We start from the raw sequence: 144,179 nt of genomic DNA on the forward strand, positions 1-144,179 counted from the left end.
ACCCCACCCCACCCTCCCACTCATTCCCCGCACTCTCATTAACAGAAACGGTCATGGATACACACATCACCCCCCCCCCCCACCCCCCCCCACCCCCCCCACCCCCACACACACACATATATACACACACACACACACTTAAAGAGTAAAATTGGGCTGGGTACGCATTAGCCAAGTGAGGAAACACTATCACAGGGAGCTGTCTGCACCGGGAGCCGGTCACAGACCGCAGCCTCCAGGCTGGGCACACAGCAGGAGGGCGGCAAAGAAGCCCCCGAGCCAGGCTGAGAGGATCCACAGAGCCCCAGCAGCCACGGTCGATCACAGCCCCGGTGCAGAGAGCCCCCTCCGAGGAAACACTGGAGATATAACCTAATAAGAATATAAACAGGATAAAAAGATAAAATAAATAAGAGTGGGATACAATATAAATATAAGTATAAACAGAGTAAGAAGATAAAAAATGAATAAGAATACAATCAATAGATATTAGGTAAAACTAAATTAATAATATAAATAGAATAACAGGATAGAATAAATAAGCATAAAATAAATAAGCGTTAGTCAAAAGCTAAATTAAAAAGGTGGGTCTTGAGCCTGTTTTTAAAAACATGAACATTCTCTGCGGCCCTGAGCTCCTCCGGCAGGCTGTTCCACAGTCGAGGACCATACCACTGAAAAGCTGCCTCTCCGTGAGTATGTGTCCTGACTTTAGGGACAATCAAAAGGCCAGTACCAGAGGACCTCAGGGTCCGTGAGGGTTCATATGGTAAAAGCAGATCTGAAAGATAAGAAGGCCCAAGACCATTAAGACATTTAAAAACCAATAAAAGAACTTTAAAATCGATCCTGAAATACACAGGGAGCCAATGCAGCAATTGTAAAACCGGTGTAATGTGGGCCCGCCCTCTGGTCTTCGTCAGCACACGAGCTGCAGAGTTTTGCAAAAGTTGCAAAGGTGAAATATTCTTTTTGGGGAGACCAGAGAGCAGGGCATTACAATAATCAATGCGACTGGTAATAAAAGCATGCATCAGCATCTCCGTGTTGGCCCGAGAGAGAATAGGGCGGACTCTGGCTATATTTTTTAGATGATAAAATCCAATTTTGGTTACATGTTTAATATGTGGGATAAAACCAAGCTCAGAGTCAAGAATAACACCCAGGTTTTTCACTTGTAGTGAAGGGCATAGTGAAAATGCCTGTAATTTAGACAGGAGTTTCTCTCTCTGAGCCTCAGGACCGAAGATTAAAACTTCATTTTTGTCCTGGTTAAGCTGTAAAAAGTTTTCTGCCATCCAAGATTTTATATCTAGAATACAGTTAAAAAGGGCATCCATTGGTCTGGTGTCATCAGGAGACACGGAGATGTACAGCTGAGTGTCATCAGCGTAACTGTGGAAGTTCACTCCATGCCTCCTGATGACACCGCCAAGAGGGAGCATATACAAATTAAAAAGTACAGGGCCTAAAACCGACCCTTGAGGCACACCACATGTCATTTTATGGATCTTAGAGGAGCATGTATCCATACACACCATAAAAGTTCTGTCTGAGAGATAGGAAGTGAACCAGTTGTGTACAGCACCAGAGAGGCCCACCATGTGTTTCAATCTGTTTAAAAGTATAGCGTGGTCTACTGTACCAAAGGCTGCGCTTAGATCCAGTAGCACCAGGACTGTGAGCTTTTGGGAGTCCCAGTTACATCTAAGATCATTTAAAACCTTTAGGAGAGCGGTCTCTGTGCTGTGGTTCACCCGAAATCCAGACTGAAATATTTCTAGGATCTGTTTATCATTCAGAAAATCATTAATCTGAGTAAAAACAAGTTTTTCTAAAATTTTACTTAAAAATGGTAAGTTGGATACAGGTCTGTAGTTATTAAAATCATTGCAATCCAAATTGCTCTTCTTCAGAAGGGGCCTCACCACCGCCGTTTTAAAGTCAGCAGGGAAGACACCCAACTGAAGAGAGCAATTCATCATGTATAAAAGCTCAGCTTCAAAAAATCCATAAAGTGTTTTAAAAAGTGGAGAGGGGATTGGATCTAAAAGACATGTGGTGGGTCTCACTGTGGAGAAAACTTTCTTAAGGTTCTCAGCATTAACCAGGACAAAGCTGTCCAGTGTCTCCTCAGGTACAATCGAGCCTTCAGATGTGTTTAAAATCATAACACGAGAAGATAAAATATCACATCTGATGGAGCTGATTTTTCCCCTGAAGTGGTCTGCAAACTGCTCGCAGAGTGAGTCTGTGGGGGGTCTTTGGGAGCTGTTAAAATCAGGGTTAAATAAGTGATCTATGGTGGAGAAGAGGACCTTGGGATTATTTTTGTTATTACTGATTATTTTGGCGAAGTATGAATTTCTTGAATTCCTTAGTGTATTATTGTAAATTTTAAGTTGCTTGCAAAGTATTTGATGGTTGATTTCATTTTTATTTTTCCTCCATCTCCTTTCTGCTGCCCTGCAATTTCTTTTGAGTTTTTTGACTTCTTCGTTTCTCCAGGGTGATACACGTTTTACGTTAATCCTTTTGGTGGTGAGTGGAGCAACGGAGTCAAGGCTTTTCTTCAGTTTGAGGTTAAAATGATTAAAAATAAAATCACAGGGTGCAGGTAGAATCACAGGGGGGCATTCGTCTAAAACCCTGGTAAAATTTGCAGCCACTTCAGAGGTTAGATAGCGCCTCCTCACAGTTCGCACCGAGGTCTCCCGCTGAATAAAACCGGTGATGTTAAAAAACACACAGTAGTGGTCAGAGACAGCCAAGTCAACAACAAAGGACACACTGGTGGACAGCCCATGGGTGATGACCAGGTCCAGAGTGTGTCCTCTGTTGTGAGTCGGCTGCATGACGTGCTGGGTAAAATCCATACAATGAAGAATGTTTAAGAATTCTTTTGATGTAGGGTCAGAAGGATTATCTATGTGCAGATTAAAATCACCGGTTAGAATTATCATGTTATATTTTGAATGTATGTTTGTTAAAAATTCTGAGAATTCCTTGATAAAAGCAGCACTGTCTTTAGGTGGTCTATAAATTGTGACAGATAAAACTGGAGGGCTGTCCCACCACCTCTCTTACCACTTCTAATAGAAAAGGAGAAATTAAAATTTGGTGGGGAGGCCTCAGTGAGAACAACTGGTGCATCCGAACCCAGCCATGTTTCAGTTAAAAATAAACAATCAAGTTTATTATCTAAAATTAAATCATTAATAATAAAAGACTTATTCAACAGAGAGCGGACATTTAAAAGTGCCATACTAATTGAGACTGGTGGATTTTTGACAGTAGAGTTCAATGAAGTCTGAGATTTTTGAAGAGGCCGGAGGTTATTAATGTTTTTGGAGTTACTGGATTTATGATAATTGTGTTGCTCTCTGTTTGTGATTATGACGGGTATTGTGTTGACTGTGGGAGAGAGAGGTCCGAGTCCAGAGTTTTGTGTATTACTGTTAAAAGTGGAACAAATATAGGAGCTGGGACCACGGGGACATCAGTCAGTGGCGGACAGATCAGCGGGTAGTGTCGGTTTGGGGTAATGACAGAGCAAAGACCCTCTCAGAGCTGGGGTGAGCAACCTGGCAGTCACAATCCTGGATGATGAGCTGCATGATAGGATGCTGAGGGTCGAGAACAACAAGATACAAGAAGTCTCAGCTGAGGGTTTCACATCTACGAAGCTGCCCCCCTACACAGATCAGTCGAGCCTCTGGGTTCTACTCAGGAGCCAAGGTATATAGTCGACTGCTGGCAGCCACCGCTTTGTGAGATGACAACCAAACAAAATCTTCGGGTAAAACGTCATCCTGTACCTTCCGGAGGAGTGCTAGCTCTGCTTGCCTGTAATCCTTTGCCATGGGTGTCGAGTCAGCAGCTGCCTCATGGATAGCTCAAACATAAGCTTCCAGTAAGTGCTGGAAGCCACTGAAAGCACCAACATCAGGTAGATGTGGATCAGATGTTCTGGTGATGTTTCCACAGAAGCTCTTCTTGCGCAGCTCTGATAATTCATCAAGGGAAAGGTGTTTCAGCAGCTCTGGCCAGTATGATGTAGTTTGCCAGAGAAAAGGCGGGTTGTGGCACAACCAATGATGAGTGGTGAGCTGCGAGAGGATTAGTTCACAAGTGAGGTCGTCGGTGGGATTGTCACCTGATCTGCCATATCTCCATAGGCCTCCTTCAGTTCTCCCCTGAATTTCTGTGACTCTAGAGCCCACAAAGACTTTATAGCGGCTGGATTAGGACTGCAGCCAATTCAGCACTGTAGTGGAGTTGATCTAATAGACAATGCTGGAGATACGAAGAGTTTCCTCTTGAGAACGGCAGCAAGCTGGGCTCCCACATGGGCAGCACAGAGCTCCGACCTTAGAATGGACTGCTGACGAACAGGAGCAACTTGAGATCAGGCCACTAGGAAGGCTACCTGGATTCCACCAGTATGATCTTCTGTCTGAAAGTAGGCCACAGCTCCATACACCTTTTCAGATGCATCAAAGAAGATGTGTATCCTCTGCATGCAAATGGGTAGGCCTCCTTTTGCTCCAGAGAGGCTGCACCAGTATTTTGGCCCGAGTGGTGTAAGGAATTAGGAGGCCAAGTGGATCATACTGCATGGCCAGACAGATGTTGTGCATCGTGGGCTGCATCAAATGCTTGGTGTGCCGAATCTGTTATCTGTGCATGTCAGACTGGCAGTGCCATTACAGGCCCAGAGTCCACTTTGGTAGATCAGTCCCATCGGTGGAGAACCACAGTTCGCTGCTCTCTGAGACTGATCCAGGTGGCGTATGACTGGGTAGTTGGAAGTCCACAATAATAATTGAAAGCCACCAGTGATCAGCAACTGCTGGATTGTGTTGACCAGTTGCTGGGCTTCGGGAAATTATGCAAAGCTCTGGAGTAGATTGTCAGCGTAAAAACAATTCTCCACCGTTTAACAGGTATCTTCGCAGAAACTGCTGTGATCCAGAACAGGCCACTGGAGAGCGTAGGTGGCACAGCTGAGACTGCATGTTGTCCCAAAGGGCAACACCTGCCATTCATAGACATCTGGTGGCCTACTGCAATCCATATCTCTACAGAGGAATCAGAGGAAAGGCTTATCCTGAGTCAAGAGGTGGACCTTATTAAACATTCCCTTGATGTCACTGCTCAATGCAATGGGATACTCCTGGAAGCGAAGTAACACACCAAGGAGTGTCGAGTCCAAGGCAGGACCAGTGAGGAAATGCTCATTCAGGCTGGTACCATTGTGCACAAATGAACAGTTGAAGACAATACGATCCCTGCCATTATGATGAACTATGTGGTGCGGTATGTACCAAGTGCTGCCATTTATCTCCATGTCTGCTATGGTCAGTTTGCTTACATAGCCTGCATCCACCAGCTTCTGAATCATTTCATGGTTATATGTGTCTCCTTGTACAGGTTCTTTCAGGAGGCACTTCTCTGTGGCTCGCAGGTGACCCAGCGGAGTCCTTAGTGGAATGAAGCGGGACTGGTTCCTCTTTCCAAAGCAAAGAGGTGACATATCGGTTGATGCCATCCACTTCCACTCTGATGGTCTTCTCCTCTAGCATCTTGATAGCTGTGGTATCCTGTTTTGAACGTGTAGCTACCCTCTCATTCTGGTATGGGAGAACATCCATTTGCCAGAGCTTGGTCACATTACTGAGAAGTTCAGCACAGGGAGTCAGGGTGCTTGTGAGTAGACACTGAGGAGTGGAGCCCTGATGTAGGAGAACTTTGGCTGGACCCTGCAGAGTCCAACCAAGTTGCACTGTGAAGAAGGATCGTGCTCTCTTTCCCAAATATACAGCTTATGGTTTAAAGTTAAGAGCATGAATAGCTTGTATTTTTTTCTTTATATAAAAAAATTACATCTAACATTTGTTTTTTTGTAATTTTATTAGCAAAAGAAGACTCTTTCAGCATGGAGTAGGATGAAGTGTAAAAAAACATATTTAAAAAAGTACTGGCACTACTTTTATGTAGTAAATGTTGTAACAGCAGTCTGGCAAGGAAGGAGCAGCTAGCAGATCCAGCGGGCATGTGGTGTCAAGGTTAGCCGGATAACTCGAAGCCAGTTAGTTAAATCGAACAACAGACCTTTATTTGATGTTAGCAACATAAGATCAGACAAGTCAGGTCTCCATGGCTTTACTCGGTCCGTACATACATGTGCGGGGATTGGTAGTCACCAGCGCCTGCCTGTTACTACAGAAAGGTTTCTTTGAACAGACACACAAGCAGCATGTAATGGCTGCCACTATACTCACACACCCACTAGGAGACTCCCCCAACTACTACAATAGTAGGGCAACCCCCCCCCAGTGATGCTATTACACAATAAGGGTTGTTACAATGTACAATAAGGTATCAAAACAATATGGTTTGATATTGGTTTGATAAAAATGGTTTGATAAAAAGGTGAGTGCTCATCATTATTTTGGAATTGTGAAGCTGTGTATACTACGATCGCATAGTGTTTAGCTTCCTTATACTGTAAGACAACTGTAAGACTTTTAAACTTATGTCGGCAACATCACTTCTGACATGCATAAAAGAACTGTTAAGCATGTTGACCAGCATTTTGCCAAGTAACAGATTTTGTGTACTAAAGGTACTGTGAAATTAATAGTTATGATTATAATGCAATTTAAACATGCGAACAGTGAATCACAATTGGCAGTATGATGAGTGCAGTTATCAAATGCAACATTTATTACCTAACAGTAACTGTTTTGTCTTCTTAAAGCTCAATAAGACTAGATTGAGCGCACAACGTTATCAGCTTATTATAAACCTTTTTTGTTCCTCCACACCAGCAAGTCTGTCTGTGATATCTCACTGAGTCTTACAGGAAGACCACAGAACAGGTGTGCTGCTTGAATTAGAATAGTTAATTCTGTCATAAAAAAAAAACAGTAAACAGAAATGAGGGGAGGCGCAAGCTCACGAGTGTCTAAATAGAGATGACCGTGACCATTAATTAACTGCAAACTTTCCAACCACAGATGATCTGAGGTTTGAGTTTTGAGGTTTGAGGTTTGAGTGCACATCTGTAAATTAGAGTAAATTCATAAAACACAAACACACATGTCTGGTTTACTATTCTTCTAAGGACATCCCATTCCTAACCATGACCCAATAATAACCCTGACACTAAAACCACATTTTCAGTGTGAAAAATGCCTTCAACCCCTTGGGGACCTGGATTTTGGTCCCCACGAGGGCTGTTGGTCCCCACCAGTATAGTAAATTTTGTATTTTGGTCCACACACACACACACACACACACACACACACACACACACACACACACACACACACACACACACACACACACACACACACACATGTGTGTATTTATATCCTTGTGGGGACATCTCATTGACACAATGCTTTCCCTAGCCGCTTACCCTAACCCTAACCATCAAAAATGAATGCCTAACCCTGACCCTGACCCTAAACCTAACCATAACCTAATTGTAACCCTGACACTAAAACCACATTTTGAGTCTCAAAAATGCCTTCAAACTCGTGGGGACCGGGATTTTGGTCCCCACGAGGGCTGATTGTCCCCACAAGTATAGTAAACTACCAATTTTTGGTCCCCATGAAGATGTTAATACCCGTCCACACACACACACACACACACACACACACACACACACACACACATACATACATAAAACAACACAGGATCCTTTACAAGAATGCAATACTTTACAAGAATGCAAAGTAAATAAAATTGTTCCTTTTCTTGATATCCAGAGGAAAAAGTTTGGCCCAAGTCAGTATAATCTGTTAAAGTCAGCTGGATCAGAATCAGTCAAAGTGCACTTCTAAATCTGTGTTCAGCTTTGTGTTATGGCCAAAGCCTCACTTTTGTGAGTGTTTATATGTGTGTGTTTGAAAATGTGTGAAAATCTCTTACATATTTTTCACTTTTTATTTGTCACATACACAGTACAACATATAGTGAAAATGTAGTGAAATGCTTGTGTCCAAGCTGCGGATGTAGCCGCGCCATTCCAGGGCTTGGGTTTTAGCATAGGGGATCTAGCCAGGCCCCTTACTGGATACCGGGTGGGAAAAACTTGCAATTCCCATCCAAAGGTGTGTAGTCTTACCACTACACTATCCAGCTTCTACACAGTGTGCGAGTGAAAGAAGATAAGCATCCTGTATTGGGTATAATTGTCAGTATGTCAGAATGACTTCTTATAGTAAAGAAACGTCAGTGGAAATTAACTTGTGATATGAGGTATTTGAAAGTAAAATGGTTTAAAAACACATTCTTATGAGTTTTATTTTCTTATAGATATTATTTTTTATCCAGTCGAAAATGTTGAAATATCATGTGTCACCGTACAAAGAACAGGAAGTAGTTCAGTATAGTTTCTCCATGTTTACTCTTTAACCTCTCTGTGGTTTTGATCAAGAGTTTTGAGAAGCTTTCAGAAGATATGGTGCAGAGAGTCAGTGAGGGCGGCTCATTGTCTATAATGATGAACATAATAATTACTCTTCTGTGTGAGTACACTAACAGATAACATCTATGTCTTTCAGACAGATTGCTTTCTCTCCATTTAAGCTGACAGGATTCATTAGATTTCAAGGTATTCTGACAAATCAGGTCATAAGCCAAACCGAAGGTAAGTTCAGTTTCACTCATTTCAAGATATGTCTCTTTTGTATTCCTAAATGTTATTAAGCTGCTTTCTTCATTGCATATATTACTCACTATGATGTCACACAGATATTTTTCCTGCAAAGATCCTGGCCCAGCAGACGATTATAATTGAAAACAGTGACCTTTATGTAACATGCAGCACATGTGGAAAAACGAAAACCTCCATGGTTTTTGTTTATTTGTTAATAAATGGACGCGGAATCCAGAATCTCCCCCAGAAGAAAGATCGAAGTGACATCCTGTTCACCATATCCATGCTTCTATGAGCATGAGCACACAGTTCATGGAACAAACAAAGTATTTCTTCAGGTCAAAGGTAAGAATGTCTGTATGCTTCAAAAATCTTTCAAAAAGACCTTTAAAAAAAAAAAAAAGTTTATGCCGTCTTTTTGTGCTTTCCAGTGGATTTCATGTCTCTGGAGTTACTGCGTTATGGAGTGATAACCTTGATGGTATTACTGGTGGTGTGCCTTTGGTGGATCATAAAACAAACAGGCAAATGCAGACATGCTGGAGGAATGGCAGTATGAGGGAGGGGGAAGATCTAGATCAGGATCCAGATTTTATGTCGCAGGCCATACACAGCCCACTGCTAAAGTGGTGAAACTCATTGACAAGAAAATAAATCCCTCAGCACAAATTTTTAAATTGTAAAATCGAATATGTAAAATTACAGAAAAAGTTCTGGTTGCTCATTGGCCAGATTGTCAATTTTGGGTTGTTTTTTTTTTTTGTTGTTGTTGTTGTGTTTTTTTTTTAACCTACAGGTAACTAATTAGTTTTCTTATCAAGAGCTATAGAATGAAAAGGATAGATTGATCACCACATTCATAAGAATAATAAAAATACATTGATCGTTTATTATCAACATCTACAACCTGCAGGACACCGGCCCTTGAAGTCTGGAGTTCCCCCACCCCTGCTTTACAGCATTAATGCCTTTTGACAGTCATTGAGTTGACTTTGATTTCTAACACGCAGATAAGAGATCATGAGTTCGTATACCAAATAACATATTTTTAACACTAAAGGCACTGTAAATATAGTTATCATTAAAATACAATATACAAATACATGAGAATATGAGAAGTTCCCTTGCTTATCAAATGCAAAATGTCGCTCATCATAATGCTGTTTTTGCTGTTTCGCACCAGCAGGGTTGTGTCTGTTAGTTCATTGAGTGTTACAGAAAGACCACAGGATAGATGTGGCGTGTCTTTCATGCTGCCTGAATTAGAAAAGTTAATTCTAAGTGTATAAACAGAGATAGCCTATGACTGCTACCTTTCTTCAATTGAAGACAGAAAGACAGAAACTAAGTAGTGTCAATGTTTGTAGGGTTAATGAAGTTGTGCTCTCTGGCATATAATGGTGTACTACCTGATGGCTAGTTACAATGCTATGGTTAAATAATTAAATAATAATACATAAATACATTAGCACACTGAAGATAGCAGGTGAATTTAAAAATGTTTCCCCGATGGGGAGAAAAAAATGCCTTCATATGGCAGGGCAAAGACACTGAAAACAGACCAAACTTCAGTCAAGATATCACCTAAGATGATCCATTAAAAAAATGTGTTTAGTCATTAAACAGTATGCACACTGTGCTGCTGTGTGGTTTGGATTAATCACTATGACAGATTTCTGCCCTCTGTAGGTTTATCATTTTCATTTCCATCAAATTAAAAAAATATTATACAAAATGTAGATTTTTTGCACGATTTTGTGATGTTTTTCCTGATGTATTTTCATGGATCTACGACAAAGCTCAAATTGATTTGGTGCCGACAGGGGCTCCCATCAACCTCAAAGACTTCTGGGAGAAAGGTGAATGGATTATTATTGATGCACATGCTTGGTAAAATGGTAAATGGCCTGTATTTGTATAGTGCTTTACTAGTCCCTAAGGACCCCAAAGCGCTTTACACATCCAGTCATCCACCCATTCACACACACATTCACACACTGGTGATGGCAAGCTACATTGTAGCCACAGCCACCATAATAATAATAATAATAATAATAATAATAATAATAATAATAACCCTGCGCCCCAGTGTTATTATTATCATAAACATGATAATAAGTACAAGTGCTGTGAGTAAATCTAAACAGATCTATCACATACTTTTTATACATTTGCAGTTTACGTCTTTTCTATGCAGTCAGCATGATTAGTCCTTGCCTCCTCATCTCCCTTCTCACTGTGCTTGTCTTCTACTTGCCCTCTGACTGTGTTGAAAAAGTAACACCATGTATATACGAGAGACCATGACACCAAAGATGTATAACCATGCAAAGGTGGGTTTCTTGAGTTGCTGCCCAGAGTGATTTTCATGACCAGGCCAGAGAGAGAAGGTGACTCTTAACAGTGTTCAGACTATACGTTCAAAATTCTGTGCCATTCATTCATTAGGTCCTATGCAAAACCAGGACAAACATCAGGCCCTGGACAACAGCATGATGTCAAGTCTCTGTTGGTTGGTTTCTTTTGTGTTTCCAGATACCACATTACACTGTTCATTTAGAAAAAATGATTTAGATGTTCATGTTTGAAAATCAAGTGGGGCAATCTGTGTTCAAAGACTGACATCCTGTGGTAAATCTTTGTTACTATAAATCACTCCCTGGTTGTTCTTATAAAGGGATATGTAACCCAGTTTGTTCTGATGGCTGCAATAAAGTGTCTTAATTTGATCACACATTTCAAGTTCCAAATGCTTTACATGAACTGCTGCTTAATTTTGAAATACTTATTTTCTGGAAAGTGTAATAATTTAAAAAATATCATTTGCAAAATTATGAGGATATTTAAATATTGGGTACAAAGAGGAAAAGGACATTTGTAAATTGTACTGTACTGTAAGCATGTGACCTACTCCTGGATAGACATTTCTCTGAGTTTATAAAGTTCACACACACACACACGCACACACACACACACACACGCACACACACACACACACACACACACACACACACACACACACACACACACACAGACAAACTAAAAAAATTTTTAAAAAAAAGATATAAAATTGTATAAAATTGTTCTTTGACTTTATCCATTATTTAAGTGACTCAAAATTACTGTCTGTAAATCCAGATGAACAGGTTTGGTCCAAGTTAGTATAATCAGAATCAGTGTGCTAAACAGTGCACTTGTCAATATTCAACTCTGTCAAGTCCCCAGCTGTCTTTAGAAAACATGTAAAATGAAATTTCTATACACATTATATTACATTTGAATAGCTGTAGCTATTGTCATTTTTGATTTCCTATATATTTCCTATATAGTGCAGTGAGAGGGAATGACGATAAGGATCCTGTATTGGGTACTACTGTCAGTATGTCAAACAAAGTTACTGTACAACTATAGAATCAGAGCATTTGAAGAGGCTGAGTCAACTCTGGGTCCAATAAGAAATCCCTGGCTGTCTCTTCTATATTGCTAAATTTCATGAGGTCAAAGGTAAGGATGTCAGCAGCTAATAAATGCAGAAATGCTTCAAAATGCTTCAGATGCTCCTTAAAATTTTCATTTTCTTTTTTCTTGTATATTCATAAAATGTTTTTGCAAAGTAGTTCAGTCTGTCTTTATGTGAATTTGGTCCTACCAGTATTACTACTGGAGAATGATAAGTTTGATGCTATTACTGGTGGTGTCTCTTTGGTGGATCTCAAACAAACAAGGTCAAGTGTAATGAAATACTTAATAATCAAATAATTTTGGGTTTAGTAATTTTTTTACTAAGTCATTCTGTATGACGTTCCAGGTTAATAAGACAGATCAAATAATGTACTTGAATATACCTGCATGCTATATTTTCCTTTAAAATGTTATATGTTTTGTGTTTTAACAGTTCACTCAGTTTTGCGCACACCACGGTGAACTTTAATTTAGTTTGGCTGATGTTTTTAGATACTTGTGTATTGTGTGTACATGTGACATTTTAGTAGAAAAATTATTTGTTATGACTGTTGAAGTTTGTGTTAATGTGTAATAGCCTATAAACACCCAATGCAAAAGTGAATGTACCACTGAAATGTGTTTTCTTACAGTGCAATGAGTCAGCAGGCAAAGCAGACATGAGGAACAGCAGGAGCAGCTAGAGGGAAGCACAGGAAGGTATGGTGAAAATGGAATTACAGTAAAGACATAGTCTGGGGAATTCTTAATAGAATTACACATGATGACTCAGAAAGAAAAGCTATTGAAGAGCTAACAGAAAAGTACTGTTCTTTTTCTAATCCAAAGAAAGGACAACAGTCTTATTCCACTAACATTCAGACGCTCAGTGCTTACGAAAACATTTAAAACTACTACTCCTGTGTATACTATGATTGCATAGCATTTAGCTTCCTTGTACTGTAAGGCTTATACTTGTAATGTCTTTTATGTCTTTATTTGTCCCTCCACACCAGCAAGTTTGTCTGTGTTACTTCACTGAGTCTTACAGGAAGACCACAGAACAGGTGTGCTGCTTGAATTAGAATAGTTAATTCTGTCATGAAAAACAGTAAACAGAAATGAGGGTAGAGGCAAGCTCACAAGTGTGTAAATAGAGATAACCGTGACCATTAATTAACTGCAAACTTTCCAACCACAGACAATCTGCCTGTAAGCTGCCAGCATGCCTGTGTGCCACCTCCTTCCAACATTAAAACAAAGGCAACAGCTTTGTCAGTCCCATTTCTGCTTTTATCCATGTTCCAGCTAATGTTAGTCGATTCTCCAATTTGATCAACTAAACTGCACAATGAAGACAAGTTTGATTCTTGGACAAACAACAAAGCCAAGGCCAACTTGGGGCTGATTAGTTCAACTACAAGCCTCAAGGACTTCTGTGAGACAGACAAATGGGTTATTGTCGATGAACCTGGTTATAAACACGACATTAAGTAGAACTACTGAAAGGAGATCTACACAGATATCACAAACTTTTTGTACATCCGTCATCTCCCTCCTTTCTTTACAATTAACATGATCATCCCATGTCTCCTCATCTCCTTTCTGTCAGTGTTTGTCTTCTGTTTCCCCTCTGTGGTGAGAAAGTAACACTCTGTATCTATCCATCATGCTCTCTTTGACTGTCCTCCGCTTCGTCATAACAGTTATTCTTCATTGACGAGTACTTCAACTTCACCATGATTTTTGTCACTCTATTGTCATCTACTGCTTTTGTGTTGAACATGCTGAACAAATTAATATGCTATGCATTGCTGTTTAACGTGTGTGTCTTAACCTCCAACTGTTGCCAGGGTGATATTAATTACCAGGGCAGAGAGGGATCCTGAGAAGGTGATCCTGTGTCTTACATTCGTTAGATACTCTGCAAAAACAGCAACACCCCCCATTTAAAAAAGAAAATGCAATTTCATATTGAAGTTAGGATTCTGAAATCAAGCCTTTGTCATAAGCTCTCTTTTTTGATATTCTTGTCACTAAATTGCCCCCTGTGGCTTTTTGTGTGAAATCACTGTCCTCAAGAGTGGCTAAAACATTTGCCCAGTACCACGTGCCAAGTGGTTAGCAGTATTCTTTGCATTGAGACAGTCCTGGGCTTAAACCCAGGCAGGCTGAGCTTACATGAGTTTTATCTGAGATCTTGATCCTCTCCTGCAAATGAGAAGACAAGATAAGTTAATGTTGCCTATCTTGACCTAAGAAACACTTGCAAAAGAGATTCAAAGTCAGATCTACTGCACTAATAAAGAAAGACTGTGACTCTCTCTTCTTGCTTAAATTAAGTATATAAAATCAACCCAGAGAGAAGTTGTAAGTTAATTTATTTTGTGTTTCCAGAAACCACATCAAACTGTTCCACGTTTTTTTAAATGTAGAGTTTCATGTGAGACTCTTTGACACTTTGCTCAAAGGGTGACATCCCATGGTAAATCTTTGTTACTACAAGTTACTTCCCAGTTGTTTTAAAGACATATATAACTGAATTTGCTCTGATTGCTGTGATAAATGTACCCTTGTTTGATTGGACATTAAAAGTTACAAATGCATTATAAGAGGTCCTGCCTAACTCTGAAGCAGTTACTTTCTGGAACATGTAATAATTTAAGAAAATGTAATTTGTGAATTTTGAGGATATTTAAACACTGTGTACAAAGACAAAAAGGACCTTTGGAAAAAGTAGTGTAACCATGTGACCCACTCCTGGATTGAGTGCACATCGTTAAATTAGAATAAAATTATGAAACACACACACACACACACACACACACACACACACACACACACACACACACACACACACACACACACACACACGAATTCAGTTTTCATAAACTTTTATGAACACCCCACCATGCCTGGGGTAAAAGCTGTAATTGTCAAGCATTTGAAAGAAAAACACTGGATCCTTTACAAAGATGCAAAGCACATAAAATTGCTCTTTTTCTGGATATCCAGAAAAAGAACCAGTCAGTATAATCTATTTAAGTCAGCTGGATCAGAATCAGTCAAAGTGCACTTTTAAATCAGTGTTCAGCTTTGTGTTATGGTCAAAGCCTAATTTTTGTGAGTGTTTATATGTGTGTGTTTGAAAATGTGTGAAAACCTTTTACATATATTTCCTCAGTGTGTGAGAGTGGAAGAAGATAAGCATCCTTCATTGGGTATAATTGTCAGTATGTCAGAATTACTTATTATACAGCTAAAGAAACGTTAGTGGAAATTAATTTGGGATATGAGGTATTTGAAAGTAAAATGGTTTAAGAACACACTCTTATGAATTTTATTTTATTGTAGATATTATTTTTTTCCAGTCAAAAATTTTGAAATATCACGTGTCACTGTACAAGGAACAGGAAGTAGTTCAATATAGTTTCTCCATTTTTACTCTTTAACCTCTCTGTGGTTTTGAGCAAGACTTTTGAGAAGCTTTCAGAAAATATGCTGCAGAGAGTCGGTGAGGGCGGCTCATTGTCTATAATGATGAACATAATAATCGCTCTTCTGTGTGAGTTCACTAACAGATAACATCTATGTCTTTCAGTCAAACTGTTTTCTGTCCATTTAAGCTGACAGGATTCATTTTTTTCACTTCTTTTCTTCAAGGTATTCTGACAAATCAGGTCATAAGCCAAACCCAAGGTAAGTTCAGTTTTACTCATTATAAGATATGTCTCTTTTGTATTCCTAAATGTTATTAAGCTGCTTTCTTCATTGCATATATTACTCACTATGATGTCACACAGATATTTTTCCTGCAAAGATCCTGGCCCAGCAGACGATTATAAGTGAAAACAGTGACCTTTATGTAACATGCACCACACTTGGGAGAAAGAAAGACTCCATGGTTCATGTTTATTTGTTAAAAAATGGACGTGGAATCCAGAATCTCACCCAGAAGCAAGATCGGAGTGACACCACGTTCATCATATCCAGAGCTGGTCTTCATCACAGTGGAAATTACAGCTGTGTTTATTCCCCAAATCATTATAGACTTTCTGAAGTAGCCAGGGAAGGAGACAACATCATTCAGATTCTGGTCATAGGTAAGTGTTTTGACCCCTGAACACATGATGTCATTGTTATTTCCTTCCACTCATTTTCTCCTGTTTCCATGCAGCCAATTTTCTCCCAGCAGATATTTCAATAGTTGGGCCATCCACTGTTCATGAGGGACACCATGTTGAATTCCAGTGCACAGTGTCTCAACACCTACATACACTTGGTGGATGTAAATTTATCTACGCTTACCTGAGGAAGAATGACACGATTCTCCTAGTGCAAGTCTTTAATGTCTCTCAGATGCTGACAACATTCATCATCGATGGTGCAGTTTTGAGGGATTCAGGTCATTACAGCTGCATAGTGCTGCCATCGAAATGCTTCTGTGAGGATGAGTACACAGTTCATGGAACAAACAATGTGTTTCTTCAGGTCAAAGGTAAGGGTTTCTAAATTTTTCAAAAATGCTTTCAATAGACCTTAATTTTTAAATTGATTTTAGTCTTTTTGTGCTTTCCAGTGGATTTCATCTCTCTGGAGTTACTGCGTTATGGAGTGATAACCTTGATGATATTACTGATGGTGTTCCTTTGTGGATCAACAACAAGCAGGAAAATGCAGAAATGCTAGAGAAATGGCGGGATGAGAGGGGGAAGATCTAGATCAGGAGTGTCAAACTGATTTTATGTTGCAGGCCACACACAGCCCTCTACTTAAGTGGTGAAACTCTCCTTCCTGCCATTGTAAAGATGTTACATATTTAACTGTTTTTCTATGTGATAAAGAAAAAGCAGCTGTGACAAAGAAATAAATATATCAGCTTTTTAAATTGTAAAATATAAATTTGTAAAAATACAGAAAAATTTCTGGTAGCTCATTGCCTAAATCGTCAAGTTTTGGATTTTTGTTGTTGGTTTTTGTTTTTTGTTAAACTGTAATCCTCAAAAACAGAAATTTCTATAGTAGAAGATTTATAAAAGAAATCTGTCTTTTTATTGATTATTGCTTGGTTACTTTTTATATATTTAATATTCAATTTCTTTATTTTAATTTCAGAAGAATTTTCTGGCAATTATTTCATGGTTGAAGGCTTTACAGGAGGTGTGGGGAACTCCAGGCCTCAAGGCCTGGTGTCCTGCAGGTTTTAGATATCACCCTGGGTCAACACACCTGAATCAAATGTTTAGTTCATTACCAGGCCTCTGGAGAACTTCAAGACGTGTTAAGGAGGTAATTTAGCCATTTAAAGCAGCTGTGTTGGATCAAGGACACATCTACAACCTGCAGGACACCGGCCCTTGAAGTCTGGAGTTCCCCCACCCATTAATGCCTTTTGACAGTCATTGAGTTGACTTTGATTTCTAACACGCAGATAAGAGACCATGAGTTCGTATACCAAATAACATATTTTTAACACTAAAGGCACTGTAAATGTAGTTATCATTAAAATACAATATACAAATACATGAGAATATGAGAAGTTCCCTTGCTTATCAAATGCAAAATGTCGCTCATCATAATGCTGTTTTTGCTGTTTCGCACCTGCAGGGTTGTGTCTGTTAGTTCATTGAGTGTTACAGAAAGACCACAGGATAGATGTGGCGTGTCTTTCATGCTGCCTGAATTAGAAAAGTTAATTCTGTCATGAAAAACAGAAAAGAGCCAAACTCATACTTGTATAAACAGAGATAGCCATGACTGCTACCTTTCTTCAATGAAGACAGAAAGACAGAAACGAAGTTGTGTCAATGTTTATAGGGTTAATGAAGTTTTGCTCTCTGGCATATAATCTTGTGTTACCTGTTGGCTAGCTACAATGCTATGGTTACATAATAATACATAAATACATCAGCACACTGAAGATAGCAGGTGAATTTAAAAAAATTTCCCCGATGGGCAGAAAAAGTGCCTTCATATGGCAGGGCAAAGACATTGAAAACAGACCAAACTTCAGTCAAGATATCACCTAAGATGATCCATCCAAAACATGTGTTTAGTCATTAAACAGTATGCACACTGTGCTGCTGTGTGGTTTGGATTACTCACTATGACAGATTTCTGCTCTCTGTAGGTTTATCATTTTCATTTCCATCATATTAAAAAAAAGGTATAGATAATGTAGATTTTTGGCACGATTTTGTGATTTTTTTCCCCTGATGTACTACCATGGATCTACGACAAAGCCCAAATTGATTTTGGTGCTGATAGGGGCTCCCATCAACCTCAAAGACTTCTGGGAGAAAGGCGAATGGATTATTATTGATGCACTTCCTTATAAACGTGATAATAAGTACAAGTGCTGTGAGGAGATCTAAACAGATATTACATACTTCTTATACATTTGCAGTTTACGTCTTTTCTATGCAGTCAGCATGATTAGTCCTTGCCTCCTCATCTCCCTTCTCACTGTGCTTGTCTTCTACTTGCCCTCTGACTGTGGTGAAAAAGTAACACCATGTATATATGAGAGACCATGACACCAAAGATGTATAACCATGCAAAGGTGGGTTTCTTGAATCGCTGCCCAGGGTGATTTTCATGACCAGGCCAAAGAGGGATCCCGAGAAGGTGACTGTTAACAGTGTTCAGACTATACATTCAAAATTCTGTGCCATTCATTTGTTAGGTCCTATGCAAAACCAGGACAAACATCAGGCCCTGGACAACAGCATGATGTCAAGTCTCTGTTGGTTGGTTTCTTTTGTGTTTCCAGATACCACATTACACTGTTCATTTAGAAAAAACTTGATTTAGATGTTCGTGTTTGAAAATCAAGCGGCGCAAACTGTGTTCAAAGTATGAAAGTACCATCCGGCGGTAAATCTCTGTTACTTCAAGCCACTCCCTGGTTGTTTTTATAAAGGGATATGTAACGCAGTTTCTTCTGATTCATGAAATAAAATGTCTTGTAAAGACATTTGAGAAAACATGTAAAATTTCTATAGAGATTGTATTACATTTGAATAGCCGTAGCAGTTGTCAGTTTTGATTTCCTATATAATTTCCCAGAGCAGTGAGAGTGAATGAAGATAAGGATCCTATGTTGGGTTCTACTGTCAGTATGTCAGACTGAGTTACTGTACAACTATAGAATCAGAGCACTTGAAGAGGCTGTGTCAACTCTGGGTCCAGGGTTAGGATTACAAGGTCAAGTGTAATCAAATACTTAATAATCAAATAATTTTGGGTTCCATATTTTTTTACTAAGTCATTCTGTATGACGTTCCAGGTTAATAAGACAGATCAAATAATGTACTTGAATATACCTGCATGCTATATTTTCCTTTAAAATGTTATATGTTTTGTATTTTAACAGTTCACTCAGTTTTGTGCACACCACGGTGAGCTTTAATTTAGTTTGGCTGATGTTTTTAGATACTTATGTATCGTGTGTACATAGATGTTTTAGTAGAAAAATTATTTGTTGTGACTGTTGAAGTGTGTGTTAATGTGTAATAGCCTATAAACACTCAATGCAAAAGTGAATGTACCACTGAAATGTGTTTTCTTACAGTGCAATGAGTCAGCAGGCAAAGCAGACATGTTGGAGGAACAGCAGAAGCAGATAGAGGGAAGCACAGGAAGGTGTAGTGAAAATAGAATTACAGTAAAGACATAGTCTGGGGAGTCTCTAATAGAATTATACACGATGACTGAAAAAGAAAACCTATCTATCCGAGATCTGTTGTTTTTCTAATCCAAAGAAAGGACAACAGTCTTATTCCACTAACATTCATACACTCAGTGCTTAAGAAAACATTTAAAACTATTACTCCTGATAATATCTGTTTCCCAAAGCTTTAATGAAATTTCATTTAAGGTAGCTATATACAGCTGTTAGGCTGGTTTAAGGTTTGTGAGTACAAGAAAATAATGATTAGAATAAAATGTGCTCAAGTTTGTTTAGATGGTAGGGTGCAGCTGTCATCAGATCAGAGGAATGGGAAAGGATTTGGGTGTGTGTAATTGTAGAGAGAGGAATTTATTGACAGTAGGGGTCTGCCTGTCACAAAAGGAAATATGAAGAATAGTATGCACAGAATAGGGTAAAAGCAGACAGATGTCATGAGTACACAATCTTTCAGTAAGATGTTGGTTACACGAATGTTTTTTCTCATGACTAATCGTGCGCCCAACATCCACTCTGCACATGCTTACGTAGCACATATACATACACACATACTCAAGTATCAGCACAGACTGGTACCACACACACACACACACACACACACACACACACACACACACACACACACACACACACACACACACACACACACACACACACATGTCTGGTTTGCTATCCTCGTGGGGACATCCCATTGACATAATGCTTTCCCTAGCCCCTTACCCTAACCCTAACCATTAAAAATGAATGCCTAACCCTAACCCTTACCCTAAACCTAACCATAACCTAATTGTAACCCTGACAGTAAAACCGCATTTTGAGTGTGAAAATTGCTTTCAACCCCAAGGGGACCTGGATTTTGGTCCCCACGGTGCAGAAAGTCCCCACCAGGATAGTAAAAGTCAGATTTTGGTCCCCACCAGGATAGTACGAACCCGTACACACCTACACACACACACACACACACACACACCACTCTGGCCATGAGTTGCTGTTGTTGCCATATAAGGGAATCCCCAGGGTTTTATAGCATATTTTAAAGCTCATGGGACCCTCCCCCAAAGTGTGAGGCTGAATGTATATACAGGTCCTTCTCAAAAAATTAGCATATTGTGATAAAGTTCATTATTTCCTTATTCCTTATTATGTACTGATAAACATCAGACTTTCATATATTTTAGATTCATTACACACAACTGAAGTAGTTCAAGCCTTTCATTGTTTTAATATTGATGATTTTGGCATACATAACTCATGAAAACCCAAAATTCCTATCTCAAAAAATTAGCATATTTCATCCGACCAATAAAAGAAAAGTGTTTTTAATACAAAAAAAGTCAACCTTCAAATAATTATGTTCAGTTATGCACTCAATACTTGGTCGGGAATCCTTTTGCAGAAATGACTGCTTCAATGCCGCGTGGCATGGAGGCAATCAGCCTGTGGCACTGCTGAGGTGTTATGGAGGCCCAGGATGCTTCGATAGCGACCTTAAGCTCATCCAGAGTATTGGGTCTTGCGTCTCTCAACTTTCTCTTCACAATATCCCACAGATTCTCTATGGGGTTCAGGTCAGGAGAGTTGGCAGGCCAATTGAGCACAGTAATACCATGGTCAGTAAACCATTTACCAGTGGTTTTGGCACTGTGAGCAGGTGCCAGGTCGTGCTGAAAAATGAAATCTTCATCTCCATAAAGCTTTTAAGCAGATGGAAGCATGAAGTGCTCCAAAATCTCCTGATAGCTAGCTGCATTGACCCCGCCCTTGATAAAACACAGTGGACCAACACCAGCAGCTGACATGGCACCCCAGACCATCACTGACTGTGGGTACTTGACACTGGACTTCAGGCATTTTGGCATTTCCCTCTCCCCAGTCTTCCTCCAGACTCTGGCACCTTGATTTCTGAATGACATGCAAAAGTTGCTTTCATCCGAAAAAAGTACTTTGGACCACTGAGCAACAGTCCAGTGCTGCTTCTCTGTAGCCCAGGTCAGGCGCTTCTGCCGCTGTTTCTGGTTCAAAAGTGGCTTGACCTGGGGAATGCGGCACCTGTAGCCCATTTCCTGCATACGCCTGTACACGGTGGCTCTGGATGTTTCTACTCCAGACTCAGTGAACTTCTTCTGCAGGTCCCCCAAGGTCTGGAATCGGTTCCTCTCCACAATCTTCCTCAGGGTCCGGTCACCTCTTCTCTTTGTGCAACGTTTTCTGCCACACTTTTTCCTTCCCACAGACTTCCCACTGAGGTGCCTTGATACAGCACTCTGGGAACAACCTATTCGTTCAGAAATTTCTTTCTGTGTCTTACCCTCTTGCTTGAGGGTGTCAATGATGGCCTTCTGGACAGCAGTCAGGTCGGCAGTCTTCCCCATGATTGCGGTTTTGAGTAATGAACCAGGCTGGGAGTTTTTAAAAGCCTCAGGAATCTTTTGCAGGTGTTTAGAGTTAATTCGTTGATTCAGATGGTTAGGTTAATAGCTCGTTTAGAGAACCTTTTCATGATATGCTAATTTTTTGAGACAGGAATTTTGGGTTTTCATGAGTTATGTATGCCAAAATCATCAATATTAAAACAATGAAAGGCTTGAACTACTTCAGTTGTGTGTAATGAATCTAAAATATATGAAATTCTAATGTTTATCAGTACATTACAGGAAATAATGAACTTTATCACAATATGCTAATTTTTTGAGAAGGACCTGTATGTGTAGGACTGAGGGATTGACCCTCAGATCTGCTGGTTACAATTGCATGAGTTCCCTCTGTGCAGAGGTTCGGTTTAAATAAATGCAAATAAATACAAGTGTTTGGATTTCCGAGTGTTTCTTTTCAGCTGGGTGACGAATGGACCAGAAGTATAGAGAGATTTATATAATTTATATCACTCTATACTTCTATACCAGAAGTATAGAGTGATTTATAACAGGTATTACCAGTAACAGGTATTAAAAGTATTACCAGTATTTTTACACTTTACAAAACTAAAATAAAAAAGTATCAAAACAATATGGAAAGGTGAGTGCTCAACATATTTTGGCAGTCGTGAAACTGTGTATACTATGATTGCATGGCGTTTGACTTTCTTACACTGTAAAACTCAAAGTTATGATATCTTTTAAAAATTACGTAGGTGACTTTACTGCTAACATGCATAAATTGGCAGTATGAGGAATGCAGTTGTCAAATCCAACATTTATTACCTGTCAGTAGCTGTTTTGTCATTTTGAGTTTTACAGCTCAATAAGGCTAGATTGAGGACAAGTTTCATAAGAATAACAAAAACAAACACGAGCAGCTTATTATAAACCTTTTTTTGTCCCTTCAAACCAGCAAGTCTGTCTGTGTTACTTCACTGAGTCTTACAGGAAGACCACAGAACAGGTGTGCTGCTTGAATTAGAATAGTTAATTCTGTCATGAAAAACAGTAAACAGAAATGAGGGTAGAGGCAAGCTCACAAGTGTCTAAATAGAGATGACCGTTTCCAACCACAGACGATCTGCCTGTAAGCTGCCAGCATGCCTGTGTGCCACCTCCTTCCAACATTAAAACAAAGGCAACAGCTTTGTCAGCCCCATTTCCGCTTTAATCCATGTTCCAGTTAATGTTAGTCCATTCTCCAATTTGATCAACTAAACTGCACAATGAAGAAAAGTTTGATTCTTGGACAAACAACAAAGTCAAGGCCAACATGGGGCTGATTAGTTCAGCTACAAGCCTCAAGGACTTCTGTGAGACAGACAAATGGGTTATTGTCGATGAACCTGGTTATAAACATGACATTAAGTAGAACTACTGAAAGGAGATCTACACAGATATCACACACTTTTTGTACATCCGTCATCTCCCTCCTTTCTTTACAGTTAACATGATCATCCCATGTCTCCTCATCTCCTTTCTCACAGTGCTTGTCTTCTGCCTGCCCTCTGACTGTGGTGAGAAAGTTACACTGTGTATCCATCTATCACGATGTGTTTGACTCTCCTATCCTTTGCCATCAGATATACCCTAGATTGATCAATACCTCTTCTTTAGTATGATTTTTGTCACTCAATTGTCATCTACTGCTTTTCTGTTGAACATCCGCTACCATGCATTGCTGATTAAAGCATGCGTCTTAACCTCCAACTGTTGCCAGGCTGATATTAATTACCAGAGCAGAGAGGGCTCCTGAGAAGGGTGACTGTTGGTAGTGTTCAGACGATGCATTTGTTAACCTGTGGCTTTCATTCGTTAGATACTCTGCAAAAACAGCACCACCCCCCCATTTAAAAAAGAAAATGCAATTTCATATTGAAGTTAGTATTCTGAAATCAGGCCTTTGACATAAGCTCTCTTTTTTGATATTCTTGTCACTAAATTGCCCCCTGTGGCTTTTTGTGTGAAATCACTGTCCTCAATAGTGGCTAAAACATTTGCCCAGTACCACATGCAAAGTAGTTAGCAGTTAGCACTACTCTTCACATTGAGACAGTCCTGGGCTTAAACCCAGGCAGGCTGAGCTTACATGAGTTTTATCTGGGATCTTTAAATTCTCCTGTAAATGAGATGATGAGATGAGTTAAAGTTGCCTATCTTGACCTAAGACACACTTGGAAAAGAGACGCTTAATCAGATCTACTGCACTAACAAAGAAATATTGTGACTCTTTCTCCTTGCTAAAATTAAGTATATGAGTTAATTTATTTTGTGTTTCCAGAAACCACATCAAACTATTCCACTTTTTTTTTTAAATTTAGAGTTTCATGTGAGATTCTTTGGCATTTTGCTCAGAGGCTGACATCCCATGGTAAATCTTTGTTACTACAAGTTACTTCCTAGTTGTTTTAAAGAGATATATAACTTAATTCTTTGTTCTGATTGCTGTGATAAAGGTGCCCTTATTTGATTGGACATTAAAAGTTACAAATGCATTATAAGAGGTCCTGCCTAACTGTGAAGCAGTTACTTTCTGGAACATGTAATAATTTAAAAAAATGTAATTTGTGAATTTTAAGGATATTTAAACACTGTGTACAAAGACAAAAAGGACCTTTGGAAAAAGTAGTGTAACCATTTTGATGTTTACAAATGTTTTATTTTGAAAAGGTCGAATGTAAGCCCGAAAGGGGGTTAGGAAAAAGGAAGGAAAACATTAGAGCAACAAGTTAGTGCTGCAGATTGTGTTGCCGCTGCAAGCCTGGGAATTAAAGAATGGAACTGATAAATACTGAAGTTGTCATCATTAATGTTTGAGGCATGCAAACATAAGCATGTGACCCACTCCTGTATACACATTGATCTAGAATTGTAAGAAGATAGGTTTGAGTGAATCTGTAAATAATACTATATTTATGAAACACACACACACACACACACACACACACACACGTCTGGTTTGCTATCCTCGTGGGGACATCCCATTGACATAATGCTTTCCCTAGCCCCTTACCCTAACCCTAACCATTAAAAATGAATGCCTAACCCTAACCCTTACCCTAAACCTAACCATAACCTAATTGTAACCCTGACAGTAAAACCGCATTTTGAGTGTGAAAATTGCTTTCAACCCCGAGGGGACCTGGATTTTGGTCCCCACGGTGCAGAAAGTCCCCACCAGGATAGTAAAAGTCAGATTTTGGTCCCCACCAGGATAGTACGAACCCGTACACACACACACACACACACACACACACACACACACACACACACACACACACACACACACACACACACACACATATTTCCTCAGTGTGTTAGAGTGGAAGAAGATAAGCATCCTATTGGGTATAATTGTCTGTATGTCAGAATGACTTTTTATACCACTAAAGAAATGCTAGTGGATATTAATTTGGGATATGAGGTATTTGACAGTAAAATGGTTTAAGAACACACTCTTATGGGTTTTATTTTCTTGTAGATATTATTTTTTATCCAGTCAAAAATGTTGAAATATCACGTGTCATCTTACAAATAACAGGAAGTGTAGTTTCTCCATATTCACTCTCTGTGGTTTTGAGCAAGACTTTTGAGAAGCTTTCAGAAAATATGCTGCAGAGAGTCGGTGAGGGCGGCTCATTGTCTATAACGATGAACATAATAATCGCTCTTCTGTGTGAGTACACTAACAGATAACATCTATGTCTTTCAGTCAAACTGTTTTCTATCTATTTAAGCTGACAGGATTCGTTTGATTTTTCACTTCTTTTCTTCAAGGTATTCTGACAAATCAGGTCATAAGCCAAACCCAAGGTAAGTTCAGTTTTACTCATTATAAGATATGTCTCTTTTGTATTCCTAAATGTTATTAAGCTGCTTTCTTCATTGCATATATTACTCACTATGATGTCACACAGATATTTGTCCTGCAAAGATCCTGGCCCAGCAGACGATTATAAGTGAAAACAGTGACCTTTATGTAACATGCAGCACATTTGGAAAAAAGAAAGACTCCATGGTTCATGTTTATTTGTTAATAAATGGACGCGGAATCCAGAATCTCACCCAGAAGCAAGATCAAAATGACACCAAGTTCACCATACCCAGAGCTGGTCTTCATCACAGTGGAAATTACAGCTGTGTTTATTCCCCCAAACATTATAGACTTTCTGAAGTAGCCAGGGAAGGATACAACATCATTCAGATTCTGGTCATAGGTAAGTGTTTTGACTCCTGAACACATGATGTCATTGTTATTTCTTTCCACTCATTTTCTCCTGTTTCCATGCAGCCAATTTTCTCCCAGCAGATATTTCAATAGTTGGGCCATCCACTGTTCATGAGGGACACCATGTTGAATTCCAGTGCACAGTGTCTCAACATATTCAAACTCTTGGTGGATGTAAATTTATCTACGCTTACCTGAGGAAGAATGACACGATTCTCCAAGTGCAAGTCTTTAATGTCTCTCAGATGCTGACAACTTTCATCATCGATGGCGCAGTTTTGAGGGATTCAGGTCATTACAGCTGCATAGTGCTGCCATCAAAATGCTTTTATGAGCATGAGTACACAGTTCATGGAACAAACAATGTATTTCTTGAGGTCAAAGGTAAGGGTTTCTGAATGTTTCAAAAATGCTTTAAATAGACATATTTTTATAATAATGTATTATTTTTATACTGAAATATATCTTATTTTACTTTCCAGTTGATTTGGTGTCTACAGTGTTACTCCATGTTGGAATAATAATCTTGATGCTATCACTCGGGGCATGTCTTTGGTGGATTTCAAACAAAATAGGTCAAATAAGTATAATTAAAAATAATTTTAGGCTTCACATTTTTTTCACAAGTCATTGTATATTGATTAATCAAACCAACCACATAATATAGCTGAATATACCTGCATGCAATATGTTGCTTTAAAATTATATTTGTTTTGTGTTTCAACAGTTCGCGCAACTTCTTGCAGACCACGGTGAGCTTTAATTCAATATGCATAATTTGTTTGATACTTCTTTGATTTTTATTATTAGAAAAATCTTTTTTTTATGTTTTGTCTTTTTGTGTAAAATTCTATATACTGAAGGCAAAAATGAATGTACCAGTGAAATATGTTTAGTTTGTTTTGTTTTTACAGTGTAACGACTCAGCAGGCAAATTCAGACATGTTGGAGGAACAGCATGAGCAGGAAGAGTGGGAAGATGGTATGGTCAAAATGGAATTACAGTCAAGACATACTCTAGGGAATTTTTAATAAAATTACGTATGATGACTTATCTGTGTTCTGCTCGTTTCTAATCCAACAAAGGATTTCTGTGTAATTCGACAAACATTCACACATTCATATTCTTTCAAAGAAAAAAACCCTTTTCAAACTATTCAAATCACATCTGTTTCATTAACGACTAAATTTTTCAAAGCTTTCAAAAATGAGCTATATACACCTGTTATAAATAGAAATTTATTTTGATCAACTTTATTTTTTTCTGTATTTCACTTTTTTTTTTTTTGTTTGTGTTTTATTAGAAAAAGAAGACTCTTTCAGCACAGAGTATGATGACACGTAAGATTATATTTTTATTTTCAACATCTGTACACTTAAAAAATGTGTAATAACAACAAAAGCATGAGCAGTAATGAAATCTGATCATTAACAACATTTTATCATCAGGTGTCCAAACAATCTGGCAGCTGAGGTTTCATTGCCTTCTGAAAACTTTGAAGACGCGTACACTGTTGTAGGTAAGCGATCGCATTGTGTTTCATTGTGCTATAATAGACATAGTTTTGATGCCTTTTAACAATCATTTAGGTGACTTTATTGCCTAACATGAGCATAAAAGAGATGAAAAGTCCGATAACATTAATCAGCAGCATGCCAAGTAATACATTTTACTAAAGTACAGTACTAAAAGTACTTTAAAATAAATATATGCAGTGAAACAAAATTGGTAATGTAAGATGGATGCAACACGATGACATGTATTATCTAATACAACATGTATTACCTAAGAGTAGTTATTTTGTCTTCTAATCTTGAGCTGGATTGAGCATGAAGCATGAAGAAAACATAATGTTGGGAACTTATTACAAATGTTTTTTTAATACTTGAAACCAGAAGGTTCGTCTTTGTTGCTTTACTCAGTCTTACAGGAAGACCACAGGAAATGTGTGAAAGAGTGTTTCGTGCTGTCTGAATTAGAATAGTTAATTCTGTCAGTAAAGATGGTTACCGGAAAAGAGACAAAAGGAAAGCCCACGAGTGTTGAAACTCATTAAACACATGTCCAAATGACACTTGTGACCTCTATTTAACTGAAACTTTCCAACCACAGATGATGTGCCTGCAGATTCAAAGACAGCATGCCTATATGGTTCATCAATCAAACATAAAAAGAAAGACAACAGCGTTCCCACCCCCAGTTCCTCTTCATTCTGTGTTTCAGCTAATTAATGACTGCAGGCAATGATCATGTTCAGAATGAGTGGCAATGTTTTCTGAAAGTGTAGTGGCTGCGAAGCATCGGCATTCACAGATGTTTATCAGCAACACATCTGAAAAAAGACTTGCTCCAACTTGCTGTTTCTTGTTTCTTCATAAAACATTTTGATCAAAGGCATGGATGTACTTACCATTTTATACAGTGGTGCTTTATAAAATAGTCTGCATTTTGCTTTCACTCTAGAGCATGCAGACATTAATGTTTTATATTTTTCTTAGAGATGTATTCACATTTTTGTGACCCCTTATTTCCATCAATCCATCATAAAAATGTATTTAATATGTATATAATACAATAAAAAATACTCACTGTGTATAGCTTTCAAATTTACAATTATTATGTTTTTATTGTGGTAATTAAATGTATTTGTATTCAATAAATTGTTTCTAATCCACACAGAACATTTTTAATAAATTTGAGGTTGGGGTTTGGGAAGGCTATCTCAGAGCAAACATTATCCTGCATAATTAAAATAGAAAAAGCACATTCTACTGTTCACCATGGGGACCTACAGACTGTGGACACAGGGATCAGGGTTTTATGGTTGTAATTTTTATTCAATTGAATGAACTTTCACATTTGACAGTAGCTTTGATTTGTAACATAACTTATCAAAACACAATGGAGAAAACTACTTCACTTAAATCTGCAAAATAACACAAACCATGTCTTATCATTTCTTATTCAACCTATTAGTTTTAATTTTCAGGCATTTTTCAAGACATACCAGCCTAAAAAACACAAGAGATAAAAAAGTAATTATTGCAGCAGCAGCTAGAAAAGATAGTACTACATCTACAGAGTGGTAGAAATACCAGGGCATTCTGTAGGACTCTGCTTTCAGGTGAGCTGCTCCTTTGTGCCTCATGACAAACTCTATCCAGAAGAGGGCGTTATCCAGTGGCATTACTGGTTTATCTCTGTGTAGCCTGGAAAGTCTCTGCATGTTAGTCCTGTAGGAGGGATCATTCAGGACTTCCTCTATGGCCTTCAGAAAATTATCATCTTTATCCACAATGGCTAATGTAAGAATTTTAGCTGCTCCTTTTTCTTTCAAGCGAAGCAGGTTATCATACTGGTCAAAAAACACAGGTAGGCCCACAATGGGAACTCCATAATAAATAGCTTCCTGGACTCCGTTTGTTCCTCCATGTGACACAAATAATTTTATTTTAGGGTGTCCTAAAAGGTCATTCTGTGGCATCCAATCAACTAATAAAGTGTTATTACCCAGACCAACTGGCCTGTCACCTTTATACTTCCAGATGACTTTCTGTGGCAGTTTAGCAAAAGCTGCAGCGATCTCATTTGTTATATCAGCAGGAAGTTCATTCACAAAAGTCCCCAGAGACATGAGGATGAAGCCATGTTCTCCAGAACTCTGCACAAAGTCCTCCAAGTGTTCAGGAAGTGGTTCTGAAGGTTTACACTGAAATCCTCCTATATAGATAACATTAGGCATTGTCGGTCGAGGGAACTCAAACACAAAGTCCACTCTCATGAGCCACAGGTCTGCGCCATGTAATAAGCCACTATATGTAACATCTGAGCCAAAGAATTTATTGCAAACAGCTTGATACTGAGGATGGATTAAAAATATGTCCTGTGCTTGCCAGATGACATAGCAAATTAGATTTTTGACTCTCTGTATGAAAGTCATGCTGTCTGTCAGTCCAGAACCAGTTATTGGGATATAAGATAATGGTGAAGGTGCAATGGCCAAGTGTCCCTCCCCACTAGTTGCGAATCGTACATTATAGATCAGAGGTAATTTCAGAGCATGAGCGATTAATATGCCTGCACCCCATGCTGGGTCAGTGAGGACTAGGTCATATTTGCGCACCTTTAAATTACTCATCAAGTTCGCATCTTCAAGCATGATAGCAGCCATTTTGCATATGATTCCATGCATATCATACATGGCATTAAACATTTCAACCTGCAAACTCAAAAAGCTAAAAACCGAGCTTTCCCCCCTTTCAATGCTAAATACCCTTTTCAGAATGAGGTTAAGAAAATCCTGATTAAAAACTTCAACAACAGGAACTGTGATTGGTTTGTAGTGCGGGAAGTCATCTTTGATGTACCAGCTTTTATTGGTTCGTAACACATCGACAGAGTGTCCCCGAGCATGAAGAGCTTTGATCATGATGTCCATGTTGACCCAGTGGCTTCCTTCTAAAGGAAAAATCAAAATCTTTCCACCGCAGCCAACTCTCCACAACAAGATCACAAAGAGAAGAAATGGTGTTGCATTTCTAGTGGGGGTCATCTTTAACCTAGAAGAAAAAAGTCCCTCTGATTCACTTTGGAAAAGTAGAAATAGATAAATCACCAACTTTTTGCAGCATGCTGGTTTTGTTTAACAAAACCAAATTCAGTGACCATACACACACACACAAACAAGATTGATCTGTAACATACCTGTTTTACATAACGTAGCTCCAGTATGTATTGACGTGTTGCTTAGCTCTCAATGAGATATATCCAAGGTACCATGGAATGCGTGATTGCAAAATCCAGAAAAACTTACATAAGTGGATTATGGATAAGCTTTTCTTTGAGCATTTCTATAGGAATGGAGAACCACGTGGAGAACAATGAGGCCTCTTTGTTAAAGTGGTGTATAACATCTAATGAATACTGTTGAAGATTTCCTTGTAATTTAACTCTCTGTAGCATGCAGCATTTACTGGTTCACATTTGCACTCTAGTCTAGTCTCAACATCCTGCATGTCCCATTTCTCTGCCCTCCTGTCAGGAATTGTCATTCACAACTTTAAAACAAAAACAGAGAGAAGAAGGAATGTGTAATGCCTCGCTAGTAATACTTTAATTTATGGCTCTATGAGTGAAATATTGAATACAATATACAATCAGTTGTGAATACTGATCAATTCAATGCCCAGGAAATGCTAAAAAATCATGTAAAAGAGAAAAATAAATGAGACAGTGACAATGACCCTTAGTGAAGTCACTGCTGAGTGTATTAACAGTTTCTTTAAACATTTTGCACCCTTAATTTTTGCTTATTCTCACATTTTCACAGAGAAAATAAAGTTTTACAGTATGATAAGAGGGGCACCACAATTTCAAGTTATATATTTACTTTGTGTTTTAAACTGGGATATTTATAAGCGAGCTACCTAGTGTCTCTTTGTACCCTGTGCTCTTTATATTTTCATATCTAACGCAGTGAAACTCGTACTGAGATTTTGTAGCAAATGGTATCTTATATTTATGGTCTAAATTTGGTAACGTAATAAACAGTAGCATAATTAGATATGTTGTTTTCATTTTAACCTACATTGTGATAATAGCATTGATAAGTTTTAAGCTTCTTTGGCTCTCGGAGGAGGCGGATGCATCTTTCCCCTCTCCCTCCCTTATCTTCCCTGCTGCTGCTTCTATGTGTTTGTCTAGTCTCGTCTAACTCTAACCCTCAAAGAGTTTCTCAGTCTTGTTCTCTAAAACCTAAAGAAATATGGATTTGATCAACTGGTCCTGTAATGGAATTGACACCCTGCTGGGCTTGGGACAGCCTAATTGTCCTGCGGAGACGTTTGCTGCCGGATACTCGATGGTCGGTTGCGTCGTGTGTCTGGCGACACTCTTGATGGAGGACATTGAACGACATCTACCTATCTATTTGGAATCACGATAACAGAGTTCGGGCTGATTAGAGCTGGCTTGGACCTGGCTTGTCGAAGAACAAGAAGCAGCTACAGCTGTTCAAAATCCCATAAGGCTGGCCGACTTGATAGACGATTGGCAGGGCTGTGAGTACTCAGACTGTGTTTTGAACGCAATATGGATAAGATCTTGGAGAAGCTCATGGCTCTGCAATATGGATAACATCTTGGAGAAGAACAACGGGAACTGAAATAATTGGTGACCAGTGACGGACATTAGACCAACTGCAAAAATTGGATGCAGTTGTTCGCACTAAACCCAAACATTCACCATCTTCACTCATGCGGCTATTCCACTGGCGCCAGCTGAAGGCCTGCCAAGGTCGAAGCTGACTGGAACAACAAATTCTTCCCATGATAACAGGATTGTTGTCAGAACTCTGTGTACCTCCTTCAAGGCCACCTGGGTCCACTGGAGACTGTCGACCTTCGCTTAACCGGGCGTGGTGACACTTTCTCTCAGCCTAACACGGGATACATGCACACGCACGAAACATGTACACTGATACTGATACGCCCTCACTATCACCCTCCCTCCCCCGAATCCAACGCCTCCTCCCATGTTTACCTCCCATCCGATGTGGACACCGGATCAGCTGGAGGCGCAATCGAAGATTGCAGCGGTCCCAGATCAGCAGTACACACTGGAATTCTCTCCCATGTTGCTTGTCTGTGTTTTATTGTGTTATGCTGTGTTGATATCTCTGCATTCTTGTATTATCCTTTTGTGTTACACATTCTGATGGGGGTTTTTTCCCCTTGATACCTAGCCTGACCTGTCTCCCCAATGTGATGTTTGTGTATTGTATGTACGGTCAGCAAGGTTTGTCATCTCGGTTGTGGGCAACTGCAACTGACAAATACAGGCTATCTCATCTCATCATCATTTTTGCCTTTACCCTATTAAAGCACCAACCCAAAAAAGTCTCATTATCTCTACAATACAACTGACCACATACAGTATATGTGGTCATAGCATAGTTTATCCTTTAAACAGGAGTAACATAAAGCTAGACTAGAAACTGCAGCTCTTCAGAAATACACTGCTAACAGTGCATCTACTTTCACCGTCTTTCACCTTTTTTTTCTCCTCCGATTCTTTGTTTAAGCCCATTTTGGGGTTTTTTACTTTCCTTTTACTCAGGTATTTGTGCTAATTAATCCTTTTTCACCTGCATTTTTAGCTGTCCTTATTCCTTACATCCTTTACCCCTCTCCAACTATGTTTATTATTTCAACTCATAGTCTCTGTATTTTAGTGGTGTAGTGGAAAATCAAATGTCACTCATCAATACGCTCACATAGCTGTAATGTGAAAATAAGGCCATGTGGGGGCAGTGCAAGCTCAACTAAAGGCCGGAGACAAAAGCAGTCTTCCTGGTTTTTCAAACGTTTCCAGAAGTGAAGTAAACATCCCACCATTTTATTCCACTTAGTCAGAAAAAATTATCTGAGGTATGAAAAATCAGTCATACAACAAAACAATCTGGCAAGACGTCCTCAAATAGCTTTTAATTCTGTAATAAACTTCAGTGAAATAAAAACATCCCGTCCCTGAAGCGTCTTTTGTGCTGCGTCCATGGATTGTCTTACAGTCTCCACAAAGTATGCAGTAAATGTCCTCAAGGTGAAAGGAAGTGCTGCGAAATTCAAGTCCTGGCAAGAAAGTCTGCTCTTTTTCAAAGAGGGCGAGGTAGAATGAATAAAGAAACTATTTAAATGACAATGTTTCCATATAAGGACATAACTGATCCACATGCAGTCAGCATAATAATAATTGTATCTATTGTGGTCATATAACTGTAGCCTTCTAAAAGGCAAAGGAATTCAAGGAAATTGTGGAGAAATGCTGATCTTTTATTTACCAAGACGAGCTGTTCTCTTTCAAAGTTGTGCACCTTGTCAGATTTCGTGTTTACCTGCAAGAATAGTCTATTTTTAAACTACTAATGAATCTGACATTGCTGATAGGAGCATACTGTGTAAAAGTGAGAATCATGATTATGTTCTACAGTTCAAAAGATCATCAAAAACTAGTACATAAAGCTTAAAATGTGTCCCAGTGCCTTCATGGGGTATGCTTTTTCTCATGTCCTCATGAAGGGATTTATGGGAATCTCTGGGATTTGTTCTTGCCATATTGTATTGAGCTTTTTCCAGAACCAACAATAAATCCACTCAATGATGCCAGTAAACAGACAAGGCCAAATGCATGTATCATATTGTACTGTTATTTATTTATATGTGAAATGTGGACAGAAATGCAGATGATCTTCTCTAAGTAATATTTAATCTCAAATGCAAAATTTAGATTAAAACCAAATTCATCCTACACAGTGATTATGTACTCTGCTACACACTAAGTCTCATATTATACCCTTTCCCTAAAGATTTTTTAAGGGTTTTTATGTTTCAGTTGTGCTTTGTTGAAAAATATTGTTCATCATAGACACATTTACAAATTGATAGTATTCAGTATATATGTCTACTCTGAGTACATGTTTGTTCATTATTCCAGTATCAATTAACTGTATACTGAAAGCCTACATAGGAACAGTACATGTTATGGATTTGAGACAAAGCCTGTTTCTCTCCACTCTGCAAACAAGGCACCCAAAGCTGTAGCTGTGCAGCTCTGGCACACCTATAGCAAACAGAATAACCCCGAGCAGGACTATAATCATATCTCAAATATGACTAGAAGTAGCTGTTTATGTGCTTTGCTTCAATTTGTGGTTAGTCTAACTGTGGTTATTAGAGGATACTTCCAGCATGGCTAGGGACAATGATACTGGCCCATTTGTAAATAACTGGGATGAAGAGGAGAGCAGAACCAAGGACTGACACCAAGAGGAAGGCCCACAAAAACATTCGATCCAGAACCTGGGCTACAAACTTCCAGTCTTGAACAACCTGTAACAGAAGAAGCACATGGCAGTCTCTATATTCTTAATGGTTATGGGCAGACACATATATAAGCTAACTCAGGGTAATGAATCCGTAATTTTTTCCAAGTTTACAGTCTTTGTTGTAATTTACGATTTTGTTTTACAAATGAAAAACCCCTCAAAACTCACCTCTCTGACCTGATTTTCTTTAACCACATGCATGGTAATGTAGCGAATAGACTCCAAAGCAGCTTCTAGGTTGTGTCGAGTGTAGAGGAGCTGAGTGAGCTCAGGTGTCGAGCTCTTTATCCCTTCCAGTCCCACCGCTTCTCTAGCCCTGGCTACTCCAGCTGTGGCATAACGATCCACATGGCTGCGCATGCATAACAATTTAGGAAGTCGATGCAGGAAGATTTTCCTCACCCAGGGTGCCATACTGTGATGTGTAGAAGAAGAGCGGTGGTGGATGTTGATGGCAAAGACAGTAATAATGATGGAAAGTGTGACAAAGATCATGGTAAAGACCAGGTACTCCCCAATGAGTGGGATTGCTTTTGAAGAGGAGGGGATGATCTCCTCAATGACCAGGAGGAAGACAGTAAGCGACACCAGCACTGAGGTGCAGAGAGAGATCTTCTCACCACCATTTGAAGGCAGATAGAAAACAAGAATGGTAAGAAAGGACAAGCCAATGCAGGGAATGATGAGAAAGAGGGTGTAGAAAAGAGGCAACCTGCGGATAATGAAGAAGTAGGTAATGGTGGGATAGGAAGAACTGCCATCAGTCCTCAGACCACGGCTGCCTGTGGCTTTCACTATCTCCCATTCACCATTGTCAAAATAGTCCTGCTTGTCTACGTGGAAGTCCTCCAGAATTATGTCCACCTGTTAAATCAAAAAGGGAATCTAATTAATCAGTGTTTATTACAATATTAATGTACTGCAGATGCTGTTATATAATAGAAATTCACCTGGGAGCCATCATAGGTCCAGGAGCCAAACTTCATTGAGCAGTTCTGGAGGTCAAAAGGAAAGAAGGTGACATCAATGGTGCAGGCTGACTTGTAGTTGGCTGGTGGTGTCCACAATATTGTGCCATTGTACTTCACAACGGCCTTGGTGATAGTTCCCTCAAAGCGTCCATCAGAACTATTAAGAAAAATATGTCCACATTTTAGCTAATAGCTTCTTTAAGAGTACTCCTACAACATCCAGAACAACAACTTCCTTTACTTCATTTTAAACTCCCCACTTTTTTTCTTTGCTTTATATACCATGAAAATCATTTGGAAAATTAGGAAAATGTAAGAAAAAAAGAAAAAGCTTTTCATTATATCTTTTAATAACCTACTTATATACAGTACAGTGACATACTTATCATACAGTACAACGTCCGGCAGCCATAGCCTGTCTGAGGGGACACGGATCGATGTGATGCCCAGGTATTCATCAGGATTCCATCTGAGTTTCATGTCAGTCCATTCCTACGTGAGGGAAAATAGTCCATTTAACAATTAAAACCACAACTAATCTATCAATGGGTTGCTAAAATACATATTTAACTTATTTGAAAATTCATATCCTTTCTTGAAAGTCAGTTTTTGTAATTATTTCATGGCACCTGAGCTAGTAGCTGGTTGACTTAGCGCAGAGACTGGGAACAAGAAGGAACCGCTAGTTAGAAGTGACAACAACTTATTCTTCAGACTAGAGAAATTTGGTAGTGGTGGCAAAGAAAATGGAAAGTGATAAGGACTGTAACAAGATGACTGGATAGAAGAAAAAAGGACGGTTACAAACATCTGGTTTCCCTCAAGCTATCATGATGGAGGGAGATGACAGCACAACAAATCCTGTCTTTAGGTAATTGGTATTTGGCTGGTAAGAGGTTCTGAGAAGCTAGTTTGGTGGTAGAAATACAATCCAAGCCATAAGTCATTGCGAATTATTATTTAACCAGTTAAGAGATAAAACAAGGAACCATGAATACACTGGGAACATGGCTCCATACAATGAACTGCTATGTCAGTTTTATCTGGCAATGTACCAGACTATTATAAGAATAGAATAGAATAGAATAGAATAGAATTCAACTTTATTGTCATTGCACATGTCACAGGTACAAGGCAACGAAATGCAGTTTGCATCCATCCAGAAGTGCTTTAGCCATGATATAGATATATTACAAATATATATTAGCAATAATATAGATATGTAAGTATATTACAGAAATGGGTCTATTATGGTATGTTATAATGTACACGGTATGAAGGTATGTTATGAATATGCTATAACTATAAGTATGTACAGGCTGTAGTGAGTACGAGCTATGTACAGGCTATGAACAGGATATAAATATGAAAAACTATACAGAAATATGAAATAAAAAAAACTATACAGAAATATGAGACATACAGCTATACAGAAATGTGAACTATGCAAGTTATAAACAGTGTTGAATTAAAAATTATCATATTGTACAGAATGATTATTTACACAGAAGCAGGCGTGTATTCAGCCTCCCCTTACGAAATCAGGTTTATAGGGTGTTAGTATAGCTTGCTGGATTGAGAGTGTGACTCATACGCCTTAAGGCTATTGCAGTAGTCTAGATTCAAATCTCCTTTGGGGCATTTCCCACATAACTTTCCTGGCTCTCTATCCCAGCTTTCCTGTCCAGTCTATGCTGTTCTGTTATAATACATCCTAAAAAGCCAAAGCAGCCATTCCCAGAGTGAAGAGTGCTGTAGATCACAGACTGTTGGTTATAAACTGCTATTTCTATCCAGTTAATACAAAGTGTTAAGGCCCATGTGTGACCCACCTGTCACTGGCAAACAAACTTCAATACAAGACCACTAAAATTTAGGCCAGAGTAATATCACAACCTAACCACTTCCTGTTATCAGTTTTAATTCACTTTTATATAAATAAATACATTTATATAAAAGTGAATTAAAACTGATGTGACTGTATATATTCGAGTGAGTCCAAACTGAATTTCTGTATTATTGAGGACCACCTGTAGTACCTTTGCAGTCCACCAGTGGGTCCAGACCCACACTGGAAAGCTAAAGATTTCTTGTATTCTTCACTAGCATTAATGACCAGATACCTTCTAATTTCTTACAGCTGAACTCACATAAAACTTCTTATTCCTCCTGACTATATTCCTAATAGTGTAATTTCCTGCTGTTGGACAACAAAAACCAAGGTCAGACAGAATATAATAATATAATTGAATGCTGCAACTCATTTAACAATGCAGCAGTTTTCCATCTACATTTAGTACAAAACATGGAAGCAAAGCTACTCACAAACACTCAATGCAAGAAACATTTTACTTCAGCTCTTGCAGAGCTACACTGGCTTTATAATTCCTGCAGAATCCAATTTGAGACTGTATTGATTACTTTTAAATCACTACATGATAGAGCTCCACTTTATATCTCAAAATACTTAACTCTTCATTAAGCAACCAGATCTCTCAGATAGAAGAATCAATTGCTGTCACAGCTTCCACAGTCAAGACTTAACACAAAGCCGGTGAGTACCTTTACTGTTTTGGCCCAAAGACTGTGGAATGAGCATTCTCCTATTATCATATGCCCTCTTTTTATTCAAGTGCTTTATGTATTTTTTAATATTTCTTGTAAGTTTAGATTTGAAAGGTGCTATAGAAATATTAATGGCACAACATGATGTTACATCATTTTGTAAGTACAGATATAGAGGTACTTGCCTGTTTCATCCAAACATTAGTTGTCATTAACTGGTTTTTCTCATCCTAGAATTGTAAAACAACAAATTTTGTACAAAGAACATTCACATTTTATGTTAAGTGATACATACATTATATTTTTAGAGAGCAGTGAACAGAGAACAGAGCAGTGATTTAAATGGCATTTAATCTTTGAACAAACTATTTTATGTCCTTTATATGATTTCTTGGTAACAAATAGATAAACATTATCACAGTAATAATCAGTGCTGCTTTATACTCACCACATCAACTAGCTGGGAAATAGCTAGTCCAAACCTCACACGGATTGTCTGGTTTAGGTATTCCACTGGACGAACCCATTTCTGGTAGTTTTTAAAGAGATATTTGAATAGTTTGTCTTCTGCTTTTGCGTAGGAGGAGAGTTTTGGAATACCTAAGAGATGGAAAAGACATGATTTTTAAAATATCTATCTATCTATCTATCTATCTATCTATCTAATATACAGTGCTGGGAAGGTTACTTTTAAAATGTATTCCATTACAGAATACTGAATACATGCCCCAAAATGTATTCTGTAACGTATTCCGTTACGTTACTCAATGAGAGTAACGTATTCTGAATACTTTGGATTACTTAACATATTATCATGCTTTTTACAACTACGTGAATGTACTATTGCTGTGTGATTTATTATTGTTAGGTCCGCGGCTCCGAACCGTAGTAAAGGGACCTCTTACTAATACGGGTTCCGTGTCGGGCTCGTAGCCGAAAAATAGCTTTACTTTGTTGTGTGGGTCAACTTTGCTTGCGAGAGACAAAGAGAGGCGTTGAAAGGCTGAAAGAGTGTACAGTCGAGTCTTAATAGCTTACTTACAACTGGGCTCGTCAGGCACTCGTCTTGCCTGCAGTGGTTATTATTATATTTACATGCTTCCAGCTCCCGTTTTTGCTCGATGACAGCTCGTACTTTTCCACTCGCCTTTTTCTCCCTCCTCGCGCTCACAGACACATAACGGGTATGGCAGTCCATTCTCCCTGCAGCTCGGACTACACTGCCCATGATGCTACATTCTTTCCTGTAGCATTCTGCCTATTAGCTTAGCACAACAACAACAACAAAAAGGCGCTCTCTCACCCAGGAAACACACAGAGAAAGAGCGTCACCCTGTAACCATGGCAACCATAATGCTGCCGCCTGGAACAACAGATCGTAGCTGTCAAACAAAACCCAAACAGTCCTGACCCGCCACAATATGAAACAGGAAAGTACCGCCGTGTAATCCATTTATTTCAACAAAGTAACTGTATTCTAAATACCACCTTTTTAAACGGTAACTGTAACGGAATACAGTTACTCATATTTTGTATTTTAAATACGTAACGGCGGTACATGTATTCCGTTACTCCCCAACACTGCTAATATAGCATTATTAATTAACAGGGTAGTCATGTTAAAAAAAATTAAACCATTCCCTGCACTGTTTCTGGTGTATGTTTTCAAACAGCACTGCATTTACCTTTCTGAACTTATATTAGTTTTATGTGTAGCGCTTCTGGTTATGACCTCTGCAAACCAAAGTTAGGAACCAAACTCATACTGAATATATAATTAAGATTACTACAACAAAAGAGAATGTATGAAGCCTTTACCATGAGTGCCAAGCATGGTAGACAAACATTTTCTATTTAGCCTTTGCTATTGGAGTGACCAAAAAGAAATGTATTTTGAATATAGCATTCAAAATACATTTTTCGTGTTTAGCTGGGATGTTCTGGGTGATGATGGTTAGCTAGAGAAAAATTTAAGCAATGGGATTTTTATTTTAGGTTCCCAGTGTGTAAGATGCCATCAGTTAATGTTTGCAGAGTATAGCCTCAGAACAATATCCAAATAAAACACTGCAGTTAGACTGTGCTTCATGCACGTGTACTTATGAAATGTATGTTTGCAATTTAAAATGTAATCAGAGGAAGCACTGCAGCGATTTGGCTCAGTTCCTATTTACTTTGTACCATTCCTTCACTAGTGTGAGAACCTGATACGTCTATACACCTTTCTCATCACATCACTGCACTGTGAGTCATATGGAGCAACGATTGTAAATAATGCAGAGATTCTCATTTGAAGGATAATCCTATTCAATAAAAGTCACTGCTTACTAATGTATCCTGCCATCTTTACTGCATATGTAACAAAAGTAAACATAAGATGCGAAATTTTAAACATGACTTGAACTTGGACTGTTCACGGTGAATTGTGGAATTGCTGTTGATGCGAAATTTTAGGAAAATAGTTTTAGGCAAGAATATCTTTAGGCATGAAGTTTTTCTTCAGCTGACTTGTTAAAACACAAACAACTACAGGGTGCTAACATACACTCAGTGTTTAACAACCATTTTAACTCATCTAATCCTAGTTTGTTCACTATATAAACTAAATTTCTTTATAATTAAAGCACTTACAGACTAGGTGGCATAGAATGCGGTCATGACATTAAACCAATTCCACCACATTAAGGGTTCAACTGTTTTACAACTGCTGCATCGCTTTGCTGTATCAGAATACCAGTACAAACAAGAAGCAACTGATTCTTCACCTCCACGGTAATAAACTCAATTTATGGATAGTGAATGTGGCTCCAAATCTACCACAAGACTGACCACAAATATGTGGTGTCACTCTCAGGCTGCGTGGATCAATAAAGACAAGGCTTCAAACAGCCTCAGTCAATGACTGTGTGATCAGCAAATTCATCATCTCTCGGAGCTTCTTCTGCACTGTCACCAGCATCCTGCTCGGGTGAAAAACAAGCAGGAGAATCTTCTGGATTCTACATTCATCATTGATGATTTATTGGTAACCTGGGAATGTGCTCAGTCATAAAAGAAGTAGTATAAAAAATTTAGTATGTCCTATGAGAAAAACCTGGAGCTCATTCATTATCAGTGTCAGTAGAAAAGATATTTACACCTAAATACTGTGTAAAACAAAAAATCACGTTAAATCATTTACTCAAATCAATGTTAGCTTCTGCTTGTTTAGTGCAGTGGGAAGCATCTCAAAACACTAAGCATGTAATGCAATAAACATGGAATATATAATGTGAGATGCTGAGGATTCCAGTGATAAATTCTCTAAAGATCACATGCTGCCACAGTCTGGCAAATATGTAAAACATTGATAACAAGAGATTACAAAATACTGGACAAATAAAGTATATTTGTATATACTTTACTGCTGGCAGCAGATCCTTTCTTCCCTCCCGTTGGTATAGTTTATATTCTTATTCCTGTCCTTTCTCACTTTCTACTATTCCTCACCTGCCCACCAAGAAACGCTACTAAGTTAATTCTCCAAGAGTGACTTCAGTTGTTCTTTTGTCATAACCAAAGGTAATCTTTTCCATCCACTTATCCACTTAGCATGGCACAGACCCTCTGTTTTCAGTTAATGATAACGACTGAAAACAGAGTGTTAATGATTGAAGTATTAGGCAAAAATCATGTGTCATAGTAAAAAGTAAGCACTCTGTGTTTTTCAGAGGAAGTCTATTTAAAATTGAACACAGTCTTTTATTTACTAGCTTTAGAAATTTTTACATATTTGATCAGTAAGAGGATAGCTAACTTGTTTTTCCAAACTCAGAGCAAATGCACAAACTATAAAATTTTATGTTAACATGCTGATACGAGTCAGTCCTTGTAGCTGAACTCTAATGACTTGCAAAATTTTTTTCAATATTCTGTTGAAAAATCTGCTACTCTGTCATCAGGCATTCCCAGGTCATAAAACACTCACGTAGTGAGTGGCACAGGTAGCACCAGCACACCAATGGCAGCAGCAGTGTGAGAGAGGTGGCTGCCCCTCCTGCTCTCCACATCATATCAGAGGTGGCACTCGATCCACGCAGCTGGTACCTTGGGCATCCCAGAGCTGGAAAATAAAATATTCAAAACAATAGTTATTAAAAACTGTGGCTTCTTTATACATCTGAGTAAATAAACCTTGCCTTGGGTAAACGCTCAAATCCCAAGTTATTCGTCTTTATTAAAGCCAAATAAAATCTTATTTAGGGATTTCAGAGGAAAGGCTGTGAAAAACAAATAAGCATCATCTACACTAAATAATAAACTGCAACCACACTTATAACATCCAGAACAACATCTGCATAAGTCAAGAATATGTTCTACCCTCACCTTGCTAAGATGACCCTCTCCAAGATAAAAATTACATTTTAATATGTGAGCATGCAGCTGCTGTATCCATACCTGCTCTGAGTCTGTCCCATTAAGAGTGATTAACAGTGGATGTGAAGGTAGTTAGTGTCCAAACAACAGCGGCAGTGCTGCTGTACTGCTCCTCCATTACATGCAGGTTCTTTCTCTCGCCTTACACAGATGCTGCTTCACTCCCTGCTGCCTCCAATTGTGAACAGGCAACGCATGCTCATCCCCTCCTCCTCCTGTTCCTTAGGAGAGTCCGCCCCCAGCCCCCAGCACCATCACCGTTTTCCATCCTTCCCGTTTCTCTAACATTCTCGTGGTCACTAATAACAGGCAAGAATAATTGCACCCTCCATGCAGCCACCTCATTGCCTCTCCACAGCAGCTAATGGTAAGCTCTGCCACTGCCACTCTGCTTTGCATCTAACCAACAGTTTCCAGATCATTACCTGGTGCCCACTGCCACACATGATGCTGTATTTTGTGATATTAGTTCCCCCCACAATTCTGTGTCAATATGTTTGCTTCCATGGTGACAGCATATTGTGTGATGCAGAAATGTTAACATGCAAGGGGGGAGATAAATATTAACCAAATTCTGTTTGAAAACCAATTTCCAAAGTCAATACAGCATATTTACATTTTACTGTCATATGTTTTGTTTTGTAAAATACTAAATACATAACAAAACACAATTTTGTGTGAGTATGCAGGGCTTATGTGTGTAAAAGCAGTCTTGTTATTTAGTATTATAACCTGTTAAATATAACCTATTATACTTTTCATAGCATCTGTGAAACGGTAATGGGAGAGCTTTCTGAAAAATATTAGAATTTTCTGTTATATGCAAATCTTTACAAAAAAAAATCAAATCCTGGAAAAAATATTTCAGGATTTGCAGATGAGCAGAAGACATTCATCTCTTGCAGTTATTTCACAGTCAAAATTTTAGTATGTGCAATAAACCACCATAGATGCACCGATAGGCTATATATCGACATATGAAAGTCTTATAAATTATAAACCAATAAATTTAGAATGGTTTCAAATTTAGAAACGATCAAACCTCATTAAGGTCGCATAACATTTACATGACATTACACAGAAACAAATTAACAACAAACTAAGAATTAAGAATCATTCAAACAAAATTACAAAATGAATACAGAATGACTTATCCATTAAGAAATGTAGCTTCAATATAAACCTTTCAATGCATAACAAAAAGAATCTTCATAACTAATGCTTAATAGCATGTAAAGTATAAAAACATCTTTCCAGATTATGCAGATTATTTTTCATAAAACACACCAACACTGCATCTGAAGACAACAAGGATTAACGCCTACAGACTGTGCTGACAAAACACTGGAATTTAATTCCTTATTCAGTGAAAATGAAAAAGTGTACAATTTCAGTTAATTCATAAATGACGCACTAACTTTGATCCAGAGTACATAAACACACACCTTTGCTTTCCAAGTATCCCCGTCACCTTTGAACACAGATAGATAGGGTTATTACTTCCTGCCTTCCAGGCTTCAATGTGCATCCTGGATTGTGATTCAGTTCTTCTCTATCCTGCATAGCAACATTAACTGAACAGATTTCGTTCATTGGCGCTTACATTTCTTGTGTGGAGAAACCAAACGTCCAGCAGTAAGTAGAAACGCTCTGTGTTAATGTGACTGTATATACGGAAAATTAACTTAACCTTGCTACTCCACGTAAAAGCTCTGCTCAAATTGCGACTGGAGTTAGTGGCCTACACTTAAGCTTTGTGGGTTTTTGTGGAGAACCAAAAAAAAAAACAAAAAAAAAAAAACGGTGTTGAAAAAAAGCACCGAGGGTCTCTGCTCTAGTCCCCGGGTAGCTGAGGCTTCCCGTTTAGCTGCAGAGAGGGTTTATTGTCCTTGGAAGCAGTGTCAAAAATATGTGGTACAACTGGTGTGTGGGCGACGTATGCTTATGCTATTGTTGATCCATCGGTCAGCCACGGAGAAGAGCAGAGTTATAGCATACAAAGAGCCGAAGCAGAACGTTGAAAACAATGAAAAGTGTCGATTGCAGCCACCGTCTGTACTTTTAATACTGCAGTTTTTAATCTTTATTGTTTGTTTCGTGCTTCTTCCGTTCCCGGTGAACTCCGTCGTAGCTCCGTTCTCTACATTCAGTGGCTCTGCTTCTCTATTTTGTCAACCAATCAACATTCGGTAGACTCTTACGTCATCCGCTTTCAGCAGCGCGCTGTCAGTATCTTTTTATTAATTAAATAAAAAAATAAAATAAAATAAAAAAACCTCTCAATTATGCAGTTACACGCCTTCTTTTTTAAAACGTGCAACCTACCTCAAGTTAATAAATTATCTGCACCAATGACAAAATGTGTACCAACTTCAAATATGTTATTATAAATATTATTACAAATTCAAAAATGTCAGTGATGAAACAGAAAGTTACTTAATAAATCATGAAAGTGCAAGAGCATATATGGATGGCTTGTGATTGCATCACTCTCAAACTTTTCATTGACAAAGTAAAAAAAAGTAGTTTGAAATTTTCATAGTCCATTTCCACTGTGAACATCTTTTTCATGTCAGTAAATTCATTTTTTTTCTTCATTTCAGATGAGGGTGCTCTATTGCTGCACTGCTTTGCTGCTGCTCATTTTTATTCCCAGAGCCTGTAAAGGAGGTAACATCTTAGTGTTTCCTTCAGAAGGCAGCCACTGGGTAAATATGGATATTCTACTAAAGGCTTTGCACTCTAGAGGACACAGCATAACAATTCTGTGTTCCAGTAAAAGCTGGTACATCAAGGATATGTCCTCTAGTTATAATATCTTAACAGTTCCGGTGGAAAACCCTGTGACTCAGGAGATTATGTCAAAAATGGTTGTTAAGCTCATAGAATCTGAACGAGGTGCTCTTTCCTTGTCAGGTTTTATCCACATGGGTGTAGGGCTGTTCAGCAAATTTGTTGACATTCACAGAACTATAGGTGAACTTGTAACAGCAATAGTAGATGACAACCAGTTGATGAGAAACTTAAATGAAAGCAAGTTTGACGTGATACTCGCTGACCCCTGCTGGGGTGGTGGAGTCATTCTGGCCAAATATCTCAACCTTCCTTTGGTTTATAATGTTCGCTGGGTAATAACTGCAGATGCTCATTTTTCCATAGCTCCGTCACCATTATCTTACATTCCTGTGACTGGAACCGGCAATACTGATAAGATGACCTTTTCTCAGAGAGTTAAAAACATGGTTTTACACATTCTAACACAAACACAAATCAACCTGGTGGCTAAACTAGTATACCAGAAAATAACTGACAAATATCTTGGGCCTGGTTATGATTTTAATGAGTTAATGATCGATGCAGACATTTGGCTGATGAGAGTGGACTTTGTGTTTGAGTACCCACGGCCCACAATGCCTAATGTTGTTTATATTGGAGGGTTCCAGTGCAAACCTGCTAAACCTCTGCCTCAGCACTTGGAGGACTTTGTGCAGAGTTCTGGAGAGCATGGCTTCATCCTCATGTCTTTGGGGACTTTTGTGACTGAACTTCCTGCTGACATGGCAAATGAGATCGCTGAAGCTTTTGCTAAACTACCACAGAAAGTCATCTGGAAGTATAAAGGTAGTAAACCAGCCACTTTGGGCAATAACACTTTACTGGTGGACTGGATGCCACAGAATGACCTTTTAGGACATCCAAAAATAAAACTATTTGTGGCACATGGAGGAACAAATGGAGTCCAAGAAGCCCTGTATCACGGAGTCCCAGTTGTGGGTATACCTGTGTTTTTTGATCAGTATGATAACCTGCTACGTCTGAAAGAGAGAGGAGGAGCTAAGATACTTACATTAACTACAGTGGACAAAGATAACAACTTCCTGAAGGCCATAGAGGAAGTCCTGAATGATCCCTCCTACAGGGCGAACATGCAGAGACTTTCCAGGCTGCACAGAGATAAGCCAGTAAAGCCACTGGATAACGCCCTCTTCTGGATAGAGTTTGTCATGAGGCACAAAGGAGCAGCTCACCTGAAAGCAGAGTCCTACAGAATGCCCTGGTATTCCTACCACTCTGTAGATGTAGTTTTGTTCCTGGCTGGAGCTATGCTGATTGTACTTTTAACCACTTCCTACCTTATTAGGTGTATATACACTGGGATGTGTAAACGTAAAGTGAAACGTGAGTGATGGATGATTTTAGTAATGCAGCACTTTGAAAAAAAAAACCCCATTGTATTTCTATTGTATTTAATTGAGATTTTATTGAGAATTATATTTTCTTAAAATATTTCTGAATGCATATTGTGATTTCATAATAATGAGCACTCCACAAATAAAACACTTGAAATGACTGTCCAACCACAAGATTTACTTTTTTTTAATGAGTACTTACTAAAAGAAAAGCCAGTGCTCTCAGCTTTGCATGTGCCTGCATGTGAGTGGGATCACCGATTGCTGCTGTGGATAGTGCATAAAAGTCAACAACACTCTGCTGACTAAGTAACTGCAGAATTCCAATTCTCCTCTGACATTAGTATGAGCACAAAACTGTAAGCTGTAATGGGTTTCATGGCTGAGAAGCTCCTGTAAATATAATATGTAAGCAGCCTGGTATTTTTTTCCATATAATATATAACACAAAAGGTAGAGCTGGGAAGGAGGTGGAGTGTAAAGTGAATTCCAGATATGCCAGCAACTCTAGGCTGAGTAAAGCAGTTTAAATAGTGTAAAGTGTATACTCTGCATGAGCTTTCGCAATGAGATAAACAGAAGGATATTTCCTGGGTCATCAGCTGCTATGTAATGGAATTGATATCAGCTATTTTCATCTTACCTAGTGGCAGGGGTGATTCTAGGTTCAAACATTTAGGGGGGCTCAGCTCACAATCATAATGTCATACATACAGTGCGTTGTAACTGATATTAAGGGAATATGCTGATTGAAAATTGAAAATTCACATTTAAAATTGGATACACATTACAATGTTACCTTCCAAAGGAACCTAATTAGTTGGATGGCTTATTGTAGTTTCTAAGAATAATTCTGAGTGAATATTCAGAGATTCCAATCTATTCCATCAGTTTTGGTGTGGAGCCTTTAGTTATCAAACCCAAGGCAAAGGCTCAGTTCTGAAAGAAGTGAAATAATTATTTGTGCCAAAGCAGATAAAAATAAAAATAAGCACAACACTATTTCAGTCTCTTAATCACACAGTTCACCAACTCATCAAGCACTTCAAGTAGCATTATTCAGCACAAACACTGGAAAATCACCCTGCCATTCCATAGACCTGTACACAAAGAAAACTGGTAATAGAGTTGTTTTCATATTAAAATTTTTGAATTAATAAAAAACCCTCCCTTTGTTATGCAGACATCATGTACCCCAATGTCACGAGTGGAGATCAGATTCTGTCACATCAATATAGTGGCAGCCATTCTGTTCAAGCCATGTTTAGAGTGGTATGAATCCTGTAAAATGCTACAATTCATATCAATATTTTCTGTTTAGAATGCTCAGTGATATTTTTTTAAGTTTGTTACTGGAAAGCATGCAAAGCACTGATGAAATACATGAAAAATTACTTTGTTAAAAATGCAGGGGTTTTTTCCAGCTAGCTTCAGTATTTGTTCACTTGTTCTTTTGGTTCTTGTACAACCTCTCAGTCCTCTCTCTCTGTCTCCATCCTCCTCAGTCAACCTGAATTGTAATTGCTGGAAAATAACAAAAATATAATCATACAATAATTATTATAAGAGCAGGTCTGGGGTTTTATAACTGTTCAGCACACTGCTAAGTTATGCAAAATCATCATCAATGAATGTGGGTAAAACAGAAGCTACCGCTTTATAATTTTTTGGTGAATTTGACTACATGTCATATATGAATGATCAAGGAACTGACCTCCCAGCACATTCTTCATTCAGTGGTGCTAGTTTCAGTCATTGTGCAATGTACTGTTTATAAAGATGAGAAACCTGCAGTCAGCTGAGACTAAAGAAGTCACTTGGATGAGTGACGAAACGTTTCTCCCACTGAAAATGCTACGTCCATATGAACAGAATCAACCTTTTGGGATTGACTGCATGTCCACTCTTCTGTTTCTTTTTGTTCTCTCTCTTTGCTGTCTTGATCCTGCTTTCTCCTTTTCTCTCCTCCTCTTTCAATCTTTGTGCCATCACCCAAAAGTTAAATATTGCAGTAAATAAAAGGCATAAACTGATCCACATCAGTCTATAGCAATATTCAAACTGAATACAGCTTGCTGCTGGACGTAGACAGGTACCATCATTTTGACTTACTGTCACCTGGACCTGGAGCTGTACTATAAACAAACACTGAAGCCTAATTCGACCAGAATAGGAATAGAAAATTTTAACAAACTAAAATCATAGCGCACATCAGCTAATAATTAGCTAATAATCCCTAGTGATTTAAGTTACAACAACTAACGTTTTTGATGTTATCTAGAGATAAATAAAAATAGGCAGATACTTTATAAGTTACAGCAATGTCCCTGCATTATTAGAATAGTTTGAACTTTTGCTATAGTTCAGTAAAAGCCTGTTTCAAAACTGCATGACTGATTTATGTCATGAGATTACCGCTTAATCTTCTGTCTGCCAGTGCAACGAAAGTCTAATTAGTCTACTGATGACAAAGCACGCTGCTGAAGCAGCAACATCATGACATCACAACACAGGACAGAAAACTTGTTTTCATGCTGCCCTGTACTGTTGTTAACTTAAATGAGTTTGGGATTGTGTTTAAAAAAATTGCCTAAATGACAATGTTTTAAGCCATAAAGACTCGTAGACAAAGTAGTCACATAAGCAGATGTATTTGTTAACATGCACTTCGATCTAGGTATAAAAGTCAATAAGTAACTTCATTATCACGAACAAATTTCCCGTTGCTTCCGGAAACTCACAGATACTGGGCTTTAGTGCGTCTTGCATCGGATGCATCGAGGTTTAGCTCCACCGCTACGGACTACATAATTACATACACCTCGGTTTGTCGCTATACAAAGCAGCCCTCTTAACACTGACCTTTCCAGGAGAAAGAACGATATGATCACAGTAAGTAGGAAACCTGGGTTAATGTGTGACTGTCTTTATGTCGGCTGAGGAATGTTGCTGGAATTTACAAGTTAACTTTGCAGAAAATGGTGCTCAAAACGCAGATAGTCTGGGAATCACATTTAAACTTAATAACTAACAGACTGCATTAATCAAAGTAATAATAATTACCACACTACACACTAACTATTAGTGTGTTTTAAGGACTAGTCATTCGCAATAAGTGTTTTTAATGCGCTACTATTTGCGTAATTTTAAAGCTCGGATACACCTTTTGGCAAGGACACCCCCTTTTGAAATCTGAAAATTTACAATGGTGAAAAATGAAGAAGTAATTTTATCTATTTAATTATGTAATGAAATTGCAGCCAAGTTAAAGAAAAAAAAAGCCCTATTTGAAACCATAACAGTGCATTTCCACTGCGTCAAAAAAAGGGGGAAAAAAGAAAGAACGAAAGGAAAAGAAATCATGTCAATGACTTTGAGTTTGTTTTTTTCCTCAGATGAGGGTGCTCTGCTGCTGCACTGCTTTCCACCTGCTCATCCGTATTCCCACAGCCTGTGAAGGAGGCAACATCTTAGTCTTTCCCTCTGAAGGCAGCCACTGGGTAAACATGGGCATTCTACTAAAAGCTTTACACTCCAGAGGACACAACATCACTGTTTTACGTCCAAGTAACAGCTGGTACTTAAAAGATGACTCATCTTATAATACCATTACAGTTCCAGTGGAGAACATCTTGATTCAGAAATTCATGACAAGAATTGTGTCTGAGGGCATACTTTTCGAACGAGGGGCCGTCCCCTTAACGGATATTCTTCAAAGGAGTGTAGGGATGTTCAGCACAATTCTTGATGTTTACAAAGCTCTAGCTGATTTTGTATCTGCAATACTAGATGACAATGACTTGATAAGAAAACTGAAAGACAGCAAGTTTGACCTGTTACTTGCTGACCCCTGTTCGGGTGGTGGAGTCATTCTGGCCAAATATTTGAACCTTCCTTTGGTTTATAATGTTCGCTGGGTAATATTTACGGAGGCTCATTTTTCCATAGCTCCATCACCATTATCTTACATTCCTGTGACTGGAACTGGGAATACTGACAAGATGACCTTTTCTCAGAGAGTTAAAAACATGGTTTTACACATCATAACACAAAAAATAAACAACCTGGTGGCTAAACTAGTATACCAGAAAATAACTGATGAATATCTTGGGCCTGGTTATGATTTTAATGAGTTAATGATCGATGCAGACATTTGGCTGATGAGAGTGGACTTTGTGTTTGAGTACCCACGTCCCACAATGCCTAATGTTGTTTATATTGGAGGGTTCCAGTGCAAACCTGCTAAACCTCTGCCTCACCACTTGGAGGACTTTGTGCAGAGTTCTGGAGAGCATGGCTTCATCCTCATGTCTCTGGGGACTTTTATAACTGAACTTCCCTCTGATATGGCAAATGAGATCGCTGCAGCTTTTGCTAAACTGCCACAGAAAGTCATCTGGAAGTATAAAGGTGACAGACCAGCCACTCTGGGTAATAACACTTTACTGGTGGACTGGATGCCACAGAATGACCTTTTAGGACATCCAAAAATAAAATTATTTGTGGCACATGGAGGAACAAATGGAGTCCAAGAAGCCCTGTATCACGGAGTCCCAGTTGTAGGCATATCCTTTTATTTTGATCAGTATGATAACCTGCTACGTCTTAAAGAGAGAGGAGGAGCTAAGCTACTTACATTAACTACAGTGGACAAAGACAACAACTTCCTGAAGGCCATAGAGGAAGTCCTGAGTGATCCCTCGTACAGGACGAACATGCAGAGACTTTCCAGGCTGCACAGAGATAAGCCAGTAAAGCCACTGGATAACGCCCTCTTCTGGATAGAGTTTGTCATGAGGCACAAAGGAGCAGCTCACCTGAAAGCAGAGTCCTACAGAATGCCCTGGTATTCCTACCACTCTGTAGATGTAGTTTTGTTCCTGTCTGGAGCTATGCTACTCGTGCTTTTAACCACTTTCTACCTTATTAGGTGTATATACACTGGAATGTGTAAACGTAAAGTGAAACGTGAGTGATGGATGATTTTAGTAATGCATCACTTTGACAAAAAACCCATTGTATTTCTATTGTATTTAATTGAGATTTTATCCAGAATTATATTTTCTTAAAATACTTTTGAATGTATATTGTGATTTCATAATAATGAGCACTCCTCAAATAAAACACTTGAAATGACTGTCCAACCACAAGATTTACTTTTTTGGTAATGAATGCTTACTAAAAGGAAGCCAGTGCCCTCAGCTTTGCATGTGCCTGCATGTGAGTGGGATCACCGATTGCTGATGCGGATAGTGCATAAAAGTCAACAACACTCTGCTGACTAAGTAACTGCAGGCTTCCAATTCTCCTCTGACATTAGCATGAGCACAAAACTTTAAGCTGGAATGGGTTTCATGGCTGAGAAGCTCCTGTAAATATAATATGTAAGCAGCCTGGAATTTATTTTCCATATAATATATAACACAAAAGGTAGAGCTGGGAAGGAGGTGGAGTGTTAAGTGAATTCCACATATGCCAGCAACTCTAGGCTGAGTAAAGCAGTTTAAATAGTGTAAAGTGTATACTCTGCATGAGCTTTCGCAATGAGATAAACAGAAGGATATTTCCTGGGTCATCAGCTGCTATATAATGGAATTGATATCAGCTATTTTCATCTTACCTAGTGACAGGTGTAATTCTAGGTTCAAACTTTTAGGGGGGCTCAGCTCACAATCATAATGTCATACATACAGTGCCTTGATATTAAGGGGAATATGCTGATTGAAAATTGAAAACTCACATTTAAAATTGTATAACCATAATAGTGTTACCTTCCAAAGCAACTTAATTAGTTGGATGGCCTATTGTAGTTTCTAAGAATAATTCTGAGTGAATATTCAGAGATTCCAATCTATTCCATCAGTTTTAGTGTGGAGCCTTTAGTTATCAAACCCAAGGCAAAGGCTCAGTTCTGAAAGAAGTGAAAAAAAATTTTGTGCCAAAGCACATAAAAATAAAAATAAGCACAACACTATTTCAGTCTCTTAATCACACAGTTCACCAACTCATCAAGCACTTCAAGTAGCATTATTCAGCACAAACACTGGAAAATCACCCTGCCATTCCATAGACCTGTACACAAAGCAAACTGCAAATAGAGTTGTTATCATATTAAAATTTTTGAATTCATAAAAAACCCTCCCTTTATTATGCAGATGCATCACAGAGCATCATGTACACCAATGTCACGAGTGGAGAACAGATTCTGTCACATCAATATAGTGGCAGCCATCGTGTTCAAGCCATGTTTAGAGTGGTATGAATCCTGTAAAATGCTACAATTCATATCAATGTTTTCTGTTTAGAATGTTCAGTGATATTTTTTAAGTTTGTTACTGGAAAGCATGCAAAGTAATCATGAAATACATGAAAAATTACTTTGTTAAAAATACAGGGGTTTTTTTTTCCAGCTAGCTTCAGTATTTGCTCACTTGTTTTTCTGGTTCTTCTACAACCTCTCAGTCCTCTTTCTCTGTCCCCATCCTTCTCAGTCAACTTGAATTGTAATTGCTGGAAAATAACAGAAATATAATCATATAATAATTATTATAAGGGCAGGTCTGGGGTTTTATAACTGATAACAGTATAGCACAAGTTATGTGAAATCATCATCAGTAAATGTGGGCAATGCAGAAGCTACAGCTTTAGAAATTTTTGGTGAATTTGACTACATGTCCACTCTTCTGTTTCTTTTTGTTCTCTCTCTCTTTGCTGTCTTGATCCTGCTTTCTCCTTTTCTCTCCCTCACTATCCTCCTCTCTCAATCTTTGTGCCATCACCCAAAAGTTAAGTATTACAGTGAATAAAAGGCATAAACTGATCCATATCAGTCTATAGCAATGTTCAAACTGAATACAGGCTGCTGCTGTACATAGACAGGTACCATCATTTTGACTTACTGTCACCTGGATTTGGAGCTGTACTGTAAGAAAACACTGAAGCCTATTTCGACCAGAAAAGGAATACTATTTTTTTAACAAACTAAAATCATAACGCACTTTAGCTCCTTGGCTGGCAAATCGTGATATACCACGACAATTAGCTAATAATAGTGCTTTAATTGACATCAGCTAACGCTTTTGATGCTATTTAAAGAATAAATAAAAATAGGCAGATACTTTATAGGCTACAACAATATTCCTGCGTTATTAGAACAGTTTGAACTATCTCTATATTTCAATAAAAGCGTGTTTTAAAACTGCATCACTGGTTTGTGTCATGAAATTACTTCTTAATCTTCTGTCTGCCACAGCAACGAAAGTCTTATTAGTCTACTAATGACAAACTACGCCGCTGAAGCAGCAATGCCTCTGTGTGAGCACACCGTAACACAAGGGCGTAGATTTGGCATGGACGGAAGGGACATGTCCCCACCAATATCCAGCGATTATTGAATTGTCCCCACCAATAATTTGATGTCTTCGAGTAAAGAAAAACAAACCCGATAGAAAGAAAAAAACGATCTGTCAACGTCTCATTCACCCAGCGGTGCACAAAGAGTTAAATTACGTTCTCTACTGGAGTCCTACGTCATGTGACAAATATGGGCAATGTGATTGGCTGTGCTTTTCAGGGAGCTCTGTTTAGTTTTAGCAGCGGCAAACCTGCGCTGCGAGGACCTACAAGGAGGAGAGGAGGACGGCAGCACAAAGGAGGAACCTGGATATAAGAAAGTATTTTTCAAAGAAACCTGTAAGCCACTTAAAGCCAAGTAAACTCATAAAATGTGTCCGTCATAATAACGTTACAGGCTATGCTAGGCTTTGGCCCACATCAGTCTAAAGTTGTATGCAACCATGAATAACGTGTTTTGGAAACTAACTGCACAACATGCAGCACTATTAGTTATCTCAGTCTCCCAGAGTAGCATTTCTAATTTTGATTGAAACTGTCAGAGAAAACGGCAGCCTCGAGCAAGCCAGGATATTAGTTTACAGAGGCTGTTAAAATGATATGTCTAACGTTAAAATGTTGGTGACACAATAATTCATCCTAATGGTACTGACATATTCATAGGGTTCATTTTTGAGACAATATATCATGAGGTAGTCATGATTTTGCAAATATTCCACCTTGTAGTGCAGTTTGCATAAATTGTTTTAAAAATGCTCTCACCCTACAAACATTACTGATGAGTCAAGATCTGCACAAATTGACAGAAACACTGAAGCAGCTACCCATTTTATTCTTATTGTCATGTATGTCCTATTTGTCAGGTGACAGAAGAACCAACACAAAGCTCAGAGGGTAATGGTGATACAAGATCACAGGTGAAATTGGATGATGACTTGATGGTTCATTACTGTATTTGAAGCACATGTGTGACTGCATGTATTTGGAATGTCTCACTGTTATTTATCAGGTGACAGAGGCAGCTCTGCCATGTTGTAGCTCAGACAGAGGTGAAGAGGCAAGGTCACAGGTGACTGATGAGTTGGTGCTATAGATTAACTAGTATTTATTATCATGACAATTGTTAGGCTGCTGATGTAAATTGATTCATTAGTGTACATTTAAAAATAATCTGAATTGACAAGTCTCACTTTTTATATGGCATGAATCAATGTGTTATTTTATCAGGTGGCAGTGTCCTAGTGCAGTCAGAGGGGAAGAGCAAGGGCCAAAGGTGAGGCACATCAAGCACATATTATAGGGCTGGGCGATATGACCCAAAATTCATATCTCGATATTTTTTAGCTGGATGGCGATATACGATATATATCTCGATATTTTTTTTAAAGCCATAAGGTAAGAACAAAAAGAGTTCTTAGTCAAAGCTGTGTCCCAGATGTCACACAGGCACTTTTATTAACATACAGCGTAGATGTACATGAAGAAATTACTCAAAAATAAATTATCAGCATTTATTAAATAATAATGCTCCATAAATAAAAGAAAACAATGTTGTTTTTGTGCATAACAAAAAGCTCACAATTGACTATGTGCACGAGAAAATGCTAACTTCCCGGTTTGAGACCGGATGTGGGGTTGTACATTTCCGGTAGCTTTACTTTGCGGTCAATCGCTACTGCGAAGATACGCATATTTTTTTTAGTGCAAGTTTGCATGCTTTTTTTTTTTTACATCACATTGTGCCCTGCGTCCTGATCGCTGCAGACGATCTCCTCCGTGCCGTCTCTCCTGTACAGTACACAATCGCCACATCGATCGCTAGTAGTGTGACTCTGAAGTGCAGTACTGTATGTCTACGATGTCCATGCGTCAAAAAATAAAACTGGCTACTTGATTTCACCTATCGCTGGTTATTTTTATTAGAACATAACACCCGCGATAAACGAGGGACCGCTGTTTACAGATACTGAGAAATATAACATTTGAATCCCTTTTCTCTTTTGAGAAAAAGAGAGGCGCTGGGGAAAAATAATAGACAAGTCGATGAACATCATTTACAGATATATTGGGTAAATGCCCAAGACATCTATAGAAATGTAAATCGCCGCTTGATTTATTCATTTGCTTAACTTGTTTTGGACCGTAAACAGGGCGCGAATAGGACACCGGAAACAAAGCTCCCCACAGGAGTTTCCGCACCGGAAGTAGCATATGCTAACGTGCACATAGTCAAATGTGCAGTCAAAATGTAAACTAAAAGACGATGAGCATAATAACAAAGACAGATTTCGCAGCTGCTCTATTCCCAAGTTCTACTGCGTGACTTTGTAACCATGTCTCTTAACAGGTGCCATTTATGGCCCTTATACACACACAATACGGTAATATTATGTTGAAGCACAGTACGTATCACTCCGCAAGGCTCCAGACTACGGTAGCCGTGCAGCTCCGTAGCTTACCAAAGTCGTACTAAAACATTTTTTGACAGATTGCTGAGCGCCGTGTACCACATAAAATCGGTTCGCGGTCAGTAAGCACAACCAGAATTCATACATAAGGCGCACTGTCGGTTTTTGAGAAAATGAAAGGATTTTAGGCCATGCATGTCATTAGCGCGGTTAGCTCGCTAACACGTTGACGCCGTCCAGCCCCAGCACGGGGCGATCTGCGGTAACTCGTTAACGGAGATTTGCCGTGTTCATCTTGTCGTTGCCTGCAGGTGAAGCTATGGGGGAGGGGGGGTTGTGTTCAGTGAAGGAGAGACGAGGCCGAGTAATGTTGCGTAGAGACAAAAGTGGACGAAAGAGAGGCAAACTTGCGGCTCCACAAGTATAATTATAACGTAACATATACTATATCGATATAAACGATATTGTCACATCTTATATCTCGTATGAAAATATATCGATATTTAAAAAAAACTCGATATATCGCCCAGCCCTAGCACATAATAATCATTTTAATCTGAGGATAAAACGCATGTACTGAGGATGAAAGAAGCTTCAGTGCTCTCAGAAGACTAAAAACATGGCTAAGGTCAACAATGACTCAAATGAGATTAAACAATGCTGCTGTATGCCATGTCTACCAGGAGAGACTGGACAGTATAGATGTAAAACCAATATGCCAGCAGTTTGTCTCAGTTAACGAGAGGAGAAAGCATGTGTTTGGCTCCTTCACATAGTGGACATTAAGTTGTTGTGTGGGGCACCAGTAGTCCATGTCTGTTGCTGTAACAGTAGTTCACGTTTAGAATAAAAAATCCCAGCTCACTGATTTGATAGGGGCAACAGTGTGCCTAAAATGTTGCATAATTTTGCTGAGAGATCTTTTACTTTGTGGTAATCTTAGATGAGTAGTTTTATGGACAAAAACCACCAGGTCGTTCAGTGTTCCCTTAGTGCTAATGTATAAGAGATGTTTGTGTACTATAACCAGTGTTGGGGAGTAACGGAATACATGTACCGCCGTTACGTATTTAAAATACAAAATATGAGTAACTGTATTCCGTTACAGTTACCGTTTAAAAAGGTGGTATTTAGAATACAGTTACTTACACGGCAGTATTTTCCTGTTTCATATTGTCGCGGTTCAGAACTGTTTGGGTTTTGTTTGACAGCTATGTTCTGTTGTTCCAGGCAGCAGCGTTATGGTTGCCATGGTTACAGGGTGACGCGTGCTCTCTCTGCGACTGTGTGTTTCCTGGGTGAGAGAGCGCCTTTTTGTTGTTGTGCTAAGCTAATAGGCAGAATGCTACAGGCATAGCCCTAAAGAATGTAGCCTCATGGGCAGTGTAGTCCGTGCTGCAGCGAGAATGGACTACCATACCCATTATGTGTCTGTGAGCGTGAGGAGGGAGAAAAAGGAGAGTAGAAAAGTACGAGTTGTCATTGAGCAGAAACGGGAGCTGGAAGCATGTAAATATAATAATAACCACTGCAGCCAAAAAGAGTGCCTGACGAGCCCAGTTGTAAGTAAGCTATTAAGACTCGACTGTACACTGTGTTCCTGTTTTTCTCCAAAACAATAAGTTCCATTGGAGCAGCCTTTCAACGCCTCCCTCTGTCTCTCGCAAGCAAAGTTGACCCAGGCAACAAAGTAAAGCTAGTTTTCGGCTACCAGCCCAACACGGAACCCGACGTACTAGCCAGAGGTCCCTTTACTATGGTTAGGAGGCGTGGACCTTCAGTAATAGTAATAAATCACACAGCAATAGTACATTCATGTAGTTGTAAAAAGCATGATAATATATTAAGTAATCCAAAGTATTCAGAATACGTTACTCTTATTGAGGAACGTAACGGAATACGTTACAAAATACATTTTGGGCCATGTATTCTGTAATCTGTAGTGGAATACATTTTAAAAGTAACCTTCCCAACACTGACTATAACTGAAGTAATGTTGTTAAGTCCTTAAAGTCATATTTTATTGTCATGACTCTATTTTTATTTTTGTATGATACCTGATTTAATTGGAATATGGCTGAAGAAAACTAAAGCCTAAAATACTTAAGTAATTTAACATTATATAATTTACATATAAAACTATGAACTGTAATTTTAAATGGTTTAAAAGCATGTAGAATAGCATATGTAGGGTAGTATATTTCTCCTTTTTTTTTTATGAAGAAGCAAAGACAAAAAGGGGGGAAAAAAAGAAACAGGGCAGGGTTCGGTGGTTGAATCATCCGTTCCCACCAATTCCAAAACCAAATCTACGCCTTTCCCGTAACATCATGACATCGACAACACAGTACAGAAGACCTGTTTTGATGCTGTCCTGTACTGTTGTTAATTTTAACGAGTTCGGGAATGTATTTAAAAAACAGCCAAAGAAATAAAGACTCGTAGACAAAGTTGTCACCGAGGTACATGTAATAGTTTAGCATGCACTTCGAACTCGTCAGTCAATAAGTAACATAAGTATCACGAACAAATAACCCGTTGCTTTCGAGTACCTCAGAATTATTGGTTTATACTACGTCTTGCGTCGAGGTTTAGCTCCTTCCCCACCCTACCATCTACATAATAAGGCAACATACAGCTCGGTTTGGCGCTATACAAAACAGCCCTCTTAACACTGACACAGGAGAAAGAAACAATACTGTAAGTAGAAAACCTGTGTGAATGTGTGACTTCTTTATGTTGGCTTAGGAATGTTGCTAAAATTTAAAAGTTAACTTTGCGGAAAACGCGGATAGTCTGGGAATCACATTTAAACTTAATAACTAACAGACTGCATTAATTAAAATAATGATAATTACCAAGGACCGTAACTGTTAGTGTGTTTTAACGACTGGTCATTCTAAATAAATATCTTTTAATGCGATGCATTTTTTGTCAAGCGCACTGACTTTCGAAATTGGAAAATTTACAATCATTAAAACTGAGAAAGTAATGTTGTCTCTTTAATGATGGAATGAAATTGCAACTGAGTTAGAGAAAAAAAACCCTAAAACGCTATTTGAAATCAAAACAGTGCATTTCCACTGCTAAAAAAAATGAAAGAAAGGAAGTCATGTCGGTAACTTTTTTGTTTGTTTGTTTTTTTCAGATGAGGGTGCTCTGCTGCTGCACTGCTTTCCTGCTGCTTATCCTTATTCCCACAGCCTGTGAAGGAGGCAACATCTTAGTCTTTCCCTCTGAAGGCAGCCACTGGGTAAACATGAACATTCTACTAAAAGCTTTACACTCCAGAGGACACAACATCACTGTTTTACGTCCCATCAGCAGCTGGTACATAAAAGATGACTCATCCTATAATACCATTACAGTTCCAGTGGAGAACATCTTGGATCAGAAGTTAATCACAAGACTTGTGTCTGAGGCCATACAAGTTGAACGAGGGGCCCTCCCCTTGACGAGCTTTCTTCAAATGCGTGTAGGGATCATCAGCTTATTTGTTGATATCCACAAAGCTGTAGCTAATTTTGTATCTTCAATACTAGATGACAATGACTTGATAAGAAAACTGAAAGACAACAAGTTTGACCTGTTACTTGCTGACCCCTGTTCGGGTAGCGGAGTCATTCTGGCCAAATATTTGAACCTTCCTTTGGTTTATAATGTTCGTTGGTTAATATTTGCAGAGGCTCATTTTTCCATAGCCCCGTCACCATTATCTTACATTCCTGTGACTGGAACTGGCAATACTGTCGAGATGACCTTATCTCAGAGAGTTAAAAACATAGTTTTGCACATCATAACTCAAACACAGAACAGGCTGGTGGCTAAACTAGTATACCAGAAAATAGCTAACAAACATCTTGGGCCTGGTTATGATTTAAGTGAGTTAATGATCGATGCAGACATTTGGCTGATGAGAGTGGACTTTGTGTTTGAGTACCCACGTCCCACAATGCCTAATGTTGTTTATATTGGAGGGTTCCAGTGCAAACCTGCTAAACCTCTGCCTCACCACTTGGAGGACTTTGTGCAGAGTTCTGGAGAGCATGGCTTCATCCTCATGTCTTTGGGGACTTTTGTGACTGAACTTCCTGCTGACATGGCAAATGAGATCGCTGCAGCTTTTGCTAAACTGCCACAGAAAGTGATCTGGAGGTATAAAGGTAATAGACCAGCCACTCTGGGTAATAACACTTTACTGGTGGACTGGATGCCACAGAATGACCTTTTAGGACATCCAAAAATAAAACTATTTGTGGCACATGGAGGAACAAACGGAGTCCAAGAAGCCCTGTATCACGGAGTCCCAGTTGTGGGTATACCTGTGTTTTTTGATCAGTATGATAACCTGCTACGTCTGAAAGAGAGAGGGGGAGGCAAAATACTTACGTTAGCTACAGTGGACAAAGACAACAACTTCCTGAAGGCCATAGAGGAAGTCCTGAATGATCCCTCCTACAGGGCGAACATGCAGAGACTTTCCAGGCTGCACAGAGATAAGCCAGTAATGCCACTGGATAACGCCCTCTTCTGGATAGAGTTTGTCATGAGGCACAAAGGAGCAGCTCACCTGAAAGCAGAGTCCTACAGAATGCCCTGGTATTCCTACCACTCTGTAGATGTAGTTTTGTTCCTGGCTGGAGCTATGCTACTTGTGCTTTTAACTACTTTCTACTTCATTAGGTGTATATACACTGGAATGTGTAAATATAAAGTGAAACGTGAGTGATGGAGGATTTTAGTAATGCAGCACTTTGACAAAAAATCCCCATTGTATTTCTGCTGTATTTAATTTACATTTTATTGAGAATTTTATTTTCTTAAAATATTTCTGAATGCATATTGTGATTTCATAATAATGAGCACTCCACAAATAAAACACTTGAAATGACTGTCCAACCACAAGATTTACTTTTTTTAATGAGTACTTACTAAAAGAAAAGCCAGTGCTCTCAGCTTTGCATGTGCCTGCATGTGAGTGGGATCACCGATTGCTGCTGTGGATAGCGCATAAATGTCAACAACACTCTGCTGACTAAGTAACTGCAGAATTCCAATTCTCCTCCTCCTTGTTGTGGATTTTTGTATGACATTTATACCTATATAACTATATACACTATATATCTATCTGCACTGAACATATATTCTGTAACTTTCACATAGAGTCTTAGCACGAGGTGTTTTGCCCTCACACACACACAATAAACGTTTTTCATGCAGCACATTCAGAAACACGTCTCTTAGAAAATAGTAGCATGGTACGAGAGATACTGAAAACAATATAATGAAATCACTGTATGGATTATGTGATCATATACACACACACACTATAAACCTACACTGGAGTCTTTATTATTATGTAAAGAATTAAACCCATATATTTGATGTAGTTAGGTCAAGTATTATTCAGATGTATATCATAAAATTATCATAAAAAACTATGCTATTTGCTGTACTAATGTGAGAACGTTGACCATGTTGTGACCTATTGTCAGAAGGCAAAGCAAAGGGTTAATCTAAGGGTGCCCCTTTGGGCAGGGCCCTCAGCCAGAGTCCTGGCCGGACTCTGGCCTGTACTTGTCCCTGCACCTGCTGTTTTTGGGCGCGTTGGAAAGTTTCTCAGCAGCAGGGAGGTGGGACTATTGGTTTCTTCAAAAGGGGACCTGGGAAAGTCCTCTGGGCTTTTTCCTGCTGTCTGTCTGTTGGGGTTGGTCCCAACCTTCATGGGCTTACGGCGAACACCCTAGGGGAGCTTTGCTTTTCCTTCTGTTTTGCTGAGCTTCACTGTTCAATAAAATGACTGGCATAGAACTTTGTTCCTCTACTGTGATTTTTCTGTGTTTGACTTTAATTGGAATTGAGAAGCTGAAAATGCTACCAATCATATCAATATTTCCTGTTTAGAATGTCGACTAACAACTTTTAAGTGTGCTACTGGAAAGCACACAAAGCAATCATGAAATACATGAAAAATTACTTTGTGAAAAATACAGTTTTTTTTCAGCCAGCTTCACTGTTTGCTCACTTGCTATTCCTGTTCTTGTACAACCCTCAGTCCTCTTTCTCTGTCTCCATCCTCCTCAGTCAACTTGAATTGCAGTTTCTGGAAAATAACAAAAATATAATCTTATAATAATTATTATAAGAGCAGGCCAGGGGTTTTATAACTGATAACACTACAGCACACTGCTGGGTTATGTGAAATTACCATCAATGAATGTGGGTAAAACAGTTTAGAATTTTTTGATGAATTTGACTACATGTCCACTCTTGTTTATTTTTCTTCTCTGTCTTTGCTGTCTTCATCCTGCTTTCTCCCTTTCTCTCCCTCTCTATCCTCCTCTCTCAAGATTTAAATATTACAATGAATATAAGTTATAAACTGATCCATATCAGTCTATAGCAATGTTAAAACTGAATACAAGCTGCTGCAGGAAATAGACAGGTACAACTAATTAGTCTACTGATGACAAACCACGCTGCTGAAGCAGCAACATCATGGCATCACAGAAAACCTGTTTTGATGCTGTCCTGTACTGGCGTTAACTTGAATAAGTTTGGGAATGTATTAAAAAACAAGGCTAAAGACGTAAAGACTCGTAGAGAAAGTTGTCACATAAGCAGATGTAAATGATTAGCATGCACTTCGAACTCGTCAGTCAATAAGAAACAGTATCACGAACAAATTACTGTTGCGTTCGAGTACCTCAGAAATATTGGTTTTTACTACGTCTTGCGTCGAGGTTTAGCTCCTCCCGTACAGACTACATACACCTCGGTTTTGCGCTATACAAATCAGCCGTCTTAACACTGTAACCTTTCCAGGTGAAAGAAACGATAGTGATCACAGTAAGTAGAAAACCTGGGTGAATGTGGCTGGCTTTATGTCGGTTGAGGAATGTTGCTGAAATGTACAAGTTAACTTTGCGGAAAATGGTGCTCAGAACGCGGATAGTCTGGGAATCACATTTAAACTGAATAACTGACAGACCGCATTAATTAAAATAATGTTAATTACGAATTACCGTAACTGTTAGTCTGTTTTAACGACTGATCATCCTCAATAAATCTTTTTAATGCGATGCAATTTTTGTCAAGCACACTGACTTTCGAAATTGGAAAATTTACAATGGTGAAAAATGAGGAAGTAATGTTGTCTCTTTAACGATGGAATGAAATTGCAACTGAGTTAGAGGGGAAAAAACGAAAACGCTATTTGAAATCAAAACAGTGCATTTCCACTGCTAAACAAAATGAAAGAAAGGAAGTCATGTCGGTAACTTTTTTGTTTGTTTTTTCAGATGAGGGTGCTCTGCTGCTGTACTGCTTTCCTGCTGCTTATCCTTATTCCCACAGCCTGTGAAGGAGGCAACATCTTAGTCTTTCCCTCTGAAGGCAGCCACTGGGTAAACATGAACATTCTACTAAAAGCTTTACACTCCAGAGGACACAACATCACTGTTTTACGTCCCAGCAACAGCTGGTACATAAAAGATGACTCATCCTATAATACCATTACAGTTCCAGTGGAGAACATCTTGGAACATCTTGTACTGTATTTATTCTTATTTTATTTTATTCTAATTGTCCTTCATAACTTTTGCACTGTCCACTTCCTGCTGTGACAAAACAAATTTCCCACGTGTGGGACTAATAAAGGTCATCTTATCTTATCTTATCTTATCAGAAGTTCATCACAAGGCTTGTGTCTGAGGCCATACAATTTGAACGAGGGGCCCTCCCCTTGACGAGTTTTCTTCAAATGAGTGGAGGGATGATCAGCTTAATTCTTGATGTTCATAAAGCTGTAGCTAATTTTGTATCTGCAATACTAGATGACAATGACTTGATAAGGAAACTGAAAGACAGCAAGTTTGACCTGTTACTTGCTGACCCCTGCTGGGGTGGTGGAGTCATTCTAGCCAAATATTTGAATCTTCCTTTGGTTTATAATGTTCGCTGGTTATTAGGTACAGAGGCCCATTTTTCCATGGCCCCGTCACCATTATCTTACATTCCTGTGACTGGAACTGGCAATACTGTCGAGATGATCTTTTTCAGAGAGTTAAAAACATGGTTTTACACATCATAACTCAAACACAGAACAGCCTGGCGTTTAAACTGGTATACCAGAAAATAGCTAACAAATATCTTGGGCCTGGTTATGATTTTAATGAGTTAATGATCAACGCAGATTAGAGCTGGGCGATATGACCCAAAATTCATATCTCGATATTTTTTAGCTGGATGGCGATATAAGATATATATCTCGATATTTTTTTTAAAGCCATAAAGTAAGAACAAAAAGAGAGTTCTTAGTCAAAGCTGTGTCCCAGATGTCACACAGGCACTTTTATTAACATACAGCGTAGATGTACATGAAAAAAACTACTCAAAAATAAATTATGAGCATTTATTAAATAATAATGCTTCATAAATAAAATAAAACTATGTTGTTTTTTGTGCATAACAAAGAGCTCACAATTGTGCAGTCAAAATGTAAACTAACAGACGATGAGCATAATAACAAAGACAGACAGATTTCACAGCAGCTCTGTTCCCAAGTTCTACTGCGTGACTGACAGCCTGGAGTTTGAAATCCTCTTTGTAACCACGTCTCTTAACAGGTGCCATTTATGGTCCTTATACACACACAATACGGTAATATTACGTTGAAGCACAGTACGTATTACTACGCGAGGCTCCTCGGTAGCCGTAACGCTCCGACAATCCATCAAGCGGTGCAGCTCCGTAGCTTACCAAAGTCGTACTAAGACATTTTTTGACAGATTGCTGAGCGCCGTGTTCCACATAAAATCGGTTCGCGGTCATCAAGCACAACCAGAATTCATACAAAAGGCGCACTGTCAACTTTTGAGAAAATGAAAGGATTTTAGGCTGTGCAGCCCCTCTGGGCTGGCGTTAGCGTGTGTGTGGTTTTTCCCATATTTCTAACATGTCAATTTATTTGTTGTGATTTATTATTAGCCAGACCCAAATTTGCTTTAAATGACAAATTTATTTAAAATGGAGTGATTTATGCGCATCAGGTCAGTTTGACAGTCTAAGAGTTAACCTAAAAGATGCAATTAGCCAGGTGGAGGCGCTCAAAACGGGTCAAACAAAACAGGATCAGTTTGATACAATGCTCGCTGCTGTGGTAGGCAGAGAGGAAGCTCTAAGTGAGTTTGTGCATAAGTGGGATCGTTATGTTCCAGAGAAAGAGGTGAATGTTATGCGAGCTTGTCTCAAAGAGCTCAAGGAAAGGAGGAGAGTAGCTATGGTGGTGCTGGCTACTTCCCTGGATGGAAGAAGGAGATCTGGGTGTGGCAACCTTAGAAGCCGGACTGGCAGTGAAGGTGAAGGCAGTGATGAAGGTGGCGCTGATGGTGAAGTGACGACCAGCACTAGCAAGCCCAGTGAGTCTGCCGCGACTGGTGGAGATGATGGCCCAGCGCGTGGCGGTGGTGAGCTAGATGCTGACGTGAACCCTGCTGCATACCAAAGTGCCGCAGTGGAAAGTAGTAACCAAGTCGTTGATGCAAGTGGTCCCGATGGAGCACGAGCTGCAAGTCCTTCCACTGTAACCCTTCAAGCGCCACCACAGGGACCACTATCCCAGAGACTCGTGAGTCCTGCGTTCAACCCTGGCCTTTCAAGCACGCCACAGCAGCTTCGAGGAATGCATGGGGTGAGACCCAATGGCGCTGGGGCGGGACAGAGTACATCTACCGTCTCTCAAGGGTCACTCGGAACGAGGATTGCACTCGCACCCCTGAGTCTACCAAAGTTCTCTGGGGACAGGAGGAGCTACTGGCGCTGGAAGAGGGGGACCCTCCAAGCATTGGCGGAACCCACGGGTTCCCCGGAGTGCAGGCTCTTCCACCTGATGGACAGTATTGCTGAGCCAGTAAAATGTGAACTTAGGCTGTCTCACTGCCGTACTGCAAGCGAGGTTTTCCGGGTCTTAGAGGACTGTTATGGTGACGTATCACAGATAGCAGACGACATTGTACTTGAACTACAGGAGTTACCAGGCGTGCGCAACAACAAACCCAGAGAGGTTTTGCAGTTGATCCAAGCTGTAGAGAGGGCGCTGTTGGACCTAATAGACCTAGGTTGTGAAGATGCCATAAAAAATCAGTTAGTGATCCGGTCACTTGAGAGTAAGTTGCCGGACAGTATGAAGGAAAGGTGGCTTTTGTACCGATGTGATCCTGTCAACAGTGTCAGTCCACAGAACCGGTTTGATAAGCTATGGCAGTTCCTGAAAGATCAGAAGACAGTTCTGGTGCAACTTGAGCAGTTGCAATCAATCAGACAGTCTAATACTGCCAGGGCAGTTGATCCGAGCCCCCGTGAGAAACCAAAAGAGAGACCAGATCGGAGGATGGAGAGACGTTCGTTCACCAAGGCTACTGCAAGCGAGACGAGAGGTGAGCTGTCACAGAATCCTTGCTGTTTGTGTGGTGAAGAGGGTCATACAGGGCGTTTATACCGCTGTAAGACGTTTAAAAAGGCCAACCCGTCAGAGCGGAGAGCTTACGTTAAAAAGACTAGGGTATGTCCCAGGTGTCTGGACTCCCATGGGAGTGATGACCCGTGTAGTAAAAACTTTCTGTGTCGTAATGAGGAGTGCAGGAGGGGTGATGCCTTATCGGATCACCACTTCTTCCTGTGTCTTAAAACCCCAACTAGGAAAGATGCAGCCAGGCAAGGGACCAAAGGGGATAAAAGGAGAGAACCCCGTGGTCCGACGGAAGAGCAAGAGGCTGTGTTTGCTGGCCTAGGTCTGTCCCCAGAGCAGCTGGAGGCTGTTCGAAAGGCGTGCACAAACAAAGTGACTTCAAAGTTGTGGACTGGCAGAGGCTCGGAAGATGAGAGTTGTCTGAAGGAGCTCCCGGTCCTCATGATGTTGTTGGACGTCACCACCAAGAGGGGAGACTGGATTGGAGCTCTCATCGATTTAGCCTCTGACACGAACTACATCACCCACCAGGCAGCGGAAAGACTTGGTCTGACTGGTGAACCAATCACCTTGGTTGTTCATGGTGTTGGTGGCATGGAGGCAAAAGTAGAGACAAAGAGATACCTGGTGAGCATAAAAGTAGCCACAAAGAAGGGGACATGGCGACTCCATGAGATGGTTTGCTATGGATTAGAAGAGATTGCCAATGTGGGTCACGTCGTGGACTCGGAGCGCCTGGAGAAATTCTTCCCAGGCTCCGTCGAACCGGGGGAACTGATCCGCCCTGAAAAGATTGAGCTACTCATCAGCACCCGGGAGGGTCGTCTAGCCCCCCAGAGAATGATGAGGTGCGGTGACTTGGTTCTGTGGGATGGTCTGTTAGGGAAAACCATCAGTGGCGCACACCCAGATCTGTTTGAAGATGTGGAGGTGACTGCACGTTTCTCATCAACCCATTTCGCATGCTCCATGAAGACAGAGTCTCAGAGAGTTGCGGCCCTTTGTAACTGTTACCCGAAACCAAAGAACAGCGTAGAGGTCGGTACCACGAATACATCCAACGCTGAGGTCATCAAATGGCTACAGTGGGACAGTATTGGTGCCGCCTGTGACCCCGTGTGTGGCGGGTGCCGCTGCGGGAAGTGCGCCCCTGGAGGGAAGGAAATGTCACTTGTTGATGAAAGAGAGTTGGAGATCATCAGAGGAGGTCTGACCTTCAAGCTGAGTGACAATCATAGTGACAAGCCCCATTGGGATGCTAAATATCCCTGGAAAGAAGACCCTGCGACCCTACCTAACAACTGCAAAGCTGTGGATGCGACTTTCCTGAAGTCAGAAAAGCGCCTTGAAAAAGATCCGCTATGGAAGGCAGCTTATGCTAAGCAGGTGCATGACATGCTGGCAAGGGGGGCCGCTATCCAGCTTTCGCAGACAGTTTTGGACGAGTGGAAGGGAGCCGTGTGGTGGATAAACCATTTGATGGCGCCCAATCCACACTCCAACACCACGCCGGTGAGGCTCGTTTGGGACAGCAGCCAGGTGTACAGAGGTGTTAGTTTGAACAGCATCTTGATGAAGGGCCCAGATGTTCTGAATCCCATTAGGGCAGTGCTGCTCCATTTCCGGGAGGGAGAGCATGCGGCGATAGGGGATGTCTCCAAAATGTATAACTCTGTGTGGCTGGAGGATCAAGAGGTGCATGTTCACCGCTTCTTGTGGAGGCATTCCCCGGAGGAGGACATCAAGGATTATGCTGTAGTGCGTGTGAACATGGGTGATAAGCCTGCAGGTTGTATCGCTCAGGTTGCCATGCGAGAGACTGCCCTCCTGCCGCAGTTTGTCAACAGAGTGGAAGAAAGACGTGTCATTGAAGAGGATACTTACGTGGATGACATCCTTGTGTCCCACAACGACCCTGAGAGACTGAGCGAGATCCTGGAGGGGGTTGAAACCATTCTCAAGCATGGGGGGTTTTACCTCAAGCCTTGGGTGCGGTCTGGCTCTAGTGGGAGGCAAGGTGCTGTTCCTGCCGAACCTGAAACCATCATGTTGCCCAACCAGCTGCGGACAGAGGACAACAAGGCCTTGGGTGTGGGTTATCTCGTGGAAGAAGAGAAGCTCTTCCTTATGGTGGCTATCAACTTCTCCACAAGAAAGAAAAAGATGCATACTCAAGTAGACCTCACTGAGGAGAACATAGAGGAGAAGACGCCGAATCCCCTCACCCGTCGTATGCTTTTGAGTCAGGTAGCAGGACTCTATGACCCCCTTGGTCTTGCGATGCCCCTGAAGCAGAAAGGTGTCATTCTTGTCAGAAGGGCCTTTCAGGAGGCCGGAATACTGACTAAGGATACGTGGAATAAGCCGCTGTCTAGTGAACTACGTGGGAGAGCGATTAAGCTCTTTGAGGAGTACGCGCGGCTGAGTACCATCACCTTTCCCAGAAGTATTAGTATTATTAGTATTATTGGGTAAACCCTGGGGGATCACATTCTCTGATGGGAGTTGTGACTCATACGGAGCGGTACTCTACCTGCGCTGGGAAACTTCTGAAGGGGTCAAGACTCGGCTCGTGGAGTCCAAGGCCAAATTGACTCCAATCGAACAAAAGGGAGATGCTGTCAAGGCAGAGATTTGTGGAGCTGTTTTTGCCACTCGTCTGAAAGGCTACTTTCTGAAGTACAGTCGGTTGGAAATAGATCATTGGTACCATTTTCTGAACAGTCAGACTGTGTTAGGTGCCATCCAACGGGAGAGTTATGGGTTCCAGACCTTCTTTGCCAATCGAGTGGGAGAAATACAGAAGGCCGGGCCTGTCACCGACTGGTGGTGGCTTCCTGGCCAGTTCAACGTGGCTGACCTGGTCACAAGAGGATGTTCCCCTGAGCAGCTTGGTGAGGACTCTTCATGGCAGACCGGTCCCATGTTCCTAACCAAGCCAATAGAGGAATGGCCCATAAAGTCGGCTGCAGAGGTGGCCTCTGGGACTAGAGAAGTCGTCAGTCGACTCCAAAGAAAGGCTTTTTCTGCCATCTTAACAAGGTCGCAGGAAATGGCGCAGACTACTCCAGATGGTTTTGATAGTGTCAACGCAGTGGTCGGCGGTCGAATAAGCCCAGAGTTTTTACCATTCAGCAACAAGGTTACTTCTTTTGAGATTGTGGGGCCTCCTTCTGTTGCTTCTAGTGTCTGCAGGATCAAGAAGTACTGGGGTTCAGCCTTGATAAATCAAGTAGATCTTTCACGGTTCAATTCTCTAGCCAAGCTCTGTGGGGTCATAGCTTATGTCCGCAGAGCCTTGCGCTTTTGGTTATCTGGCAGGGGTCAAACTGCTGCAGGATTAAAGTGGGAGGCAGTGCCCACGGCCCATGAGCGGGTAGAGGCGTTTCAAGACTTATGCCTCGCCGCTCAAGCAGGTGTGACTTTCCCTACGACGACGCTCAACCGCCTGGTTGTGCACAAGGATAAAACAACGGGGCTCTTGATGTGCTATGGCCGGATTCAGTCCGTTGAGGAGGAGAGGTCCGGGGTCCCATTGATCCCCTACAAGTGTCAGTTAAGCTCTCTCCTCGCTGAGGACGCCCATCGTGTCAACCATGAAGGTGTTTCTGCCACCCTTCTTCGGATGAGGAAGAGGGGCTGGGTAGTTCAAGGTCCTAGGATCGTACGGAAGGTGATTGATTCGTGCATAAGTTGCAGAAAGTGCAGGGCCAAGCTATGCACTCAGGTGATGAGTGATCTTCCTCCCGTATGCACTACGCCAGCAGCTCCTTTCGAGTACACTACTTTGGACCTGTTTGGTCCGTATTTTGTCAGAGACTCAGTAAGGCGACGAGTGAAGAAGAAAGTTTGGGGCGTGGTTTTTAGTTGTATGGCCTCAAGAGCAGTTCATGCAGACATAGTTGAAGATCTGTCGACTGAGGGCTTTCTGAAGGCATACCAGCGGTTTACTGCCCTGAGGGGTCACCCCAAGAAACTCTGGTCTGACCAGGGGACCAATTTTGTGGGGGCTAAACCTGCACTGAAGGAGCTCTATGATTTCCTTGGTAGTATCGACAAAGAAGAGATCCAAAGAAGGGCAGCCGTGGTTGGGTCTGACTGGATGTGGGAGTTTAGTCCAGCAGACTCCCCTCATCGGAATGGAGCGGCGGAAGCAGCTGTTCGTGTTTTGAAAAGGGCATTGAGCAACGTTGGTGAGGAGGGAAACTTGACTGCTCTTCAATTCCAAACCCTCCTCTATTTGGCGGCCAACCTCACTAATGAGAGGCCTATCGGGGCCAGAGCTCAAGTTCAGGAAGAAACTGTAGGTGTTGTGACACCGAACTCTTTGTTGTTGGGTCAGGCAGGGCCCAGGGGTGACAACATGGGGTTTGAGTTCCCTGCCTACCCATTCAGTCGTCTGCGTGCAGTCCAGGTGGAAGTGGACAAGTTTTGGAGGCGCTGGAGCCAGTTGGCCGGGCCGCACCTGTTTGTTCGGCAAAAATGGCATGCGCCAGCAAGAAATGTCTCTGTTGGGGACCTTGTTTGGGTGGCAGATCAGAATGCACTTAGAGGCCGCTTCAAGCTGGGCCGTGTGGAGGAGGCAGATGCAGATGACCGGGGTGTTGTTCGGGACGTCAAAGTAAGGACTTGTTGTAGTCGTCCCATCAACTGGTCCCAGGCAAGGAAGGACAGGGAACCATGTCATTCCACCATTCTCCACAGGGACGTAAGGAGGTTGGTGGTGTTACTGCCAGTAGAGGAGCAAGAGGGACGTGGTTCATCCCCCTGAGTACCCGAGAAATACTTGCGGATTGGGGACTCTTTGGTGTGGAGACCAGGCCCAACTTGTTTAAAGACGGTTATAAGAGTTTTCTTTCTATATATGTGTATGCTACTGGTTATTGTGGCCTACTTAGTCTGGCACGTAGCCCAAGTGGGAGGTGTGTGGTTTTTCCCATATTTCTAATGTGTAAATTTATTTGTTGTGATTTATTATTAGCCAGACCCAAATTTGCTTTAAATGACAAATTTATTTAAGATGGAGTGATTTATGTAAGTCTGGGATAGTATGTGTTAACATCCGCTCATAGATCCTACCTGCCGGATCTTCTTTTCATTGATATTGTTGTTATGACTGATGAAGCCGAGCTGGTGAGTTTCTGTGTTAACTAAATAACATGTTAAAGCTATAAATATGACTGTTACCAAACTGTAATGTCATTAGTAGGATTGCTTTGTTAATGTTGTATGGTTGTTTTATTTTTTGTCTTTCAGTTGATTACCTGGCTTCTGTAAAGGCACGGTTACTGTACTGGTGTTAGCTTATGCTTGCGCAATAAAGCTTATAAAAGGCAGCAATCAGATGTCCGAGCCTGAGTACGACACAGTTTCATCAGTTAAAACACACCCTTACGGTGGGAGTTTACTAAATTAAAGGTAGTTAGCTTAGTAAAAACCGTACAGTAATCAACACTTAGCCAGTCCCCGCGACGGAGAAGCGGAGGAAGGTCTGTGTCGACTACGGAGGATCCAGCAATTAGACGGAGCCCGGCCGATCGTCGCAGCCAATCGACGTGACTTCGTTCTCAAACACCGTCAAGCCCTCGTATGTGAGAGACGTGTGTGGATTTCTTTGCTGGGACTATTAGGGCGCTGGCATAGGAAAACGAACTTTTAATTCAGTTACTAGCCGTTAAGCGACCGGAAGTGGGTCGCCGCCATCTTGGTTGAGGGCAAAGGAATAACGCCGGTAATAAACAAGAAGGAAAAGTCAGTATGGCATGCCGAGAAGAATTAAAGAAAAGGCGGTCCTCTGCGCAAGCAGTTTTTACTAGAAAAGCCAATTCCATTGTCTTTAACATTGACCTTCTGACTGAACATGACCTCATGTCTGAATGTAGGACGCTCAAAGACAGTTATAATGAGGTTTGTGATAGCAGCTTTGATTACATTGCTGCTATGGAAGAAGAAGATGCGAGTGGGTTTGCAGCAGAAATAGCTGAAGTGGAGAAGAAGCTGCAGGACTGCCGCTCAAAATACCAGACCACAGAAATGAAGCTAAAGGAAGCATCATGGTCCCGTTGCGCATCAGGTCAGTTTGACAGTCTAAGAGTTAACCTAAAAGATGCAATTAGCCAGGTGGAGGCGCTCAAAACGGGTCAAACAAAACAGGATCAGTTTGATTCAATGCTCGCTGCTGTGGTAGGCAGAGAAGCTATAAATATGACTGTTACCAAACTGTAATGTCATTAGTAGGATTGCTTTGTTAATGTTGTATGGTTGTTTTATTTTGTGTCTTTCAGTTGATTACCTGGCTTCTGTAAAGGCACGGTTACTGTACTGGTGTTAGCTTATGCTTGCGCAATAAAGCTTATAAAAGGCAGCAATCAGATGTCCGAGCCTGAGTACGACACAGTTTCATCAGTTAAAACACACCCTTACGGTGGGAGTTTACTAAATTAAAGGTAGTTAGCTTAGTAAAAACCGTACAGCGTGGTTTGCTCGTTAGCGTGGTTAGCTCGTTAACACGTTGACGCCGTCCAGCCCCACGCACGGGGCGATGCGCAGTAACTCGTTAACGGAGATTTGCCGTGTCCATCTTGTCGCTGCCTGCAGGTGAAGCGATGGGGGAGGAGCGGGAGTTGTGTTCAGTGAAGGAGAGAGGCGAGGCCGAGTAACGTTGCGTAGAGACAAAAGTGGACGAAAGAGAGGCAAACTTGTGGCTCCACAACTATAATTATAACGTAACATATACTATATCGATATAAAGGATATTGTCACATCTTATATCTCGTATAAAAATATATCGATATTTTTAAAAAAAACTCGATATATCGCCCAGCCCTAACGCAGACATTTGGCTGATGAGAGTGGACTTTGTGTTTGAGTACCCACGTCCCACAATGCCTAATGTTGTTTATATTGGAGGGTTCCAATGCAAACCTGCTAAACCTCTGCCTCAGCACTTGGAGGACTTTGTGCAGAGTTCTGGAGAGCATGGCTTCATCCTCATGTCTCTGGGGACTTTTGTGACTGAACTTCCTGCTGACATGGCAAATGAGATCGCTGCAGCTTTTGCTAAACTGCCACAGAAAGTCATCTGGAAGTATAAAGGTGACAGACCAGCCACTCTGGGTAATGACACTTTACTGGTGGACTGGATGCCACAGAATGACCTTTTAGGACATCCAAAAATAAAACTATTTGTGGCACATGGAGGAACAAATGGAATCCAGGAAGCTATTTATCACGGAGTCCCAGTTGTGGCCATATCCTTTTTTTTTTATCAATATGACAACCTGCTACATCTGAAAGAGAGAGGGGGCGCTAAGATACTTACATTAACTACAGTGGACAAAGACAACAACTTCCTGAAGGCCATAGAGGAAGTCCTGAGTGATCCCTCCTACAGGGCGAATATGCAGAGACTTTCCAGGCTGCACAGAGATAAGCCAGTAATGCCACTGGATAACGCCCTCTTCTGGATAGAGTTTGTCATGAGGCACAAAGGAGCAGCTCACCTGAAAGCAGAGTCCTACAGAATGCCCTGGTATTCCTACCACTCTGTAGATGTAGTTTTGTTCCTGGCTGGAGCTATGCTGCTTGTGCTTTTAACTACTTTCTACCTTATTAGGTGTATATACACTGGAATGTATAAAGAGAAAGTGAAACGTGAGTGATGGATGATTTTAGTAATGCATCACTTTGACAAAAACCCCATTGTATTTCTGTTGTATTTAATTGAGATTTTATTGAGAATTATATTTTCTTAAAATATTTCTGAATGTATATTGTGATTTCATAATAATGAGCACTCCTCAAATAAAACACTTGAAATGACTGTCCAACCACAAGATTTACTTTTTTGGTAATGAATGCTTACTAAAAGGAAGCCAGTGCCCTCAGCTTTGCATGTGCCTGCATGTGAGTGGGATCACCGATTGCTGATGCGGATAGTGCATAAAAGTCAACAACACTCTGCTGACTAAGTAACTGCAGGCTTCCAAACCTCCTCTGACATTAGTATGAGCACAAAACTGTAAGCTGGAATGGGTTTCATGGCTGAGAAGCTCCTGTAAATATAATATGTAAGCAGCCTGGTGTTTTTTTTCCGTATAATATATAACACAAAAGGTAGAGCTGGGAAGAAGGTGGAGTGTTAAGTGAATTCCACATATGCCAGGAACTCTAGGCTGAGTAAAGCAGTTTAAATAGTGTAAAGTGTATACTCTGCATGAGCTTTCGCAATGAGATAAACAGAAGGATATTTCCTGGGTCATCAGCTGCTATATAATGGAATTGATATCAGCTATTTTCATCTTACCTAGTGACAGGTGTAATTCTAGGTTCAAACTTTTAGGGGGGCTCAGCTCACAATCATAATGTCATACATACAGTGCCTTGATATTAAGGGGAATATGCTGATTGAAAATTGAAAACTCACATTTAAAATTGGATAACCATAATAGTGTTACCTTCCAAAGCAACTTAATTAGTTGGATGGCCTATTGTAGTTTCTAAGAATAATTCTGAGTGAATATTCAGAGATTCCAATCTATTCCATCAGTTTTAGTGTGGAGCCTTTAGTTATCAAACCCAAGGCAAAGGCTCAGTTCTGAAAGAAGTGAAAAAATTTTTTGTGCCAAAGCACATAAAAATAAAAATAAGCACAACACTATTTCAGTCTCTTAATCACACAGTTCACCAACTCATCAAGCACTTCAAGCATTATTCAGCACAAACACTGGAAAATCACCCTGCCATTCCATAGACCTGTACACAAAGCAAACTGGTAATAGAGTTGTTATCATATTAAAATTTTTGAATTCATAAAAAAAACCTCCCTTTATTATGCAGATGCATCACAGAGCATCATGTACACCAATGTCACGAGTGGAGAACAGATTCTGTTACATCAATATAGTGGCAGCCATCGTGTTCAAGCCATGTTTAGAGTGGTATGAATCCTGTAAAATGCTACAATTCATATCAATGTTTTCTGTTTAGAATGTTCACTGATATTTTTTAAGTTTGTTACTGGAAAGCATGCAAAGTAATCATGAAATACATGAAAAATTACTTTGTTAAAAATACAGGGTTTTTTTTCCCAGCTAGCTTCAGTATTTGCTCACTTGTTCTTCTGGTTCTTCTACAACCTCTCAGTCCTCTTTCTCTGTCCCCATCCTTCTCAGTCAACTTGAATTGTAATTGCTGGAAAATAACAGAAATATAATCATATAATAATTATTATAAGAGCAGGTCTGGGGTTTTATAACTGATAACAGTATAGCACAAGTTATGTGAAATCATCATCAGTAAATGTGGGCAATGCAGAAGCTACAGCTTTAGAAATTTTTGGTAAATTTGACTACATGTCCACTCTTCTGTTTCTTTTTGTTCTCTTTCTCTTTGCTGTCTTGATCCTGCTTTCTCCTTTTCTCTCCCTCACTATCCTCCTCTCTCAATCTTTGTGCCATCACCCAAAAGTTAAGTATTACAGTGAATAAAAGGCATAAACTGATCCATATCAGTCTATAGCAATGTTCAAACTGAATACAGGCTGCTGCTGTACATAGACAGGTACCATCATTTTGACTTACTGTCACCTGGATTTGGAGCTGTACTGTAAGAAAACACTGAAGCCTATTTCGACCAGAAAAGGAATACTATTTTTTTAACAAACTAAAATCATAACGCACTTTAGCTCCTTGGCTGGCAAATCGTGATATACCACGACAATTAGCTAATAATAGTGCTTTAATTGACATCAGCTAACGCTTTTGATGCTATTTAAAGAATAAATAAAAATAGGCAGATACTTTATAGGCTACAACAATATTCCTGCGTTATTAGAACAGTTTGAACTATCTCTATATTTCAATAAAAGCGTGTTTTAAAACTGCATCACTGGTTTGTGTCATGAAATTACTTCTTAATCTTCTGTCTGCCACAGCAACGAAAGTCTTATTAGTCTACTAATGACAAACTACGCCGCTGAAGCAGCAATGCCTCTGTGTGAGCACACCGTAACACAAGGGCGTAGATTTGGCATGGACGGAAGGGACATGTCCCCACCAATATCCAGCGATTATTGAATTGTCCCCACCAATAATTTGATGTCTTCGAGTAAAGAAAAACAAACCCGATAGAAAGAAAAAAACGATCTGTCAACGTCTCATTCACCCAGCGGTGCACAAAGAGTTAAATTACGTTCTCTACTGGAGTCCTACGTCATGTGACAAATATGGGCAATGTGATTGGCTGTGCTTTTCAGGGAGCTCTGTTTAGTTTTAGCAGCGGCAAACCTGCGCTGCGAGGACCTACAAGGAGGAGAGGAGGACGGCAGCACAAAGGAGGAACCTGGATATAAGAAAGTATTTTTCAAAGAAACCTGTAAGCCACTTAAAGCCAAGTAAACTCATAAAATGTGTCCGTCATAATAACGTTACAGGCTATGCTAGGCTTTGGCCCACATCAGTCTAAAGTTGTATGCAACCATGAATAACGTGTTTTGGAAACTAACTGCACAACATGCAGCACTATTAGTTATCTCAGTCTCCCAGAGTAGCATTTCTAATTTTGATTGAAACTGTCAGAGAAAACGGCAGCCTCGAGCAAGCCAGGATATTAGTTTACAGAGGCTGTTAAAATGATATGTCTAACGTTAAAATGTTGGTGACACAATAATTCATCCTAATGGTACTGACATATTCATAGGGTTCATTTTTGAGACAATATATCATGAGGTAGTCATGATTTTGCAAATATTCCACCTTGTAGTGCAGTTTGCATAAATTGTTTTAAAAATGCTCTCACCCTACAAACATTACTGATGAGTCAAGATCTGCACAAATTGACAGAAACACTGAAGCAGCTACCCATTTTATTCTTATTGTCATGTATGTCCTATTTGTCAGGTGACAGAAGAACCAACACAAAGCTCAGAGGGTAATGGTGATACAAGATCACAGGTGAAATTGGATGATGACTTGATGGTTCATTACTGTATTTGAAGCACATGTGTGACTGCATGTATTTGGAATGTCTCACTGTTATTTATCAGGTGACAGAGGCAGCTCTGCCATGTTGTAGCTCAGACAGAGGTGAAGAGGCAAGGTCACAGGTGACTGATGAGTTGGTGCTATAGATTAACTAGTATTTATTATCATGACAATTGTTAGGCTGCTGATGTAAATTGATTCATTAGTGTACATTTAAAAATAATCTGAATTGACAAGTCTCACTTTTTATATGGCATGAATCAATGTGTTATTTTATCAGGTGGCAGTGTCCTAGTGCAGTCAGAGGGGAAGAGCAAGGGCCAAAGGTGAGGCACATCAAGCACATATTATAGGGCTGGGCGATATGACCCAAAATTCATATCTTGATATTTTTTAGCTGGATGGCGATATACGATATATATCTCGATATTTTTTTTAAAGCCATAAGGTAAGAACAAAAAGAGTTCTTAGTCAAAGCTGTGTCCCAGATGTCACACAGGCACTTTTATTAACATACAGCGTAGATGTACATGAAGAAATTACTCAAAAATAAATTATCAGCATTTATTAAATAATAATGCTTCATAAATAAAAGAAAACAATGTTGTTTTTGTGCATAACAAAAAGCTCACAATTGTGCAGTCAAAATGTAAACTAACAGACGATGAGCATAATAACAAAGACAGATTTCGCAGCTGCTCTATTCCCAAGTTCTACTGCGTGACTTTGTAACCATGTCTCTTAACAGGTGCCATTTATGGGCCTTATACACACACAATACGGTAATATTACGTTGAATCACAGTACGTATCACTCCGCTAGGCTCCAGACTACGGTAGCCGTAATGCTCCGACTTTGGAGCGTGATGTCACGGGAGGTGGGCCACGCCCCCTTCCGCCATGACAGTAGGCCAGACAAAGGATACAGCTTCAGCTATGGTTCATACGTGTTGTGTTGTTGGTTGCAACGTTAGATCACACGATCGTGAAGGCAAGAAGCTGGATAATGGGCTCTCTTTTCATCGTTTTCCATCCTGGAGGCAACGTGAGGGATCCCATGTATCCGATACTACTAAAGAAAGACGTCAGGCTTGGATTGCAGCAGTGAGACGAGCGGATATCGAGTTCTCTGCAATCCCCAGCTTTTTGTTGGTTTGCTCGCGGCATTTCCTTTCCGGTGAGTTCTAAGTTAATTCATATCACTCTTAAAAGGCTTTTAGTGTTATTTTCAATGCGCTGAGGTCATAGATAATGAGATAAAACATGCTAATGTGTGATGCTGCAGAACCACGTCATGTCGACTGAGTAGCTTATGATTTGGCATTATTGCAGGCAAACCAGCATATGAAATGGATGTAACAAATCCAGACTGGGCACCAACACTGCACATGGGCCTCTAAAAACATACTAAATTGCTATCATTGTACACTAATCCGCACATAACTTCCAGATGAATCACACACCTGTCATTGGAATATTGGTGTACATTTACCTTATGTGTATGCACTAATTTTATCTTTCGTTATGCAGCTGCAGAGTCTGAAGGTGTGCCCCGTGCAGAAGTGATCGATGAAGATCTGACAGAAGACCAACAACAAAATCACAATGTCATGGAGGCAGTGGACAGCAGTTGTGTTGGACAAGTGGAGGTTGAGGTACCAGCTGCAAATGTGGACAGTGGTGATCGGACAGACAGCATCACAGAAGCTAAAGGGCAGACGAAGGATTGTGTGTGCAATGAACAGGGCAGAGCAGAAATAAACACAACACTGCTTGATAAGATTGTTAAGGTTTGCTGTGTTTTGGTGAATATGTGCCCCAGTGTGGTTGTCAAACCAGGGCCAAATGAAACTTGCTCTTGTTGAGTATTCATAAAGCTGTTGTGTTGCATGTGTAGTTCATTGTAAATAATTGTACTTTGTGTGAAGTAGTTTCAATAAAACAGAAAAGAATAGTATATTTGTGTGTTTGTTTTTTATTCTTGATCTGTTCACATGTACTTTGCATTTCATTTTTATGTACTTGCTAACTATTTACATAGCAACACACAGCTGGCATCAATCTTGAACCACAAAATGAAACATTACAGGCTATTTAGAGCGGCACGTTGTTTGGAGAAGTATTTCCCAACAAGTTCAGGAAGGCACACTTTAAGAAAGAAGTCTTGTGCTTGCTTTAAACGCAGTTCCCAGAAATCCACATCAGGGAAGATGCGTATCACAGCAAGGTCTCTCTGTGTCCTTACAACGAGGTCACAGTGGTCGGCGCCGGTAACAAAGATTTGTGTTTGTACCTGACAGTAGTATGCGCCTCTGTAACAGTTGCTGCCGTAAGAAACTTTAGACAGTGCACCTGAAGATCTGGAAGGCCAAGGGACTCAGCGTCTCTGTTGTGTAAACACGCCAGGGATTGGGGTAATGTGGGTGACTGTGTAGTGTAGTTGGTGTAATAGTTTTCTATTCCACACAAACTCACTGCTTTGCTGTGGTCCTGCAGTGTATCCAGAAATGGTGACAAATCCTCCAGCGTTGCAATAGGAACCAAGGCTAATATAGATGGGTTGGCTGTACGTGCAAATCAAAAACTGTAACAAGGAAGTTGTTTAGAAAGTTATCAAGGTCAAACCGACTTACCTTTGTCTTAACGACAACGCACTCGCAGCGTGGAGGCTTAAAGATGGACAAATCTTGCACCCAGCCATTTGTGAATTGGATGTGGGCCTCCAGGGATTTATAATTCTTAAACTGGTTCGCTGTGTATGCGCTGACTCCACAGACAAGGTATGCGAAGATATCGGGACAGGACAACGGCGGTAGGTAGGTCGTCTGGGTTTCCACTCCACTTCCTTATTTCATACGGGTCCACATTACCGATGCACGCAATTTTTTCAAAGTACCGTCTCTTGGCGTCTGGGCGCAATCGGTCGCGATACAGCCCTTTGTCTTTTGCGCTGATTTTGAGCATGGTTCTGGCATTCCCGATTCCAACACTCCAACACTGTGCGCTTGTTTTGCTTTCTGGCCTACTGACATGGCGCCGCGATCCCACAATGCACTGCGGCGTGACGTCAACTCCAAAGCCCTATCCATCAAGCGGTGCAGCTCCGTAGCTTACCAAAGTCGTACTAAAACATTTTTTGACAGATTGCTGAGCGCCGTGTACCACATAAAATCGGTTCGCGGTCAGTAAGCACAACCAGAATTCATACATAAGGCGCACTGTCGGTTTTTGAGAAAATGAAAGGATTTTAGGCCATGCATGTCATTAGCGCGGTTAGCTCGCTAACACGTTGATGCCGTCCAGCCCCAGCACGGGGCGATCTGCGGTAACTCGTTAACGGAGATTTGCCGTGTTCATCTTGTCGTTCCCTGCAGGTGAAGCTATGCGGGAGGGGGGGTTGTGTTCAGTGAAGGAGAGACGAGGCCGAGTAATGTTGCGTAGAGACAAAAGTGGACGAAAGAGAGGCAAACTTGCGGCTCCACAAGTATAATTATAACGTAACATATACTATATCGATATAAACGATATTGTCACATCTTATATCTCGTATGAAAATATATCGATATTTAAAAAAAACTCGATATATCGCCCAGCCCTAGCACATAATAATCATTTTAATCTGAGGATAAAACGCATGTACTGAGGATGAAAGAAGCTTCAGTGCTCTCAGAAAACTAAAAACATGGCTAAGGTCAACAATGACTCAAATGAGATTAAACAATGCTGCTGTATGCCATGTCTACCAGGAGAGACTGGACAGTATAGATGTAAAACCAATATGCCAGCAGTTTGTCTCAGTTAACGAGAGGAGAAAGCATGTGTTTGGCTCCTTCACATAGTGGACATTAAGTTGTTGTGTGGGGCACCAGTAGTCCATGTCTGTTGCTGTAACAGTAGTTCACGTTTAGAATAAAAAATCCCAGCTCACTGATTTGATAGGGGCAACAGTGTGCCTAAAATGTTGCATAATTTTGCTGAGAGATCTTTTACTTTGTGGTAATCTTAGATGAGTAGTTTTATGGACAAAAACCACCAGGTCGTTCAGTGTTCCCTTAGTGCTAATGTATAAGAGATGTTTGTGTACTATAACCAGTGTTGGGGAGTAACGGAATACATGTACCGCCGTTACGTATTTAAAATACAAAATATGAGTAACTGTATTCCGTTACAGTTACCGTTTAAAAAGGTGGTATTTAGAATACAGTTACTTACACGGCAGTATTTTCCTGTTTCATATTGTCGCGGTTCAGAACTGTTTGGGTTTTGTTTGACAGCTATGTTCTGTTGTTCCAGGCAGCAGCGTTATGGTTGCCATGGTTACAGGGTGACGCGTGCTCTCTCTGCGACTGTGTGTTTCCTGGGTGAGAGAGCGCCTTTTTGTTGTTGTGCTAAGCTAATAGGCAGAATGCTACAGGCATAGCCCTAAAGAATGTAGCCTCATGGGCAGTGTAGTCCGTGCTGCAGCGAGAATGGACTACCATACCCATTATGTGTCTGTGAGCGTGAGGAGGGAGAAAAAGGAGAGTAGAAAAGTACGAGTTGTCATTGAGCAGAAACGGGAGCTGGAAGCATGTAAATATAATAATAACCACTGCAGCCAAAAAGAGTGCCTGACGAGCCCAGTTGTAAGTAAGCTATTAAGACTCTGTGTTCCTGTTTTCCTCCGAAACAATAAGTTCCATTGGAGCAGCCTTTCAACGCCTCCCTCTGTCTCTCGCAAGCAAAGTTGACCCACGCAACAAAGTAAAGCTAGTTTTCGGCTACCAGCCCAACACGGAACCCGACGTACTAGCCAGAGGTCCCTTTACTATGGTTAGGAGGCGTGGACCTTCAGTAATAGTAATAAATCACACAGCAATAGTACATTCATGTAGTTGTAAAAAGCATGATAATATATTCAGTAATCCAAAGTATTCAGAATACGTTACTGTCATTGAGGAACGTAACGGAATACGTTATAAAATACATTTTGGGCCATGTATTCTGTAATCTGTAGTGGAATACATTTTAAAAGTAACCTTCCCAACACTGACTATAACTGAAGTAATGTTGTTAAGTCCTTAAAGTCATATTTTATTGTCATGACTCTATTTTTATTTTTGTATGATACCTGATTTAATTGGAATATGGCTGAAGAAAACTAAAGCCTAAAATACTTAAGTAATTTAACATGATATAATTCACATATAAAACTATGAACTGTAATTTTAAATGGTTTAAAAGCATGTAGAATAGCATATGTAGGGTAGTATATTTCTCCTTTTTTTTTTTTTTATGAAGAAGCAAAGACAAAAAGGGGGGAAAAAAAGAAACAGGGCAGGGTTCGGTGGTTGAATCATCCGTTCCCACCAATTCCAAAACCAAATCTACGCCTTTCCCGTAACATCATGACATCGACAACACAGTACAGAAGACCTGTTTTGATGCTGTCCTGTACTGTTGTTAATTTTAACGAGTTCGGGAATGTATTTAAAAAACAGCCAAAGAAATAAAGACTCGTAGACAAAGTTGTCACCGAGGTACATGTAATAGTTTAGCATGCACTTCGAACTCGTCAGTCAATAAGTAACATAAGTATCACGAACAAATAACCCGTTGCTTTCGAGTACCTCAGAATTATTGGTTTATACTACGTCTTGCGTCGAGGTTTAGCTCCTTCCCCACCCTACCATCTACATAATAAGGCAACATACAGCTCGGTTTGGCGCTATACAAAACAGCCCTCTTAACACTGACAGGAGAAAGAAACAATACTGTAAGTATAAACCTGTGTGAATGTGTGACTTCTTTATGTTGGCGTAGGAATGTTGCTAAAATTTAAAAGTTAACTTTGCGGAAAACGCGGATAGTCTGGGAATCACATTTAAACTTAATAACTAACAGACTGCATTAATTAAAATAATGATAATTACCAAGGACCGTAACTGTTAGTGTGTTTTAACGACTGGTCATTCTAAATAAATATCTTTTAATGCGATGCATTTTTTGTCAAGCACACTGACTTTCGAAATTGGAAAATTTACAATCATTAAAACTGAGAAAGTAATGTTGTCTCTTTAATGATGGAATGAAATTGCAACCGAGTTAGAGAAAAAAACCCCGAAAATGCTATTTGAAATCAAAACAGTGCATTTCCACTGCTAAAAAAAATGAAAGAAAGGAAGTCATGTCGGTAACTTTTTTGTTTGTTTGTTTTTTTTCAGATGAGGGTGCTCTGCTGCTGCACTGCTTTCCTGCTGCTTATCCTTATTCCCACAGCCTGTGAAGGAGGCAACATCTTAGTCTTTCGCTCTGAAGGCAGCCACTGGGTAAACATGAACATTCTACTAAAAGCTTTACACTCCAGAGGACACAACATCACTGTTTTACGTCCCATCAGCAGCTGGTACATAAAAGATGACTCATCCTATAATACCATTACAGTTCCAGTGGAGAACATCTTGGATCAGAAGTTAATCACAAGACTTGTGTCTGAGGCCATACAAATTGAACGAGGGGCCCTCCCCTTGACGAGCTTTCTTCAAATGCGTGTAGGGATCATCAGCTTATTTTTTGATATCCACAAAGCTGTAGCTAATTTTGTATCTTCAATACTAGATGACAATGACTTGATAAGAAAACTGAAAGACAACAAGTTTGACCTGTTACTTGCTGACCCCTGTTCGGGTAGCGGAGTCATTCTGGCCAAATATTTGAACCTTCCTTTGGTTTATAATGTTCGTTGGTTAATATTTGCAGAGGCTCATTTTTCCATAGCCCCGTCACCATTATCTTACATTCCTGTGACTGGAACTGGCAATACTGTCGAGATGACCTTATCTCAGAGAGTTAAAAACATAGTTTTACACATCATAACTCAAACACAGAACAGGCTGGTGGCTAAACTAGTATACCAGAAAATAGCTAACAAACATCTTGGGCCTGGTTATGATTTTAGTGAGTTAATGATCGATGCAGACATTTGGCTGATGAGAGTGGACTTTGTGTTTGAGTACCCACGTCCCACAATGCCTAATGTTGTTTATATTGGAGGGTTCCAGTGCAAACCTGCTAAACCTCTGCCTCACCACTTGGAGGACTTTGTGCAGAGTTCTGGAGAGCATGGCTTCATCCTCATGTCTTTGGGGACTTTTGTGACTGAACTTCCTGCTGACATGGCAAATGAGATCGCTGCAGCTTTTGCTAAACTGCCACAGAAAGTGATCTGGAGGTATAAAGGTAATAGACCATCCACTCTGGGTAATAACACTTTACTGGTGGACTGGATGCCACAGAATGACCTTTTAGGACATCCAAAAATAAAACTATTTGTGGCACATGGAGGAACAAACGGAGTCCAAGAAGCCCTGTATCACGGAGTCCCAGTTGTGGGCATACCTGTGTTTTTTGATCAGTATGATAACCTGCTACGTCTGAAAGAGAGAGGGGGAGGCAAAATACTTACGTTAGCTACAGTGGACAAAGACAACAACTTCCTGAAGGCCATAGAGGAAGTCCTGAATGATCCCTCCTACAGGGGGAACATGCAGAGACTTTCCAGGCTGCACAGAGATAAGCCAGTAATGCCACTGGATAACGCCCTCTTCTGGATAGAGTTTGTCATGAGGCACAAAGGAGCAGCTCACCTGAAAGCAGTGTCCTACAGAATGCCATGGTATTCCTACCACTCTGTAGATGTAGTTTTGTTCCTGGCTGGAGCTATGCTACTTGTGCTTTTAATTACTTTCTACTTCATTAGGTGTATATACACTGGAATGTGTAAATATAAAGTGAAACGTGAGTGATGGAGGATTTTAGTAATGCAGCACTTTGACAAAAAATCCCCATTGTATTTCTGCTGTATTTAATTTACATTTTATTGTGAATTTTATTTTCTTAAAATATTTCTGAATGTATATTGTGATTTCATAATAATGAGCACTCCACAAATAAAACACTTGAAATGACTGTCCAACCACAAGATTTACTTTTTTTAATGAGTACTTACTAAAAGAAAAGCCAGTGCTCTCAGCTTTGCATGTGCCTGCATGTGAGTGGGATCACCGATTGCTGCTGTGGATGGCGCATAAATGTCAACAACACTCTGCTGACTAAGTAACTGCAGAATTCCAATTCTCCTCCTCCTTGTTGTGGATTTTTGTATGACATTTATACCTATATAACTATATACACTATATATCTATCTGCACTGAACATATATTCTGTAACTTTCACATAGAGTCTTAGCACGAGGTGTTTTGCCCTCACACACACACAATAAACGTTTTTCATGCAGCACATTCAGAAATACGTCTCTTAGAAAATAGTAGCATGGTACGAGAGATACTGAAAACAATATAATGAAATCACTGTATGGATTATGTGATCATATACACACACACACTATAAACCTACACTGGAGTCTTTATTATTATGTAAAGAATTAAACCCATATATTTGATGTAGTTAGGTCAAGTATTATTCAGATGTATATCATAAAATTATCATAAAAAACTATGCTATTTGCTGTACTAATGTGAGAACGTTGACCATGTTGTGACCTATTGTCAGAAGGCAAAGCAAAGGGTTAATCTAAGGGTGCCCCTTTGGGCAGGGCCCTCAGCCAGAGTCCTGGCCGGACTCTGGCCTGTACTTGTTCCTGCACCTGCTGTTTTTGGGCGCGTTGGAAAGTTTCTCAGCAGCAGGGAGGTGGGACTATTGGTTTCTTCAAAAGGGGACCTGGGAAAGTCCTCTGGGCTTTTTCCTGCTGTCTGTCTGTTGGGGTTGGTCCCAACCTTCATGGGCTTACGGCGAACACCCTAGGGGAGCTTTGCTTTTCCTTCTGTTTTGCTGAGCTTCACTGTTCAATAAAATGACTGGCATAGAACTTTGTTCCTCTACTGTGATTTTTCTGTGTTTGACTTTAATTGGAATTGAGAAGCTGAAAATGCTACCAATCATATCAATATTTCCTGTTTAGAATGTCGACTAACAACTTTTAAGTGTGCTACTGGAAAGCACACAAAGCAATCATGAAATACATGAAAAATTACTTTGTGAAAAATACAGTTTTTTTTTCAGCCAGCTTCACTGTTTGCTCACTTGCTATTCCTGTTCTTGTACAACCCTCAGTCCTCTTTCTCTGTCTCCATCCTCCTCAGTCAACTTGAATTGCAGTTTCTGGAAAATAACAAAAATATAATCTTATAATAATTATTATAAGAGCAGGCCAGGGGTTTTATAACTGATAACACTACAGCACACTGCTGGGTTATGTGAAATTACCATCAATGAATGTGGGTAAAACAGTTTAGAATTTTTTGATGAATCTGACTACATGTCCACTCTTGTTTATTTTTCTTCTTTGTCTTTGCTGTCTTCATCCTGCTTTCTCCCTTTCTCTCCCTCTCTATCCTCCTCTCTCAAGATTTAAATATTACAATGAATATAAGTTATAAACTGATCCATATCAGTCTATAGCAATGTTAAAACTGAATACAAGCTGCTGCAGGAAATAGACAGGTACAACTAATTAGTCTACTGATGACAAACCACGCTGCTGAAGCAGCAACATCATGGCATCACAGAAAACCTGTTTTGATGCTGTCCTGTACTGGCGTTAACTTGAATAAGTTTGGGAATGTATTAAAAAACAAGGCTAAAGACGTAAAGACTCGTAGAGAAAGTTGTCACATAAGCAGATGTAAATGATTAGCATGCACTTCGAACTCGTCAGTCAATAAGAAACAGTATCACGAACAAATTACTGTTGCGTTCGAGTACCTCAGAAATATTGGTTTTTACTACGTCTTGCGTCGAGGTTTAGCTCCTCCCGTACAGACTACATACACCTCGGTTTTGCGCTATACAAATCAGCCGTCTTAACACTGTAACCTTTCCAGGTGAAAGAAACGATAGTGATCACAGTAAGTAGAAAACCGGGGTGAATGTGGCTGGCTTTATGTCGGTTGAGGAATGTTGCTGAAATGTACAAGTTAACTTTGCGGAAAATGGTGCTCAGAACGCGGATAGTCTGGGAATCACATTTAAACTGAATAACTGACAGACCGCATTAATTAAAATAATGTTAATTACGAATTACCGTAACTGTTAGTCTCTTTTAACGACTGATCATCCTCAATAAATCTTTTTAATGCGATGCAATTTTTGTCAAGCACACTGACTTTCGAAATTGGAAAATTTACAATGGTGAAAAATGAGGAAGTAATGTTATCTCTTAAACGATGTAAGGAAATTGCAACTGAGTTAGAGGGGGAAAAACGAAAACGCTATTTGAAATCAAAACAGTGCATTTCCACTGCTAAACAAAATGAAAGAAAGGAAGTCATGTCGGTAACTTTTTTGTTTGTTTGTTTTTTTCAGATGAGGGTGCTCTGCTGCTGCACTGCTTTCCTGCTGCTTATCCTTATTCCCACAGCCTGTGAAGGAGGCAACATCTTAGTCTTTCCCTCTGAAGGCAGCCACTGGGTAAACATGAACATTCTACTAAAAGCTTTACACTCCAGAGGACACAACATCACTGTTTTACGTCCCAGCAACAGCTGGTACATAAAAGATGACTCATCCTATAATACCATTACAGTTCCAGTGGAGAACATCTTGGATCAGAAGTTCATCACAAGGCTTGTGTCTGAGGCCATACAATTTGAACGAGGGGCCCTCCCCTTGACGAGTTTTCTTCAAATGAGTGGAGGGATGATCAGCTTAATTCTTGATGTTCATAAAGCTGTAGCTAATTTTGTATCTGCAATACTAGATGACAATGACTTGATAAGAAAACTGAAAGACAGCAAGTTTGACCTGTTACTTGCTGACCCCTGCTGGGGTGGTGGAGTCATTCTAGCCAAATATTTGAATCTTCCTTTGGTTTATAATGTTCGCTGGTTATTAGGTACAGAGGCTCATTTTTCCATAGCCCCGTCACCATTATCTTACATTCCTGTGACTGGAACTGGCAATACTGTCGAGATGACCTTTTTTCAGAGAGTTAAAAACATGGTTTTACACATCATAACTCAAACACAGAACAGCCTGGCGTTTAAACTGGTATACCAGAAAATAGCTAACAAATATCTTGGGCCTGGTTATGATTTTAATGAGTTAATGATCGACGCAGATATTTGGCTGATGAGAGTGGACTTTGTGTTTGAGTACCCACGTCCCACAATGCCTAATGTTGTTTATATTGGAGGGTTCCAATGCAAACCTGCTAAACCTCTGCCTCACCACTTGGAGGACTTTGTGCAGAGTTCTGGAGAGCATGGCTTCATCCTCATGTCTCTGGGGACTTTTGTGACTGAACTTCCTGCTGACATGGCAAATGAGATCGCTGCAGCTTTTGCTAAACTGCCACAGAAAGTCATCTGGAAGTATAAAGGTGACAGACCAGCCACTCTGGGTAATAACACTTTACTGGTGGACTGGATGCCACAGAATGACATTTTAGGACATCCAAAAATAAAACTATTTGTGGCACATGGAGGAACAAACGGAGTCCAGGAAGCTATTTATCACGGAGTCCCAGTTGTGGGCATATCCTTTTTTTTTGATCAATATGACAACCTGCTACGTCTGAAAGAGAGAGGGGGCGCTAAGATACTTACATTAACTACAGTGGACAAAGACAACAACTTCCTGAAGGCCATAGAGGAAGTCCTGAGTGATCCCTCCTACAGGGGGAACATGCAGAGACTTTCCAGGCTGCACAGAGATAAGCCAGTAATGCCACTGGATAACGCCCTCTTCTGGATAGAGTTTGTCATGAGGCACAAAGGAGCAACTCACCTGAAAGCAGTGTCCTACAGAATGCCCTGGTATTCCTACCACTCTGTAGATGTAGTTTTGTTCCTGGCTGGAGCTATGCTACTCGTGTTTTTAGCAGTTTTTTTCTTTATTAAATGTTTATACGCTGCAGTGTGTAAACATAAAGTGAAACGTGAGTGATAACGTGAGGTAATTTAGTGGGATTGTGGGCTGAGCTTGACTTCCTGGTTTGCCTGAAGTAATGCCATGTTCAGTTTTTTTGTAATTGATCATTAACCATAATAATGATATAAAATGCAGCTGCATCTTTCTTTTTTGCTTCTTCTGCAACTTATTCTAACCTCAGCTCAACAGTATTGCAATAACAAGTTGTATTTGTCAGTTTCGGGAAGGCTCATTTTCTCTCATCATTCAGTGAGTGAAGACAAGAAGGATTAATCCATACTGTAAGGCACCATTTTGTCTTAAGCTGAATAAAGCCAGAACAAAAACTGATATTAGTGCAATTTAAATTCCATTTCATATGCATTCATGATTTAAACCAAAAATTCCCCCACACGAAGTTCCACATATCATAGGAATCACTGTAAATAAACTGCTCACCTCTGGGAATTTAAAATATCTCCTGAGTTTGATTACCTACTGCTTTCTTTGATGCTTGAGCAAGACTACTTTAAACCCTCTTAAAGGATAACATAATTGACTATAGAAAACATGGACGACGCGACAGCACCCCAAAAATGAAGCCAAAACGTCTCTATCGCCCCCTGGTGTCTGGCTGCAGTATAGGTCATAAACCCCGCCTCCTCCATGTTATTCTCCTTAGATAATTTTTTTCCAAAGATTCTTTCTTTTGTTATCAATAGTTCTCATCATGATTGATGTCCAAGGGGTCTCCTTTCCCATAAGTTTGATTCTAATTCCTACCGCAGTGATGTTAAATTGGGGTGAAACGTCATCATAACAGCTTTGACTGACAGCTGCAGTCACGGAGAAACTTGCGTATCTCTGTTCGGGAATAGCAGATAGAGCGTAGGCTCTGAGAGGAGGGCCAGCGTTTACGCTACGAAAACACGACCAACTGTTTTAACCTGACAGCCTGAGGTGATCTTCAGTAAACCGGACTACCCGACAGAAGGACCCGAGGCCCCGCTGCACTTTTTCGGTAAGTTAAACGTGTTTGTAAGCTAATCCGTAACTACCGTCCTTAGCTAGGTCCTGAGACCTAGCTAGCTAAAATGAGCACTCGGCTGTCAGGGTTCGTTTAGCTAATCTGTGCAGGTGAATGAATTTACTAAAGAAATCAAGAGAAACGCCCCGGGCTGCTCAGTCACTAATTACTGTTACTGTACTTTTATTACAAGTATTATACTGTAAAAGCAACAGGCTGCACCCTGCTTCAGCTCCTGTGCAGAGCTGAATATTAAATATGTGCAAACAACAGCATGTTTTCAGTCTCTTGCCACATCTGTAAAGACAGTAACATCTTTTTTAAAAGCTTGTACTTCAGTAACTCCTCATTAATCAGGAACTATGGATTAAAGTACTGTAGTGTACTGTAATACTGAAAAAAAATGTAAGAGAAGAACTTCAGATCCTGAGTGTGTGAGGACAGAAGAATCAGCTTTATTTCAATTTTGAGGGATAAAATTTATATCTGAGTTTGATGGTTCTGTTCTCTTTGTGATTACAGGAGCTGCCCTCAGATTCAGACCTCAGCACCACCCAGTGACAGCAGACAGATCATCCAACATGTTCACATGTTAACTGCAAAATGAACTGATGAAAACAGTGCAAAGGTTAAAGTACCACATGTGCTGTAGTGAAAGCTATTGATAAAGTTAAAGACAAAAAAACAAAAGGATTAATCACTCATGTAACTGTGTCACTATATATCAGCATTAACAGGACCTCAGTTTGGTGTTTTCACAAAGCTGCTGATCTCAGACCTGCACAGCTTCCGTTTTAAACACTTGATGTACTCAGCTGCATGAAGAGCAGCTGTGGCAAGCTACAGCCACAGCTGCCCTGGGGCGCACTGACAGAGGCAAGGCTGCCGGACACTGGCGCCACCAGTAAGCAAACATGGGGTTAGTATCTTGCCCAAGGATATTTGGCATGCAGCCAGGAGGCAGCCTGGGATCGAACCACTGACCTTCTGATTAGTGGCTGACCTGCTCTGCCACCTGAGCTACAGCCACCCCAACTATAAGATGATAAGCTGTGTGTATTTTTTTTTATTTTATAACAGTGACATGGTTGTATTTACCTTAATTAAACGAGTCGTCAGTCGCGGTAAACCAGCAAAAAAACTCGAGCAGCCGGGCTACGTCAAAAGTGTAGGGGGGCGTGTTTGCGGTCACGTCCAGCAGGTGTGTGGGCGGGAGCGTTACACAGTCGCTCCACCTCAAGTCACTACACAGACTCTGGCTCCAAATTTGCAAGATGGCAGCCTCCACAAGCGGGATATTTTGGCTTCATTTTTGCACAATGGTAGGAGGCGGTGTCGCGTCGTCCATCTTTTCTACAGTCAATGGATAACATGGAGAGATTTACAAGGCTACAAGATAAGCAGTGTTGGGAAGGTTACTTTTAAAATGTATTCCACTCCAGATTACAGAATACATGCCCCAAAATGTATTCTGTAACGTATTCCGTTACGTTTCTCAATGAGAGAAACGTATTCTGAATACTTTGGATTACTTAACATATTATCATGCTTTTTACAACTACGTGAATGTACTATTGCTGTGTGATTTATTATTGTTACTGAAGGTCCGCGGCTCTGAACCGTAGTAAAGGGACCTCTTCCGTGTCGGGCTCGTAGCCGAAAAATAGCTTTACTTTGTTGTGTGGGTCAACTTTGCTTGCGAGAGACAAAGAGAGGCGTTGAAAGGCTGCTCCAACGGAACTTATTGTTTCGGAGGAAAACACGAACAGAGTGTACAGTCGAGTCTTAACAGCTTACTTACAACTGGGCTCGTCAGGCACTCTTCTTCGCTGCAGTGGTTATTATTACATTTACATGCTTCCAGCTCCCGTTTCTGCTCGATGACAGCTTTTCCACTCGCCTTTTTCTCCCTCCTCGCGCTCACAGACACATAACGGGTATGGCAGTCCATTCTCCCTGCAGCTCGGACTACACTGCCCATGATGCTACATTCTTTCCTGTAGCATTCTGCCTATTAGCTTAGCACAACAACAACAACAACAAAAAGGCGCTCTCTCACCCAGGAAACACGCAGAGAAAGAGCGTCACCCTGTAACCATGGCAACCATAATGCTGCCGCCTGGAACAAGAGCCCGTTCTCACTCCCGAGGCGTAACATCCCGACGTTTTGTCACGTCCTGCGGCGTTCCTGAGGAACGCGAAAGGTGACCTTCCACGTTGTTATGGTACGCGGCGGTTTCCAGCCCTGTACTGCATTCCTAAACTTAACCTTATCACTAAGCCTAAGCATAACCTTATGCCTAACCTTAACCATAACCTTATGCCTAACCATAACCTTATTCCTAACCTTAACCATAACCGTATCCCTACGCCTAAACCTAACCTTATCCCTAAACCTAACCATAACCTTATGCCTAAACCTAACCATAACCGTATACCTAAGCCTAAACCTAACCTTATCGCTAAACCTAACCATAACCTTATTCCTAACCTTAACCAGCACTTTAATGAGGTGAAATAGTGTTTTCTAAAGCGATTTTAAGGGAAAAAGCGAAGATGTGTAGATTGAGTCCAAACGGTTCTCATGTGTCCGCAGTTTTCCGATGTCGTGACGTAGGAACGCCTTGGGTGCCCGAAAACGTAATATGTTGACGATTTGTCACCTAGCGTAAAATGTTACGATTTGGGAGTGAGAACGGGTTGGGAACAACAGAACGTAGCTGTCAAACAAAACCCAAACAGTCCTGACCCGCCACAATATGAAACAGGAAAGTACCGCCGTGTAATCCATTTATTTCAACAAAGTAACTGTATTCTAAATACCACCTTTTTAAACGGTAACTGTAACGGAATACAGTTACTCATATTTTGTATTTTAAATACGTAACGGTGGTACATGTATTCCGTTACTCCCCAACACTGAAGATAAGACTACAAGAAAGCCACTGGATAGCGCCCTCTTCTGGATATAGTTTTACCTGAAAGCAGAGTCCTAACATACCCTGGTATTATTACCACTCTGTAGATGTAGTTTTGTTTCTAGTGGGAACTATGCTGCTTGTGCGTTTAACTGTTGTTTATCTTGTAAGGTGATGAAACACTGCATTATGTACATATAAAAAGAAATATGAGTAATGAGAAAGTAAGGATTTTCTTAATGCAGAGTTTTGCTGCATTTTTTTTTTGCTGTATGCAATTTTATATCATTATTTCATTTTCTTATGATATTTCAGCAAATTTAATAGATTTTGTGTTGGTGATAAGCACAACAAATAAAACACTTGAAATGAATTCATGACTAAACCACAAAATTGAGCTTTTTTTCATGCAAACTCACCAGTGCACTCACCTGCCATCGTCTGTTACTGCTGTTTGGCTTACTGAATCTAATCCATTGTACAGATAGAAATAGTTCAGGTAATAACATTTGATCAATTAAAAAACAGGTTCATGGGATTTTTTTTATACAGCTATTTGTTGAGTTTTGTTATAGAAAGGACCCAAAGGTTTAGTTTTTCTGTAATAAATACATTTAAGTCAGATTCACTGTAGTCAAAAGAACATGTCCCACTGCAGTAATTAATATGAAGTGGTGTGGTTCTGTTCTGCTCTGACCTACCTGCCCCTCCATGTAGAAACATGGAAAGCCTGAGGCAGGGAGATGGAACAGGTATCAACAACAGATGTGACACTGATCAAGTTAGAAGGCATGAAAAGAAACAGCTGGGGAGGAGGTGGGCTGTAAAGTGGTCACCACATGTGCCAGAAACTGTAGGCAAGCTAAATCAGCTTGAATAGAACAACCTATATGCAATTATCAGTAAGATCATTAGAAGGATACTGGATATTGACATGGGGTGGAATTGATGTCAGCTGTTATCACCTAATCTAATGGGATTGCGGGTTAAGTCTGTCTTCGTGGGCTGAAGTAGTGGTAGGTAGAGCAGGGCGATATGACCAAAAATATTTATCACGATATACATTTGAAAATTTGCGATAACGATATAACTGACGATATAATTGACACTAGACAAAATACTTTACAACTCCACAACTTTATTAGTGCAAAAAACCCCATCAATGTATTTTCACTTAAACAAGCAGCTGTTTTTTATGTGCATTAAAGTTATATAGAAATTTAACAGTGCAAATGCAAATTCCTTGCTGACAGTTTAACCAAAAGGCATTTCCAGTGGAAACTGGCCGACATATCCTCAGCATAACCATGTAGAATATCCACAAAACTTAAAAAGAGGTTATACACACACAATACGGTAATATTATGTTGAAGCACAGTACGTATCCCTCCGCGAGGCTCCTGCCTACGATAGCCGTAATGCTCCGACAAACCATCAAGCGGTGCGGCTTCGTAGTTTAGCAAAGTCGTACTGAAACATTTGACAGATTTCGAGCGCCGTGTACCACATAAAATCGTTTCGAGGTCAGTAAACACAACCAGAATTCATACATAAGGCACACAGGATTATAATGAGCACTGTCGATTTTCAGAAAAATCAAAGGATTGATTTTAAGTGTGCCGTATTTTCCAAACAACGCGGTAATAACGACGGCCCGCTAGCATGCTCTACCAAAAATAGTGCTTTGTTGTGTATCTGACGGACGAAAGCTAAACCAGTTCCACACCACTGAAGTTGCAGCATTTTTACAAACCAATTCTGGTTCATCCGTTTCATTCACCGATCCACTTTCGCTCTTCTCATTCTGCGTCGCCGCCATGTGCGTATGTAAACAAAGGCACTGCGCATGCGCGTTTTACCCATATTCTATCGCGATATTTCATTTTCCTATCGTTGCCCAAAATTACACCGGTATTACCGTGAACGGTATGATATAGCCCAGCCCTAGTGGTAGGCTAAATTTATTGTTCTAAAATAATTTCTGCTCAGAGAGACGAAATGTGTGCGGAGCTGGTGGCACTAAAACACTACTTGGTTTTCTGAGAGGCTCCATTTGATTACCATCATAGAACATAATAGTGGCATAAAATGCAGTTGCGTCTTTCCGATTTGCTACTTCTCCAACACATTCTAACTATAGCTGTACAGCATCGCAGTCACCAGTTGCATTTGTCAGCCTTGGAAATGTCATTTTGCTGTCATCACTCAGTGAATGAAGAAAAGAAGGAGTAGTCCATAAAATGCCGCCAGCACACCGACAAGTTCTTTTTGTGTTCAGTGAAATAAAGCCACATTAATTTTTATCAGAACTGAAATGGCATCTCATGTGTTGCTTGTTTTATATTCCATTATTCATTGCTAATAAATAAGGAGATGAATTTATTGCCTTCTTATAATGAGTTTTGGGTAATATTTTTTTAAAAATGGGGCAACTGTGATCCGGAGTTAGAGAACAAAGCACAAACATACAGTCACATCTAAATTTCATTGTACTGATTCAGTCAATGTATAACCTCATTATCGTATCACTGCTCTTTGCACACAGATTGATACCGTTATGCACTTTGCCTTACAAGGGTCTACTGAGGCACTGGGCAATAGTGCCTTTTGCATATTGGCTCAGCTCCTCCCCTCTGGAGAGTACAAATACATGTCAAGTTCGACATACTGGTGCTTTGCAAAGCAATTCTCTTATCACTGTGACCTTTGCTGGATAAAGAAACTATTCATATTACAGTAAGTAGAAAAGCTTTGGTTTATTCTGTAAATGTTCTTACAGAGAACACTGAATGTTCATGAAATTTATTAGTTGAATTAGTAGAAAAATAGTGCTCATAATACTGCTGCAGTTTGTAAGTCACATTTAAGCTTGCTTTATTGAACTAAATTGTTTGTGTATGTGAAGGACTGATCAGACTCAATAAACTGTTTAAATGCAGCACTATGCATACATTTAAACATATTAACCCTTTTATGTGTGGGACTGACTTTCAATGCAATAAGTATTATGTTGTTAAAAAGTAAAAAAAAGTAAACTTTGCTATAATAAAGTGAAAGCATACCATGTTTTTAGCAGCAATTTAAAAAATATAGATTTTATTTTTTGTTCTTAAAATGTTCTTTTCAAAGGTAGGAAAGTGTTCTCTAAAACATCTTAAATATTTAGAAACAACCGTTTTACAATGCCTAGCAATAACATTGTTTGGACACGGTGGATTTAAAGTTAATTTATTCTTTATTTTTTTACATTTTTGAAATGACCCAATGCAAGGCTTTTTTGGGGGGGGTTGGGGCTTCTACCACACTTGAATTTGGATGAGACCAGGAATACACACTGGGCATATAGTCTACCCACAGAGATAACACAGAGCGACAGAGAAACATTCACACTCACATTCCCACCTACAGCCAATCTAGAATTTCAAAATAAGCCCTTTGCTGTACCTAGAGAACCTATGGAGGCACAGTTAGAATTTTTCACACATTTTTTTTTTTAAAAGATTAGGACATTATAATCTGTTTTTCTGTTTGAAAACTTAATTCGAACTTGCAGATAGTGTTTGCAAATTGTGTGAGAACGTCCCTGGCTAGCTATCTTTATTTTTTAGATAGGTATGGTAACATATCACTACATTTACACTCTGATTTTAAAAATGACCTTTATGCCAGTAACTTGATTTTGAATTTCAGATGAGGGTGCTCTGCTGCTGCACTGCTTTCCTGCTGTTCATCCTTATTCCCAAAGCCTGTGAAGGAGGCAACATCTTGGTCTATCCTTCTGAAGGCAGCCACTGGATAAACATGGAAATTCTACTAAAGGCTTTGCACTCTAGAGGACACAATATCACCATTCTGCGTTCTAGTAAAAGCTGGTATATAAAAGATAATTCATCTTATTACAGTGCCTTTACAGTTCCAGTGGAAAACACCTTGGATCAGACATTCATCACAAAGATTGTAGCTGAGATCATAGAATTTGAACGAGGAGCCCTCCCCTTGATTAGTTTTCTCCACATGAGTGTGGGGATGTTTGGCACATTTATTGATGCCCACAAAGGTGTAGGTGCAGTAGTAACAGCAATGCTAGATGACAGTGAGTTGATGAGAAAATTGAAAGACAGCAAGTTTGACCTGCTACTCGCTGACCCCTGCTGGGGTGGTGCAATCATTCTGGCCAAATATTTGAACCTTCCTTTGGTTTATAATGTTCGCTGGCTTATAGCTGCGGAGTCACATTTTTCTATAGCTCCTTCACCATTGTCTTATATTCCTATAACAGGAACTGGGAATACTGACAAGATGACCTTTTTGCAGAGAGTTACAAACATGCTTTTGCACATAATAACCCAAATACAAAATGACCTCTTAGTTAGACTAGTATACCAGAAATTAACTGACAAATATCTTGGGCCTGGTTATGATTTTAATGAGTTAATGATCGATGCAGACATTTGGCTGATGAGAGTGGACTTTGTGTTTGAGTACCCACGTCCCACAATGCCTAATGTTGTTTATATTGGAGGGTTCCAGTGCAAACCTGCTAAACCTCTGCCTCAGCACTTGGAGGACTTTGTGCAGAGTTCTGGAGAGCATGGCTTCATCCTCATGTCTCTGGGGACATTTGTGACTGAACTTCCTGCTGATATAACAAATGAGATCGCTGCAGCTTTTGCTAAACTACCACAGAAAGTCATCTGGAAGTATAAAGGTAATAGACCAGCCACTCTGGGTAATAACACTTTACTGGTGGACTGGATGCCACAGAATGACCTTTTAGGACATCCAAAAATAAAACTGTTTGTGGCACATGGAGGAACAAATGGAGTCCAAGAAGCCCTGTATCACGGAGTCCCAGTTGTGGGTATACCTGTGTTTTTTGACCAACATGACAACCTGCTACGTATGAAAGAGAGAGGAGGAGGCAAAATACTTACATTAGCTACAGTGGACAAAGACAACAACTTCCTGAAGGCCATAGAGGAAGTCCTGAATGATCCCTCCTACAGGGGGAACATGCAGAGACTTTCCAGGCTACACAGAGATAAACCAGTAATGCCACTGGATAACGCCCTCTTCTGGATAGAGTTTGTCATGAGGCACAAAGGAGCAGCTCACCTGAAAGCAGAGTCCTACAGAATGCCCTGGTATTGCTACCACTCTGTAGATGTAGTTTTGTTCCTGTCTGGAGCTATGCTGCTTGTGCTTTTAACTACTTTCTACTTCATTAGGTGTATATACACTGGGATGTGTAAATATAAAGTGAAACATGACTAATGATCAGTACACAGATGGATTTGATAATGCATTGTGTCATTTTAACTTTTCATTCATGTTTGAGTACCACATTCATATGAGCTTGTTATAAAAAAAAGTCAGTGTTTCAAAATAATTCTGAGTGGATTAACTCTAACAAGATAAACATAATCAATGAAAAAATCCATTTTGTATCTTTACCTGAATTTATGTATTTTTGTTGTATTTTGCCTTTGTTTAAAAGGGAAAAAACTGCCTCTATGTTTGACAAACAATACATATCTTCTTAATGAAGAGATTTGAGAGGAATTCTCCGTTGATGGGACTTTAAATCATAATTTCATGCCAGGCAAATCTGAGTAATGATCCCATTTGAATTACAGAAAATGTTCTATTTAATTTGTAAACGCTGCCAGTTCAGTCGCTTATTAATGCCAAGAATGACAGAATGGCGCTGGCATAATGCTCCGGACACGGAATAGTGTTTTTAGTCTTAAGAGAAAATGAATCAATGAATAAACAACTGAATGGTTGTCAGTTTTACTTTAATTGAATGCAGCATTCAGTTGAAATACAAAAAATGTCGGTGTAAATGTAACTTAAAATTTAATCAAGATTAAAATGCCACCGGTTAAGTCACATTGCAGAGTAACGCGTTCCTCTCGTCACATTGCATTTTTGTCATAACTCATTAACGTGACGCGTTACTGTACTAAATTCAGTAATCACATCGGGTAACATTTACGCCGTTACTTTGCAACGATTTTTCAGTACGCCAAGCGAATAAAAAGTACAACAAAAAGCACAAAACGTGTCTTCTTCCTGCCCGCTGACGCTATGATTTTGGTTCCTGTGTAGGGAGGAGGAAATGGTGGAGCCATAGACATACATAAATATGTATGTCCATGGGTGGAGCAGTCTACAACTTTTGAGGAGTGGAGGTTTGAACAATACGTTTTATTTTTAGTTAAAGGACAAGCACGTGATTATTAAGAGCAACAGCAGGACGTAAAACACTTGTATTAAGATTGTCAACACAACATCGGCTCGTTCCAAGCATCTGCAGTGACAGCATGCTGGCTCAGAACTAGCGAAGATCTTCAACAGGTAACAAAGGTAGTAAGGAGCACTCTGTAGCCTCCATTTCTACGTCTTATTAAAGTAGCTTTGAGGTTTCTTTAGGCTGGTATTCAACTTTGTGTTGTCGGTTTTGTGGTCATGCAATCAGTGAAGAAAGCGTGTCTCTCGCCCTCTCTCTCTCTCTCTCTCTCTCTCTTTGCGTGTGTGTGTGCGCACGCGTGTGTGTAAAAATAAGGAGTAATGTGTAACGCTTTACTTTTTATGAGTAACGATCCCAGCACTGGTGAGAAGTGTGCACACACATGAAGCCTATCAGCTTCAGTATGAAAACATCGAATCGCGGAAGAATAGTAACAATAAAGCTAAACAATAAAGCGAGACTCGGGTTTGGATTACACAATGTATTAGTGACACAAAGAAAGCACAACATAGGAAAATGTAATCACTATGGCCAAGGCGAGAACACTGATCATAAGAATAAAAAGAGAAATTATTTCTTAAATAATTATATGACCTTATATATTTTGCAAAAGAACTAAAGAAATTAAATTACTGAGTATTACCGAGTATTCAGTATCTTAGACAAATGTTTCTGAGTCGGGTTTGTTTTTCCACAGCTGGTGGCGGTAATGCACCAATTCATAGTTTTCTAACCAAGACGAATTTCAAGTAAGTTTAAAAAGAAGAAGTGCTGTATGAAACTTGTGCAAAGCTATGGTTAGGTGTGGAACGCTTGTAGTAACTGCAGGGCTGTTGTCACGCAGTAAGGCTTGTTAAATTGAAATTGAAGAGCTTATACCTATTCTTATTAAAGTTAAAGCTGATTAAAGTTAATTGGATAGATGGGTTGGTGATTTGATAGATTACGCTCAAGCTAAGTGGTTAGACATAGTGATAATGACCTTTTTGACTTTCTATAAGCGTGACTTATTGAATACAATAAACAAGTGGCAGAGTCTCTATTTACAACCGTGCACAGGTCTATATGAACACATAATTCTTGGATCAGTGCCTGCCTTTTATTCTAGAGCCAAATTTAAGATAGTCATTTTAGAGATAATTGTTTATTTTTTAGTGTTAATGTGTTAATATTTTGCAGACTGTTTAAAATCTCATAGTTTCAGATCAGCATAGTTATTAATATAATATATTTTGGGTTGAAATGCCCAAAATACAACTTCCTTTTAAACAGACAAGAACTTAACCGTCACAGGCTTTGCACAACTGCAGGGGTGCGGCCAAAAAAGACAAAAAAAACAGGAAGTTTTGTTTTTTCTTCCACCTTCACTTGTTTCAACTTAACCCACTCCAACTGTGCCTTGTCAGTTTGAAGGAGACGTACAACAAAACTAAGAGCATTTAACTGTAAGTTAAGTTGTTATTTATGCTATTATTTGGCTGTGTTTGTTTTTTGTTGTACTGATTGAGTAGGTTTATATAACACATGCAGCATGACTCGTATTATATATCAAACACACAGCACTAACTGCCGAGAACATTTTAGGGAGTGTCTGTATGTGTGTGTTCACACAACTGTCATTGCTAAGTTATGCTTGACAAGTGTCAACAGTTACCCTTTTTATATGCTTTGTCGGTTAATCTGCTATCTAAATTCTGCAATCTTTGTCAGCATTTCAGTGTCATTTTTAGAGACATGCATGTAAAGGAATCACTTTTTAAGTGATTCCTTTACATGCATGTACTGGGGGGTTCTAATGCACATGGGCCCATTGGGTTTTATGAGACACTGTTCACTTACTGTGAGAGAGACAAAAATACCTAACCATATGTACTATTGTAACTCTTTTTTTCCAGTTCAGAACACTGTATCTCTGGCTCATTGCATACTTATCTGGTTAAACAGGAACATCTGAAACCAAAAAATGTCGTCTTCAATGACTTGCATTCAGTGCTTTTATCTGGGTCACAGCACTTTAAAGAGACTGCTTTGTTGACATGCCAACAAAGTTTGTGATGTAACCATAACATTTATAGCTTTTGTTTTTGGTTTGACACAAAAGAAAGTGTGGAAAACTACCCTTACCAGTTTTTTTGTTTTGTGTGGGGTTTTTTTTTTTTTCGTGCTCCACTGCCAGATAGTGCCATGACAGGTAGTGGAGAGATTATAAATCTCCTAAACTAAATCCAAACATTTTAAAATATATAAGAAAACAGATGCATTTGATCTGTTAAACATGCAGAGATTACTTAATTCCTTAAGAGGAAGATGCCAAACATAGTCACGCTTACAAAATAATTTCTGTTCAGGGACACTGGGATCTGACACAGAATGCACGCAGAGCTCTTGGCACCACACAGCACTCTAATTTCCTGAGAGGGCTCCATGTGCTACATACACGTGAGGGCTGTCAGAAGGAATTTTCTCATGCAAATAAAGAGACAATTGAATGGAAAATTACTGCAGCTCTCTGTTATCCTGATATATCATTGGCCATTGTGCACACATTTGCTGTGATATCATAGTAACAACCAGTGGCGGTCCTAGCCTGTTTGGCGCCCTGGGCGAAGACTCCCTCTTCTTTTCTCTTTTTTCTAAACTGAGGACCTGATGGCTTTGAACCCAGGATTCAAATCATGAATACATAATGGGCTTGGATTTACAACATTATGAATGAAATGTGCTCTATTTGGAAACAGCAGGTCTCCCTCCCCTTTCCACTGGTTCTGTATGAGACATTAAATCATCAAAATATAAAATATAAATTTTAAATTGTTATTGATCCCTTTACCCCTGGTCCTAAAGTGTATATTTATTTTCTTACTCTTCTTATATTTATTGTTTGTTTACTTGCACTGATGTAACTGGAGCCTCGTCGTCTCGTCTCTCTATATACTGGACTGTATGTAGCGGAGATGACAATAAAGTTTACTTTGACTTCAGCAGCGAGCAGGCGCACCGAGGAAAAACATTGGTGCAAATTATAAGTCTGTATCATAATGTCTGCAGTTTTCGTGTTTGTTGGTTTGTTTTTATTTTGTTTTATTTTGCGAGTTGGTTATTAGATGCTGCTCCAGCCAGCCAGAGAATCCCCCGCCGCCCCGCCCTCTCCTCCCTGTGCCGCAAGCAGCAGGCGCACCTCGCAAACGGAGGGCGCCCTTACTCCCAGCAAATGGGCGGTGAAAACCGATTGGTGCCTATGCCATCCCCAGTATGCGCTGGCATGACGTCGCGCAGCAGTAGTACGAGCAATTTTTTTTTTTTTTTTTGCTGATGCCCGTGATGCCGCCCCCCACCACGATGCCGCCCCGGGCAACCGCCCGTGTCGCCCGTATCTAAAACCGCTACTGGTAACAACTCTCTGATTTGTGTGTCCTGTTTTTCACCTCTGTTTCTATTTCAGAACACAGCACTTATGAAGATTTGAAGATGTTTTTGTCACTGGCTTCCATCCTCTCTTTTTTGACTGTTTTTATTCCTGTCGCACATTCTGGAAAAATTCTGATATTTCCACATGATGGAAGCCACTGGGTGAACATGAGAGTACTTGTTGAAGAGCTCCATTTGCAGGGACACAATGTGACAGTGATTCGGAATGCAGACAGCTGGTACATCAGTAAAACGTCTCCACATTACAATGTAATCACAGTGGATGTTGATGGTGGTGGAAATGAAGATTTTTTTCGTGCATTTGTCTCTGAGGTTATTAAAATTAAGCGAAGCATGGGGTCTGCATGGTCTCACTTTGCTTTACAAATGGAGTTAAAAGACAAATTCTATGAACTGCACAAAAAAGTCTGTGAAGTGATTGTGTTCATCTTTGAAAATGAAGATTTAATGAAGTCCTTAAAAGATGCCAAGTATGATGTGGTTTTGACAGATCCTGCTAATGGCGGAGGAGTGTTGCTGGCACATTACCTTGGCGTGCCATTGGTGTTCAATGCTCGATGGACTGTTCATGGTGAGGCCCACTTTGCTATTGCGCCCTCTCCACTTTCCTATGTTCCACTATCACCTTCAGAGTTAACGGATCACATGACCTTCTTTGGGAGGGTCCAGAACATGTTATTTTACATCACGAGAATGCATCTGTACAAGCAAATAGTTGAACCACATTATTCTGTATTATCAAATCGTTACATTGGACCAGGTGTGCATTATTTCTCCCTTTTTCAAGCTGCAGATTTGTGGCTAATGAGAGTGGACTTTATTTTTGAGTTTCCACGACCCACCATGCCTAATGTTGTTTATATGGGAGGTTTCCAGTGTAAACCTGCAAAACCTCTTCCACAACACTTAGAGGAGTTTGTGCAGAGTTCTGGAGATCATGGAGTTATCATTATGTCACTAGGGACTTTGATTGGAGAACTTCCCTCTGACTTAGCTGAAGAGATTGCTGCAGCTTTTGGCGAGTTACCTCAGAAAGTGATCTGGAGGTATAAAGGTAACAAACCAGCCCTTCTAGGCAACAATACATTACTAGTTGACTGGATGCCACAGAATGACCTGCTAGGACATCCAAGTATTAAACTATTTGTAAGTCATGGGGGAACTAATGGGATTTATGAGGCTATATATCATGGGGTTCCAATAGTTGGCATTCCCATTATTTTTGATCAAGCTGACAACTTATCCCGAATGAGAGCAAAAGGTGTTGCGAAGGTTTTGGATGTTTCAGATTTGGACAGGAAAATATTTAAAAATGCAATACAGGAAGTCCTTAATGAACCATCCTACACAATAAACATGCAGAGGCTCTCCAGGCTACACAGAGATCAGCCAATGAAGCCACTGGATCGTGCTATCTTTTGGATTGAGTTTGTCATGAGACATAAAGGTGCAGCTCATCTAAGGACTGAGTCCTACAAACTGCCCTGGTATTTCTACTACTCTCTAGATGTCATATTATTTTTACTAACAAGTGCACTACTTACATTGTTATTTTTTGTTATGTTACTATGGTTTTGCTTTAGATTGTGTTTGAAAAGAAAAGCAAAATCTGACTAAAAGTCATTTTCATATATGTTGATACATTGTTACAGCACAGTCAGTTTGGCTGTGGTTAGTTAGAATGATTTTTTCTCAGTCATTCCCAGTTTGCCAGAAATACTGTCTCAGCCAGTCCCAGTGTTCATACTGCTGCACCCAAAATCTTATCTAGCTCATCTTTACTTGAGTTGATCATCATATAAGTCATCATATAAGTTAACTGTTTTTCATATTTCTTTATTATAAAGATCAGTAGTGGTTTGCAAATTTGTCTAAAACATGATCCCTGGTTCAAGAGCGGTAGGAGATACATCCGGCATAAAAATCTGCCAAATCAAATATGTGCAAATATGTATGCAAATATACATATCCTGTATGTTTATTTTACATGACCTCCTGTAGTCTTCTGAAGTACCTTCGTGGGCCATCAGGGGGTGCTGGCTACACTTTGGGAATCACTGTAAGAAAAAAAATCTACTTATCTGTATGTTTTTCTGATATGATTACTTATAACATGTATGGATTTTCCAAATCAGAAGAAACATATTTGAGGACTGTGGACCACAAAACTAGTTACCTTCGTTTTTGTATGAATTTAAATTACAGAATTGCAATAAAACAAAAGCTTATTGCACCCTGTATGTGTTATGGTGTATGTTCCTCTGTAGCATTAAACATCTGTAACCCTTCAGTTTTGAAAACAAGGTTTTCCTTATTCAATCTTAGTTTGGTAACTGATGGGCATACGACAAACATCACATACTGCTTTACCTCCCCTTTGTACTTTCTTATCACCTGTGCTTAGAAAAACATGATACTGCAGTACCAAAGTCCTGCTTAGGTTTAAAACTCTAATGGTTGGTGCATGTTGGTCTCTCTGGCAAAACTGAATTTGAAATTACACAGTCTGCTAAAAAGGTAACAATATATTTTTACCTACAAAAACGTAATAGCTTTTGGGACTGGTAGTTATATGCATTTTCAAGTTAATTGTTATTTGTACCACAGCGTTCTTCCTGTGGTTTGGATTTTCTTCAGGGACACAGGTTACTTAACTTAATAGCTTATATATGCAAAAACCTAAGTTTCTTTATAGACTTCACAGGCTACTTGAAAACATTCAAAGTTTTATTTTAAAGCTTATTATTCTTTACATTTTTGTTATTAAGCCGATTGGAGAAGGCTGCACATACTACAGCAAACACACAGTCATAAAACTTATTGACATAAAATGAAAATAACAATTGTTTAATTGTTGTGATTGTTTAATAAAACAGAAGATTATAATGAGCTTTTTTCCAACCTTTAGAATTAAAATGCACTGGACCTGCATTCTGATCAGTTTCTGCTGGCTCTGCCCAACGTTGGTTCATGCTGGGAAAGTGCTTGTTTTTCCAGTGGATGGGAGCCACTGGGTAAATATGAATGTCATTATTCAGGAGCTACATCTAAGGGGCCACCAGGTTTCCGTTGTGCGTTCAACAGACAGCTGGTACATCAAGGAATCCTCCCCATTCTATACTTCAATTACGCTCGATATGGAGTCAGGGTTTGATGAAGACTTTTTAACAGCATTTATTGCGGAACTGTTGGACATCCAGAAGGGAGGGATGTCTGTCTGGAAACGCTTTAAACTGGAAATGGAACTAGCAAAAAAAACCTCTGAAATGCAAAAGAAACAAAGCAAATTGACTGAAGGGCTTTTTGAAAACAAAGAGCTTATACAGTCACTAAAGGATGCAGAATATGATCTTGTCCTGACAGATCCTGCCACACCAACAGGTGCCATACTTGCCCAATACCTCAAGTTGCCTCTTGTTTTTAATGTTAGATGGACTAGTCAGGGTGAAGGCCATTTTTCAATTGCACCATCTCCTCTCTCTTATGTTCCCATAGTAGGGAGTGAGCTATCTGATAAAATGAGCTTTTTTGAGAGGCTGCTAAATGTCCTAATTTTTGGTTTCGCAGAATATCAGATTGCCCAGTATTTGCTACCACATTATGAGAACCTCATTGAAAAATATTTTGGTCCAGACACAGACTACTTATCCATGTTTCAAGCTGACCTGTGGCTAATGAGAGTGGATTTTGTGTTTGAGTTTCCTCGCCCCACCATGCCTAATGTTATCTATATGGGAGGGTTCCAGTGCAAACCAGCAAAACTGCTTCCGCAACATTTGGAGGACTTTGTGCAGAGTTCTGGAGAACATGGTGTGATCCTCATGTCTCTGGGAACTTTGATTGGAGAACTACCCCCTGACTTAGCTGAAGCGATCACTGCAGCTTTTGCAAAATTACCCCAGAAAGTCATTTGGCGGTATAAAGGTGACAGGCCAGGCACTCTGGGTAACAACACTTTGCTGGTGGACTGGATGCCACAGAGTGACCTATTAGGGCATCCTAAAATAAAACTTTTTGTGGCTCATGGGGGAACAAATGGTGTTCAAGAAGCTATTTATCATGGAGTCCCTATTTTAGGACTTCCTCTGGTTTTTGATCAACATGATAATTTATTTAGAATCAAAGAAAGAGGAGCAGGGAAAGTCATAGATGTTTTTACTATGAATGAAGACATTTTCTTTCAAGGTATTATGGAAGTCCTGACTGATCCCTCCTACAGGATGAACATGCAGAGACTTTCCAGGCTGCACAGAGATCAGCCAATAAAGCCACTGGACAATGCCCTCTTCTGGATAGAGTTCGTCATGAGACACAAAGGTGCAGCTCACTTAAGAACTGAATCCTACAAACTGCCCTGGTATTCCTACCACTCTGTAGATGTGATACTTTTCTTAGCTGCAGTTGTGCTGGTTATTCTGGGCACCTTTGCTATCTTAATAAAATGCCTATGCTCTATGTTCCTGAGGACAAAGCGTAAACGTGATTAAAAAGAAATAAAATGGCAATTAATGTAAAACTTTAAACACGTAAATCATGAAATGTTGTATTGTCTTGTGGTACTGTGATTTGATGGGGATGATAGATGTCTAAAAAGTAAGAAAAAGAAGATACAAATAATTAATTCTTTTAAAATTGTGCATTTTATTAGTAAAGAAATAACTTAGTTAAGGCTGACCATATTTGATTAAGTGTATTTCACACTACTTTAAATTATATCCTGTCAGTATATTTCAGTGTCTTTCAGGATTTATAGCACTTTGATATACTGTATTGTATGTAAAGTCAAATCACAGTCTATATGGATTTTACTTTAACCCTTAAGTGAAACAAACAAATAGTTGTTGTCACTATAGAATTAAATAAAAGTGTGACCAAAGCATATTTGTACTGTTCATTAATTTCCGTGCTGTGGAGAATCTGCTCTCATTTTCTTCTAATCATCTGACTTTACGAGTTTAGTGACTCCATGTGACTTCACTCTGTTCAGCTATCTTTGAAAGGTTTTCTTAATTGCAATGTTTTCCCCTGCTGTGGTCTGGAATCCTATGCACACTACAACTATTACTAAAGGGAATATCTGGAAATTCACGCATGCATCCATTTTCTGAACATGGATGCATGTTAAGAAAATCATCACTTCAAGTTGAAGGGATGTTGGAGCCTATCCTAGCTTACATATTGCGAAGGCAGGGTACACCCTTGACAAGTCACCAGGCAATCATAGGGTAAGCGCTTAGAGACAAACAACCTTACAATCACATCTATAGCCAATTTAATCACCAATTAACCTAACAAGCATGACTTTGGATCATGGGAGGAAGCTGCACCTAGAGGGAGCCCACACAGGCTCAGAGGAGAACATGCAAACTATGCACAGAAAGGCCCCAGTGAACCAGAAAAGTTCTTGCAGTACTAACCAGTGCATCACGGCACTGCTCTTGTAGGTGAGGTTTCATAACAAACAGCTACACCATTTGCCATTTTATCACTGAAATTACTAGAAGTTACAAACCATTCATCCTGTGTAAGGCAAATTTACTACTCGTTTCAACAAAAAGAAGACAGAAAGAAATGAAGTAGTTTGAGATTCTTAGTTGTGTGACTACATTAGTTGGCCAGTGAATATGACATCCTGCTGTGTCTAAGAGTGAGGGGAGTGGATTAGATAAAGGCAACAACGTCCTCAGGGCCAAACAGGAAGTTTTGAATAAGCCATCCCTCAGGATGAACATGCTACATTTTCAACACTTAATAGGTTTAACTGCCACTTGGGGAACATTTTAAAGCGAAAGAAAATACAATTCAGAGCTAAACTACTGCTATTACCATCAGCTTTGTGAGACCTGGTAAAGATCTTCACGCTCAGAGGTGCACCAGTCTTTAGGATAACAATTTTCCAATTGCTTAATTATTCATTAAATTTGACTAAAGTCCTAAAGAGTAATTTTACAACAGCATTTTTTAATTCAAATAATATATTTTATCTAGCACTACATAATTTGTGTAATGCAAGCTCGAGAGATGCTACGTTTTGTCTTCAAGAGCCGATCAAACTGAAAGACAACTCAAATTCTCAAGACCGCAGGTTTATAAGGGCTATGACAAATGACCATATAGAGTATTTTACTTCAATAAATAATTTTTTTTATTACAAAAAGATTAAAAAACATACAGGAAGTATTGTTATAGAAAGTATGTCAATGGGAAACAGGTGAAACATTAAGAATTTCACTTAAGTCTGAATTTTTACTGTTACCAAAAAGTAAACATAACGGGGGTCTAACATCTTTTGCTACAGGAGGGAAAACAAGAAGTGAAGTTTCAGTTTAGAGAAGTGAAATTTTCACATTCTTCTTTTAGCAATCACACATTTTAAAAAACAATAGTACAAGTCAACTAATATTAGTCGGATCAATATTAGCTGCCTGGTGGATTTCACTTGTGTCAAGATAAAAACACAAACAAAAAAAAATTAAAAAACTTGATTACATGACAAAGTGAAATATCACTTTTAAGGGCAAAAACAAACATGCTAAAAATTAAATGCACATACGTGTGCAGTAAAATAAGACTGGGGTTAAGAGCTAGTTAGCTAAGGACAAAAATTCAAAAAACAAAGAGATGTTTTATTGAAAGTAATGGTGCTTAACAGTTTCTCTTCCTGCTGGCTCCTGCCTTGTGCTGCTTGTCATCAAGTAGTCTAATAAAACAGATGAATCAGCTGAATTGGCGATCGATGTACTAATCCATTACTTTATGTAGCTTTTGCAGACAAGACACGAAAAGAGAACCATATTTCTCAAAACACACCACAAAGTTTAGGTAAAACAAACACCCCCCCACAATACATTACAGGACAATAAGAGTTTTCACTAATATTGATATTATATGCATATTTATGAGGCTTCATTTGGCAGCATCAGTGGCTATTCAAAAGGCACTGTATATCCCGCTTCCATGAGGAAAATACTCAAATGGTACAGCAGTTACAAAAACTTATAGTAAATGTCTGTTCCAAGTATTTACAAGTATCCGTGCCAGCAGGGCAGGTGTGGTGGGCGGTGTGTGTCCCTTCAAGATGTCCGGGTCCTTAGAGAGCTCATCCTGAGCACAGTGAGCTCAGCTACATTTGCATCCTGCATCTCCACATCTTGTTGGCAGCTTTCTCTGATTACATACACTATGAGACCCATACAGATGAAAATGAGGAGGACTATGCCTATAACCTAGGGTACAGAGGAGCACCACTTTGTTTAGTAAATATCAACATAAAAGGTATCATGTTGGTCAATAATGTCTATTAACAGAGCTATAAAAATGTTCACAGATGTAACAGCAATGAATATGATCTATAGAGTGCATACTCAGAGATAAGTGCTCTCACTGTGTTCATCATATGCAGTGGTTTATTAACAAAAAAGTAATCTACTCACCTGAGAAAACACAAACAGCTGTTGTGAGCGGAGCATTAGTTCTTGTGTGGTGACATCTCCCTCTCTAATTGGCTCACACCATTTCTGTGGAGCTGCCTTGTCAACTAGTACAAATCTACCCTCCCAGTCTGTCATAGCACAAGCAAAGTATTGGCCATCGAGGAACAATAAAATCAGCCACACGATAGCGGGAACAAAACTGGAGAGGGACACAGTTTTCCTGCACCACATATCACATCTGCATCCTTGAATGATCAGCATCAAAGTGAAGGCCATGACGGCAGGAATGATGAAGAATGCTGATGAAAACAATCCGTTCCATTTAGGACTGCAAGGACACTCAAACTCCAGCTCCACCAGCTTCTCTAGTCCCATGAGGATAAAGCCAAAAGCCACATTTGATACCAGAGGACTGTTACTAAGTTCATTTTTCAGCCTGGTAAGCCATTGTTGTCTACTTTCCATACTAGATTGACCAAAGAATGAAGACAGTCGTTGTAAAAAACCCAAAAGAGGATCCTCCGTTGTGAACACATTGGCAACAGCTAAGTGATGCGTAATTAACGCATCCAGGGGTAAGTTTTCCCCTCGGGCAAAATGCCACACTTCCACTCTGATTGGTTTTGAACAAAAGAGGGTGTGCCGTCTGCTCTGACATTTCTATAGCTGATTGGGCTTTGTGAAGTTTCAGGTGGGGTTACTTTTTAAATGTGGTCTTCCATGGACAAACTGGAGGGAGGGCTGTAAAGTGGAGGGAAGTTTGTTCTGCAATTGAGCAAAGATTGGCATTTTCCAACAAAACACCCATGAAGGGGTAGCCATATATCCAAGGGCAGGCTTTTACATTGAAGAGTCAATTTGCAATCCCCAATTCACACTGCAACAAAACAAAAAGGAAGGGATTTCAAAATGAAAATCATATTCAGCTAAATAAAGGACACATAATTTACCACACATAGCTACAGTTGTTAGTGCTTGAAGTACTCAAGCGTTTCCCCCATTTGCTACAAGTGTTTGGAATTACAAAAATGGATGCAAGTTGACACTTTTCTCTTTACCTCTACTGACCACGGGAGGTCGCCCATGCAGCGGGACAGCGCAGATTAAGGATAGAAGAGGATTACAGGAGGCCATGTTGAACTTTCAAGGGGATGTGGTACATACAGCTCCAGAGCACCCAGGCTAGGGATGTGATGACATAATTTATAAATGACCTCAGTAGGCTCAAGAGCATCACCATAATCTCCTCACGTTAAAACCTGACAGTATTTAGGCGCAATGAATAAAGGTCAGGAAAAACACCACTGATGAAAACTAAATTGCTTTCAGCTGATCTTCATATACACCTCAACTTATTTATAAAAAATCAATTATTCATACTCGTGTTATGGCAAGCACTTGACTACTGACCTGCCACTTTATAGGAGACGTTAATTTTGCAAGAGTTGTGGAACGGAGTTAGGGAATCATTTAGATTCAGACTGTAAAACAGTTATAGGAATAACTCTGAGAGGGACAAACATCCATTTCTAATGAGACACTATGAACATGAGCACCTGTCATCTCATAGAAATTATAATAATAATAAACTGTAATGGCTAAAGAGGCACATAATTACTGTCTGAGTTGCCAACACCATCAATTAGCTACATAGGATGTGATTTTGTGTATTCGTTCACGGTCATAAGCGCACTGGGCACGCGCAGCCTGTCGTTGCTGCCGTCGGTGTCCTACCAGCATCTGTTCTTCTTTTGGTATTAAAAATAGACCGGTGCTGATAACAGACTTATGTTTCGACTGCATCATTTGCCGTCGGGAATCTTTTGTGCGCTACTTTCATTTTAATCACCGAGCCGTGACCGCGTGAGCGCAAATGCGCATCGGTCTGCGCATCTTTGAATCTTCAGAACCACACTGTGGACAATCTCCCTGACATCCAAAGACCTCTCCCCCGCAATCCTACGAGGCTTCTTCGCCGTTTATGGCCGCACATCGGCATCCCTGAGCCGCCGGCCTCATCGCTGCTCTTAAAAGCTCTCAGAATCAGGGAGACATTTCTACACCAAATTGAAACCGTCCTCGGCTGGCTATTTTTAAAGAACCCGGTGCAATGCTGGGCCCGTCTCTCTAGATCTTGTGATCACTAGCCTGCACGATCTCTCCTCCCACATTCGTCCGATCAAGACCCCGGTACTCTGATCGAGCCCCAACGATGCATCGTAACGCAGTGATGCTGGCGGTGGTCCTTTTGGGGAACTTGATGCTACCTTTCATCTCTGCTCAAAACGGTAAGCAAACAGCTGTGACCATGACATTACTGTTACCATCGCATTGAGGGAAAGTGACTTGGCTTGTGTGAGGACGCGGAGGGAATTGTTTCTAAAGAGGATTTTGAGACCGCGTTAAAGCCATAGTTTCACACCAAGACTGCAATTAGACAATAACATATATAATTTACTTACTGCCACGTTAGCAAATACAAATACGACTGTGTTGACTTTTTTTTTTACAATGTTATTTATTGCTGTATTGAGTTTTGTTGGCGTGTTTGTAGGAATAATTTACTGTCGCAGATTATGCTGTAGAACACTAGTAAGTTTTTTTTTGTTTTTTTTAACTAAGGTCTAAGATTTACAGTTTACCCTTACTACCCACATGAGGTAGTAACCTATGGCTGTCAGTTTTAAGTTTGTTTAGTCAAAGGGGGAATGGGTAGTAAGAGTATGTCAGGCAAGACTAACATGCTCTGGATGCTGATCAAGTGACATTGTCAGCAGCAAACAGGCAAAAGATTCACCTGATGTGTCTTGTAAACACCGCAAATACCAGGCCCTTCAGTGTCAAAGATGTGACTGAGCTTCTGCTTGACTGAAACTGTTCTGTGTTGTTCCACTTTTTTTTTTTGCCATGCCAGCATAAATGATCATTTCTTGTGCAAATAATTCTGTCCGTGGGAAATTCCATAGTAAAACAAATAACAGTCCCATTTTTAAAACATCAGATCTCCTACCAGATAGCCACAGTAAAAAAATAAATAAAAGTATTTGGCTGATAAGTATCATTTACGAAGAGATGAAAGGATACTTATTTGGCAGTTTTTAAAAAAATCAGTGTCTGTTAGTCATAATAAAACTAGCATGACTTGGTTTAAACAAATGTCAAATGTCAGCAACATGCTGTTGGGTGTTCCAGGCTGTCGTCCTCTGATGCAGCATGTCCTGACTCCAAATTCTGTTGAATCACATCACCCAGAGGGTCTCACATATCAGTAGCCATTCATGAAATCAAAGTGGAATCTTCTGAGTCTTTATATTTTTAATGTTTAAGTATTTCTTTAGTAAGCGTGATTATGAAGGCAGCAGTAAGATGATATACTTCTGGAAACAAAGTGTTTAATCTCATAACTGATTCTTTTACGAATCTGATGTAGCCACATGTCAGAACCCACGTGCTCACAAACGAGTGACACTTAATCTGCTATCACAGAAAACTGTGGCAGAGAATTATGATACATACTCATAATTTTAATGCTTAATGTCCACCTCGGCTTTGCTGCGGGGGATAATCGAACACCCACTATGCAAGAATTAATATAACATGTGTTTAGATGGTTGTTTGAGAACACTGTGAAAATTCCAGCTCTGTGGTTGCTAATTTTGCAAGTATTTCAGATCGAACATTTTCAACATTAGCTTAGTCTAATCAACATGGGAATAACAGCTTGCACTATTTTTATATAATACAAACAACAAAAATGCTAAAATAAATAAAGTGCCGCAACAAAAATCTTGATAGTTTAAAAAAGTGCAAAAACAACCTATGTTTATTTAGCTTGGGGCAGACAGGAGACTCAAATACCAACATAGTTATATAACAAAATTATTACTTGAATTCTTGTCTTTCTTCATTGTTAATTTCTTTGAAGTGCCTGAAGTGAGTGTGCATACTGTGAGGCATTCTCTCATCTCGCTATCTGGAAAATCAAATACACAATAATCCCTCTATTGTTTGACAAAGCTCAAGTAATGGCTTTCCAGACACTTCCTCTGGTCTCTGCCCAGTTTTATTGCCCACTCACTGAGGTCCAGTTCACACTACAGAAACACTCACACACACAATAACATCCAGTGGTCAGTGAGAGGCAGAGCTATGCCACTCAGGCTGTCTGTTTCATCTGTATTATGTAGACATCACAGGTTTGGTAAGAGCAGTGATAAACTAGTGTTAATACCAAAGGTAATATTTGCTCAGATTGCATGCAAAAGCCATTCAATTTCTCTCACACAGTTCAGATTTAGGGTAATCGGTGCATGGCTTCTTATGCAATCCAAAATTTTCCTGTGATATTACAGAGTTCAGACAGTGATGTGGGGACAATAATAATTATAAGTGCATGAGATGTAATCACTGTATCTAGGAAGCAGAGGGAATTCAAGTCATTTCCTCATTCCCTGGGAAAAGTAGGCCCATATAGGTGCACAGTTTCTGTGACAGAAATTTGGAGGGACTGTAAATAGCATCCGTCCATTCTGCCTCGTTTCTATTTTTACCACCGAGACACAGCACTGAGAACTGTGGCTTTAAGGTCCTTTTGTGAAAGTGAATCCATTAACTCTTAATGGATGGCCTCCTTGTGCACAGCTGCCCGGCCCTCTAAAGAATCACTAGGTGGCTGTGGACTATTTAAGCTGAGAGATGATGTGATCTTGATGCAAAGAAGGTAGTGGCTGTTGAGAAGGTAACTAGAGCTGACCTAAGGAAATGCCTTTGACTCTTACATAATTTCCCCCTACCAATCACGTAGCCTACTCTTTTTTGTTTTGTTTTTGCATCATCTGTGTTTGCACGAATCAAAACGTGGAGAAGGCATACTAAGATATTTTAAATAATGAGCTGATATTATCACTTACATGTTCAAATGTAACCACTGTTTTCTGTGCTTCATTGAGGGGCTCAGTTAAGACTGAGCATATATGGCATCGAAGATTGCTTCTTCTTTGGGGTTTACTATCTACGTACAAAGATAGGAAAGCTGACAAGCCACACCTAAATGCATTCCAACATGTAAGCAACAGCCCCCTCAAAAAATGTAATAATAGTTTTCTTTGTCAATAAGTGACCTTCTTTTTCTGCTTTATGTCACTTAGGCATTATCTTCATCTGAAGCAAACACAGCATTTTAAGATGGTTCATTTGTGAGTCTGGAAAATATGCTGTGGGACGGAAGCCAAACTCGTACACTGAGTCATGCCTGCCCACTGTGAAATCTGATATGGCCTGTACTGATTAGGAGCACCATTGCACTTTATTAAACACATTGCAGGCATACAAAATAATGATGCACATCTGCAACACACACTGTGATTTTTTAAATATATATATATAATTTTTTTTTTTTACAGTGATTTGTCTTCAGGATGTTTTTGCTGAGCTTTGTTTGTTTTTTTTAGTACCACCCTGCTGTGCATTCAGATTCACTCCTGGAATTTCCACAGTTTAGCTTCTGGCCTCTGATACTTACTGTTCTCATAGCTGGGAACAACCCTAGCTATGTGTGCTGCACAAGGACTCAGGGTCAGAGAGATTATTCAATTAGGATGTTACTTTGATTTATGTGGAGCCAAACTTTCTAATGGGCATGAGTGTTTTTCAAGTGATATAGCACAACAGAAAGCCTATTAGCTGATTTTCAGCTCACATTTATCGTGACAGTAACAAAAATAATGATAAAAATAACTAATAGTTCTAACTAAAAGTACAGTAGGAGACTTGGGAACAGCATTTGTCACCTTGTGTGGTAGACAGTACTTTGAGCACACTAGTGTATTTCTTATTTCTGGAATTATTGTATTATTACATCAAATAATTTGAACTCCCTTGCTTTCACTTTTGAGCAGAAGTAGGAAGTGTTTAGTGGTTTTATGGGATTAAAGAATTTTTACCCCCGCACAAGGTTTATTGGGATTTAAATCTCATTAAACTGTTGCCTCTCGTCTGTGATCTCAATATCAGATTCAAGTGTTACCAGTAGAACTGAAATGGTGAGCCTGAGGCCTCCCTTTTCTGAAAACTTAGCTTGCAAGTTTTAATTACAATTATATGTGAGTCAGAAAACATGTATTCTATACCTTGTATACTATTTACTCAGAAATATGTGAACACTGAAAGAATTTTATTAGCATTTATACATCTTTGTATTCCAGATGTTAGTACTGACCCTCTAGCAGCTATATACATTTCATGCATATATTCATTTTGGCATATATTAATATTTTAGAGACTCTGAAGCTTTAGTGAAGTGGTTTTAAGAGTAATTCTGTTTACTCTACTGAAGCATCCACAGCCAATTAGCAATAAATTTCATATGTAGTAATTATTTTACCAGACTCGATGTACAGAATTAATATTTGGGTTCTAGCTTTGATTTTCTAACAACCAAGCTTTTTTAATGCCATATATTTGCAACAATAATAAAAAGAGTTAAGTTTCAGTACTGCTCTATTCTCAAACATGCTTCTAGAGTTTTAAAGATGAGTTTCATACATACACCACTTTGTGTTTGGTAGGTATTTAAAGCAGTACAACTTTTAAAAGTGGTTACTAGTGATGTAATATGCTGGTCATTTGGTAGGCGTTAGTGTTCAGAAACATGGAATTAGGGTTAATTAAAGTTTTAATGATCTCAGTGAAAAATACATTCATAAAACCGATCCCATATGTGTGTGGAGTTCTCAAAATGTAAAGACACTGTTGCTGATCTAGGCATATGGATCTTACGCAATATCATGAGTCCATCTGCTAAGCTGTTATTAATGTTATATCTACAGCAGTCAAGAATAGCCTCTGTGCTGCAAATTTTAGTACCAGGGGATACTATCATTATCAGCTTTTACAATAAAACAGACTACAAGGCATTTCTTTGCTCCACTGAACTTAGTTGAAGTGTTGAAATATGCACCAACGTGAACTGGTGACTTAATTTCAGTTGGGGCCTGAATGGGATACTTCCCATTTGTCTTGTTAAATGATTTATTCTAAATAGTAACTTTATCTAAATATGCACAAACTTGTATTTGATTTTTTTAAAAATATATTTCTCCATTGCTTATGCTCCATGTTGTGTCCTGCACTTTATTTTAGCTCTGCATTTTGTAAAACAGTTTTTTCATTCATCCTACTAGATACCCAAAGCACATAGAAGCTCTTACTTAAGCCTAATCTGATGATCTCTGATGATTGCCTACAGAATTTGCTTGACAAATAGATTCCTGATCTTCCTCACTTGTTTTGTGGCACCTGTGAGGGCAGAACATGTTACAGTTTTATGATTATTTTTGATATTTGGAGATTGGTGACCTTAGCTCACTCCGAGGACGGCTAAGCCTCAATTCACCCTGAAATGATATCTAAATTTTCTTTAACAACTGGTGTATAGATGATATATTCACACAGTTTTTTTTTAATTAAAAAGTGAAAATCAAAATAAGTTATAATGTGACAAACCCAAGAAGTTTCCTGAACTTTAAAAATCTCCTTTTAGGCCACTACTGTGAAAGTTTTCAAGTGTAACAAAGGCTATCAAATACAAACACTGGGCAAAACTATGACACATTTCAAATGACCTGTAAAGCATTTTTATATATATATATATATATATATATATATATATATATATATATACATTTGTCACAGCATCAAGCACGTAAAACAAAGATGCTCTCACATTCACAAACTTAAACACTTGCAAATACACACACGCACACACATTGTACATAACTAGTTCATTGGCCCTAGGGGGTTTCCTACCCTGTGCTTTCTCTGTCTGTGTTGTGGGACTGTGGACGGGGATCCAGGTTGTAGGCAGGCAGCTGACTCACTCTCAGGCTGCATGGCGGTGGTGTGGGGCTTGTTGTCAGTTCTCAGGGGAGCTTTCTTCTCTACCTGCATGAAAAGAGCATGTAGGCTTTAATAACTGTGACTTCCATTCAGCTTTAGACAGAGCGTGTTACAGACGACTGTAGGTTATTTTGTGATAGTACTGTACAAATGTCAAATGGAGGTTAAGTAAGCTAAAACATTTAAGTGGGACCATGACACTGTAGTTCTATGACATGATGGATTTCATTATTTTTTAGTTTGGGATCATTTAAACCATTCAATCATATAAGATTTTGACTTTCCTGATTAAATGAGTAGAATTTGAAGTAATAAAGGTTGTCACAATAACAAACTTTATTTTCCCTGAAGGAAAAAAAAAAAAGAATATTTCGACATAGTATCTCAATTCATATTATTGCCCTGGTCATCCATGCCCAGCTGCAGTGGTTCCACTCCCCATCAGTGAGCCAGTTCCACAGTTTGAGACCCACTGCTCATATTTGTTTCATTTAATGTAGTTTTCCTTTGAGGATATAGCATATAAAAACATCCACAGCTGACTTTGTTGCTGGAAAACAGACAGCTTAGGTTGTAGCCAGTTATGTCAGTTCAGCCATTTTGTTGGCTTTATAATTTGCAAAAAAGAAAAGAAATTGCAGGTTCTGTTATAATACACAACAACCTAATAAGACATTGGTGTGGGTAAGGGGAGACTGGCTGAAATTAGTCACATTTAGGAACAGAGCACGTGAAAATGTACTGTGGTACATGAAAGTATAACTGTGACACAGATACCAACTCAGTCTTCAGAGCTATCTTTAAAACCTACAGACAGAATGTAAATGATACTCTAAAGATTTTTGGAGTAAACATTTCTGCAGTCTCTGCAGACCTTTCAAGTGCCTGAAATATAAGCAGAGCCTTTATTTGCATGTCTTCAGTAGCTGATGAGCAGCATACAGGATCTTTCCTCACAGACGAGTCTACTTCTTGTTAGACTTTTTTGATAGATCATTCCAGATGTCAGGCTGTTATATACACCATGTTATATTATGTTTTTATTTGCATACACTGTGCACAAACAGCGAATCTGACTTTCTAATGTGATGCAAGTTCACCAAGTCCCTTGCACCAAAGCTTGTTTTCAATACTGTGTATTTTGAGGAATTAGACCACACCCAACCTCAGGCAGTATTGGTGTATAATGCATAAAATTAATTTAGACTTACTTTATTCATAAGTTTTGCAATTCTAATGTTGTTTGACTTAACATTAATAAATGACGGTTAAAAAGTTAAGTCATTTCCACATAACTGCAGTTCATACTCTCAGTTTTATATTGTTGGAACTTTAATGTATGTGCATTTTATTTTTAGTTGTGGACAGGCAGAAGTATAAATTTGAAATCGTATCTCCCCAGGCTCTCAGCACCTACTTAGTAATATAAATACTGGTTATTATTACATGACTACAGTAAAAATGGAATCAGCTTCGCAAAATGTGTTTATAATGCATTTGTTTAAAACTTAAGTGAACACAGCTACCGCTCAATTGACTGCGACCTTGTCCAAGACAGACTAAGCTCTCATCTACACTATCACCAAGCTGCTGAGATCATTCCACCAGTCATACCACCATTCTCTGTCACTTCTCGTCTCCCAACATGATTTGAAATGAATAAGTACCAGCTGGCTGCTTTGCATTTTGTTTTCACTGCCAGTGTAAGCTCCTTGTTTAAACAACTTGAAAATTGGTCTGCTCATTGGCCTGGTGTTTGTGTAGTTTGTTTCTATGAGTATTTCTCCAGAGTCTCCCTGGGCTTGAATTTAAATTGAGTCTTCAGTTTCTTTACACCTTGGAGGACATTCATTATGGGTTTTTTTTGTTTTGAGTAGTTATACTGTAATTTTGTGATCTCATGCATGGATGACTCTAGTTGTATGTGTCATGTGCCACACCTGGTTACTGAGAGTGAGATAGTAAGTGTTCAGTTATACTGAAATATTGCTTTAAATGTGTAGGCGGAAAGGCTAGGATTCACCCTGTGGGATAATGTGGTGAGCTTGATGGGCCCAGATGTTTCCAGAGAAAAGAAACAAATGCTAATTACTCTGCATATCTCTAGGCATTGCACACAGAAACACAAGTTGTTGCACCTAATATCCCCAGACACATCTCTAGCAGGAAGACTGCATTTTTTTAAAGATTTTTGCTAAATTCTCTTCAAAAATTTTCTTTTCTATCAGAAATTTTATTTTCACTTGGCTTTATGTAACCAGGGAGTTGCTGGGTAGCACCCTTGAAATCATTTCATTAAATTAAATTCATAATTTGTTAAAACATTGATAATTTTACCTTTAAATTAACAGCCCTGAAAAATGCTTTGTGTTTTGGCATTATACAAATGGACTTTTCACTCATTCACCTGTTAGTTAAACCTTAAATCAAATATTTTAAATGAAATATTAGTGGATTCATTGTGGGGGTGAATACTGCAGTTACACTCCTTCCTTGGGCTTCTACAAGCTTATCTGTTCGTGTGCCTAAGATACATAACTTTGAGCAGGACAGACAGATCTAGGAGGGCCTGTAAGCCGTTGTATTTAGACACAACAAACAGTCTAGCGCTCGAGAGACCTAAGGCTTTTCTTTCCCATTTCCTGTACCAGAATTGAGGGCAGTGTTAAGGCAGCGTATTTTTCTAATGATTTAAGCACGTGTGGTTTACAGCTGACAAAGCTATAGGGCCAGCAGAGAACAGTGTCTGTGGCCCAGGTGATTTGTCATTAAATTGGGTTCATTAAGTCTGCCAGTGCTTTGCTGGGCTAACTACTGACATGGAACAGGGTCGTGAATCAGGCACAGATCCATGCCTATGGATGCCATGGGTGGATTATGGAATTTTTTGTGAAATTCACCATATTTCATGTTTCGTATATAACACACAAAGACAGTCAGGCAGTCTGTCTGAGCGGCAGACTTGGGAGATCGCATACCAGTATTGGAGAGATGAGGGCATATTCAAGTTTCACATTACGATGGAAAAGCTAGTTGAACTCAGACTGTGTTATACCACTGTGACCATATGTGAATTTTGAAAACCTGCTCTTAAAGTCTAGCTTATCCAAAATGTAAGCAGCCTGACCTAATTTCTAGCATTAGCAAGAAGAGCTGATATGGATGAAAAGAGATTATAATGCATACATACAGTTACATTTATTTAGGACAATTTTAGTGAAGTACTTTACATAGGCAATATGAAAATTGACAAAGGCAGATCTTTTATTTATTATTTTCCATGCTAAAGGTTTACAAAATGCAAAAAAGAAAAATCATTTCATTTACAAGCATTAGTGCTTGTTGCATTGCTAAGAGTGGGGCACACACAATCTGACGTATATTCAATTTCCTCCTACAGTTCAGTGGCATACATGTTTTGCGAACTGGTGTAAATACCCTCTGAGTGTGAAAGGGGGTGTGAATATGTTTGTCTGTCTCTATGTGTTAGCCCTGTGACAGACTGGCTGCACCTCACCTCTCAGCCAACATGTGCTGGGATAGACTCCAGCAACCTATGATCCTAAAAAAAGATCAGTGATTTTGGAAAACAAATCGATGGTTATAGGAAACTGATATTTTTATTTATTCATGATACTTGTCTAACTAACAAGCTAAAATCTTTGTCGGAGGTAATAACTCCATGCAACGGTTAAATCTCCAATATTTTGTTATTTCATTTGAGAGTTCAACAGTTATTAAATATCATTTCTTCCTCTGACAGGGTGGCATGAAAAGTGAGTTCAAGGTAAACCTTTCTTGATCATTGCGTTTGACAAATCTGTTTTGGATTTGTTACAGTGTTTGCATTCAGTAGTACCAAATACATATAACATGATATTTTCACCTTAATGTTGTCAAATAGGTGTGATGCCCTGACTACTAGGACACAATAGCTGAAAATAGAGTTAGGTCATTGTTCAATTGGCAAACAAGCCATTAAAAAAAACGATTAAGGTACATGGCACTAGGTAAACAGTTCCCCTTCTCCATATTCTTGTGTCAATGGACCGCATTTAATGTACTGATGTTGTCTTTTTGTTCAAGAATATAAACATGAAAGGTACCTCCCATATCTTCGGATGGTTACATGTGAAAGAGACAAAAAGAAAAGGCAAACAAGATATCAAGCACTATTTGCAGCTGGCACTGTTTTGCGACTGGTTGACTATGACTTTGTGTGACAGTTGGCCTTAAGTGGGCCAGGGAACCTTGACGTTGAATGGACTGGATTTACAGAATCATTAACCTTTTTTTTAACCTATCAATAATTTCAGGCTTGCTGCTTTTTGATTTGCCTTTAATCATCCTCTCTTTTGTTTATATGTTCTCTGATCCTATTAATTTCCTTCTCTTTTCCTTGGCCTTTCCATGCCTTCCTTCTGCTCTAACCCTCTTCTACCCTTTCCTTCCCTGCCATCCTGATACGCTTTTCCTCTCTAGCTGGGTTTGTCAAGTCTCCACTCTCAGAGACTAAGCTTACAGGAGACACCTTTGAGCTGTACTGCGAGGTGGTCGGTTACCCCACTCCAGAGATCCAGTGGTGGTATGCTGAGGTCAACCGAGCTGACTCCTTCAAGCAGCTGTGGGACGGAGCCCGCAAACGTCGGGTATCTATCAACACAGCCTACGGCACCAATGGAGTCAGTGTGCTCGGTATCACACGCCTCACACTGGAGGACTCTGGGACCTATGAATGTCGGGCAAGCAACGACCCCAGGCGCAATGACCTCCGACAAAACCCAGCCATCACTTGGATCCGCGCCCAGGCCACCATTTCGGTGCTACAGAGTGAGTGGTCTATGTCCCATAGTATCTAGATGGTCAACAAACTACAAATCCCCACTCCCAACCACTCAAGGCTGTTAAAACCTCTCAAGAGCTCACCCTCACTGCAACAGTCACTGGCCAGGCTTGAAAAAAAAGAAAAAAAAAACATTAAACTTTCTTAACTTGATTTATAACTTTATAACTCTTAACAGAAAAAAAAATATTCAAATTGTATAAATGACACAAAAAGGAAGCGACTGGCTTCCTTTTTGTGTTTTGTTTTCATTAATATTAAATTAGATTTGGTAAATATTTCTGTTCTCTTTCTGTTCACTAGATTCCCTATCTTTCCAAAATCCATTGAGCATCTTGTTGTAAATGACCACAAACCCAGGAACTTTACCCAGTCTCAATCTGCATTTTCTTCTTTCTACCCGCAGCAAACCTTTGTTCTTACTGTCTCATTTGTCCTTTTACAATATTTTGATCATTATCTACTTCTCTGTATCCTAATTCCGACCCATTTCCTATTCCTAAATTTATTTGTGATACTTATTGCTTTAACATTAAGCTGTGTCTCTTGCATTGTGTGGCTTGTTTTGTTTACTTCAAAGACCTGCCTGCTAAATGCAGTGGAAATCTAGTGGTGCTTTGAAGTAATGGTGCTTTTCATTTGGCTTTCTCACTCTGGGCACGGTGCAAATGGGACTGAAAGAAGACACAAGGAGGGCTCTGCTAAGGTGTAAAACAGTGATTCCTGCTGTCAACTCCTTCCTGATAAAAGCAAACATTTTCTGCTTTCAAATTTGTGTGTGGTAATCCAATAAAGGATGGAAATGTAAGGGAGCTGTGCATGTCTCTCTCCAGATGAGACAGACTTAACTTGTACACAACAGTCCCTCTGGACCTCCCTGTGCAATGTGTTACCTTGTGCCTTCTCAGCCATGAAGAGTGTGACTGTGAATCAGTAATGACATTATATCCTTTAACCCTCTACTCAATTCACTCAAACAGTCATACAAACTGAGTTTTAACTGAACCCTTCTATCCTGTGCATGCTTCAGTGCTCTGCCCACTAGAGCACAGGGACATGTGGAATGTTGTTAGTCACAGTGAAGCTATCTGAGAAGTTTAGATGAGTCTGGTTTTTGCTGGCTCTTCTGATTGGACTGACATATTTTGATTCATGTGTGAGTGCTATTTGTTAGGATTGGGGCTGATTTAATTTATGCCCTCATTCAAAATGGTGAAAAGGGCACTAGGGTTGTGATTAGCAGTTCACTTGGGTTATTTACATGGTATTTTCTCTCCAAATCCTTCAAGTCCTAAATATATTCTGTCATTACTGAGGAGTAAATGTTCTATCCATATACATGTAGTATGCAAATATTACATGTATATTACAGGCTATACATTATAGCCTAGAAATAGTTTGTCACTCAGGAAATGTGCAACAGTCTGGTTGTCTTGTTTGTTTTGGTCCCTTTTTCCCTTAATTTACTTTGTTAATGTGCATCACTCCAGAGAATATGCCAAAAATATCTAAATATGTAAATATATATGCAGTATTTGATTTCAGCTACAAGGCTTTTTTTAATTACTGAAAAAAACGAAATCTACTGCAGATAATTTTTTTATTGTGTATGTGCCTAATTAACATGTGTTTAAAGTGATACTGTACCCAAAGCTATGAAACACTCAAATATTTTTTGGGTTCATAACAAATGAATAGCCATTTGGGAAATATTGATGCCACTCATGTGACTATGATGAATGCTACAGCCAGTTAGCTTAGCTTCAAATGGAAACAAAAGCAGAAAGGCTAAAGCTGATACCTGCTGCCAAGTTCACATAAAAAGGCAGTAACTGCAACCTCATCAATTAACTGAGTTTGCTTACAAAACTAGTTATTGGTAGATAATCTTTATGCTAGGCAGCTGTCCGTAGCTTCATATATTTTACACTAACATGAAAAGTGGTTTGTATGTTCTCATTTGATTTTCAATGAGAAAGCGAATGAGTATATTTCCCAAAATGCTGTTCTTTAACTCTAACTTACACTGCAATTCATGTTACTTACAACCAAACCCAATAGTAAAGTTTGTCACATTGGGAAAAATATCAGAATATCTGGAAAAATCCCCCCCCCCCCACCACACACACACACAAACACACACACCAAAATATGGCTAAATACATCAGTTTCGCAATATACAGGACTTACTCTGCTGGAGTGGCTTGAGCATAAAAGCTGCATAAAAATACTTTTTTGTTTTTATAATTTTGACCCATACCAATTCAAATTAAAGTTTTTTTTCTCTAAAAAAAACCAAAAAACAAAACATAAATTTTTTCCATAGCATTTCATGGGTTGAGTGTTTCATACTCAGACAGCTTCACATAGCGCTTGTGTGGAGTATCACTAAAGCTAACTACACACAACAAATCTCACTGGATTTTGAGCACAGACATACTGTACACCCAGAAAGCAAGGTAGCATCCTAACTGTCATAATGGTACGAATTGCAAAGAAATATTATTATTGTTATTATTATAATTATTATTATTATTATTGAGTTCTTCAGAGCATTTAGCTCCACCACATGCTCAGAATGTGGTTTTCCTTGACGGTGCACCTTTCCTGTTTTAATATGCTACAAAGAAGTTATGAGGCCTGCCCTGCCCTTTAAAATGACACAATATTCTCTGTGACACAGCCACTGCTAAGTTGATTAGTATGTCTAAGCTGTTAAGATTATTTGATTTAATAAATCTTGGCAAACTGTAATAGAGTCCAACGCTACTTAAAAATTAAAACATAACTGTCAAGTATCTGCCAATCAGTTTGATCTAACCATCCAACCTCAAGGTAGCACTGTATTAGAGTAGCTGCCAGAGGAAAAGACTAGGTTTTGTGATAGCATAATTCATATAGAGACACATTTCATATTTGGTTACATTCTGGTATGACAATATATTATCCAGTAGTTACCAGATTTTAAGTAGTGACGAGGTGTCCTACAAACAACCTCTGGTTAAATTGCCTGTGGACCATTGTGCCGTGTTTGCTAAATGTTAATTTATGTACCTCATGTTGTGCGTTTGTACGCATGACTCGAACATACTATTAATAGTTCATGTGGCTCTGCTTGGTGGGGGAGAGAGAGAGATAAGGGGGGAGGGGAGAGACTTCCCCTTAGCTATTGAGTGTACAGGATTACAGGAAGAGGGTGCCACAAATGCTAACAGAAGTCAATTGCTAGTCTCAGTAGCCCTTCTTTCCCCTCTCTCTCTCCTTTTGCCTTGCTAGTGGCCTTGCAGAAGCAGCCAGTAGTAGGATTATGATGCTTCTCCTCTCTGCTCCTCCCCTCGGGGGCTCCATTGTTGCCATGGTTGGCCAGCCCGGGAGGAGGAGGAGGGGCAGTGGAGAGGAAGCTTCTCGCTCACTACTCAAGGCAGAGCAAAGGGCACCTCGCTCTCGGATGACACCTTCCCTGATTGTCCTTGAAGAATTGACCCTGGTATTGTTTGGTAACCAGTGTGGTTAGCTATTTAAACGTCTGCGTACACATTCAGCTCTATAATGTCAAAAGGTCTGTTCACTTATGTAAATTATTATCTCAGATGTCTCATTTGTAAGACTGTAGATCACAATTAACTGAAAAATGTGGCCTCGTGTCATATGTTACACTTCCATAATTAAGCATATATGGTTAATGCAAACCATCTAATTATGTATATATTTTTTCCTGTGAATATGGGTTAGGTTACAAGCTCAGCAAAGTTTAAGAGGCTAATAGCTGCAACAGCTCTTAAAACAACAGTCATACTCAGGGTTACCTCTAGAAAAAGCCAAGTTTAAGAATAGGTTAATCATGAAGCACAAACAGTTTATAACACTACTGGCCTGAGAACACTCACTGTCAATCATTAATCTGATTTTTTTTTCTGTGATGAAGTGTCTAAACTTTTCGTTAATAAGTGCAATGCACAAGTTATGTTTTGTGATTACATGATGGTTATGAATGAGGCCCCTGATCATCAGGTACATATAATGTGATGATGTTTTCAGACAAGTTGGCAGTAGTTTAATCAGGAATTTGGGTGGTACACCATCCAGCTTTATAATTAACCTTACTGCAGATGTCAGTTAAAACGTGTCTGTGTTAGTAGAACACAGTACGAGAGCCACGATTCATATTTTACCTTGGTAGATCAGTTAAGCCTTCATTTTACTGCTGTAAACAAATGAAACATTCAAATAGTACTGTGGATAATTGCTATACACAAGATTAATATTACACGCAGAGCATCCTGGTGGTTTCATGTCCTATTATGCTTTTTGTTTATTTGTTATGTGAACTTCACTTCATAGACACCCTCCTACACAGATCATATAAAAACAGAATACAGCCTACAGCAAGTACAGCATGGGAGGAAGGATAGAAACAGATTTGAGCCTTATGTTCTGGGATAAGGTTTGACTCTCTGTCTTCCAGAACCAAAGATCAATGCCTCTGATCAGACCATCTTAACAGCAGACACCTCTAGTAAACAAGTTATCCTGCAGTGTAACCTCACCACTGCCCATACACGCCACAAGGAAAGCTTCTGGATGAAAAATGGACAGGATATCCCCAACACACGGACGGAAAACAAGGACACAATATACAGGTGACACAAAGATTTTCCTCCTTGTTCCAAGTTGGACGTGCAGTGTAGAAGAGAATAAGTAATGAGATTAAGTGATTTCGGTAATGTAAAGTAAATGAGAATTCACCTACAAATTATCTAAATCATTCATGTAACCTGAAGGTTATTATTCCAGTAAAAACAGTGCCAAGTTAATCTCGCCTTGTCATATTTGTCTCTGTAGGGGACTTGAGCAGGGCTTGAAGAGCAGCATCTTGCAAAGCCAAAGTCTTACGCTAATTAGAGTCTAAGCCTGAAAGGTGACTGTTGTACAGAGTTTCAGAAGTTGTAAACCACAGTGTAGTGACATTTCCTGTCCTACAAAAAACAGTCAGTGTGACTGTTTGTGATAAGTTTCTGTAGAAAAAGAAGAGACAGGAACTACGTTAAAATTAAAATGTACATACAGTCTTACTCAAAAATAGAAGGAGACAGTATTAATTATTCTCAATTTAACTTGAGAATCCAGGTAATTCAGACTTCTGTATGTGGTTCTTTTCAAATATTTTACAATTACTTATTGAAACCTGGGTTGAAATTCATTTCTGACTTCCCGTTTAGAGCTTATCACTGCCTTAAATCAATCTTAAATCATATCTCTGCATTTATTTAGAAATGAAAAAGTGAAACCTTTATTATAGCCTAAAGTACCAACTAGTTGTTGCTTCCTGTTGTCACACAGTATAATCATTGGAGCACAAAGCTACTGTCGCCCCCAAAGACATACCACAGACTCTCTCTAGCCACAAGATAAGACCAATTGGTCACTTCCTTGTCACATTACATCAGTGATACACTGAAGAGTACAGCTAAAATGCCTATGGTGCCCTTCTCTGCAGTATGCAGAGCTGCTGTTCCGTAATATAACAACAAAATGCCAACATTTGTCTCCAATGGCCTTCTGGGCTTTTACTGCTGCAGTTCAGTAAACTAATTATTAAAGTTAACCTGGAATTACTTTACATTACTTGACTGCTTAAAGTGTAAGTGACTGGTAAGTGACTGGTGGTATGGAATAATTGGTTTTGTTATATTTTTGTTGCAGAATCAACAAGCCACGTGCTGACGATTCTGGGGAATACATGTGTGTTTACACATTTGACACGGCACCAAATGCCAACGCTACGATTGAAGTAAAAGGTATGATTTCTACATGTCATAAAACAAGTCAGGAAGACAAGAATAATATTGCTTGATGTTAGCAAACATGATATGATTGAATAATGTTAGCTGACTTCCTCCCTGGTGTATTCAGATTTTGAGAAAGCACTGACATTTTAGCTCACTGCATGATGACATGGTAATGACATTTGTGGTTTCCCATTGAGAGATGGGGGAGTGAATGTAACCTAAAAACATTAACCACCTAAAGCTCTGTAAAGAGAGCCCAAGTTGACAAAGGTGTTTGCATTCATCCAGTGCAATCGTGATGACAGGGAGTATTCCTGAGGCTGCTGTCAGTCTTGGCTTTCACTGAGACAACACTCTAGCAAAATGGACAGGCACTGCACATGCTCTCCAAAACATGCAAATCACAAAGCCCACTTGGAGGTATCCTTATATACAGTTTACTATAAAAACTGGTTAATATGATTGTTTTTTGTTTGTTTTGGGGGTTTTCTTGGATGGAATTAACAATAGAGAAAATTGTGAAAATGAACTAGGCCATTTGACGTAACAGCAGGAAAGCTAACCAGAGAACAACTGTGTTGCTTTCATTCAAGCTGACAGTGAAGCCATCAACTTGAATAAGGGATTGAGTAAGGGCAAGTGAAACCCTCTTCAAGAGAAGCTTGCCTGTGTGTAGTGCTTAAGCCAATTTGCTGTGGCATGGCTATGGTGCATACTGAGCATGCCCTGCCTCTTACTCTGTGGCTGTCTTAAAGCGCTGCCTGATTGCATAACATGGATGATGACCGTGTGTGTTCTGCTTTCACTGGATCGTGAGATGATGGGACACATCACTATTCAAACTGAAGTGTCGTAGCCATCACTGGACTGCAGGCCTCTGACTTTTGAAGCTTGCTTTCTGTCCTGGAAGAAAAATCAGTGGGCTGATGAAAAGACTTCATCATATGCTCATTATTATTATTTTTTCCATTCAATTTTCAGATATAATTCAAATAGCCAAACATTTTGGTGTCCAGTGTGAGTACCATTGCTGGATATAAATAAAGAATTTTCTTCAGTTCTTAACTGTTTTTGTGATTTTCTAGAGGTGTTTGAGATCTTTTGTGACCCAGGTAGCAAGCCCACTGTTAAGCAAGCCAGCTTTGCACTGCACTACTGGCAGCAGTTCACTGAGATCCCTCGCCTACAGTGTCCTTGGCACACTCATCCTTGCAGGACTCAGCTCAGAGGCAACAGATGGAGGGTTCTGTGATGTTGTAGGATTAAGGCTCTGAATCCGGTCCCAGCCATCTCTGTGGCAGGAGTAGAGTTTATTGTCTGTGACACTAAGCTTACCACAGATACATATTTGGTACCTCGTATTTCACAAATTTCCTTAAATTCTAAGCACATTTCTCCTATGAAATGTCTTAATTTGAATCCTGATCCCTTTCCTCAAGAGAAATTGAGAATGCAGAAATCGAGAGTCACAATCTGTGCTGTAGGCAAAATTATAATTAGAAAGCGAACTAAAGAAAGATTTAAAACTATTTAACATCTACTATCCTGACCAACTTTAAACATTTTCCTATGACCTTTCTCTTTCTAACACAGACCTCTCGCGTTCATGTGTTACCTCTGTCTAGCACACAGAGATTAATAATCACAGTCAGGAGTGTGAAATGGAGGTTTCTGTCTGTTTTAGCACCACTCTGAGGGCTGTCTCTGTGCTGTCAGTCATTGACATAATACAGTCAGGATAAGGCACAAATGAGCATAACCACTCCCCTGCTCAGGGAGCACGTGTGCTCCATAATTAGAGTGGGATGATGTCACAGAAGAGCTCAGACCCCTCCTGCTCCATCCATGCGCAGCTGAAAAATGCTCACTCCAGGCCTCTCTTATCCTGCTTAATTGCATGGAAGGAATCATTGTAATTTTTGAGGATTAGTGAAAAAAAAAGGAACAGCTATTTTCTTGATGCTGTGGAGAGTTAAAAGGAGAGTTCATGTTTCACCTTTTAGAAAGACTTCTTTTCATATATCAGTATGACTTGGCACGTGTTGCAGTGCTTTATGGCATATGCCTGAATTTATTAAGCTCATAACCCCTGTTTAATTTTCATTATCAGTTAATTCATTAGTCAGAGCCAATTTGCACAGTTTTTTGTGGAATTCACTGAAGAGTTTTTTTGAATGGAAACATCTGGAGGCACTCACATCATACTGATAACCCCGTTCCTTTATGAATTATATCCTACTGCTTTTTATCTGTTCCAATGTGATATTCTCTAATGCGTGTTTGGGAATAGAGTACATGCTTACAAAATAACTAAACATCAAAAATGGCACTTCTTAATAAAAGCTGTATATCTTTGCAAACCTCTATTCTACTAAGTGAAATGCTATTTTGCACATAGGGTTTATTTTATTGCAATGTTTGCCCAGCTGAAGAGTCACAGGTGGTTAGTTTGTTTCCATATTTAGGCTGAAAGGGTGTGAGATACATTTTCCAGTGTCTTAACAACATTTTTAATCATAAAAAAATCTAAATCCACAAGGTTTTGATTGCATGGCAATGTTGTGTATGAAAAAAAGAGTAATCAAAAGAGTTAACTGGCAAATATAGTGCAGATAACCATTTACCTTAGCATACCAGATGAACCGCTACTTAAGGAGAAAAATGCAAGCTTGAAATGTAAAATACAAAGTGATGTAAGACTTTTTTTCCCAAATGTCTTCCTGTAATCTTTCAGAAAATTTCAGAAGAAACTGAAGGAATTAATCCAATCCTAGAGTATACTAGCCTCTAAATACCCAAATAGGAATCTATGTAGTCCTCATTTATGCCATCTGGTAGAGGTTTAAATGTTGCATTGAATGTCTTACATCAATATTTTTTTTTTTTAATTTATATGACCTTTTCAGCAAAACCGGATATCACTGGCCACAAGCGAAGTGAAAACAAAAATGAGGGGGAGAATGCAACGCTTTACTGCAGGTCTGTCGGTTACCCACATCCCACCTGGACATGGCGTAAGATGGATGGAAAATCCCCAATGGTATATAAATATATGTATACATATATATTGCATCTTTATAAAAATGATATATTTTTTGGACAGAGAGAGGGGAGGGACATGTAGCAAAGGGTCCCAGGTCGGATTTCAACCCAGGCCGCCGCTCTCCAGCCATGGAGCGTGTGGTTGCCTGCGGACCCACTGAGCTAAACTGGCACCGCTATATATTGCATAATTTTTAAAATGATAAAAATTGACTGAGAAACAGACTGACAGGTTTAAGAACGATGAGAAATTCAATATAAATATAATATAAATGCAAATATATAAAGGTACAACAGGTATGCACGATAGGTAGGTTTTTGGACATGCTTGCAGTTCAACTAAATTAAATGGTCATTATGTTTCAATGCAGGAGCTTGACAACTCGACTGGGCGAATCTTCATCACCAATAGAGACAATTACACAGAGCTCAACATACTAAACCTGGATATTAACACGGATCCTGGAATATATGAATGCAATGCCACTAATGCAATTGGAAATACTGCTCAGACTACAATTCTTCGAGTCCGCAGCCATCTTGCACCGCTTTGGCCTTTTCTGGGTGTTCTGGCAGAAATTATAATCCTAGTAGTCATCATCGTTGTGTATGAGAAACGCAAGAGGCCAGACGACATCATCGATGGTAAGACAACATTTCCTTTTTTAATGGCAGTAAGAACCCATAAGTAACTATTAATATAGATACCGCATTATTTACATTCACAGTGCAACTCTGCAATTTAAAACCTGTGAGACATTTGTGTTGTTGCTTTAAAAATACCAGTAAATCAGAAGATCAGTAAAATTCCCCCATATATTTTAAGAAATGTAAAATAGTTGCAATAGGGTCAAAAGTCATCGACAATGGATTGCACCCAATTTTAAGTTACTGGAACAAGGAGACTTTCAAACATGATGTCGCATTTGCTGTCAGATGGGATCTAGAGTGGCCAGCTGATTTGCCTCCTTGCTCTTGAGTGGTGTAACAAACGGAGAATGGAAGAACATATAAGGATTATATTAAGTTGGCACATGGAAATATGGCTTAATTTCGCATGTAAACAACAGAGGAGAGGCAGAGGGTGGGCACAACTCACTTCAGATAGTCGGCTATTAGTGTACTGTTCTCATGGCAAACATTTGCTTGTGAAGGCAGAATACAAGAGTTCATAAACATGTAAGGTAATCGATCCATTATCAGTCCCACAGTATATCTTAACTGGTTAATTCTTGTCCCCTTCCCCCTTCTTTCCAAATGGCAACATAATCTAAATGGGTGGTAAGTGAGAGATCCTGCATGACATTTTTTTCTGTCATTTTGAATGTTTTTACAAGCCTACTGTCCATCCAAAAATATCATGATGCTTGATGCAATTTTGAAATTTTACCACAGTCAGTGAAGTTGAGCTTATACAAGTCATGGTAAAATAAAATAAACAGATAAACAAAAGTCTTATCCATTTCCATTAGGCTTATCAGTTAACCACAAGCATATCTAAATAATTTATATATAGCCAAGTTTGAATGTTGTATTATCAAACAAAAGACTATTATGTGTATGTCTGGTGTGGAAAATTGAATTCAAAACCATTTAATACGTGCACGTAGCTCAAGTAGCTACAGAAATAAATAAATGTGTATGTATATGTGTGTGTATATATATACACATTTACATCTAGTACCCCATAAATAAGATAATTTGAAATAAAAAAAAGTTTCCCCTGTTTCAGCTGACAGGCAGAACTGCTTGATAATAATTTGTCAAGATGACAAAGTCTACAAAGCTCAAAGGGATCTTCAGTCACCACGGGTTCTGTCTGACCTCTACTCATGTAGATTTGTTTTCTTTTCATTTTTAAATAAGGCAAGAACATAAAAAAAATTCAATGCCTCAACAGTTGCCCTGTTTATGTGAATCAAACCAGCTGGGTACCCCAGTTCTATGTTACACACAGACTAAACAAATATTGCTTCTGGGTACATCCCACTTTTTATCGACATAGTATGAACAAAATTAGATTTACCAAATAAAATGTGCAAGCAATAGTTAGAAAATAAGCCAACTTGATTAAATTTACATATATTAAAGTGTTTTTCAAAGTCTTGATTCTGTGACCACAGTCACATAGAAAGTGTCGTGTGACAGGTTTATGTATTAATCCTTAGATGGGGTCCAAAACAGCATTTGTTGATGCATTTAAGAATAATTTTTTGTGTCTCAGTTGCATATATAAAATTACCAAATGTTTTAAAATGAGATACTATTAGGAGTTTATTTCTTTAACAAACTAGCATTTGTTATATTGTGCTTAGTAATTACAGAAGTAGAAAAAGCACAAAAATATTTCATTTTCCTAAAGTACAAACTCATAACAGATACGTAACTAAACCACAAGTCCAAGTAAGCTCTGTGCACAGCCTCTAGTTTGGTTTCATCTACTGGAAAAATGAAGCGATTAAGGTAGATTATATTTGCCATGTTTATGCCATTCAAATCAGGAATGAGGACTTCCAGCTCACGATGCACAGCCTTTTCTAAAATCTCCTTTTAGCATCCCATATTCCCAGAGGTTGCACACACAGGTTTTGGCCCCCGTCTGTGTGCATTATGAATTCTGGTCTCTTGATGGCTGAGCTTTTTGAACACTTTTTTCACTACACAGCCAAAGGCTCTGATGCAGGCTGACATTTCTATCCTATGTTTCGAAACCAGCTGCTAAAATTACAGATTTTGCTGTGTGATTATTTGCTAAATAACAGCCAACTTTATGTCATGAAACAAATGTTGTGATATGAAGCTTGCACCCATATCTATTTTCTTAGGTTTAAAAATGACACTTCAACTTCCACTTCAACAGACTTGATGTGTTACCATGATTATTAATCTCACACAGTAAAAATCTGTCATTTCTTATTGCATTTGTGCTTGCAAAGCTGTAATAGTAAACATAGCTTTTGTGGTGTATACATATGAGGTGTGAAAACAGTGTTATATGCTGGCAGCTGTTCCTCCTTTAAGTACTTCCAGAACCATGTTGTTGTCTAACATTAGATCTGCCATAATTTGCTCCATTTTAATGCCATGGAATGTTGCTAATGCTGCTAATCTCAGACTTATAACTGCATGGAAAATCTCTCACTGTGACTGGCTACTTACCTGTTAACACATTTCATCTGAATGCAAAGCACCAACCCAAGGCTGTGGAACTAACTTTTCACTCAACCCAAATTATTTTTCACGAGTTCCTCTTCTTTTGGTATTTTTTATTGTTATAATGTGGTCTACTTTACTATGTTTTACTGCACTGCCTTACAATGACAATGGCAATTTTGTATGACTGACACACTGAGAAAATTATTTTACAAAAATATATATTGCCATAAAGTCTATGTTCTGCTGCTTGGAATGGATAGATTCTCTATATGCTGAGAGACAGGTTTAAGGAGGCGCATGATTTTTCTTTTTGCCAAATCAGCTACACTATCACGCTCATGTACCAGGCCCCTTCAAAATCACTATGAAATTGCTGAGTGTAATTAAAAGATGGCTTTAAGTGAGCCATCTGCAATCCTCCTACACATATGCTCAGCCTGAGATGAACAGGAACCCCATGAGATTCAGATGGCGTGTGAGGTTAAGTTTACAGTGTTGGGTGTTAAAGATGCTCTTTAAGGGGCAGTTCCTTGGTTTTAATTCACATTTCAGTTTTGCTACTCCAATTATGTCATTGCTGACCAAGCACACATTAATGTCTAAAAACACTTTTAATGTAAGAAGCTACTTATTTTGCAACCCTGTTTTCATTTTTGCACAAAGCATATACATGCATATGAAATTCAAGCAGTTAAGCAGGTGATGCCCATATCTAACTTTGAGTGTCTTATCAGTGCATGATTCTGTCATAAATGCTTTTAGCTGTCTTCCTGCATTTTCTGAACTTTTAACATTTTTTTTTTTACTATAGCGATATGAAGAAACATGCCAGTTTTTTTGTTTTTGTTTTGATCTCGCATTTAACTTCTCTGTGCCATTTTTGTCTTCTTCTCTCCTCTACCCCTCAAAGATGATGAACCAGTTGGGCAAATGTAAGTAAACAAGTATCTTTATTGCCACAAATATAATTCATATGGGGATACTGTGATCTGAATGCCCATTACCTTTATGCCACTAAATTGTAAGTGCTTCTTTCCTAGGAAAACAAATTCAACAAACAACCACAAGGACAAAAACATTCGCCAGAGGAATACGAAATAAGCAATTTACTCAAGTAAGACACTGTTGTAGAGGATTGGGGCTAAATATAGAACCCACTGTGAGGATTATCCATAGTCACGCCTTCTCTTGAATTTCTCTCCACAGATGAGATGGCTAAACTGCATTTTTTTGACTACGTGAAGGTGTCAGAGGTGGATGGAGCTCTGGGCAGTTTTGAAAAAAGCATATCTTGTCTCATTTTATGAGAAACAATATCAGCATAACACTGGCAACAAAAAGAACATAATGGCTGTCTTAAGCATGCCTTATTCAGTCTTAAGTGGAGATTTCAGGATGAAGAATAATGACTAAAACCACCACAGAGGTGTACACATTTTTAATGTGCTGTTGATGTCTCCTTTCTTGATTTTATCATGTCCTCAAATGAGGTGATCCCTTTTGTATTACATATCATGTACAATGCATGCAAGATAATTACAACGCAATAGGATACTCAGAATAGACATTTTCTGTTGTTATCCCTCGTGTGGCTTTTTTGCATCCAAAATTACCTTTTTTATGGAGTCATCCTCGCATATACATATACACATATACGTATATACATATACACATATATGTGTATATATATATATATATATATATATATGTATGTTTTATTCTTGAAAATTTGTACAGCATATCATGGTCATTTAACTATATTTGATTTGTGACAAGATGTCTACTTTTAACAGAACTTTTATTGTGAAGCAAGGGCTTCAATGTCTGAAGCAATGACTTCAATGACTGGCAGTATTTAAATTTAAATGAGAGTGCTTACAGAAAATGACTACTGTGTGTTTAACTATCTTAACAAAAATAATATACGTATTATTTTTATTTCCTTTCCAGAGTAACTTAGGTGTCTTGTATATGTTGAAGTATGAGTGTTCAAATGATAGGAAAGGTGTAAAAAAAATATTTTTTTTATAATTCCCAATTTCATTAACTGATTTTTATTTTGTTCCTCTCTTTAACTGTATAGCATGGCTATAATCCTATGCAATATGTATTCTTAAATAGATATATGGAGGGCAGTTTGTTTTACTCAGTGAAGCTTTAATATTGTGGGATCACTTGGAAGCTGGCATAGCAAAATTCACTGCTGTAGCTGCATGACTCCTCTTTCAATACAATGTATCCATGTGTGGTGCAGTGGAAATGGACCTGCATTAAGGTGGGAACGAGGGACCAGAGTACATAGCCACGATCAAACATATAAGTGAGACCAATAGTTTTTTTTTTCTTTTTTTAAATAAAAAATGTAAAAATGAATGTTTGTTTTGCAAGTTCTTTAATCAACAAATTTATGATATTCAAAGCATCCTCTTTGGCCCATGTAACATAACAACTAATGTGTAATATAATTTCAAAGAACACTGGCACCAAAGCAACAAAACACTCCTCCACCAACAGGCACTGCCTACACGAACAAATAAAAGAAAAAGAAAAAACACGAACATGCACACACACACACGCAAACTTGACCTTTCTGCCTTGAGCTGTTGTTAAGATTCTTTACTCTTCAACCAGTTTCCTCAGCTCCCCTTCCACCTTCTCTACAAATCCATAAAAGGTGGGATCCAGCAGACAAACACGCAGGAAATGCTCTAAGTCACCTTGTCCAAAAGAACTGTGTTGATATACTCGAGGTAGAGTCACAGTAGTGTCTCCCAAGCAGTGCTGTGGGAGGTCCAGAAAATATTTAAGTAAAATTGAAAAAAAGAACTGATTGCGAACCCTGTGGCAGCCTTTATAATTTAAAAGAAAAGCCACACAACAATCATTTTGCATTTCCAAATTAAGCCTACTGCAAAATTACAATTAACATGTTGCATAGTTAAAGCTTCATTTTAATAGCAGTTAGCTTTACTGCCTCTTATGTCACAATCAATACCTGGGTAAGACGTTTGATGGACACAGTTCCTCGGACAACCTCAGGTTTAACTCCCACAGCTTTTTCCTGACAAGTCTGCTGGCACATGATGAAACACAAAAGAAGAAAAGAAGATTTGATATGCACAGCTTGACACCAGAGGGTTAAGAGACCAATCAATGGCCTTATTACTAATTGAAAGTTTTCCACCCCTCAAATCCTTTCATCTCAGCTCCTTCATTCTGTCTGTTTTCTAAAGGTCAAATTCAACCCCATAGTGGAGTCCGTTCCTTTCCCAGTCCTTCATGTTAAATGCTCTGAAGACCAGAAGCAGAAGAATTTGGTTTGCAGTTAATCATATGTTATGAACGATTTCAAGTTTAAAAATAAAGAAAGAAACGATGACTGGCTTACTGCTATGAAGGACAATGAGTATGATTGTTAAAGAAATAGTCTCACCCCTACAATAGTTCAGTATGTTTATAGAGTTTAACTTGCAACTGCTGAAAAGTTTTCAGAGCATGTTTTTTGTTTTTGTGTTTTATAAATGCTGGTTTGTTGTCATAATCAGCAATTTCAATATTAAAGTACTTTTATCAGGGCTTAAGGGTCGTGGATTTCAAACTGTTAAATTCATAAACTATTTAAAATCCTTTCCTGCATTATAGTATATGAATCTGTTTAAATTGCTGTATTCTAAACCTTATCTTTTACTGTTATTGGCTAATGATTGATGTATATTTCATAGTCTTTGTCACATACTGTAGTTGCAGTGTGACCTCTAAGAATAAGACAGTATTGTCAATAGCACCATCTAGTGAGTGCAATCTGGGTTTTTTATATAGATGGAGCTGACTACACCCTTGTGATACCACTATTTAAAATGCACAGAGTAATGCCTAGGTGACAACTTTAATTATGGCAATTTACATTATGTTGATATACTTTTTAAATTTACACAATAAAGGATGCTCCTTTTCCAGTTCCATAAAAGACTATCCCAGAAAAAAGAAAAGTCACATATTATCTCTATGTTGTGGACATCTTGGTAAAATATTTTAAATGCACGGACATACACTAGTTCTATTTTTGATGTTGAAATTGTATTAAATGAAATAGAAGCTGGGCGACCTGTACTGCTGGTGCAGGTACCGCAGCAGGGCGCTGATTAGGCTGTGGTGGGGCGTAATCCTGAGTGGTGACAGGTATGTACTCCATCAGTTTTTCCACAGCACTTGAGCACTCATTTATAGCCTCTGCCATGCTGCATCCATCAAACTGCATCCTTATCATGCGGCTCTCACCCTGCAGAAATCCACAAATACACTCAGTCTGTATCTGTCAGTCAAAACTGCGCCAAGAAAAACACAATCTGTGGAAAACGAGCTCGGGTATTTAGACACTTAAATGTAATCTTCAAGCAACAAAAGAACAAGGCAGCCGTCACAGGCAAAAAAACAAACAAACAAAAAAAAAACACCTAATCATTAAAATCTGTTGCTTTGTAAGTATTCCCCTTCAATTTGTTATGATGTTGTGAATGTAATGGTCTTGAGCTTGTAAGGGGTTTAAGATATTGCCATGGACGTTGAGATAAATTCTGTGGGATTGAAATGCATCTCACCACTCACCTTCACAATAAATCGAATCATCAGATTATCAGATTTCTGGTGTACTTTAATAGAATCTGAGCCACACAGCAAAGGAATTGTATCCTGAGAAAAGATAAGAGAACAAAGACCTTTAGCAGCAAAGGCATAAACAGTTCGATCACTTTGACATGTTAATATATAAAGAATAATATACACGAATACAATTTGAAATACTCTTATTTTGTAGCCAAATGCCTGAATTATTTCTAAAACCCAAAGTACAAAAAAGAGCATTACAGTTTAATAAACCTGTTAAAAAAAATTGCTACCAAAAACTGTCTGCAGGGGTCTCTATTTGCTCAATAACCCTAAAGTTTCCGCTTTGAGGCTCTTGTTAAGATTTTTCACAAAAGCAGGTAAACACGCTATAAGGAAACATTAGCCTGGTATTACTTAAAAACCCTGTAAACATACATTTGCTTTGACTTTAAAAATAATAATGTAGGTTAGTCAATTAAGGTTGACTTCAACTGCACTATATTAAGGAGCAAGCGCTCTGTAGTCCTATAACGCCATCATTCTGCATTATGTAAAATCACACATGGCAAGCAATAGGAGAACTATCATCCTCAAATGTCCATGAAAAAGCATCAAGTTTTAATAAAATAAAGTGTTTATTGACCAACTGCACTCTTTGTTATATTAAAGGAAAACTTGAAGAAACTGAAGAAAATACTTTTTCTTAAAATGATAAAAAGCCTTTAGTTCTTTTTAGAATATTAGTAATAGTATAGAAACATTATTAAGGTAATTTTGAACTTGCATTTAGAAGCTCAGAGTGATATTTGGCTTGATGCATCCAAAACAAGTCAGTCAAATCCCCTCACATTTGGGCAGAAATGTCAAGCTCTTCAACAGAATATTTCATATGGCCTTCATTGAACCCTTTTGTCTGGAAAACAGATTACTTTCTCAGATCTCAAAAAAATCTGCAGAGAAAATTCCACACATTTTCTCTTATTATTATGCTTAAAGTTTATTTAGAATGACATATATACTACATCGACTATGTTATGTAAACATTTTCATCCTTGTCCATTTAAACTAAAAAAATGATCAAAACAAAGTATTATACATATATGGAAATGTATGTAGAAATATGTACATATGCTAACCAAGCACTTCATTACAGCTTGCCAGTACTGGAATTGGACCCTTTTTTCATGGCCCATTATATTCATTAAGGTGTAATATGCAAAAAAGTGCATATTGGTCCATATTTGGTCGAAAAATCATGGATTTTGTTCCATACTGACACAATAGCATCACACAGAGTCTGCATATTTGTCAGCTGGATAATCCATGATGTTAATCTACTATTCAACCACATCCCAAAATTCCTCTGTTAGATTTAGATCTTGTGATTATGGACTCCATTTGAGTACAGTAAACTCAATGTCATCTTCAAGAAACCAGTTTGATACTATCTAACCGTTGCAAACATCATCATGCTGGAAGCAGCCACAAGAGAATTTATGTAGGTACACTGTAGGGCTGCCACAAACGATTATTTTGATAGTCGACTAGTCACCGATTATTTTTGCGATTAGTCGACTAATCAGATCATGCATCCACTGGACGTAAAACGTACAGCTTATTGCACCAGCATGCATCTGCTCTTATATAACTACTATTAGCTTACAGCTTTAAGTGTTTAAGGTATGTGCTAACTAAAAATAAAGACAAGATGATAGTTTATTAAATTTTAATGAAATCTGCAGATTGTTTGGGTGAAGTTTAATAAACTCAGCCGTCTGCTCCTTGCTATCTAAAATATAACAGGACACCGGAGTATATTCTCGAGCATATCACACTTCTGATAATCAGCTGTCTGCTTGACGTTTATTCGGCTGTGTAAAAACTATAACTTTAACCTCAGCCAAACCAATTTACTCAGGAACAAATAAAATACTAAAAAAAAGCCAAACAATAACATTTTTAAGTTATCTAAGTGACTTATATATCATGTTTAACCTGAGTAGCGAAAGACAGCGGTGGGTTTGAAAACGATTTGCCGGGAGTCCGGTGTTCTCACCGGCTCTAGTGAGCCTTGAACCCCGGCTAGCTATCGAGCTAGTGGGTAACAGACGTCTCCGAAAACGTCGGAGCGCTTTTGAAAATATGTGGTGTCCTGATAAACTGAGCAAATATTTGAAGTTTACACAGCTACATTCTTGCCTGAAAATATGTTAAATGTTTATTTTGTGACCCAGAAAGAATAATAAGAGTAATATTAAAACTAACTAGCTGCCGCCATTGTTGGAAACTGAGCAGGGCCGCGCTATGAATTGTGGGACACTTCTTATTCGGGGTTTAACAGCAGCTGGCATCCTTGTACATGCAGTGCTGCCATCTTCTGTTTCAGTCCGCTATTACACTCTTAAATCCTGCTACTTATTCCTGCGTCTTTTGGGATCTTACAAAGCTTCAAACGACGCGTCGACTATTAAATTAGTCGTCGACGATTCTGATAGTCGACGTAATCGTGACTAGTCGACTAATTGTGGCAGCCCTAGTACACTGTAGTCATAAGTGCGACAGATATGGTCAGTATTGTTGCTGGCCATATTCACAGTGCTCAGTTGGTAGTAAGGAATCCAGAGTGTCCCAAGAAAATATCCCTCAAACCATAACACTACCACCACCATGAACTGTTGATATAGGATAGATCCATGTTTTCATGTTGTTTTATGCTAAATTACGACCCTCCCATCTAAATATTGCGGAAGAATTCAAGAGTCATCAGACTAGGAAACATTTTTCCGATCTTCTAATGTCCAATTTTGGTGAGTTTGTGTGGACTGTAGCCTCAGTTTCCTGTTCTAAGCTGATGGGAGTGGCAACTAGTGTGGTCTTCTGCTGCTGCTATCTGCTTCAAGGTTTATGTGTTGTGTATTCAGAGACACTTTTGAGCACACTTTGGTTGGCATTTTTGGAACATGTTTACCTAATAAAGTGGATGGCTAATAATTGATGAAAGTTATATTGTGTTGCAATAATTTGGGGGTAGGACAAACAACAAATAAATGAGCTGTGATCTAATACAAACAACTATAATTTCAACAACTGTAAGTGTAATCATTTTTTGATTAACATAATTTGATAAAAAGGTACACCACAATAAACATTAGCTGCTAAACGAGAACTAGGATATTTAAACATGCAAACAACACAAT

At 39.4% G+C, this 144,179-nt stretch overlaps 11 protein-coding genes, 1 non-coding gene and 1 pseudogene across 15 annotated transcripts in view; 9 read left to right on the top strand and 4 right to left on the bottom strand.

Annotated features, from left to right (window-relative positions):
- Positions 1 to 29,219: 29,219 nt before the first annotated feature.
- LOC134626269 (UDP-glucuronosyltransferase 2C1-like) lies at positions 29,220 to 30,889 on the bottom strand. The gene is made up of 2 exons (XM_063471975.2): positions 29,459 to 30,889; positions 29,220 to 29,246 (listed from the first exon to the last, which is right to left on the bottom strand). Exons 1-2 carry the CDS (start codon positions 30,887 to 30,889, stop codon positions 29,220 to 29,222), a joined length of 1,458 nt encoding a protein of 485 aa, XP_063328045.1.
- Positions 30,890 to 33,956: 3,067 nt separating this feature from the next.
- On the bottom strand, positions 33,957 to 43,446 carry chrna5 (cholinergic receptor, nicotinic, alpha 5). Its single transcript, XM_063478517.1, has 8 exons — positions 43,306 to 43,446; positions 42,836 to 42,970; positions 39,317 to 39,468; positions 39,054 to 39,098; positions 36,686 to 36,795; positions 36,283 to 36,460; positions 35,501 to 36,196; positions 33,957 to 35,336 (listed from the first exon to the last, which is right to left on the bottom strand). Exons 2-8 carry the CDS (start codon positions 42,918 to 42,920, stop codon positions 35,178 to 35,180), a joined length of 1,425 nt encoding a protein of 474 aa, XP_063334587.1. The 5' UTR covers positions 42,921 to 42,970; positions 43,306 to 43,446; the 3' UTR covers positions 33,957 to 35,177.
- Positions 43,447 to 44,812: 1,366 nt separating this feature from the next.
- LOC134630801 (UDP-glucuronosyltransferase 2C1-like) lies at positions 44,813 to 52,481 on the top strand. Its single transcript, XM_063478492.1, has 3 exons — positions 44,813 to 44,919; positions 45,888 to 45,992; positions 50,870 to 52,481. The coding sequence occupies exons 2-3, from the start codon at positions 45,888 to 45,890 to the stop codon at positions 52,448 to 52,450; spliced, it is 1,686 nt and encodes a 561-aa protein (XP_063334562.1). The 5' UTR covers positions 44,813 to 44,919; the 3' UTR covers positions 52,451 to 52,481.
- Positions 52,482 to 60,383: 7,902 nt separating this feature from the next.
- Positions 60,384 to 61,964, top strand: LOC134619736 (UDP-glucuronosyltransferase 2C1-like). Its single transcript, XM_063465596.1, has one exon. It carries the CDS (start codon positions 60,384 to 60,386, stop codon positions 61,962 to 61,964), a length of 1,581 nt encoding a protein of 526 aa, XP_063321666.1.
- A 2,668-nt stretch (positions 61,965 to 64,632) lies between these two features.
- LOC134630851 (UDP-glucuronosyltransferase 2A2-like) lies at positions 64,633 to 75,364 on the top strand (annotated as a pseudogene).
- Positions 75,365 to 84,887: 9,523 nt separating this feature from the next.
- LOC134630808 (UDP-glucuronosyltransferase 2C1-like) lies at positions 84,888 to 86,468 on the top strand. The gene has a single exon (XM_063478504.1). It carries the CDS (start codon positions 84,888 to 84,890, stop codon positions 86,466 to 86,468), a length of 1,581 nt encoding a protein of 526 aa, XP_063334574.1.
- Positions 86,469 to 88,489: 2,021 nt separating this feature from the next.
- On the top strand, positions 88,490 to 90,927 carry LOC134619821 (UDP-glucuronosyltransferase 2C1-like). Its single transcript, XM_063465671.1, has 2 exons — positions 88,490 to 88,589; positions 89,047 to 90,927. The coding sequence occupies exon 2, from the start codon at positions 89,047 to 89,049 to the stop codon at positions 90,625 to 90,627; it is 1,581 nt and encodes a 526-aa protein (XP_063321741.1). The 5' UTR covers positions 88,490 to 88,589; the 3' UTR covers positions 90,628 to 90,927.
- A 7,299-nt stretch (positions 90,928 to 98,226) lies between these two features.
- Positions 98,227 to 99,810, top strand: LOC134619926 (UDP-glucuronosyltransferase 2C1-like). Its single transcript, XM_063465736.1, has one exon. It carries the CDS (start codon positions 98,227 to 98,229, stop codon positions 99,808 to 99,810), a length of 1,584 nt encoding a protein of 527 aa, XP_063321806.1.
- An 899-nt stretch (positions 99,811 to 100,709) lies between these two features.
- Positions 100,710 to 106,390, top strand: LOC134630856 (UDP-glucuronosyltransferase 2C1-like). 3 transcript variants are annotated; one of them, XM_063478591.1, is made up of 2 exons: positions 100,710 to 100,905; positions 104,232 to 106,390. In XM_063478591.1, the coding sequence occupies exon 2, from the start codon at positions 104,258 to 104,260 to the stop codon at positions 105,833 to 105,835; it is 1,578 nt and encodes a 525-aa protein (XP_063334661.1). In that variant the 5' UTR covers positions 100,710 to 100,905; positions 104,232 to 104,257; the 3' UTR covers positions 105,836 to 106,390. The 3 variants fall into 3 exon arrangements, with proteins under 3 accessions (XP_063334661.1, XP_063334680.1, XP_063334670.1); XM_063478610.1 differs by having other exon boundaries at positions 100,710 to 100,896; XM_063478600.1 differs by lacking the exon at positions 100,710 to 100,905 and adding an exon at positions 102,109 to 102,234.
- Positions 106,391 to 107,223: 833 nt separating this feature from the next.
- Positions 107,224 to 108,714, top strand: LOC134630867 (UDP-glucuronosyltransferase 2B17-like). The gene has a single exon (XM_063478623.1). The coding sequence runs from the start codon at positions 107,239 to 107,241 to the stop codon at positions 108,703 to 108,705; it is 1,467 nt and encodes a 488-aa protein (XP_063334693.1). The 5' UTR covers positions 107,224 to 107,238; the 3' UTR covers positions 108,706 to 108,714.
- A 2,043-nt stretch (positions 108,715 to 110,757) lies between these two features.
- On the bottom strand, positions 110,758 to 112,863 carry LOC134619983 (uncharacterized). Its single transcript, XR_010573848.1, has 3 exons — positions 112,710 to 112,863; positions 111,652 to 112,528; positions 110,758 to 111,444 (listed from the first exon to the last, which is right to left on the bottom strand). It is a non-coding gene; the product is annotated as an uncharacterized LOC134619983 (transcript).
- Positions 112,864 to 113,362: 499 nt separating this feature from the next.
- nptnb (neuroplastin b) lies at positions 113,363 to 138,750 on the top strand. Of its 2 annotated transcripts, XM_063478635.1 has the most exons (9): positions 113,365 to 113,939; positions 124,030 to 124,377; positions 128,856 to 129,030; positions 130,094 to 130,188; positions 133,086 to 133,219; positions 133,593 to 133,866; positions 137,288 to 137,309; positions 137,418 to 137,491; positions 137,584 to 138,750. In XM_063478635.1, exons 1-8 carry the CDS (start codon positions 113,864 to 113,866, stop codon positions 137,476 to 137,478), a joined length of 1,185 nt encoding a protein of 394 aa, XP_063334705.1. In that variant the 5' UTR covers positions 113,365 to 113,863; the 3' UTR covers positions 137,479 to 137,491; positions 137,584 to 138,750. The 2 variants fall into 2 exon arrangements, with proteins under 2 accessions (XP_063334714.1, XP_063334705.1); XM_063478644.1 differs by lacking the exon at positions 124,030 to 124,377 and having other exon boundaries at positions 113,363 to 113,939.
- A 95-nt stretch (positions 138,751 to 138,845) lies between these two features.
- rec114 (REC114 meiotic recombination protein) overlaps positions 138,846 to 144,179 on the bottom strand; it is a 10,556-nt gene continuing 5,222 nt past the window's right edge. The window contains exons 3-6 of the mRNA XM_063465991.1: positions 140,983 to 141,066; positions 140,483 to 140,656; positions 139,373 to 139,447; positions 138,846 to 139,158 (exon numbers count right to left, since the gene is read on the bottom strand). Coding sequence (XP_063322061.1) covers positions 138,994 to 139,158; positions 139,373 to 139,447; positions 140,483 to 140,656; positions 140,983 to 141,066 — 498 coding nt within the window. The 3' untranslated portion in view covers positions 138,846 to 138,993. The remainder of the gene's footprint in view (positions 139,159 to 139,372; positions 139,448 to 140,482; positions 140,657 to 140,982; positions 141,067 to 144,179) is intronic.

The sequence above is a fragment of the Pelmatolapia mariae genome, linkage group LG1 (genome assembly GCF_036321145.2).
Source record: "Pelmatolapia mariae isolate MD_Pm_ZW linkage group LG1, Pm_UMD_F_2, whole genome shotgun sequence".
Lineage (NCBI taxonomy): Eukaryota > Metazoa > Chordata > Actinopteri > Cichliformes > Cichlidae > Pelmatolapia > Pelmatolapia mariae.

What these genes read in the sequence shown, in the direction of transcription:
- LOC134630808 (XM_063478504.1), top strand. Translation starts at nt 84,888, where the DNA reads ATGAGGGTGCTCTGCTGCTGCACTGCTTTCCTGCTGCTTATCCTTATT.
- LOC134619736 (XM_063465596.1), top strand. Translation starts at nt 60,384, where the DNA reads ATGAGGGTGCTCTGCTGCTGCACTGCTTTCCTGCTGCTTATCCTTATT.
- LOC134619821 (XM_063465671.1), top strand. Translation starts at nt 89,047, where the DNA reads ATGAGGGTGCTCTGCTGCTGCACTGCTTTCCTGCTGCTTATCCTTATT.
- LOC134630856 (XM_063478591.1), top strand. Translation starts at nt 104,258, where the DNA reads ATGTTTTTGTCACTGGCTTCCATCCTCTCTTTTTTGACTGTTTTTATT.
- LOC134619926 (XM_063465736.1), top strand. Translation starts at nt 98,227, where the DNA reads ATGAGGGTGCTCTGCTGCTGCACTGCTTTCCTGCTGTTCATCCTTATT.
- chrna5 (XM_063478517.1), bottom strand. Translation starts at nt 42,920, where the DNA reads ATGATGTGGAGAGCAGGAGGGGCAGCCACCTCTCTCACACTGCTGCTG. An exon ending in GGACCTATGATGGCTCCCAG is followed by an intron (nt 36,197 to 36,282) that starts GTGAATTTCTAT and finishes TTGATTTAACAG; the next exon opens with GTGGACATAATTCTGGAGGA. An exon ending in AAGAAAATCAGGTCAGAGAG is followed by an intron (nt 35,337 to 35,500) that starts GTGAGTTTTGAG and finishes CTTCTGTTACAG; the next exon opens with GTTGTTCAAGACTGGAAGTT.
- nptnb (XM_063478635.1), top strand. Translation starts at nt 113,864, where the DNA reads ATGCATCGTAACGCAGTGATGCTGGCGGTGGTCCTTTTGGGGAACTTG. An exon ending in AACAAGGACACAATATACAG is followed by an intron (nt 129,031 to 130,093) that starts GTGACACAAAGA and finishes TTTTTGTTGCAG; the next exon opens with AATCAACAAGCCACGTGCTG. An exon ending in CGCTACGATTGAAGTAAAAG is followed by an intron (nt 130,189 to 133,085) that starts GTATGATTTCTA and finishes TGACCTTTTCAG; the next exon opens with CAAAACCGGATATCACTGGC.
- LOC134630867 (XM_063478623.1), top strand. Translation starts at nt 107,239, where the DNA reads ATGAATGTCATTATTCAGGAGCTACATCTAAGGGGCCACCAGGTTTCC.
- LOC134626269 (XM_063471975.2), bottom strand. Translation starts at nt 30,889, where the DNA reads ATGGACATCATGATCAAAGCTCTTCATGCTCGGGGACACTCTGTCGAT. An exon ending in CTCTTGTGTTTTTTAGGCTG is followed by an intron (nt 29,247 to 29,458) that starts GTATGTCTTGAA and finishes CTGTGTCCACAG; the next exon opens with TCTGTAGGTCCCCATGGTGA.
- LOC134630801 (XM_063478492.1), top strand. Translation starts at nt 45,888, where the DNA reads ATGAGGGTGCTCTATTGCTGCACTGCTTTGCTGCTGCTCATTTTTATT. An exon ending in CTTCAGAAGGCAGCCACTGG is followed by an intron (nt 45,993 to 50,869) that starts GTAAATATGGAT and finishes TTTTTTCCTCAG; the next exon opens with ATGAGGGTGCTCTGCTGCTG.